This window comes from Diospyros lotus, chromosome 6, assembly GCF_014633365.1.
Source record: "Diospyros lotus cultivar Yz01 chromosome 6, ASM1463336v1, whole genome shotgun sequence".
In the NCBI taxonomy this organism is placed as follows: domain Eukaryota; kingdom Viridiplantae; phylum Streptophyta; class Magnoliopsida; order Ericales; family Ebenaceae; genus Diospyros; species Diospyros lotus.
Genome location: NC_068343.1, coordinates 38,784,100 through 38,928,278, shown reverse-complemented (window position 1 = coordinate 38,928,278; position 144,179 = coordinate 38,784,100). Strand labels below are relative to the sequence as shown.

The 144,179-nt window shown below is 40.5% G+C and overlaps 1 protein-coding gene and 1 pseudogene across 1 annotated transcript; both read left to right on the top strand.

Moving 5' to 3' along the window:
- The first annotated feature begins 36,361 nt into the window (after window positions 1–36,361).
- Window positions 36,362–90,143, top strand: LOC127804513 (uncharacterized; annotated as a pseudogene).
- A 4,685-nt stretch (window positions 90,144–94,828) lies between these two features.
- LOC127804512 (uncharacterized) lies at window positions 94,829–128,867 on the top strand. Its single transcript, XM_052341384.1, has 8 exons — window positions 94,829–95,105; window positions 95,223–96,001; window positions 96,032–96,188; window positions 99,351–99,494; window positions 100,086–100,226; window positions 126,023–126,370; window positions 128,354–128,636; window positions 128,810–128,867. Exons 1-8 carry the CDS (start codon window positions 94,829–94,831, stop codon window positions 128,865–128,867), a joined length of 2,187 nt encoding a protein of 728 aa, XP_052197344.1.
- The last annotated feature ends 15,312 nt before the right edge of the window (window positions 128,868–144,179 follow it).

The following is a 144,179-nucleotide window of genomic DNA, read 5'->3' as shown; positions in this document are numbered from 1 at the left end:
GATCTTCTCGTCAATGTATCTTATGTGATCTCAAGTATGGCGATGTGTTGCTTGATAACGATCACATGAGTTTTTTTGGGTCTTCCGGATATCTTCACTTAATTAGAAAGTAAATCAATAACTCCTTATTGATTTCTTTCACCATGGCCATGGATTTAAAGTGAATATCCACCGAAAGCGCCTTAGATACATCATCCTCTATCAAGGGATAGATGAGTCCCATCTCGGCTATGCACCCACCTCCATAAGCCTCACGATATACCCAACGATCACCCATATGCAGCATTTGTCTAAGCCCATCGAAACGATGACAAAGCATACTGGTCTTCTTATCAGATGACCGTGACAACCTCAGGTCCAAAGATTAGTTACACCCATCTCGTATAAGAATACCATCAACATATAACCAAAAGGATTCTCATGGCGAGTCATGTCCAGTGACACGTTCTATAACATTGGTCACCTATGTACTTGTCTAGACATCCCCATGCCTATGGGTGTGAGACCCCATTGCTATCATATAGCAAAAACATAGCACATACAAGTCTTACCACAATTGTCAATGTCCATTCTTGACATTACTACGACTTAGGACGTTTAATGATGTCTAGAAACTGTGATGCATCATCTCACATCTTTATAGATTAATCACAATATACATCATATGGACTTCTATCTAGTTTCATTCGGTTATTACAATAATAACAAGAAACTAATAGAATGACTTTTTGTGAAATGGAATAACTCCTTATTCAATAATAAATATGATTACAATTGTCAGTGTACAACATGCCCAATCTGATTGGGTCTAGAGCACCTACACTAACACTCACAACCCACCAAGGTTTGAGGCGTCAACCTATCAACCTCTCAACCTCCACAACACTAGTCCTCCATATAGCCATAGGTCCACTAGATGTCACATCACGCAAGATAACCACTACATGCAAATGCTTCATAAAAATATTATCAAACATATTTACGAACTTGCAATGCCACCTCCACATGGGGCCATCCCTTACCTGGCTCGAAGCCTCTTCTGCCTCGACACGAACTCCATCCTGAACCTCGAACTCTTCTAGGGTCACCGCCTTCCTAGTCAATCGTAGATACAAACACACACAAACCCAACTCCATTAACATCAGACATTAACCCAATGCCTTTAACTATGTCGTATACCGCAAAACCACCCAATAATAACTCAGCAAAAACAACCCCAACCATGGCATAAACCAACCAACTATTTACATTTCATTATCTCCCATAATGAAAATAACTAGAAAATAATTAAATTAATTTACCTCAACTAATCTGGGAAGAAAACCAATCAGATGCCCACACCGGTCTTGGTTTCTATTGAAAGTAAAGCATGATCGCTACGGGGCAAACAACGTAGTTCAAAATTTTTGAACTTACCCCGATCCTAGCGATTGGATCAACATCGAAATCAAATCATTCACATACAAATAAATAAATCTAACCTTTAAATTATCGAGTTGTTCGCGGATTCGAGCCGTCCAAGCGTCCGGCCTCTAACTCGTGATACGCGGCACACGTCCGTTGGCAAGGAGAGCGAAATAGGAGTGCTAGCTCCTTCTCCTTTGCGTGGCTTGTGTATGGACGGTAAAAGAACACTCACGTTTCAAATCAATGCAAAAAGAAACGGAGAAGAGTGAACGGCAATACATTTTTCAACTCTTGAAAAACGACACCAAAAATCTCTTCTATTTTGGACAACCCATAAAGGGATATTTATACTGAAATATCCAAGGGTTTCTAAAACCCTAATGGATTGGGCTAGCCCATTAATTCTAATTTAATTAGAATCTTAAGTGGGCTTATTCTAGTCCAACTAGAAATATAATTAAATGGCCCAATCCTTTATAAGTTAAATAAAATATTATGGCCCAAATCTAATTCAAGTCCAAATATATTTTATTTAATATTTGGCCCAAATCTAATTTGGTCCAAATATAATATTTAATATTTGGCCCAAATCTAATTTAGTCCAAATATAATATTTATTTTAATATTTAGCCCAAATCCAATTTAGTCCAAATATAATATTTAATTTAATATTTGGCCCAAATCTAATTTAGTCCAAATATTAACTTAAGCCCAAATATATTTTATTTCATATTTTCTACTCCAACAAATAGAAAATTATTAAATTAGAAACTCCTTCCTAATTTAATTAATTGCCATTTTTAGAAAACTCTTTCCATTATGACGACTCCTCGTCATATCGATGTCATTACGTCTATTTGTTCTTTTTCCATGAGAACCTACGACGGCAAAACTTCTTGCCGAAGTGTCCCACTTAACCATACGTCCACTCTCCTGGTTTAAGCCAGGGATCGTGCCTATTGCGTATGACTCATTAGGCTTCCGAATATGTTGGCAATGTGTCAGTACAAACACATAAGACAAGATTGGCCTCTAGTAAGGCATCATGGCTACCCAATTATTCAGAAGGATTCATAATCCGCAAATAACCTTTCACGAGCATGGTTACCGTGTAATTCGATCCTCTCGTCAATGTATCTTATGTGATCTCAAGTATGGCGATGTGTTGCTTGATAACAATCACATGAGTTTTCTTCAGTCTTCCGGATATCTTCACTTAATTAGAAAGTAAGTCAATAACTCCTTATTGATCTCTTTCACCATGGCCATGGATTTAAAGTGAATATCCACCGAAGGCGCCTTAGATACATCATCCTCTATCAAGGGATAGACGAGTCCCATCTTGGTTATGCACCCATCTCCATAAGCCTCACGATATGCCCAACGATCGCCCACGTGCAGCCTTTATCTAGGCCCATCAAAACGATGTCAAAGCATATCAGTCTTCTTATGAGATGACCGTGACAACCTCAGGTCCAAGGATTAGTTACACCCATCTCGTATGAGAATACCATCAACATATAACCAAAATGGATTCTCAATGCGAGTCATGTCTAGTGACACGTTCTCCAACATTGGTCACCTATGTACTTGTCTAGGCATCCCCATGCCTATGGGTGTGAGACCCCCATTGCTATCACATAGCAAAAACATAGCACATACAAGTCTTACTGCAATTGTCAATGTCTATTCTTGACATTGCTACGACTTGGGATGTTTAATGATGTCTAAAAACTGTGATGCATCATCTCACATCTTTATAGATTATTCACAGTATACATCGTATGGACTTCTATCTAGTTTCATTCAGTTAATAACAAGAAACTAATAGAATGACTTCTTGTGAATTTGAATAACTCCTTATTCAAATAATGACATGATTACAATTGTCAGTGTACAACATGCCCAATCTGATTGGGTCCAGAGCACCTACACTAACAATCTCCCACTTGCACTAGAGCCAATCATTCATGTATCTTATACTTGATGATCGAACATGACTTTCATGTTTCTCTTGGGACAGAGCTTTAGTCAAGGGATTTACGACGTTGTCATTCGTCGACACTTTCTCTATATATGTCACCTCGGCTGATAATCTCCATTATCATATGGTGATGCTGCAATACAAGTTTGGTCCATTGATGACACCGTGGTTCCTTCGCTTACGCAATGGCTCCATTGTTATCCCAATAACTGTTATTGGATCAACAATGCTGGACACCACTTTAAGTTCATTAATGAGCTTACGGGTCCATACAACCTCCTTAGCTGCTTCGAAGGTTGTTATGTATTCAACTTCAGTTGTTGAATCTGCCATTATCTCTTGTTGGAACTCTTTCAACTCATGGCCCAACCATATAGACAGAATATGAATTTCGACTGCACGTTATTTAAAATCATCATGGTCGAATTGGAAACTAGCATCCATGAACCCCTTCATGGTTAGCTCTCATTCTCCATATGACAAAAACATCTCTTTAGTGCTTCATAAGTACTTAAGAATGGTTTTCACAGCAATCCAGTGTTTCTAACTTGGATCAGCTTGATATCTACTATATATGCTCAAAGTATATGTGATATCAGGCCTCGTACATAACATGGCATACATGATCGAGCCAATAGACAAGGCATATTGTGCTCGACTCATCCTATCTCTCTCATCTTGTGTCTTCGAACACATAGCCTTGGAGAGATGTATTCCATGTGACATGAGAAGACTTCTCTTCCTAGAATCTTCCATGCTAAACCTCTTTAGCACCCTGTCAATGTATGCGCTATGGGAGAGTGCTAGCAACCTCCTGGATCTATCTCTATAGATCCTTATTCCTAGAATATAGGCGGCTTCTCCAAAATTCTTCATGGAGAAAATATTTTGAAAGCCATATTTTAACTAATTGCATCATGGGAACACCATTCCCTATGAGCAATATATTGTCCACATATAGGACTAAAAATGGTAACCGTGCTCCCACTAACCTTTTTGTAAACACAAGGATCAACTTCCCTTTTGTGTAAAATCAAACTTTTGATCTTTTCATCAAAACATTGATTCTAACTCTGGGATGCTTGCCTTAGTCCATAAATGGACCTTTGCAAGTTGCAAATCTTATTTGCATGTTTATGAGTAACAAAACCGTCAGGCTGTGTCATATACACATTCTCGACCAGGTTTCCTTTAAGGAAAGCTGTTTTGTCATCCATCTGTCATAACCCAGAGTCAATGTCAGATATTGCCTCATCATAGGTAGTAGGCTCATCGTTCACAACCAGAAGCACATCTCCATGTGCCGAGATGAGAAATCCATATCTCTCTTGCTCGCAACGAACCCTCGTCGACCTATGAGGTTCTTATGTAGAAGGTTGGGGAGTTGACACAACTTCTTGTGTGTGATCTTTCTCGGGTTCCTGGAGGGGAGTATTTATTTGTGGTTCGCCTCGAATCTTATTCGAGCTTAACATTCCTCCCACTAGCCACAGCATCTAAGAATTCCTTCTCAAGAAATACCACATGCTTGGCAACAAAACACCTTTTGTTCATATGGGTGGTAAAAGTAATATCCATTTGGATATCCCATAAACAAACATCTCATCGATTTGGGTTTTAGCTTATTATTGTCAACACGCTTAACATAAGCTTAACAACCCCAAATCTTAAGGAAAGACAGATTTTGCTTCTTTCCTTTCCATATCTTATATGGAGTCTGAGTAATTGACTTACTTGGAACCCTGTTCAAAACAAAGATCGCGGTGAGGAGTGCGTATTCCCAAAAATGAAATGGGGAGTTCAGCGCAACTCATCATGAACCAGACCATGTCTAACAAGGTCTTATCCTTCCTTTCAAACACACCATTCATTTCTGGTGTTCCAGGTGGAGTCCATTGTGAGAGAATCCCATTCTTCTTCAGATGATCTAGAAACTTTCAAGTATTCACCACTTCGATCCGATCGAAGTACTTTGATACTTTTCTCAGTTTGTTTCTCTACTTCAAATCTGAATTCTTTGAACTTTTCAAAAGCCTCAGATTTGTGTCTTATAAGATACACATAACCAAAACATGATCTATCATCAGTAAAGGTTATGAAGTAGACATATCCACCTCTAGCTTGGGTGGACATGGGTCCACACACATTAATGTGCACAAACCCTAGCACTTATGTAGCCTCCCTTTACTTTAAAAAGAGACCCCTTTACTTTAAAAAGAGACTTAGTCATTTTTCCAAGTAAACAAGATTCGCTAGCACCACATGATTCATAATCAAATGTGCTAAGATATCCAGCTCTATACGAGTTGGATGTACGAGTCTCATTTATATGGCCAAGGCGACAATGCCATAAATAAGTGCTATTTAAATCACCTGATTTAAGTCGCTTAATATTTATGTTATTAATAGGAGTATCAACATCAAGGACATACAAACTGTTACGTACTATTGCTTTACCATAAAACAACTCATTTTTATAAAACGAACAACTATTGTTCTTAAATAAAAATGAATATCCGTCCTTATCAAACAAGCATTAGAAATTATATTCCTAGTCAAACTAGGATTGTAGTAACAGTTATGTAACTTCAATACAAGCCCTATGGGCAATGTTAATAAATAGGTCCCTATAATTAATGAAACAACTTTTGATCCATTTATCACGTGTAGGTACACTTCTCCTATTATTAATTTGCTCGTACTCCTAAGCCCATACACAAAAATGAAAATATGAGCATTAGATCCAGTATCTAATACTCATGTGGACTGATCAGAAGTAGATAGATTAATTCCAATAACATAAATACCTGAAGTGTCCTGAGTAGAACTCTTCTTACTCTACACTTCCCGGTTTATCACAGTGGAGATAGATCGCATCCTCCTTGCCCTTTCGGGTTTTTGTCTTCTGGACTCTTCCAGATTGCTCTATGGAATAACTCTTCTTCCCTTTTGGCTTTCTTACTCTTGGGCTTACCCCTATGCGCCTTGGGCCCTTCAACTAAGAGAACACTTCCCTTGGCCTATAATCAATTTTAGGCTCGGTCTCCCTAAGTATGGACAACCACTCTCTAAGAATCTTTTCCATAGCCGTTAGGGAGGGATTGTAGCGCCAAATCTAGGGTAAGTTTCGACATCCATACCCAAGTTCAGCTCTAGCAACCTATTGATAAAATGTATCATCTCCATGACATGCTTCTAAACAAATGATCCTTGAGCCTAGCCATGATCTTAATGGCAGCCAAGACGATATACCAAGCGATGATCATATCACCCTTATGCATCGCCCAGGCCTTATGTGCTACTATTTCCTTAACTGGTGGCTTCACAAGAAGAGATCTCTCTATCACATAGAGAATCTTATCATGTGTGAGGACTATCCTCAAGATGATCTCCCAGTTATAGAAATTAGTCTCATTGAAGGTATTATTGCCCTCGAGTATCGATCTTATCGACATGTTTCCAGACATTCTAGATCAACAACTGAATAGAGATATTATTATAATCATATTGAATTACGAAATCATAAATTGCAAGAAGTAATATTTTATGATTGCTCCCACTATTTTCTACGAGTTTGCCACCCTCTAGACATAACTCGGGAAATCCCGTTGGAAGATTTCCTAGCGGGCTAGGATCCCATCTCTCCTCTCACAACCTTGAGTGACTCAACAAATTGTGCTAGAATTGATTAGGTAGGTACTTGCTACCAATTGCATCTCCATGCAACTCCTAGATTCATTGGGTTAACAACTCCTTGTCAAGCACATCATATGTGACTCCCAATCTTTGCCTCTATACTCAGTAAGGCCTTGAGTGACTCAACAAACCCCACATTTCTAGTTAAGTCGGACCCATCATTCAGGGACATCTCATGGCGCATGAAGCATAGGAATCATAGGTGACACATGACCTTGAGTGACTCAAAAAATCAAGTGTCAGCTAGAAACCAAATGCTTCATAATGATGGAAGGCAAGTTGGCTTAATATTAATGAGGGATTTATTATTTATTTATTTAGGTCTCATCACATGCAATTAATCAAATTAATAATGCATAATAAACGACTCAAACCGGTGTATGGTATGGATAACTACGGCTAGTCCCCTCGAGCTATAGAAAGGAAGCTAGTGGGTCAAACCTAGGTAAAGAATCACATCTTGCTTCATAAGCACATTCTTCAAGCCTTCGTTGGTCTTCGAATCTTGTCTTCAATTTGGCTCCATCTCTTGCTCTTCATACAAACTACAACTATAACCACTCTATTCTATTCTACATACATTACATAGAATCAAAAACCCCGAGTTACATTCGAGGGGAGTGTAATACCCGGTATTACATGTTATTAAAAATAAATAATGTTGATTATTTTGGATAGGACCTCGGGTGGTCCGGGAAGGCCAAAAGTCAAATTCGAGTAATTTATTAATGAAATTTGCCGAATTGGCGGCCGGGAGTGCCTCGGGACTTGGATGTCCAGAGAAAATGGCAAGGGATTGGTGAGCGTCTTGAGATGAGGATAGTGACGCTGGCAGCGATCCGACCGGGAATAATTTTCAGAATAAATTTTGTATAAGCCCGAGTGGGTGCCACTACTGAATAGTCGGAGGGGACCTCTTGGAAGCTGAGGGGACCCTAGGGGTAGTTCGATTTTCTGAGTAATACAACCCTTAAGTGTTTTGGGGTCAAATAAAGGTCCCGTGCAGGCGCAGGGACAAGGTCGGTATTCCCGAGTAGCGGTCGGTCATTAATTTCAATTAAACCGAGATTTTGAGTAGCTTAATTATAATTAATTTAAGCATTGGGAGGGCCCAAGTGCTATTATAAAATCTCCAAGGGTAATTATAAGTTCCTTAAGTGGAATATAGAGAAATGAGAGGCATTAATATACAAATTATATATGTATATATATATACAGACTTGGGCATGAGGGAAGCTTCCAGGAAGCTTCATATGTCTTTCAAATTGAAATGGCAAAGAGCATGAGCGGGAGAGAGAGCAAGAGAAAGAGATCGAGAGATCGTGAGAGGCCAAGAGAGACCTCTTGTCCGAGTGAAGCAAAGCGCGAGGGAAAGAGAGAGCCTGGAGTGGCCAAAGGCTGGTCGGAAGACCCAACCGAAGGCAGCAGCCATGGCTGCCATTTGATGGCCGTACCAGAGAAGGGAGAGGCAGAGCTGGGCCGAGGCATTGCGAGAGAGACGAAGAAAAATCATGAGCGAGAGATGGCTGGTTGAAGCGACCTGAAATGGTGGCGTTGCTTCCCAGTTACAGCGGCGTCGATGGAGGCAGCGAGCAGAGCCGAGCGGCCATGGCGGTAGCTGGACAGTGGCAGGGGGCACGGGGTGGAGGCCGGCAGCGGGCGCGATGGTGCGGGGAAGCGTTGGAGATGGCCGGAGGCGCGACCATGGGCCACGAAGCTGCTGTTGCAGCAACCAAGCACTGCCATGGCAGCGCGCAACAGCGAAGCGGGTGGCGCTGGCCGCGGGTTCACAGCAGGTGCTAGGCGACGCGGTGAGGTCGGTAATGGCCGTTGATGGCGGAGCCGGCAGCGGGAGAGGCCGGTAGCGGGCGCGATGGTGTGAGGAAGAAAGAAGAAGCAGCTGCAGGGAGGAGGAAGATGAACAGTGTGCGTGCAGGGGGAGGCGCGGGAAGAAGAGAAGAAAGGAGGAAAAAAGAAAAAAAAAAGAAAAGAAAAAGAAATATGGAAAATCTGAAAATTTGAGGAAAAATAGGAGAAAACCCCGAAAAAATCCAGAAAAAGTGGGAAAAGTTTTGGAAATTAAATTGAGGCTTGTGGAGAGTGTCGGAAGCTCGAAAATGAGATTTTGGGCGCAAATGGCAGCTCGGGAGGCAATGCTAACGTGGATGATTAATCGATTTTCTCTCCCAGATAAATCGAGGTAAATTAATATTTCTTCCCCAAATTATTTGCATTAAACGAGTTAATGTAAAATAATTATTTGTTGGATTAAACCCTATGTCGGGGTTGTTTGTTAAATTGTTGATGGATGGTTCTGGTAGTGTGTGTGGCGAAGTTGAGAGCATTGGTTTAATGCCGGATGTTAATAGAGTTGAGGTTTCATGTGTTTGCCTCTAGGTTCGATCGGGAAGGCCGTGATCTTAGAGGAACTTGAGATTCAGGCTGGAATTTCGTTCCGTGACAGAGATAAGGCTGCGAGCCAGGTAAGGGATGGCCCCATGTGGAGGTGGCCTTGCGAGTCAGTAAATGTGTTTGATAATGTTTTTATGTTGCATTGGCATGTAGTGGTTATATCTTGTGTGATGCAAGACCTAGTGGACCTATGGCCATATGGAGGACTAGTGTGGTAGGGGCTGATAAGTTGATGCCTCAAACCCTAGTGGGTTATGAGGATAAGTGGGCCTAGCCTCATTTGCATGCATTTGCCATACATAAACTTGATTATATTCATATTTACATGCATTGCACCCTTATTGAGTCTTTATGACTCATGAGGTTTTACCTCATGTGTAGATGATGCAAGTCCGGATGCAAGCAGGGATGGCGCCGGGAGGCCGTTGTGGCAACTAGTTGTGTTGCCCGAGTTATGTATTTTATTATTGCTTGTATGTAGCCAGGTGGGCGTTGTGTATGTATACCCTTATGAGTAAATGTCGGTGTAATTGAGCTTAAATGTATTTAATTGTGAAATCATCATAGTGTGATAGATGATTGTGAGATTTCTTGTTGAATGTGGCATAGTTGGTAAAGCCAAGTTTCGGACCGAGTCAAGATCAGCAAGGTATGTTCTCATAAATCTCCAATACTCAGCGAAGTGTTGTATGCTAGCTTTGTGCCTGGGTCACCTCTGGCTTGCTATGGGGTGAGCTGAAGAGAGGTGAAGCTCACTCAGGTTTCGGGTCTTGGTCCGCTGGATTTTTCTTATTTGAGTTGGGACCGATTCCTGAGTGGAGTGAAGGGAAGGACGAAGCCTAGTTCCCACCTAGGGCGTTTCTTGTTGAAACATAGTCCAACCCTTCAGTTGTGGTTTGATGGATGAGTAATCTGGTCGATTATTTACCAGTGGCGCTCGTAAGTGGGAGCGGGTCGTTACAGTTGGTATCAGAGCATGGATAGCTATATGAGTGGGGAAGGCTAGCGTGCTTAAGTGTTAAATATGGTCGGTTAAGTGGTTAATGTGAGAAATTGCCAGAGTTTTGGAATAGAGGATGTCTGGCATGATTTGAATGTAAGTCGAAATGTCGTAACTGCTGAGTTGGGGTCGAGAACAATTGATTTGAAATTTTGAGATTTCAATGTAAGGTGGTCCGATAACCTTGAAAGTTGGACATATGGACCGAGGACCCTAAGGGATTGGGTCAAGTCATTGAGGCCTGCAATGGCATGTTTGGATATTCCTGTACTTGGGATGAGAAAATACCTTAGATTGAGAAGCTATACCTGTGAGAGGTATACGGGTTAAGCAATGAGGAACCGAAAACCCGAGTGTGGGTGTTGGTGTCAAGAAAACTCGAATGTGGCATTTCGAGGATATGAAGTGTTGTAAGAATGGGAACTCCTTGAGATTGAAGTGTTGAGGCTCGTGTGGGAACATGAAGCCGAAGCATGACTAGTCCGGGAGGGGATTAGTGGAGCGTCCCTATATTAGGGATTTGCTGAGCGTGTTCGAGGGAATAGAGTTGTCCCTTGGAAGCGGTGCAGTAAGGTGTGTGCACTTGTAATAAAATGAGCTAAAGTGGGTGTTAGCTCGAGGCTCAAGGAAAAGATTCGACATCAGGCGATGTGACGAGCTACTAGGAATAAGGTTGCTTGCAGTAAAGCTCTGTGGGGAGTATGCATGTAATGCATTTGTATGTCATGGCCAGTGAAGGCATGGCATAAGTAGAATCGGGAAGGACCCCGAGGGGAGTCGGGTGTGAGTTATGCACAAGAGATGCATACAATGCCATGTGATTGTATCGCTATGGCGATCCCGGAGGGCATGTGCCTAGGGTATGAGTGGACCCTAGTTGGTTTCATGTTGAGACGAGGTCTATCCTTGAGAATGATAAGCGTGTGGCAAGTGGACCCTCGCGGGTGTTTGCATGAGATGGAAGTCCCAAGAGAGTCGAGCTGGAATCCCAGGGAATCCAAATTGGGATTATGGAGTTGGGCATGCGTTGATATGCGTGTGGGAGCCATTGGGTTAGAAGTCCTGGTTATGTAGGGCCAAGTGACCGTTCATGTGATTGATGGATGAGGGGCCAATCAAAACTCTCGTTAAGACGCTTGGGGTCTGGTGGGACACCTAAGGTCGGGAGACGAGAGGTGAATAGACCCTCATTATGAAGCTTGGGGTCGTGATGACGCCTAAGGTCTCGAGACCCTTGATGGGAGACGCGGAGGTCACCCAATGAAGGGTATGAGCGGTGTGTGGCCCGAGGGTGATGAGTTTGTGGTAACAGGACATCCATAGGCTATGCGCGCAATGGAAATGCCAACTTCGGATGCCAAGTGGGCAGGGGCATGGTGAGCAATGCAGAGGCCCCGAATTTTAAATTCCAAGTCATGGGAGCTCGAGCGAGGCGTGCGGGAAGGCCAGGCCGAGCATAGTAACTAAATGCACTGTGGGTGTGCAAGGAGAGATGAGAGGTCTCGATTTACCTGGAAGGTTATGGTAGGTGCTCGATGGTTATGGGTACCGGAACTTGAGATAGGCTCAGCATGTTGGTGGTTTGAGAGTCTCTTAAGCGATAAGAGATGTGGAGTCCTAAGGAGCGAGGCTCATGGTATGAGCTTGAGGTTATCAAGTCAAGGGTAACCAAGTAAGATGACTTTGGTAAGATGGTGGTGGAACCATCGTAGTTCGGGAAGGCTTTTAGTAGCTTTAATGTTATGGGTGCAGGGCTCAATGTGACGGATCTGATGTTATGGACCGTGTGGCAGAGGACTAATGAGTTGGCTCGCGTTGAGGGCAAGTGGCCCATGGGCCTGAGCAATTTAGTGAACTGCAAATGACGGTCAGATGCGGAAAATCTGGGGCAGCACCTTAGGAAATTTGGTCAAGTTGGACCGAGAATCTCCTATAAAGGATAGGACATCTAGAGTAGTCCTAAGAAAGAATCGCGGAACGTGGTAATGATCCGATAGATTTTTGCCGAGTAGGAAGCCTGGTAAGGATAGTGGCTACGAGCGTGGCGAGGTAGTCATGTCGGGTTTGATATCAGAGGTGTGACTGGAAGGCTAAAAGTCATATTTACGAGCTGCGAAACAGATCAGAGTGGGACCTGAGCCATGCTGTTGGAAACTGTTGTTGGGCCAGTGTAAGGGAGCAACACGGTAATAACGATTGGGTGTTGACTCTCTGAAGCATAGGGCAACACGATGGGGAACTAGTGTTGGGCCAGTGTATGGGAGTGACACGGTGATAGTGATCAGGTGTTGGCTCTCCTAAAGCACAGGGCAACACAGTGATTATGCAGATGGTCAGGGGCTAAAGATTTGTGAAAGGCGGTTGTGACACCCGTAACTTACTTACATGCTTAATGATAATAATATTCATATAAAAATGTCCGGAGCTTAAAACCAAAATCATACTTCCTTTAAATCAAATAAAATTCCAAGACATGCTTTATGGCATAGATATAGGAAAAGATCAGAGTTCAACCCTATAAAACATTGTTTCAAAAGGAAACTAAACTTAAATTCTTGAAAATCCTTTTTAAACAAGCCACCACGCTCCACGTCCATGTCCTGGTCTCCTCATTCATGCTCACCTGGGAGAGGGGAAAACATAAGGGGGGTGAGATTACGCAAATCTCAGTAAGTACAAGAGAACCATCATATGTATTTAAACAAGTCATGACATAACATAACATATCGTATGGAGACACGAGAGGTTCCACCAACTTGCAGGGGTAAGAACCCTCGTGCGTAGCGCTACCGAGCTCCGGTCCCGAAACTTGCGTGAACATAACATAACATGAGGGACCACATAACATAGTTCATAGTCATGCTTAAACATCATAAATAGTTCATAATGTACTTACCTTAACTTGGTTTGATGAGATTTGAATGCTGAAGGCTTCACCTTTACAAAAAGCTCGAAGCACTCCCGTCTAGCACGAATTTATCCCAACTTAGAATGAGGAAACTCTTGGCCATGAGCCCTATTTATAGGCTTGGAAACTTGGTCACCAAGTAAGTCACAATCATTTCAAATCTTTTCTAAATCTTTCAAGATATTCCAATCATTTCAAATCTTTTAAAATATTCTCTAATCATTCCATATCTTCTAAGATATTCTGCAATCATTCTTATCAAATCTTATCCAAATAAGATCTTATCAAATCTTATCCAAATCATATCAAATCTTATCCTTAAAGTCATCATGAGGCTTAATCTTTATCTCTAAAGTCATCATGAATACTTATCTTATCTCTAAAGTCATCATGAGCCTTCATCTTATCTCTAATATCATCATGAGGCTTCATCCTTATCTCTAATATCATCATGAGGCTTCATCCTTATCTCTAAAATCATTTATAAGGCTTTTCTTGAATCTCCCAAATGCCCTTAGGAAAAAGGTTTCAATAATTACACTTTGGCCCAAACTTTTCAAGTAATTGCACTTAGACCCTTTTCAACTTGGTCCATAGGCCAATTTTTAATTGCATTTTAGTCCCCGAAGAAAGGACTAATTACGCTAATACCCCTGATTTTTAGGTAAATTACACTTTTACCCGAACCTCAATATTTACGATTTTGCCACTGGCTCAAAAACTGAACTTTTGTCTCAAGGCTTCTATAATCCCTTGAAAGGACACATTTCCTCAAGTATTAGAAGCTAAAATAAAATCCCAAGTATTACATTATATTTTAGTTTAAAAATCTTGGGCGTTACAGCGGTAGGGTGACGAAAGTTGTGGCCAGTCCCACAACTCAGCTGCTAGTAATAAGAGCTATCAGGGTGTTGCACCCAAGTGGGGTTTAAGCCCTTTATCTGGTTAAAGTGATGTCAAAGCAATTTAGCGTATGTTCAAGTGTGGTAGTGTCTTGAGATGTTTGAGAAAAAAACTCAGGGAAAAGAAACGGGTCTAGCGTGGGAATAACGCTACAGTTGATGCCTATGGTTGACGGGTCTAATGCTAAGGACCACTGGATATAGACGGTTAGTTCACGGGAGGGACTACAGCCCTCTATGTGGAGTAACCTGTCTGAGGTGGAGACGATTAGACGTCGAAGACTTGGGGTATGCTGTAGGTTATGTCTGGGCCAGACCTAAATTTCCGTGAGGGTTGAAGTATCATGGTAGTACCTTTGTTGTTATTGTAACAGAAGGTTGTGAATAGATTGAGTGATATCTTGTGGTGTGAAAACAAGATGTGTGGTGATGCTCCTTGTTAAAGGATGCTAACGCAGTTGTGATTAATTTGATCGTAGTTGATCAGGCAAACTGGGAGGATGGACCTTGTGTGACCTTGCAGTGAGGCGAGGAGATGGTCGGTTGGTGGAGTCGGTAAATGACTCGAGAATGTTACGTAAGTGCCGTGGAAGGCGAGACTTACGAGTTGGAAACCAACCATGAGATGGGAATATTGAAGCTTGTGAAGTGACAAGTATGGGGATCTCTAATCCTGCGATGTGAGTTATGACAAGCTGAACGAGTGGATAAGGCACAGTTTGAAATCCATGAAGGCTCGGGATTGCACAGTCTAAAATTAGTCCTGATGTGTCGATGCGAAAATGAGGAAATTCCCTCATGTAGCACTAGATGGATTTCCGGTTGATGACACAGGATTAGTTGCCAGGTGGTCGCACCTGATGGCAATGATGAGAGCTTGAGGCTCGAGGACTGTGATGTAAAGACTTGTTGATTGACCGTGTAGATAAAAGTTCAGCGGGTCCTGGTGGTTAGGCCAAGCGAATTTTGAGAAAGAGATCCAAAGTGATAAAAGATGGTTGGTCAAGGAAAAGTTGAGCCGCTTGAAGGAGTGCTACTCCGTAACGAGAAGTTAAAGATGGTAGTGTTGAAATGTGGCCTCAGTAGAACTTGAGATGTTCTCCTAAGAAAAGTTGGGCACGGGGCCACAACACTAGATAGACCTTCAAAGGAACTAAAACTCTATCAGAATGGATCACCTGGAGAAAGCCATCGTGATGGCAAGTGCCTAAGTAGGAAGGCAAGTCCTACGGCATCGTGTGGAAGTGTGAGTTCCACAGGAGGGACAGGGGTGATTTCCAGTGGGTGGAGTTTAAATCGAAGTCATAGTTGATGATTGCAAGTGTAGTGTCTGGAGGAAGGTTGTGTTGGTTGAGCCGGGCGATCCGGCTAAAGCTAATCGAGTTGATTAGATGGAAGGTGAAGGCAAATTTAAGATGTCGCTAATGGGTAAAGAGAGCTTGAAGGAAGAGCTTATGGGACGAGATTGGTCCCTAGGAATGGTGTTTAGGTGATGAAATCACCTGATAGCTGTGAGTGTTATACAGCTAGAGGGATGCCTTGGAGTGTGGGCAATTGATAAGATTTAACCTCGAGGTTAGGGGTTAACGGTGTGAAAGGAAATCAACCAGTGGAGCTGATTGGTGACCGACTGAGGGTAGCCAAGGGCGACCGAAGGTGCCGACCGGTGATAGCGGCAGCAGCAAGCAGTGACTGGCCATGATCGTGCAGTGTCGCGAGAGTAGTCGGTCAATGGCGTTGGTGGCTCATGAGTCGTGGTTGCGATTGGATGTGGCGCTAAGCGATGGCAAGAGGTCGTCTTAGCTGACGATGATGGCATTAGAGCCAATGTAGTCGCTCACTGAGGTGTGAGCAGATTGAAGCAAAAGTTATAAGGAGTTCGGGAGAAGCTAGACTCTCTCAGGAAATTAGCTAGCTGCTATAAGTATAGCAAAGTGATTTGTGGAAAATGGCCTAAGGGTGGGGTCATGTTTGTTGCGATGACCAATGAGATTCAGGGAGCAGCGAGTCTTTTGAGATGACGTGGTGGTGTCATCGTCATTGTCAGAGAATTCATTGTTGTCATGGTGTTGTCCTTGCCGAGTAGGACAAAGGGAATCATTATGCATGGTTTAAATCAGGTGTATATCGCAAATTGAGAGAGAACTTGATTTTGGGATTGCCGAAAAGTTTTGTGCTTCAAGAGTAAGAGGCTTTGTTGAGAAATGTGAGATTTAAAAGGTCCCAACGAAATTGAAGCTAGGTGAGTAAATTCGGCTAGAAGACCGCTACAAGAGTGGGGGTGTTACCGTGTTAGCTTGTTGTGGTGCAGACCAAAGGGACGAGTCATCCTACCGGTGCGATGCAATAAGTGATTGTGCAGATGGTAATAAGCCAATCACTTGTGCCACGCACCGTGGGTGATGACGAGGGCCGATTAATGGTTCCGCGACCTTAAGCGCAATGGTAGGATCCTTGACTCGTAGTAGGGTTTAATAGCCAAGATAAGGCCTAGCATGGGACATGATTGTGAAAGCTGAATTAGGTGAGGTATTGAAGGGGTTGCTCAGTGAAGAGTTCCCTGTTATGGGTATGAGACCCCTACTAGCATGTGATATCGGCTAGTAAGTATCTTGGTGTGCTCATGCAAAGAGCTCCTGGTTGGGAGATGGTTGTGACCCGAGCATGATTAAGCTCGAGGTGAGATTGTAATAGTGCGTGCATCGCCAGGCTCGAGTTGGACTCGGGTAATGCACGTATGGTTGAAATGTGAAATTACCTGACATGGTGTTAGGTATATCGATTTTGCGTAATCGTATCGATAAATGAGAGTCGGCTGGTCAAGGTAGTAGACCATGTATGAAATGGTCGAAATTGGCAGGGTGGGCCAAATGGGTGCTTCCCATGTAGCGCTAGCATGGTTAGTTGATCGGTAATGAGAGGTTACCATGAGGATCAACTCAAACTCTGCATGCTTGAAATAAATGGCGGTGTGCCATGATAAATGGGTGTCTGAGTGTCTTGTGGGCACTAAAAGAAACATTGTGGCTGATGATCAGTGCTAAGACGTTGCTGGTTGGACCAGCGTAAAATGTGTGATTGGCAGTGGGAAACGTTGCCGTGTGTGATCGGCGTAAAATCGTGGTAGACTGATCAGTAATGCAATGTTAGTGAGAGTTGTTTCGGTTGATGTGAAAAAGGGGAAATGGGAAATAAACCTACAAAGCGATGCTTCGAGGCAGAGAAAGTTCATCTGGAGATGAATGTCGTTGCAGTAAACATGACCAGCGACCAGTGGTGCGGTTTGGCAAGAGGCCAAAGCGGTGTTTGGTTGATAAATGTCCTCGAGAAGTGGAGGACCAAATGCCTAAGTGAAACCTTGAGATGAGAATGACCCGAGATAAAAGCAGATAAATGATTCGACTACGAGATTCTCGTGCAGGAGATTCGAAGAGTAGCCTGAAAATGTGATCATCTTGGACAAAAGATTAAGCTAAAGTGAATTTCGAGGACGAAATTCTTTAAGGAGGGTGGAATGTAATACCCGGTATTACATGTTATTAAAAATAAATAATGTTGATTATTTTGGATAGGACCTCGGGTGGTCCGGGAAGGCCAAAAGTCAAATTCGAGTAATTTATTAATGAAATTTGCCGAATTGGCGGCCGGGAGTGCCTCGGGACTTGGATGTCCAGAGAAAATGGCAAGGGATTGGTGAGCGTCTTGAGATGAGGATAGTGACGCTGGCAGCGATCCGACCGGGAATAATTTTCAGAATAAATTTTGTATAAGCCCGAGTGGGTGCCACTACTGAATAGTCGGAGGGGACCTCCTGGAAGCTGAGGGGACCCTAGGGGTAGTTCGATTTTCTGAGTAATACAACCCTTAAGTGTTTTGGGGTCAAATAAAGGTCCCGTGCAGGCGCAGGGACAAGGTCGGTATTCCCGAGTAGCGGTCGGTCATTAATTTCAATTAAACCGAGATTTTGAGTAGCTTAATTATAATTAATTTAAGCATTGGGAGGGCCCAAGTGCTATTATAAAATCTCCAAGGGTAATTATAAGTTCCTTAAGTGGAATATAGAGAAATGAGAGGCATTAATATACAAATTATATATGTATATATATATATACAGACTTGGGCGTGAGGGAAGCTTCCAGGAAGCTTCATATGTCTTTCAAATTGAAATGGCAAAGAGCATGAGCGAGAGAGAGAGCAAGAGAAAGAGATCGAGAGATCGTGAGAGGCCAAGAGAGAGCTCTTGTCCGAGTGAAGCGAAGCGCGAGGGAAAGAGAGAGCCTGGAGTGGACAAAGGCTGGTCGGAAGACCCAACTGAAGGCAGCGGCCATGGCTGCCATTTGATGGCCGTACCAGAGAAGGGAGAGGAAGAGCTGGGCCGAGGCATTGCGTGAGAGACGAAGCAAAATCATGAGCGAGAGATGGCTGGTTGAAGCGACCTAAAATGGTGGCGTTGCTGCCCAGTTGCAGCGGCGTCGATGGAGGCAGCGAGCAGAGCCGAGCGGCCACGGCGGTAGCTGGACAGTGGCAGGGGGCGCTGAAGGATCATGAACGAGGAAACAAAGCATGCAACGGAAGCGTTTTAAAATCAAAAAACATTCCTCGTATTGATAAGAATCTAGGAGACTTACTTTTGCGGCGGATTACCGGACGGAATGGAGCGATGGGAGCTTCTTCGCGTTGTGGAGACGACGGCTGTCCTGCTAGCCTTCGGCTTCGTCGCATCAGAACTCAAACGCACCCTTTCGATCTTCCGGAGTATGACTCGAACTCGTGGCCTCTCTTTGGTGAAGAAGAATGAAAAACGACTTGGACGAAAAAACAACTAAAGAGAGATATATATAGGGAGAACCCTAGGATTAAAACCCTAGTGGGCCAAACCCTAATGGGCCAAGATCTTTTAATTAATTTTCTAATTGGGTTAGCCCAATTAATTAATTAAAACCCTAATGAACTATTATTTTATTCTAGTCCAATTAATTATGGACCATTCCGAATAAAATAATTCTCTCTCAATGTAATTCATCCAACAGGCCAAATGTATTAAATAATACATGAGTTACATCGAGCTACCCCGGGGAGCAAAAGACAAATTATTCACGGCTACTAAAATGACCAAAATATCCCTGCTACCTAGTAGCTATATTTTGTCATTCTAAGTGTTCCAACTATCACCATATGGTAACACTGACCCCACGAATAATTTTGCATATGCCATGTCTTTGACCTACTAGTGTAATGACGAAAATACCCCTCTGCGTAACACCCATCATTTAGAAAGGAATAATGTACTAACACCTTTCTAAATGACTTCTACCATCCTTAGATCACTAGTCCAATAATCCGTGACTACTCGAATGTACTTGCTTATCACTGGGAGCTACCCAGAAGCACACACTCTTAAGTCACGTTCCCAGGGCCCTGGATTATTCGATTATTCTTGGACAATCACAAGGGGGTGAATCACAGAAACTATCTTGTATTAGTCTGTCTTAGCTAATTAGAAACCATACTCCCAACTCAAAAGGATATTGATCTTTAACAGACCTCACCTACAATGAATCTAAGAATATAGCTCTAGGTTCACTAGACCACCAACTAATACTCAAGTATTATAGTACTCGTCCACGTAGTAGTAGTGATAGACTAGCTTCATGATAATTAGTACTTTGTCATTAGCTTCTATCACAGGTCCACTCTACGCATTCCAAATGCGCTTGTACAATTAGAGTAAACGGACTGTTTACTGGCTAAGGCAAGCCATCCTCCATTAGGATCTATTGCACAATGATCTTATCATGATAGAATGCCCAGTTCTATCAAAAGATCAAGAGTAATATTTTCTTGCTTATTAAGTACCCATGATTCATGCCTAACTGTGAAGAACGACCCATCACATGAATCACTTACTTAATAGCATGGACACCTTTCCAATAATTAAATGCAAATAATATATGTGCCATAAACTGAATAAAAGAAACATCATTACCATAAATTAAACAAAACGTGTCTTTAGGGCATACATTTCCAACAGGCGCGCGGTGGAGGCCGGCAGCGGGCGCAATGGTGCGGGGAAGCGTTGGAGATGGCCGGAGGCGCGACCATGGGCCACGAAGCTGCTGTTGCAGCAACCAAGCACTGCCATGGTAGCGCGCAACAGCGAAGCGGGTGGCGCTGGCCGCGGGTTCACAGCAGGTGCTAGGCGGCGCGGTGCGGTCGGTAGTGGCCGTTGATGGCGGAGCCGGCAGCGGGCGCGATGGTGTGAGGAAGAAAGAAGAAGCAGCCGCAGGGAGGAGGAAGATGAACAATGTGCGTGCAGGGGGAGGCGCGGGAAGAAGAGAAGAAAGGAGGAAAAAAGAAAAAAAAAGAAAAGAAAAAGAAATATGGAAAATCTGAAAATTTGAGGAAAAATAGGAGAAAACCCCGAAAAAATCCAGAAAAAGTGGGAAATGTTCTGGAAATTAAATTGGGGCTTGTGGAGGGTGTCGGAAGCTCGAAAATGAGATTTTGGGCGCAAATGGCAGCTCGGGAGGCAATGCCAACGTGGATGATTAATCGATTTTCTCTTCCAGATAAATCGAGGTAAATTAATATTTCTTCCCCAAATTATTTGCATTAAACGAGTTAATGTAAAATAATTATTTGTTGGATTAAACCCTATGTCGGGGTTGTTTGTTAAATTGTTGATGGATGGTTCTGGTAGTGTGTGTGGCGAAGTTGAGAGCATTGGTTTAATGCCGGATGTTAATAGAGTTGGGGTTTCGTGTGTTTGCCTCTAGGTTCGATCGGGAAGGCCGTGATCTTAGAGGAACTTGAGATTCAGGCTGGAATTTCGTTCCGAGGCAGAGATAAGGCTGCGAGCCAGGTAAGGGATGGCCCCATGTGGAGGTGGCCTTGCAAGTTAGTAAATGTGTTTGATAATGTTTTTATGTTGCATTGGCATGTAGTGGTTATATCTTGTGTGATGCAAGACCTAGTGGACCTATGGCCATATGGAGGACTAGTGTGGTAGGGGCTGATAGGTTGATGCCTCAAACCCTAGTGGGTTGTGAGGATAAGTGGGCCTAGCCTCATTTGCATGCATTTGCCATACATAAACTTGATTATATTCATATTTACATGCATTGCACCCTTACTGAGTCTTTATGACTCATGAGGTTTTACCTCATGTGTAGATGATGCAAGTCCGGATGCAAGCAGGGATGGCGCCGGGAGGCCGTTGTGGCAACTAGTTGTGTTGCCTGAGTTATGTATTTTATTATTGCTTGTATGTAGCCAGGTGGGCGTTGTGTATGTATACCCTTATGAGTAAATTTCGGTGTAATTGAGCTTAAATGTATTTAATTGTGAAATCATCATAGTGTGATAGATGATTGTGAGATTTCTTGTTGAATGTGGCATAGTTGGTAAAGCCAAGTTTCGAACCGAGTCAAGATCAGCAAGGTATGTTCTCATAAATCTCCAATACTCAGCGAAGTGTTGTATGCTAGCTTTGTGCCTGGGTCACCTCTGGCTTGCTATGGGGTGAGCTGAAGAGAGGTGAAGCTCACTCAGGTTTCGGGTCTTGGTCCGCTGGATTTTTCTTATTTGAGTTGGGACCGATTCCTGAGTGGAGTGAAGGGAAGGACGAAGCCTAGTTCCCACCTAGGGCGTTTCTTGTTGAAACATAGTCCAACCCTTCAGTTGTGGTTTGATGGATGAGTAATCTGGTCGATTATTTACCAGTGGCGCTCGTAAGTGAGAGCGGGTCGTTACAGGGAAAAACAAAATTATTTTAATTTTTGGAAAAACAAAATTATTTTAATTGTGTTGGGCTTGGGCTCCATCCATTAGTCTAACTAACAAGGCTCAACAGGCCTTGGATCAACCAATGTATGTCAAAGATACACTAGCAGCCCGATGATTAATAAATAATCCAATTAATGGCCCCGGCCCATTTTTAATCACAGCCCATAGGTGTCATACACTTATGGATTGGATAAAATAATAAAAATTGCCAAACAATTTGGCCGGGCCTCACCTGAGGGTACAGAACGCACCGGGACACCGAAGGGTCGACCTGGGTGCTTCACGTGGACCCTAGGAAGGATCAAACCAAAGCCCGAGTGAGTGGGAGGGGCCGGGAGGCAGCCGGGTAGGCCAAAAAAGGCTAAGAGGCGTGCTGGGTGCGGCTGGGCCGTGTCTGACGCGCGCTGGGCGCTGCTGGGGCACGCGGCCGCGGCCCGTGCGGGCGGCTGATTGGGGCTGTCGAACACCAATAGATTAGTTGAATAAGAATTTTGATTTGCAGCAAGGGTGCAACCCAAAGTCGTCTCCCAATGAACCTCAAGCGTATCTGTCAAAACAAGGCTAAACGGGGGGGGGGGGGAAGTTTTTGATAAAAAACAGAAAACTAAACAAGCAAGAACATGAGAAATCAAGATGCAATCAATTGCAAACCAACCTTCTATCCCAGTTTTCATCGCCTTCTCAATAAACAATTTGTTTAGTTTTAATCCTCAAATCAGAAATCACAAAAATCCTTTAACAACCGCCAAAGATTGGAAAGAAAACCGATAAAAAGATTTCAGAAACCTCTTAGTTCCATCTATCAGTTTTGATTCCCCTTATTGCACAGATTCGAGACTGATTGTTCTTGCTTCTAGTTAAAGCCTCAACCGAGCACAAAAACCTTGGATTCTCAAACAAAGACAATGCATGCATTCATCCAACCGGCATCAACACATACACAGATTTAAGAGAGAACAGAAACAAGAGAATAACAAAGTTAAAACTAAAAAATGATTTCCATTAAAACCAAAGACTCAAACCGGGAATAAGGGTGGTATTGCAACCGATTACAGAATCCTTAGCCTTCCATCTTGACAAGAACAATGGGGAGAAGGAAATCTGGCTGCTGTTCACGCCCTTCCCAAGAATTCTCTCAAAATCGGCCACTTAAGGTGCTTAAGTAGAGCTTAAGGATGAAACCCTAGGTTACTGCCACTTCACAGCCGATTTCGGATAGGTTAACGTGCGGAATGGGCTTCGGCCTCTTCATAATAATTGTATATCAGGAAGATTAGATGAATTTTGGCTTTTGAATCACTTGATTTGGATATCGGACGCCCAAGATATGGCCTTTTAAAGAATCAGCATCTGTGCAGCTTTCCTAATTTGACCCAACTTCCTAGCCCTGACTTTGAAGTGCTGTTTGAAGGCCCAAACTGACTCGGATTTGGACAAACCATACCATTACAGAAAGCCCTAGAAGTACTCTACAATATCTCTGAAGATATCATCTTCATTCTGGAACTTTATCTTGGCCAAAATACTGAAGGAAGTGCAGGAGGTTAAATCTGCTAAAATTGCCCTTACTTCTCTTTCTCCAATTTCCAAGATATCTCATTGCCATCAAGACGTTTCATGCCCCATATCATGCTCCCATAGCCCTAAACCTGGAAAAATAAAGTAAAATAGTGTGAAGCCCAATTCCTATAAAATAAAACCAAGATGAATAAAAAGGACACAACTAATGTGCAAAAAAGACTAAATTTGAGGGCTAAATAATATGAGAATATGTGTTCTATCAGCGGCAGGGGCCGCGCGGGTCGGCCATTAGTGCTAGGAACTGGGCAACCGTGAAGATATAATTCTGCCTTGATTGATCCGTAGAGCCGCAAACACGAACTCCTCTAAGTCGGTCCACACGATCGGCCGTTTCCACGAACGCCTTGAGTAATGCTAGTAACCCTAGGCGCCTCCAATGAGAGATCCGAATTTTTTCTTCTTTTTCCAGCTTCTTAAGTGGCCTATTTATAGAGTTAAAACCCTAATTATGCCTTTGGAAAAACCCTAAACGATTTAGGTCTGGCCCATAATCATATTGGGCCGTATCTCTCTTTTAATTTGTGGAACGGACTCGACCCAAGTGTGTGACCCCTTAGGTCCACCATTGGGCTAGATGTAGGGCCAATTCTATTGGGCTATATGAAGGCCCAACTCCTTAGAATAATTAAACTCTTTTAATTAAACTTATGGGCTTCATAATTAACTCATCTCATGGGCTTCTTAATTAAACTCTTTAATTAATAGTTTTAGAATTAATCATATTAATTCTAAAACCCTACATATCATGGTTAACGTCTAGCAACATGCCATGAACGCCTAGCCAACGATGAAAAAACACGGACCTTTTCGATTGCAATTACCGTACAGTAAAATCCTTTCATCAACTATGTCCCGATTGAATTTAGGGTATGGTTTTATGACGAAACCCTAGTCATTGAATAACTATGTATCCATTCCAGATTTATGACTTATTCGATGAAATCAAAACACCTTTTGATTTCCATCTCACCTTGGCCAAGGATTTCTTTAGTCATGAAATCATCGGAATACATAGGACATCTTCTCATCTTGTCGATAAGTGATGAATCCTATTTCGACATTCACAAGCCTTCATATGTGATAAGGTTACGCCCAGTGATAATTTGTTAATGACTCCATTGGAATCCAAAAAGAACCAAAGCGTAACCAGTCAAATATAAGACTACCATGATGTCTCAAGTCTAAGGACCAATCTGCACTACTGCAACACAGAAATTCCAATTCGACAATCAACAATTACCATTAGGAATTCTGTAGCGGGTCAGTTCAGTGTACTTATTCTTATAATAAGCACCCACATATATGCACTAGTGTCCACACACCAATGTCTATGAAACAAGACATTCTCCTAATTGAGCATGCATCATATATGCTAGTCTATTCGAGTTATTAGTGTCCAATCCTAATAACTCTATGACTAGGAACATTTAAGATCAAGGCTTATAAGGAATATGTTTCATGATCGTCATCTCTATGCACGACCATATTTCATGAGCCTATTTGATCTATGGACTTTGTCAAGAGTGGAAATAATAAAGTTAACCATCAATGACAAATAAAACATAATGCCTTACAATAATAATTGATTGAAGATAAAGAGTCACAATGGAAAAATATGATCAATTACATGTAAATATAATTGGCTTGTGGGGCATAACTCTAACAATTAGCGCGTGAGTCACACTCGTGGGCCGCGCGCGGGTCGCTGGTCACGCCTGCTCGCGGCCGCCCCATGCGCGCGCGGCCTGGCCCTGCGCGAGCCCAGGCAGCCCCAAGCCATGCCCAACGCACGCGGGCCCCGCTCGGCCACGTCTTTCGACGCCCCGGTGCATCCGTATGCACCCCGAACCCCGTTTCACCCTTTTTCGTGTCATACACGATCTTTTACCCTTCACCCAAAAACGTTTTGTAATCCAAAAAAATACAAATGCAACAATTATTTAATTATTTCACAAATAACAACATAATCGAATCCGCACGTAAGGAATTGAAATATTTCGAAGATGGCTCTGATACCACTGAAAGTAAAGCATGATCGCTACAGAGCAAACAGCGTAGTTCAAAATTTTTGAACTTACCCCGATCCTGGCGATTGGATCAACGTCGAAATCAAATAATTCACATACAAATAAATAAATCTAACCTGTAGATTATCAAGTCGTTCGCGGATTCGAGCCGTCCAAGCGTCCGGCCTCTAACTTGTGATGCGCGGCACGCGTCCGTTGGCAAGGAGAGCGGAATAGGAGTGCTAGCTCCTTCTCCTTTGCGCGGCTTGTGTATGGACGGTAAAAGAACACCCACGTTTCAAATCGATGCAAAAAGAAACAGAGAAGAGTGAACGGCAATACGTTTTTCAACTCTTGAAAAACGACACCAAAAATCTCTTCTATTTTGGGCAACCCATAAAGGATATTTATAGTGAAATATCCTAGGGTTTCTAAAACCCTAATGGATTGGGCTAGCCCATTAATTCTAATTTAATTAGAATCTTAAGTGGGCTTATTCTAGTCTAACTAGAAATATAATTAAATGGCCCAATCCTTTTAAAGGTTAAATAAAATATTATGGCCCAAATTTAATTCAAGCCCAAATATATTTTATTTAATATTTGGCCCAAATCTAATTTGGTCCAAATATAATATTTAATATTTGGCCCAAATCTAATTTAGCCAAATATAATATTTATTTTAATATTTAGCCCAAATCCAATTTAGTCCAAATATAATATTTAATTTAATATTTGGCCCAAATCTAATTTAGTCCAAATATTAACTTAAGCCCAAATATATTTTATTTCCTATTTTCCACTCCAACAAATAGAAAATTATTAAATTAGAAACTCCTTCCTAATTTAATTAATTGCCATTTTTAGGAAACTCTTTCCATTATGACGACTCCTCGTCATATCGACGTCATTACGTCTATTTGTTCTTTTTCCGTAAGAACCTACAACGGCAAAACTTCTTGCCGAAGTGTCCCACTTAACCATACGTCCACTCTCCTAGTTTAAGCCAGGGACCGTGCCTATTGCGTATGACTCATTAGGCTTCCGAATATGTTGGCAATGTGTCAGTACAAACAGATACGACAAGATTGGCCTCTAGCAAGGCATCATGCCTACCCAATTATTCAGAAGGATTCATAATCTGCAAATAACCTTTCACGAGCATGGTTACCGTGTAATTCGATCCTCTCGTCAATGTATCTTATGTGATCTCAAGTATGGTGATGTGTTGCTTGATAACGATCACATGAGTTTTCTTCGGTCTTCTGGATATCTTCACTTAATAGAAAGTAAATCAATAACTCCTTATTGATCTCTTTTACCATGGCCATGGATTTACAGTGAATATCTATCGAAGGCACCTTAGATACATCATCCTCTATCAATGGATAGACGAGTCCCATCTTGGTTATACACCCATCTCCATAAGCCTCATGATATACCCAACGATTGCCCACATGCAGCCTTTGTCTAGGCCCATCGAAACGATGTCAAAGCATACCGGTCTTCTTATGCGATGACCATGACAACCTCAGCTCCAAGGATTAGTTACACCCATTTCGTATGAGAATACCATCAACATATAACCAAAATGGATTCTCAAGTCGAGTCATGTCCAGTGACACGTTCTCCAACATTGGTAACCTATGTACTTGTCTAGGCATCCCCATGGCTATGGGTGTGAGACCCCCATTGCTATCACATAGCAAAAACATAGCACATACAAGTCTTACCACAATTGTCAATGTCCATTCTTGACATTGCTACGACTTGAGACGTTTAATGATGTCTAGAAACTGTGATGCATCATCTCACATCTTTATAGATTATTCACAGTATACATCGTATGGACTTCTATCTAGTTTCATTCGGTTATTACAATAATAACAAGAAACTAATAGAATGACTTCTTGTGAATTTGAATAACTCCTTATTCAAATAATAACATGATTACAATTGTCAGTGTACAACATGCCCAATCTAATTGGGTCTAGAGCACCTACACTAACATCTATACTGCCATCTTGCGCATAAAGTCCCATTTTCGAGCTTCCAGGACTATCCTCAAGCCCTAATTAATTTCCAGAACTTTTCCCAATTTTTCTAGAATTTTTTCGGATTTTCTCCTATTTTGTTTCTCATTTTTCCCATTTCTTTTTCAATTTAACTTTTTTCTTTTCTCTTTTCTCTAAATTTTTCTTTTTCCTCCCTATTTCTTCCTTCTCACGTGGGGCTCCTGTTCATTGTCTTCAACCTCCAGCGCTCCCACACAGCCGGCCACTTCCACTGCTCGCGCTGCCATCGCCTCCGGCCATTGGCCAGCCACCTCCAATTGCCGCACAGCCGCCACAGGAACCGGCCTCCCCCGTCTTGGCCGCTGCCATCACGAGCAGCCATGGAGGCCTCATTTGCGTAGCCTGCACACACCGTCGCTGCCATCGTCGTTAGCCACTCAGCCGGCCATCGAATCGCCTAGGCAGCCATCGCGAGCCAGCTCCACCTCCAGCCTCCACGAGCTCCATCGCGCTCGCCTCACTACTCCACCTGCTGCTTCCTTCTTCTTCCATCATCGGCCTAAACGCACAGAGTCGCCGCTGCGCGCAATCATTTCTGGTTGCGAGCTTCACCTTCGGGTCACCACAACCACTGCTTGGTTCACCAGCTCCAATGCTGGCCATGCCCTTGCTCGATTGACCTCCATTGCAGCGGCTATGGCCGTTGTTGCCTTCACTGCAAGAACCCGCCAGTAGCCACCCTCCGCCTCTCTCTCGATCTCGCACTTCTCTCTCTCTCTCTCTCTTACTCACGAGCTCTCTCCTTTCGGCCATAGCTCTCTCTTGATCTCATCTCTCTCTCGGCTCTCCTCCATTCAGCCATTTCAAATCTGAGAGACTAGGAAGCTTCCTCACCCACAGACGCGCCTATATCTATATATATATAATTTACATATAAAACCCCAATAATTTTCCATAATTTCACTTAAGGAAACATTGATTGCACCTGGGGATTCTAATAATTATACTTGGACCCTCTCAAGATTTTTAATTAATTTCCCACAAGCCACCAAAACCTCTCCAAAATTAATAATTTACTTTTACTTAAAAATGTCGATTTCGTCCATGTGTCTGCACGAGACTTTTATTCCATTCGAAAATGCCTAAGGGTTGTCTTATTCGCCAAACCGGACTACCCCTAGGGTCCCTTTGAAAGTAAAGCAAGATCGCTACGGGGCAAGCAGCGTGGTTCAAAAATTTTGAACCTTACCCCGATCCCGGCGATTGGATCAACGTCGAAATCAAATCATTCACAAACAAATAAATAAATCTAAGCTTTAGATTATCGAGTCGTTCGCGAATTCGAGCCGTCCAAGCGTCCGGCCTCTAACTCGTGATACGCGGCACGCGTCCGTTGGCAAGGAGAGCGGAATAGGAGTGCTAGCTCCTTCTCCTTTGCGTGGCTTGTGTATGGACGGTAAAAGAACACCCACGTTTCAAATCGATGCCAAAAGAAACGGGGAAGAGTGAACGGCAATGCGTTTTTCAACTCTTGAAAAACGACACCAAAAATCACCTCGATAATGGGCAACCTATAAAAAGATATTTATAATGAAATATCCTAGGGTTTCTAAAACCCTAATGGATTGGGCTAGCCCATTAATTCTAATTTAATTAGAATCATAAGTGGGCTTATTCTAGTCCAACTAGAAATATAATTAAATGGCACAATCATTTTATAGGTTAAATAAAATATTATGGCTCAAATCTAATTCAAGCCCAAATATATTTTATTTAATATTTGGCCCAAATCTAATTTGGTCCAAATATAATATTTAATATTTGGCCCAAATCTAATTTAGTCCAAATATAATATTTATTTTAATATTTGGCCCAAATCCAATTTAGTCCAAATATAATATTTAATTTAATATTTGGCCCAAATCTAATGTAGTCCAAATATTAACTTAAGCCCAAAAATATTTTATTTCCTATTTGCCACTCCAACAAATAGAAAATCATTAAATTAGAAACTCCTTCCTAATTTAATCAAATGACATTTTTAGGAAACTCTTTCCATTACGACGACTCCTCGTCATATCGACGTCATTACGTCTATCTGTTCTTTTTCCGTGAGAACCTACGACGGCACAACTTCTTGCCGAAGTGTCCCACTTAACCATACGTCCACTCTCCTGGTTTAAGCCAGGGACCGTGCCTATTGCGTATGACTCATTAGGCTTCCGAATATGTTGGCAATGTGTCGGTACGAACACATAAGACAAGATTGGCCTCTAGCAAGGCGTCATGCCTACCCAATTATTCAGAAGGATTCATAATCCGCAAATAACCTTTCACGAGCATGGTTACCGTGTAATACGATCCTCTCGTCAATGCATCTTATGTGATCTCAAGTATGGCGATGTGTTGCTTGATAATGATCACATGAGTTTTCTTCGGTCTTTCGGATATCTTCACTTAATAGAAAGTGAATCAATAACTCCTTATTGATCTCTTTCACCATGGCCATGGATTTAAAGTGAATATCCACCGAATGCGCCTTAGATACATCATCCTCTATCAAGGGATAGACGAGTCCCATCTTGGCTATGCACCCATCTCCATAAGCCTCATGATATACCCAACGATCGCCCACGTGCAGCCTTTGTCTAGGCCCATCGAAACGATGTCAAAGCATACCAGTCTTCTTATGAGATGACCGTGACAACCTCAGGTCCAAGGATTAGTTACACCCATCTCGTATGAGAATTTCATCAACATATAACCAAAATGGATTCTCATGGCGAGTCATGTCCAGTGACACGTTCTCCAACATTGGTCACCTATGTACTTGTCTAGGCATCCCCATGCCTGTGGGTGTGAGACCCCCATTGCTATCACATAGCAAAAACATAGCACATACAAGTCTTACCGCAATTGTCAATGTCCATTCTTGACATTGCTACGACTTGGGACGTTTAATGATGTCTATAAACTGTGATGCATCATCTCACATCTTTATAGATTATTCACAGTATACATCATATGGACTTCTATCTAGTTTCATTCAGTTATTACAATAATAACAAGAAACTAATAGAATGACTTCTTGAGAATTTGAATAACTCCTTATTCAAATAATAACATGATTACAATTGTCAGTGTACAACATGCCCAATCTGATTGGATCTAGAGCACCTACACTAACACCCTTCAGCTTCCAGAGGTTGGTCGGCTGTCGAACCACTCCAGAATTAGTATCTATATATCTCTTCTCTTCTCTTCTCTTCTCTAGTTTGCAGCAAAGTGCACCCTAGGTCGTCTCTCACAAGGAGCCTCACCTTCTTCTACCAACAAGGAGAACCAATATAAACAACAATTTGTTTAGGGGGGGGGGATTTTGACAGAAAACTAAGTAACAAAACAGAAACAAAATGAGAGATGAAAATCAATAAATGAAATGCAATTGGCTGTGTATTTGTCCCCTATGTGAAATCTTCCTTGTCCCACCTATAAATCTTGGTTTGTTAGATGTTTTAATCTTCTGACATCAAACTTAAAGCATCCCTAACAACCGTCCAAGGATTAGAATGATTGGAATAACAAAATGAAGACAGAAATCTCTTATAAACAAAATGCAACCATTCACTCTTTATTCAACCTATCCAGAGCTATGCAAGAACAACCATTCAAGCACATTATATTCACTTTCGAGATGTTATACCAACCGGCTACAACATGCTGTTCTCTTAAGCATTTAACAGAAAATGAATCCATGCAAATTCACACAAACCTGCCATGAACTCCATGCATTCACAAATCTGCTCAAACTAAACCAAATGGAAATGAATAAGAAACAAACAAAAAACCAAGTTTTTGCAGCTCATCCGGGACTCAGATTCCACATGGGTTCAAGATACACAACCAGTTACAATAGCTCTAGCCTTTCATTACAGCAAGGAAAACAAAATGGAGACAAAAAATGAAGAAAAACAGAAAATGCTAACAACAATAAAAACGGCCAGAATCTCTTCTCCTTCTCTCCTCCCTCTGGAAATAATTGTTAAGAGGCCTTAAATACATGGCTAAGCTAGGAAGGCTAGGGTTGGGCCTAGCCCAACAGAAAAGAAAAGAAACAACAAAATCGAGCCATGTATAGTTTGAGCCCAAATCTGCTCCTTTAAAGTGAGCCCAAGCTCCTTTAGATGAGCCACTTCTCTAGCCCATCCAATATTCCCTAAAGCTAAGCAAGCCTGGATCCATAGAAGTAAGATAGAAAATAGTGTAAGGATGGTTTGAAGTATAATAAAATAGAAACAATGAAAGATCAGCAAAAATTACTTCAAATGGCATAATAAGACTGAGGTGAAATGCCAATATATAGCATAAATATGCATGCTATCAGAGGTCCCCTACGACCATTCGGTATTGGCACCCACTCGGGCTTATACAGAATTTAATCCAAAAATTATTCCCATTCGGACCACTTCCGGCGTCTTAAACCTTGCCTCGAGACGCTCATCAATCTCTTGCCCTCTTCCCTAGACATCCAAGTCCTGGGGCACTCCCTGCCGTGATGAGGGGTTAATATTTCCTAAATCTTAATGAATTATATCCCCATTTTGACTTTATAATTATGCTTAAAATAAATAATTATTCGTATTACATATTATTACAGGATGAAGCAAGGAAGTTGACTTCTACAATTAATTAGGGGCATAAATCGAAGACGTTGGATTACCCATTAGTGTTGCTCAAAATCATGGGCCAACTATGGAGTCTAGAAGATGTTTCAAGTGCACTTGGTCCAACTATCAAGTAGAATCCAACATAAAAAAAAGGCCCAAGACCAAGTAAAGGCCCAAGACCAACTAAAGGCCCAAGACCAATCAAAAGCCCAACAAAGCCCAATTTGTAGAAGACTTTTCTTTATTTTGTATTTTTTTTTATAAATGTTTTACCACCTAAATTCTTTTGTATTCTTATGAGAAGTCCACCACCTAAAGTCTTTTGTATTTTTTATCTTTTACCTAATTTTCTTCCATTAGTTAGGTGAATGTTTTGTTGAATAATTGTATGGCTTGTAATGCATCTTGTGGGCTATAAATAGCTCACTTTGGTGCATTTGTGAGGAGGTGGTTATTAGTTGAATCAAAGTTTAGTTTTGTTCTTAGAGTTTCCCTTAGAGAATTGCTCTTATTCTCTCTCTTGTTTTCTCTTGTAATCTTACTTCCTTCCTTTCTTCTTTTAAATTCTTATGTCATTTATTGTTACTTTATTATCCACCACCTAAATGGTCGGTTAATTTCTGCCTTTAAATTTCTACAATTTTAATTCTTGTCTTTCAATTATCCACCGCCTAAATGGCCGATTAGTTTTTGCTATTTCAATTCTTGTCATTTAAATTATGTTATTTAAATTACGCCATTTAAATTCTTGTTAATTAACTTTTAAATGGAAATGAGTAGCTAAACCTAATCTTGAGTTAAGGCAAGGACAGTGTCCAACGCCAATGATTCCCAAAGAAAGTTGCGCTTAAAATGAGTATCATTAATTTAAATTTCAATATGAGTGAGTTTTAATTATTGGGAAATCACTAGGTTTGGATTGGAGCGTAAGCCTAACTTAGAGCTTTTATGTCACGCATGAGAGTTACTAGAACTGGAAACGTTATCATACCCAAATCCGGATGATTAATTTAGTTGTTTTGTATATTAATTGTAATTAGATTTATGGTAGTTGCTTAAATTAGAATCCCGCATATCATGTATGGGGATTGCTTAAACTAGAACTATCATCATCTCTAATTGCATTTAGTAACAAACCCTCATATCTGAAATTAAATTAATGTTACTAACCTTGTTTGTACAAATTTGGGAAATTAAATTAATGTTACTAACTCAAGTGCTATCCAATTTAATATCCTCACATTAAGCATTTATTTTAACTTCTACCTTGCTTTATTTTCTAATATTTGTTATAAAAAAAAAATTCATAAAACAAAATCTTGTTACCAATTCATCTAAATGCGTGTGCGTGTGTGTGACATTCTTTTGCTTTTGCCATAAATAAATTTCTCAGTGGACGACCTGGACTCATCCAGAAAATATAAATTTAAATTTGGACTATAACTGCACTCGTACACTGACGAGTATAAACCTTTCACCTAAATAAAAATATATATATATATATATATAAGAATTTTATTGTGTTTTGTTTTGTGTTTTAATTGCAGGGTGAGAGTGCAGCCAAATTTTGGCGCCATTGCCAGGGAGATTGAGGCAAAAACAAAAAGAAAAAAAATAAGAATAAGCATCTCCTGATAAATTCGGTAACTCTGTTTCTTCTTTTTTATCTTTTTATTTTATTTTTGTTTGTATATGGTGTATGATACTTAGGTCAGGTAGAACTATAGAATATCAATCACTCATGTCTCAACACAACGAGAACATGCCACTTGCACACAACATGTCTGCACGTGGTAGTGACCACGGTGACCCTGATCCCATTGATCAGGAGATGATTAGATCCCTTAGGGAGTATCTTCATCCTCCTAGGTAGACAACCCCTTCATGCATTATTCTTCCCATCAACCATCATAGGTTTAACTTCAAACCTGGCACAATCCAATTGTTACCAACTTTTCATGGCATGGATTCTGAAAATCCATATACTCATATGAAAGAATTTGAGGAAGTATGTAGCACTTGCATGGACCGTACAACAAATGAGGATGTCATAAGATTAAAACTCTTTCCATTCTCACTGAAAGATAAGGCAAAAATTTGGTTAGGCACTCTCCCACCTGGATCTATAGGAATTTGGAGAGAAATGTAAGCAACTTTCTTAAAAAAATACTTCCCTGCCAACAGGACTGCTACTCTTCAAAGACAAATCATGAACTTTGCCTGTAAACCAAATGAAAATTTTGCTCAAGCGTGGGAAAGGTTTAAAGACCTTCTTCACACTTGTCCTCACCATGCTTTTGAGCAATGGAGAGTGGTCAGTTTCTTTTATGATTCACTCACTCCCCAATTGAAAATGCTAGTCTCTACAATGTGCAATGGAGAATTCTATGAGAAGACTCTAGAAGAAGCTTTTCACTTCTTTGACACAGTAGCAGAGAATACAAGAAACTAGGAAGTTGGTCCAACATCTGTTCTTGATTCAAGAGAAAATCCACAACCTATAGGGAGATACCAATTGAGTGAGAGTGACGATTTAAATGCAAGACTAACTGCTTTAACAAAGAAAGTTGAAAACATGGAATCCAAAAAGGTGCAATCCGTTAATCAAGTGGAAGTAAAGTGTGTTGTGTGTGATGCAACAGACCATTCAACTGAAGAATGTCCTACCCTACCTGCTTTCAATGAGGTATTGTATGGGCAGACTAATAACAATCATTCACACAACTTTGAGGGGAGACAAAATCAAAATCAGAGTGGAGCCTATTATGGGAATAATCAGAACTACAATTCATACCATCCCAAAAATAGAAATCACCCCAATTTTTCTTGGAGAAATGATTCTGGAAATCATTCTCAATCTCCCTTCCCTCCACAACAACACTCCTTCCAACAAAATCAAGGTTCGACATCCAATACTTACCAACCTCCTCATAGGAGATCTTTGGAAGATACCTTGCACCAGTTCTTCCAAAGTCAAACAGTCATCAACAATCAGGTTGCTCAGCTTGTCAAAAATCAAGACCAAACAAATAGAGCTATAGAAGACATTAGGAGCCAGTTGACCAAATTAACACAAATATTGAGTGTGAGAGAACCCGGAAGGTTTCCATACCAAACCAATCCTAACCCAATTAGACAAACCAACCAGGTAGAAACCTCAAATAGTGAAACCAACACTCATGAACAAGTGCAAGCAGTGACTACCCTAAGAAGTGGAAGAGTAATTGAAAAACCAACTGACCCTAGGATAAACCAACCTGTCGCTGAAGAAGAAGAACCAAAAGATCATGAATCCACCATGGAGAAAAATGAAAAAAATGAAAAAAAATGAGAAAAATGAAAAACAAAAAGAAAATGGGAAAGAAATTCAATACAGGCCCAAACCACCTTTTCCACAAAGGTTGAATCATCTGAAAAAAGAGCAACAAAATGCAGATATATATGAAGTGTTTAAGCAAGTGAGAATCAACATCCCGCTGTTGGATGCAATCAAACAAACACCTTTATATGCAAAATTCTTGAAAGATTTGTGTACTGTCAAAAGAAGAACAAATTTGCATGAAAAATCTTTCCTAACTGAACAAGTCAGTGCCATTCTCCAATTCAAAACTCCTCCCAAATACAAAGACCCAGGCTGTCCAACCATTTCATGCATCATAGGAAGTCAAAAGGTTGATCAGGCACTCTTGGATTTAGGAGCTAGTGTCAATTTGTTACCATACAATGTGTATCAACAATTGGGATTAGGTGAGCTCAAACCCACTAGAGTGACCCTTCAGCTGGCTGATCGATCAGTCAAAGTTCCACGAGGAATTATAGAGGATGTTCTAGTACAAATTGATAAGTTCTACTTTCCAGTGGACTTCATCGTTTTGGACACACATCCACATCAGGGGCCTCAACCTCCTGTGCCAGTCATCTTAGGCTGACCATTCCTTGCCACGTCAAATGCCATCATCAACTGTAGGAATGGAATTCTAAAATTGTCATTTGGAAATATGACTTTGGAAACAAACATTTTTAGGGTTTCCAAACAACCTGGTGTGGAAAATGAAACTGAAGAAGCTGATCTGATACAGACATTGAGTGAGGAGTACATTAACTGCGAGTATGTTCAGGAAAATTTTGAGTTGGAGGAAGTTTTGGAGCAGCAAGATTGCTCTCGAGAGAAAACTGAATCTGTCTTAAGCTGCTCACCCACACCTGAAAGGAAACCATTGCCAAACAACCTGAAGTATGCATTCCTAGGAGAAGGAGAATCTTTGCCGGTGGTAATCTCATCAAGTCTGAATCCTCAACAGGAGGAAAAATTACTGAATCTGTTAAAGGTACACAAAGAAGTTCTAGGATGGACAATAGAAGACCTGCATGGCATTAGTCCCTTAATTTGTACCCACAAAATTTTCTTGGAAGAAGATGCAAAGCCGGTTAGACAAATGCAGAAAAGGTTAAACCCAAACATGAAGGAAGTGGTTAGGGGGGAGGTGTCGAACCTCTTAGATGCAGACATCATCTATCCTATATCTGATTCCAAATGGGTTAGTCCAACTCAAGTTGTACCTAAGAAGTCAGGAGTCACTATGATAGCAAATGAGAACAATTAACTCATTCCTACACGCTGTAACACCCGGTGTAACCGGTGTTAAGAGAATAAGAAAAGAAGTAAGTAAACTTTTAAAAATACCCTTGAGAAGGTGATGGATCCTTGAGATTGAGAATGCCCATGAGAAGGGTATTTTGGTAATTTGGATAGAGAAATCCAATAAAGGGTATTTTGATAAATTAAAAATAATTCCTATGAAGAATTAGGTGTGTAAGTGAATAAAAATCCCAATTTGATATTTATGTGGAGATATATGGGATTAATAAATTCACAAAGAGTAATTGCGAATTTTGGAATTTAATTCCATAAAGGAAATTTAATTTTGAAATAGGGAAAATGGTGGATATTAAATTATTTGAGGAGAATAATTATATTTTCCCTAAGTTGTGAATTAATGTGGTAATGCCACTTGGAGAGATGAGATTAAACTTGGAAGCCAAGGTTAGTGTCTTGTTGTGACACTTGGCATTTTGTGGTTCAAGTATAATTGGAGAAGGAATTAATTAAATGCAAAAGAAATGTTAAATGGTCTTTCATGCATTTAATAAGAGGCATGATTATATGGATTAAAGAAAATCCAAAAGAAAATGGTAAATGGTCACCATTAATGCCTTGGAAAATATGAGAGTTATTTAAATAGAAAAGAAATTATTTATGTCTCTCAAATGTGATGTTGGAAATTAGTTCCATTAATTTAAATGGGAAAGAAATTATTTATGTCCCTCAAGTGTGATGGATGTGAAATTAGTCCCATTAATTTAAATGGGAAAGAAATGGAAATTAGTCACTCATTTATGAGTGAAAATGGGGAGATTTATTTAAATGGGAAATAAATATAAATTCAATGGATGAGATGTATTCTTGAATTAGAGAATAAATCCTATGGTGGGGATTTAAAGAGAAGAAATGGCATGGATTGCCATCCTAGTGAAAGTGTGCTTTCTTTCAATGGTGGAGATGAAATCTTGTAAAGGCAAAGGTAATCCAATGGATGAGATTAACCAAGAAAAGAGCACATGGATTGTGCTTCTTGTGTTTTCTTCAAGAGAGAAGCCTTATTTGTTAAAATGGATGGTTGAGATCAAGTCTCCCATAAGCACATGGATTGTGCTTTAAATGGATGGTGAAGATCCATTCTTGAAATTTGATAAATGGTAGTATAAAAAGGCAAGTGTGGGAGACTTGTCTCTCTTTTGGCCATTTGTAGAAATGAAGAAGGAAGGAAAGAAAGAAAGAGAAAGAAGTCTTCCATGGAGGGAAGAGTGAAGAAAGAGAGAAGATAATGAAGAAATCAAGTAAGTATACTTTCTTCTCTTCATTTTTGGTATGCTTGTATGCAAAAATTTAGTGGCTTGTTGAAATGCCATTTTAGATGGGAGCAAATGAAGAAGGAAGCTCTCTTGAGACGAAGAATTAAAGCTTCAAAGAGAAGATTGTTAAGGTAAGGGATGGCCCCAAGTGGTGGAGGCCTTGCATTGCATTGTAAGTAGGTTGCATAAATCTTTATGTATCTTTTTGCATGCTTTACTTGTTCATGAGACCTATGGCCATGGGGGTGGGAAAGAAGTGGTAGGTTGATGCCTCAAACCATGTTGGGTTGTGAGGATGGAATGACCTAACCATACTTGCATGCATTTGTTATTACATAGACTTGTTATGCTTTTATTAACCTTGCATATGCACCCTTACTGAGCTTTTGAGCTCATGAGGTTTTATCCTCCCCTTGTAGGTTGTTCTTATGTCAAAAGAGAGAAGAAAAAGTGGCAAGCTTGTGGGTGGAAGCTCATGGTGTTTACTTATTTTTGTTGTAAATGTATGGCTTATGGAAGCCCATGTTATTGTGTTTGATTCATGAGATGTAAATATTATTGGGTTGGTAATGGCTTGTTTAAGCCTAAGACTATGAGTGTATACTCCTTTGAAGTGTTGATTTTTTTTTAGTGAATGAGATTGAGGCTTATGGCATGTTGAAGCCTAGGTAAAAACCTCACTTTGGTTGATGTATGTTATGGAAACATCAAGAGCATCACTTTAAGCCTTAATTTTGGAGAAAAAGAGGCAAAAATTAAGGGAAAATGAAGTTTATTTGTTCATTTTAAATTCTGGAAAATTTGGGGTTAGGAGGCCCCAAGAAGAAAAAAAAAAAAAAGAGAAGAAGAGAAATGAAAAAAAAAGGCGGGGGGGGGCAGCAGTGGGCTGCCAGCAGGCAGCTGGCCGCGGGGCGGCCGCGCGCGCGCGGGTGGGCGCGCTTGCGGGGGCAGGCAGCCACTCCTGCAGGAGCGCGGGTGCGCGGGCACGCGGCCCCGCGCGGGCCCCGGGCGCGCCAGTGGGCCCCGCCGACTAAATTTTTTTAAAAATTGGAATTTTGGGGAGTAATTGGGGCATTTCTTAATTGAATCTGGGCCCCGGAGGAATTTTTCAAAATAAAAGGATTTTTCGGGCATTTTTGGAGAAAACGCCGAAATTTTGAAAAATTGAAAATGATGAGTTATTCCTCCAAAAATTTGGTGATCCATCAATGGATCGGATTAAATGGTGATTTTGGAGCCCGGTTAAATTCTCCGAAGGGAAGGAATTAAAAAAAAAAAAAATGGCGATTGGGCGCCTGAAGGAGATTTTCTTTATAGCCAATGCGGTGTGGCTAAAGCCCAATTTTGCTGGCGAATCCTAGGATTCAGCGAAGGGAAGGACGAGCCTAGTTCCCACCTAGGGCGTTTCGCCTTGAAACATGGTCCACCCTTCGACAAAGGCCGGGCAGGTGGACAATTCGAGTGGTTGTTCACGAGTAACACCCGTAAGTGGGAGCGGGGCGTTACAAATTGGTATCAGAGCACGGTTGGAGCATCAAGTGGAGGATGCTTGGAGAATGTGGTCGAAGGTTAATATGAAGGCCTTGGAAGTAGGACCACAAGTGACCGAGGACCCTAGGGGTTGGGTCGAGACATGGAGGACTGTAGTGATGCGAATGGAATGCTCGGATATTCCTGCTATGGGAATAGGGAAAATATCATGTTTGAGATGATATGCCGTAAAAGATATACGGGTCGAGCAATGAAGAGTCAAATGCCCAAGTGTGGGTATTGGTATCAAGAACCAGAATGTGGAAATTTGAAGGTTCATGAGGCATTCTAAGGATAAGAGTTCCTTGCAATTGAAGTGTTGAGGCTTGTGTGGGGACACAAAGCCGAGTCATGATAAGAATCATGATGGGACAAGGAGAGTCCGAAGTATATCTAATCCGTAAATGGGTTAGCGGAGTATCCCTATGTTGGGAATATGGTCAGGCATGTGTAAGGGAATAGAGTTGTTCCCGTATGGGTGGTGAGCTAAGGGTTGTGTGCTTGAATTAGGGTGAGCTAAGGCTGAGATTAGCTCGAAGCCCAAACAAAGAAGTCATCAACAGGTTGTGTGACGAGCTCCGGGAAGGGAGTAAGCTAAGGTTGCTTGTAAAGAGGCTCTAGGCGGAGCGAGCATGTGAGGTATATGCCAGTCATGGTCAGAGTAGGCGTGACGTTGATGGCTTGCAAAAAGACTCCGTGGGGAGTCGGGAGTGTGTTATGCATAAGGGATGCATATGGTCTGAGGTGATCGTATGGTTATGGAGATCCTGGATGGGACGTGCCTAGGGTGTGAGTGGACCCTAGTGGGTTTCATGAAGAAACAATATTTATCCTAAGAAAGGATAGATATGTGGCAAATGGACCCTAGCGGGTGCTTGTGCGAACTGGAAATCCCAAGCGAGTCAAGTTGGAATCCACGGGAATCCAGAATTGGGATAAAGGAGTTGGGCATGTGTAGATATGCGCGTGGGAGCCATGGGATTAGGAGTCCTAATTATGAAAGGCCAAGTAACCATTCATGTGAATGATGGATGAGGGGCCAATTAAAACTCTCATTGACGCTTGGGGTCAGGCGAGATGCCTAAGGTCGAGAGATGAGAGGTGAATAGACCCTTATTATGATGCCTGGGGTCGAGATGACGCCTAAGGTTATGAGACCCTTGATGGGAGACGCGGAGGTCACCCAATGAAGGGTATGAACGATGTGTGGCCGAGGGTAGTAAATAGTGGCAGCAGGACATCCGTGGGCTATATGCGCACAAGAAATGCCAACTTTGGATGCCCAGTGGGCAGGGGCATGATGAGCAATGTGAAAGCCCAGGAATTTTAATTCCAAGTCAAGGAAGCCCGAGCGAGGCGTGTGGAAGGCCAGGCCGGGCGTAGTGACTGAATGTGTGCGTGAGTGTGTAAGGAGAGACGAGAGGTCTCAATTTACCTAGAGGGAAATGCAAGGTGCTCCATGGTTATGGGTGTAGGAGCTTGAGGTAGGCTCAGCGTGTCGGTTGTGGACTGAGAGATCATTGATAAACAAGCTTTGGGATGAGCTAGGTGATGAAATAAATTATGATGGTTTGAGTTCATTGTCATGGAAAATTGGACCTTCCAAATGTTGAATGAGAGCCGTGAGATATGATCTTGTGGGGTAAGATCATGAGGCCTCAAAATACGAAGTGGTCTGAGAGTCTCTTAGGTGATAAGAGATGTAAAGTCCTGAGGAGCGGGGCTTATGGTACGAGCTTGAGGTTATCAAGGCGAGGATAACCAAGTGGGATGGCTCGGGTAAGATGGTAGTGGAACCATCGTAGCTCGGGAGGCTTTAAATAGTTTTGATGCTATGGGTGCAAAACTCGGTGTGACGGATCTGATACTATGGACCGTGTGGCAGAGGACTAATGAGTTGGCTCGTGTTGAGGGCAAGTGGCCTGTGGGCCTGAGCGATTTAGTGAACTGCTGGTGACGGTCGGATGTCGAAGATCTGGAGCAGCACCTTAGGAAGTTTGGTCAGGTGAGACCGAGAATCTCCCGTAAGGGGTAGGACATCTAGAGTAATCCTAAGGAGGAATCGCGGAACATGGAAATGATCCGATAGATTTTTTTCTACCGAGTAGGAAGCCTGGTAAGGATAGTGGCTACGAGCGTGGCGGAGTTGTCATGCCTGGTCCGATATCAGAAGTGTGACTGGAAGGCTGAAAGTCACACTACGGGATGCGAAACAGATCAGAGTGAGACTTGAGCCATGCTGTAGGAAACTGTTGTTGGGCCAGTGTAAGGGACAACACGGTAATAATGATTAGGTGTTGACTCTCCGAAGCACAGGGCAATACGATGGGGAACCAGTGTTGGGCCAGTGTATGGGAGTGACACGACGATGGTGACCAGGTGTTGACGCGCCTGAAGCACAGGGCAACACAGTGACTATGCAGATGGCCAAGGACTGAAGATCTACGAGATGTTTGAGAAAGAAACCCGAGGAAAAGAAACGGGTCTAGCGTGGGAATAATGTTATGGTTGACACCTATCAGTGACGGCTCTAATGCTAGGGACCACTAGATGTAGACGTTTAGTCCACAGGAGGGACTGCAGCCCTCTACGTGGAGTAACACGTCTGTAGTGGAGACGATTAGACGCCGAAGACCTGGGGTATGCTGTAGGTTATGCCTAGGCCAGACCTAAAATCCCGTAAGGGTTGAAGTATGGTGGTAGTGCTTTGGTGTCAAAGCAATAAGAAGGTTTGTGAATTGAGGGGGGGTGATATCTTGTGGTGTGATAACAAGATGTGTGGTGGTGCTCCTTATTAAAGAATGCTAATGTAGTGGTGGTTAATTTGATCGAAGTTGATCGGGTAAATCGAGATGATGAACCCTGTGAGACCTTACGGTGATGCAAGAAGAAGGATCGATTGGTGGAGTCGGTAAATGGCTCGAGGATATTACATAAGTGCCGTGGAGGAAAGACTTACGAGTTGGAAGCTAACCATAAGATGGGAATATTGAAGCGCGTGAAGGCTTCGAATAAAGGGATCTCTAACCCAGTGAAGTGAGTTGTGGTAAGCTGAACATATAGCTAAGGCACGGTTTGAAATCTGTGAAGGTGCGCAATCGCACAGACTGGTGTCAGTCCGAGTCGTGTCGATGTGAAATGAGAAAGTGTTCTCATGTGACACTGGAAGGTTTCCAGTTGATGACACATGATCAGTTGCCAGGTGACAGCACTTGATGGCAATGATTGGGAGCGTAAGGCTCAAGGACTATGAGGTAAAGTCTTGATGGTTGCCGTGTATGCAATATAAAGGTTCAGCGGGCCCTGGTGGTTAGACCAGGCGAGAAAGAGATTCGAGGTGACAAAAGATGGTTGGTCAGGGCAGAATTGTGCTGCTTAAAGGAATGTTGCTCTGTAATGAGGACTATAGGAGGTAGTGTTAAAATGTGACTTGGGTAGAACTTGAGATGTTCTCCCAAGAAAAGTTGCACATGAGGCAGTAGTGTGGGAGGAACTTCTTAAGGCGCTGCAACTTCATCAGGAAAGATCACCCGGGGAAAAGCCAGCGTAATGGCAAGTGCCTGAGTAGGAAGGTGAGTCCTACGGCATTGAGTAGAAGTGTGAATTCCACAAGAATGGCAAGGGTGATTTCCAATGGGTGGAGCTTAAATCGAAGCGAGTGTCGATGTTTGCAGGAGTAGTGCCCGGAGTCGGGTTGTGTTGGTTATGATCCGGGCGATCCAGCTAGAGCTAAGCGAGTTGGTTAAATGGAAGACGATGGCAAATTTAAAATATTGCCAATGGGTAAAGAGATCTCGAAGGAAGAGCTTATGGGACGAGATTGATTTCCAGGAATGGTATTAAGGTGATGAAATCACCTAATGGCTGTGAGTGATACAGCTAGAGGGATGCCTTAGTGTGCGGGCAATTGATGAGAGTTAACCTCGTGTCTAAGGTTAACGGTTGTGAAAGGAAATCGACTAGTGAAGCTATGGTGGCGTTAGAGCCAATGAGGTTGGCCACCAAGTGGTGTGAGCTAGTTATAGTAAAGTGTATAAAGAAATCCAAGAGAAGCCAGAGTCTCTCAGGGAACTAGCTAGCTGTTATAACTATAGATAGTGATATCAGGAAGGCGGCCTAAAAGTGGGGTCGTGCTGGTTGCGATGACCAGTGAGATTCGAAGAGCAGCAAGTCTTTGAGATGACATGGTGGCGTCATCGACGTGATTAGGGAAAAGATGTTGTCAGGAAGGTCAAAGGTAGCCATTGTGCATGGTAGGACCTCAAGACCGAGTGTGAATTGCTATGAAGGCTGGTGCCTGTGAAGTTTGAGATGCAACGACCATGGGGGGAGAATTCGTTGCTGTCATGGTGTTGTCCTTACTGAGGAGGACAAAAAGGGAACCATTATGCATGGTTTAAATCAGGTGTCTATTACGGGTTGAGAATGAACCTGATGTATGATGGCTGAAAGTTCGTGCCTCAAGAGTAAGAGGCTTTGTTAAGAAATGGGGAGATTTGAAAAGTCCTAATGAAATTGAAGTTGGGCGAGAAAAATTTGGCTAGAAGACCACTACAAGAATGGGGGTGTAACCATGATAGCTTGTTGTGGTGTGGACCAAAGGCACGAGTCATCCTACAGGTGCGATGCATAAGTGATTGTGCAGATGGTAACAAGCCATTCACTTGTGCCATGCACCGTGGGTGATGACGAGGGCCGATTAATGGTCCTGCGACCTAAAAGCGCAATGGTAGGATCCTAGACTCATGGTAGGGTAAATAGCCAAGGTATGGCCTAGCATGAGGACATAATTGTAAAAGCTGAAATGGGGTGAAGAATTGAAGAGGGGTTGCTCAGTGAAGAATTCCCTTGTATGGGTAAGAGACCCCTACTAGCGTGTGATATCGGCTAGTAAGTACCTTGTGTGCTCAAATGCAAAGAACTCCTGGTTGGGAGAAGGTTGTGGCCCGAGCATGGTTAAGCTCGAGGTGAGATTGTAATGGTGCGTGCATCGCCAGGCTCGAGTTGGACTCAGGTAATGTACGTACGGTTGAACGGTGTAATTACCTGGCATGGTGTTAGGTATGTGGATTTTGCGTAATCATATCGAAAATGAGGGTCGGCTGGTCAAGGTAGAAGACCATGTATGAAATGATTGAAGTTGGCAAGGTGGGCCAAATGGGTGCTTCCAGTGTAGTACTAGCACGATAAGTTGATCGGTAATAAGAGGTTGCCATGAGGATCAACTTAGGCTATGCGTGCGTGTGATAATGGCGGTATGCCATGATGAATGGGTGTCAAAGTGTCTTGTGGGCACTAAAAGAGACATTGCGGTGGATGATCAGTGCTAAAACGTTGCTGGTTGGACCAGCGTAAAATCGTGGCCATGTGATTTGGCAGTGTGAAACGTTGTCGTGTGTGATTGGCGTAAAATCGTGGTAGACTGATCAGTGAAGCAATGTTAGTGAAAGTTGTTTGATTGATGGAAAATGGGAAGTGGTCAGCAAAGTGATGCTTCGCGGCAGAGAAAAATCCATCTGTAGATGGACAGCGTTGCAATAAGCGAGACCAACGACCAAAGGTGCGGTTTGGCGGGAGGCCAAAGCGGTATTCGACCGGTGAAGGTCCTCGAGAATAGGAGGATCGAAGGCCTAAAGCAAAGCCTTGAGGTAGGTGTAACCCAAGGTAAATGTGAGAAATGATTAGGCTATGAGGTTCTCGAGCACAAAAATTTGCCATATAACCTGAGAATGTGATTATCTTGGGCAGGAGATTATGGCAAGGTGAATTTCGAGGACGAAATTCTTTTAAGGAGGGTGGAATGTAACACCCGGTGTAACCGGTGTTAAGAGAATAAGAGAGGAAGTAAGTAAACTTCCAAAAATACCCTTGAGAAGGTGATGGATCCTTGAGATTGAGAATGCCCATGAGAAGGGTATTTTGGTAATTTGGATAGAGAAATCCAATAAAGGGTATTTTGATAAATTAAAAATAATTCCTATGAAGAATTAGGTGTGTAAGTGAATAAAAATCCCAATTTGATATTTATGTGGAGATATATGGGATTAATAAATTCACAAAGAGTAATTGCGAATTTTGGAATTTAATTCCATAAAGGAAATTTAATTTTGAAATAGGGAAAATGGTGGATATTAAATTATTTGAGGAGAATAATTATATTTTCCCTAAGTTGTGAATTAATGTGGTAATGCCACTTGGAGAGATGAGATTAACTTGGAAGCCAAGGTTAGTGTCTTGTTGTGACACTTGGCATTTTGTGGTTCAAGTATAATTGGAGAAGGAATTAATTAAATGCAAAAGAAATGTTAAATGGTCTTTCATGCATTTAATAAGAGGCATGATTATATGGATTAAAGAAAATCCAAAAGAAAATGGTAAATGGTCACCATTAATGCCTTGGAAAATATGAGAGTTATTTAAATAGAAAAGAAATTATTTATGTCTCTCAAATGTGATGTTGGAAATTAGTCCCATTAATTTAAATGGGAAAGAAATTATTTATGTCCCTCAAGTGCGATGGATGTGAAATTAGTCCCATTAATTTAAATGGGAAAGAAATGGAAATTAGTCACTCATTTATGAGTGAAAATGGGGAGATTTATTTAAATGGGAAATAAATATAAATTCAATGGATGAGATGTATTCTTGAATTAGAGAATAAATCCTATGGCGGGGATTTAAAAAGAAGAAATGGCATGGATTGCCATCCTAATGAAAGTGTGCTTTCTTTCAATGGTGGAGATGAAATCTTGTAAAGGCAAAGGTAATTCAATGGATGAGATTAACCAAGAAAAGAGCACATGGATTGTGCTTCTTGTGTTTTCTTCAAGAGAGAAGCCTTATTTGTTAAAATGGATGGTTGAGATCAAGTCTCCCATAAGCACATGGATTGTGCTTTAAATGGATGGTGAAGATCCATTCTTGAAATTTGATAAATGGTAGTATAAAAAGGCAAGTGTGGGAGACTTGTCTCTCTTTTGGCCATTTGTAGAAATGAAGAAGGAAGGAAAGAAAGAAAGAGAAAGAAGTCTTCCATGGAGGGAAGAGTGAAGAAAGAGAGAAGATAATGAAGAAATCAAGTAAGTATACTTTCTTCTCTTCATTTTTGGTATGCTTGTATGCAAAAATTTAGTGGCTTGTTGAAATGCCATTTTAGATGGGAGCAAATGAAGAAGGAAGCTCTCTTGAGACGAAGAATTAAAGCTTCAAAGAGAAGATTGTTAAGGTAAGGGATGGCCCCAAGTGGTGGAGGCCTTGCATTGCATTGTAAGTAGGTTGCATAAATCTTTATGTATCTTTTTGCATGCTTTACTTGTTCATGAGACCTATGGCCATGGGGGTGGGAAAGAAGTGGTAGGTTGATGCCTCAAACCATGTTGGGTTGTGAGGATGGAATGACCTAACCATACTTGCATGCATTTGTTATTACATAGACTTGTTATGCTTTTATTAACCTTGCATATGCACCCTTACTGAGCTTTTGAGCTCATGAGGTTTTATCCTCCCCTTGTAGGTTGTTCTTATGTCAAAAGAGAGAAGAAAAAGTGGCAAGCTTGTGGGTGGAAGCTCATGGTGTTTACTTATTTTTGTTGTAAATGTATGGCTTATGGAAGCCCATGTTATTGTGTTTGATTCATGAGATGTAAATATTATTGGGTTGGTAATGGCTTGTTTAAGCCTAAGACTATGAGTGTATACTCCTTTGAAGTGTTGATTTTTTTTTAGTGAATGAGATTGAGGCTTATGGCATGTTGAAGCCTAGGTAAAAACCTCACTTTGGTTGATGTATGTTATGGAAACATCAAGAGCATCACTTTAAGCCTTAATTTTGGAGAAAAAGAGGCAAAAATTAAGGGAAAATGAAGTTTATTTGTTCATTTTAAATTCTGGAAAATTTGGGGTTAGGAGGCCCCAAGAAGGAAAAAAAAAAAAAGAGAAGAAGAGAAATGAAAAAAAAAAGGCGGGGGGGGGGGCAGCAGTGGGCTGCCAGCAGGCAGCTGGCCGCGAGGCGGCCGCGCGCGCGCGGGGGCAGGCAGCCGCCCCCGCAGGCGCGCCGGAGCGGGAGGCCGCGGGCGCGGCCAGGCGCGCGGGCGCGCGGCCCAGCGCGGGCGCACCGCAGGGCCCCGGGCGCGCCAGTGGGCCCCGTCGGCTAAATTTTTTTAAAAATTGGAATTTTTGGGAGTAATTGGGGCATTTCTTGATTGAATCTGGGCCCCGGAGGAATTTTTCAAAATAAAAGGATTTTTTGGGCATTTTTGGAGAAAACGCCGAAATTTTGAAAAATTGAAAATGATGAGTTATTCCTCCAAAAATTTGGTGATCCATCAATGGATCGGATTAAATGGTGATTTTGGAGCCCGGTTAAATTCTCCGATGGGAAAGAATTAAAAAAAAAAATGGCGATTGGGCGCCTGAAGGAGATTTTCTTTATAGCCAATGCGGTGTGGCTAAAGCCCAATTTTGCTGGTGAATCCTAGGATTCAGCGAAGGGAAGGACGAGCCTAGTTCCCACCTAAGGCGTTTCGCCTTGAAACATGGTCCACCCTTCGACAAAGGCCGGGCAGGTGGACAATTCGAGTGGTTGTTCACGAGTAACACCCGTAAGTGGGAGCGAGGCGTTACACACACATCCAGACTGGATGGCGGATGTGCATAGATTACAGGAAGCTCAACTCTGTGACTAGGAAGGATCATTTTCCGCTACCATTTTTGGATCAGGTGTTAGAGAGAATAGCGCGACATGCCTTCTACTATTTCTTAGATGGGTATTCTGGGTACAATCAGATTGAAATTGCCTTAGAAGATCAAGAGAAAACCACGTTCACATGTCCATTCGAGACATTTACTTACAGACGAATGCCATTTGGTCTGTGAAATGCACCTGTGACTGCTACGCTACCCTGTACATTTATTTATCAAAACAACAACCAAATTTATCAAACATTAATCCTCTTGTTAAAGCAGGTATAGGGCGATTATACTCGCCAGTGTGCGAGTATGCGTGTAGTACAATTTTAAATTTACAATTCGGTGAGTCCGAGTCGGTTCACAGGGAGATTATTTCGGATGAAAACAGAAATCACTGAATATTTGATTTTAAGAGGTGATTAAGATAATCTAAAGGAAAGGATTAAAACTAAATTAACAATGAATTTAAGTAGCTTGGGTCAAGACAATTTCAGTGTCAAAACCAATTAATTCCCAACTTAATAGAAAAGATCAATAATATTCATCTGAATTAAGTTTTTCAGATCTGTCAGTAATTTTAGTTCAAGATAATGATAATTCTTGTTTAAGCAATCTCCATACATGGCATGGAAATTCTAAGTTAAGCAATTATCATAAATTGAATTATATCCCACAGACAGAATTTATAGGTACAGATTAATCATTTAGGCATGGGTATGAAAACATTTCCAGGTCTAGCAATCTCCATACGTGGCATGGAAACTCTAAGTTAGGCTTATGCTCCAATCCAAACTCAAAGATACACTATACGCACACTGCTCAAATTAAATCAGATTAATATTACACAATTGAAGCGCAGCTTTCTTTGGGAATCATTGGCGTTGGACGCTATCATTGCCTTAACCCAAGATTGGATTTAGCTACTCATCTTCATTTGAAAATAAATTGGCAAGAATTTAAATGATGGGAATTAAAAGACAGTATTTAAAAGACTATTTTTTAACCGACCATATAGGCGGTGTATAATGAAAAGACAGTAATTGAAAGACTATTTTTTAACCGACCATATAGGCGGTTTATAATGAAAAGACAATATTTAAAGACAATATTCAACCGACCATATAGGGGGTATATAATAAAAAGACAATATGAATAACATAATACAACTATATGGAAACAAAGGTTGAAGATTTAAGAGAGAAATTCTAAGAACGAAACTATATTGAAATTAAAGTGAAAAATTTGAGAGAGAAATCTCAAGAACACAACTATACTTTCATTATAAGAAAATTGAATGGTTACAAATGCATCCCAAGTGCTCTATTTATAGGGTAAAAGATGCAATAGAGACCACTCAATTATATAATTTAATAATACAAAATATCTAAAGAAAAACAAAATAACTAATTTAAAAATACAAAGATAAGTAAAATATCTAATACATGATGTAAGCAATGATGTCATCAATTTGTGGGACTTGGACTTTTCATATTTTTGGGCTTGGACCTTCCATATTTTTATATTATTATATTATTATATATTTTTTATTTATTTATTTTTATTTTATATATATTTTTATATTAATATTTTTAAACATGCACAAAATCACAAAATGCATGATAATATTCAATTTAAACCATTTTAAGATCAAAATAAGGGTGAAATTATAACAAAATTTTTACAAAATTGATCACTAATCACACCCTCCAACTTAAACATTGCTAGTCTCATAGCAATTAGACTTTACACTAGCCAGTATTTATTCACAATAATCGCATGAATATAAAATTTTCAAATTCGAAACCGAAATACATAGAACAGAAAAAGCTATCTGTCATACAGTCGAATATTCTAAATCAGATTTTGGTCAAAGGTCATACAATCTTAGGAACGACAATTAGGATGACCATCATTCTACCTTACTCCCTCGAAGTTTTGACTTCAAACCTTACTATGGATTTTCCCTCCAATAAAAAAAATGATTCCTCTGGAGTACACACAAAGGGGTGCACCGTTTTAAGAGTAAATGCAAAACAAGTTCAAACTCAGTGTCATCCCAAATACAAAGAACGTATTTTCATGAAAGAATAGGGAATTTGATATAGCTTCATGACTGGAATAATGCCATAGATAACTAACTTCTGAATTTAAACAGAATTCCCTACTCCGAACTCGAATCCTGAGATCACATGATTTATAGCATCAAGAGGGACCAGACCGGGTTGTAATGGGGTTATGAGGTTAATACGGGTTGTCAAAGAAAAGGGTAAAGTGTGCAAAGGGTGTGTTGGGTTTTTTTTTTTTTCTCTTTTTTTTTTACACTAATATCAAATTAGACATTTTTTTCTTCAGCATTTATTTTGAAACACTCATGCTGAAAAGCTAAGAGAACTTCCCTTTTTTTCCTTTTTTTTTTTGTTTCTTTTTAATATGAAAGTACCGAGATATACTGATTCCTAAAAACACACTAGGTTGGACAAACTTCATATGGTTCTAGGTTAGACGAGGGTAATGAAAGGAATTATGCTAAGAACAGCTCAAATGGGCTAGCAAGGGGGTTAATGTAAAGAAAGAAAAAGGTTAATAGGCCCAAATTGAAAGAAATTGATCCCCTATCATGCTTCTACAAAACGATGTTACTCAGTCAACTAATTCAGAGTTTGAAACTAGCCAAATTCATCAGCTATCGTACTAGACATTCAAAGCAAATTGATGTTTTGAAGCTATTGAAAATATGAGATCAACAATAAAGCGCATTTTGAATAAGTGTTATTTCACTCAAAATTAATGATTATTAGGCTCAAACACTCACTCGGGTAATAGTCTCCACTTATGTTGAGGGATCATGCAGTGTGCTAATTAACTAATTACCATTGCCTTTGACTTTATGACCGACAAACCGATTTCTAATTATTGAACATCCAATGCATGCAAATCACTTATTCTAATCCCATACATCTACGGTTTCAAATAAGAAATTAATGCATTCATGATTCATACTGCAAATTCAACTGGCTATCAGATTATAACTCCAAAGCTTTAGGGATAGCATTATTTAAAGCACACACAATTTTTTTAATTTTTAATAGGAGTAGATAAAAGTAAATAATTCACATAAAACTACAAGCATGCAGTTACAAATTCACAGTTAAACATGGACTAGATAGTTCATAAATATACCTTAATCCCCCCAACTTGAATTGCAATAATAAAATAGGGTTGTTAGGAATACCTGTAACTCCACGAGTCTGTAAGTTTACTGTGAACTGCTAAATCTTCAACAAACAAGTGAGAATACCCTACATATATATATTTTTATTTTTTTCTTTTTCACATCGAAATAAGAAAAATTCATGCAAGTCATATAATAAAGAGATGCATCTCAAGAGTACAAAAAGTACTCCTTACTCAGCCATCTTATCATAGACTCGTTTAATAACATTCCACAATTTTTTTAAACAAAACATAAGAAAAATTCATGTAAGTCAAAATAAAAAGATATGTCTCAAGAGTACAGAAAAGCACTCCTTACTCAGCCATCTTATCATAGACTTGCCCTCCTTAGAGGGATAAATCTAAATTAATTAGACCCCTTTGACTCTTGCTTCCAATTTCCTTAGACCAGTCTATCCGAGGCTCGTAAGGATCGTGCTGTGGAACATAAGTGTGTAATTTCTCTAGCAGTTCCTCAATGGTGGATGCGGAAATGAGAATATTTCTTGCAGAAAGAGAAATGAACTTTTGTTCCACAGCCTGATCAAGAAAAGAGAGCAACCCATCAAAAAAATGGTTAATATTTAAAAGTCCAATGAGTTTGGTATGGAGATTGCTCTTAGCTCAGGAGATTATACAAAAGATTTCTTCAAGTGTACCAAAAGCTCCTGACAAAGCAATGAAGGCGTCTGACTGATAAATCTTACAATCCATGCACTCAGACATAGAAGTCGTTCTTATAAGTTGACCTCGTGTATACCCGAAAATCTGTGGATCAGCTAAAGGGATTGGCATAACACCTACCACATATGATTGCCCAAGATGTGTAGCCTGTGAAACACATCCATTCAATCCACGACTTCCCCCTCCATAGACCAAATTAATTTTTCTCTCTCCCAATTTGATGCCAAGTTCGCTTGCTGCAAATGTGTAACAAATATCGCTCCCAAGTTGAGAGCCACATAGTACACATATGGTATTGATTCGACGAACTGGCTGGCCTTCCATTTATGTTAGTTCTTTATGTACGCCCTGAAAGTAAAACTGGTTAAAGAGGTTTGGCAATCAAAAGTAACTACATAGAAATTCAACAATAAATAAACATAAACAAAAATCATGCATATATACAAGTAGTTGTGATTGTGGCTCACATCTTCCTCTGATTTTACGTCCAGAAACGGCTTAAACACCTTCTATGAAGCGGGGATAGGCTTCCCATCCAATTTTCTTATAGATTGGCAAACAGGGTCAATTATAGTCAGATTCCCACGACTATAGCGTTGGTGGTCACTTCTAAATTGGGTCCATAAAGCAAGAATTTCTCGCTTACTCAGCCCATCCTTTATGAAACAAATTTTATCATCTCGATTTATGGAAGTAAACCCCACAGATTTGCATCGTGTGTTACAAGTCCATCGAGCACATTTGTGACAACCATTTAATCTTTTCGCTCTTCTTTTTTTCGAAAAACTACTCTTTTCCAATCTTGGAAAATGCTTAAAACTAGGTGAGGTTTCGCCAAGAAATCGAACTTTTGCTTTAATTAACCAGCGAATATCCTCAGGGATATTTTTATACATCAACATCCGAAGTCTTTCACACCTAGTGGCATAAATCTTTTTTAAATCATTTTATGGGAGAGATGGATAGTACTTGCGAATTTTCAAGAGCTGAAGATCCATTTTTTTAAAACAGAACTATAGTAAAAGAAAAGTAAAACAAAATAATGAACCTTACAATAGGAACGAGAGTACCTGATCGGAGAGGAACACAAAGGAGAGAAGACTGAGCTCAAAGAAGTGTGGCTTGCCTCATGCAGATACGGGGTCTCTTATAGGGCTGTGGAAGTCACCATTCTAACAACCACACTTGGCTCGAGGCGTGCCATAAGTGTAACAACCCATTAGAGGGCCCAGTATTTATTCAGGAATTATTTACTTAATTATTGAAGCATTGATTAAGAGATTTTGTCAATTAATATTTAATGTGGCAATTTAGAGATTTTAAAGGAAAAGAATAGCATTTATTTCTTTTTAATGTTGGAGTTAAAGGAATTTGCCAAGGTGGCAATTTAGATTCTTAATTGAGAGAATAGTATTTAAATAGCATTTAAATGACATTTATTTTGTAGAAATTAAATGCAAGGACATGAAGGTAATTTTGGAGTTTTATTATTATTTGAGAGTTTTAATAATAATTTTTGTATTATTATTAATTAAGTGGGACTATGTATTTAAAGAAGAATGAGAATCCATGTATGAGATGGAATTGGATTAAGAGTCTCCTAGTCCCAATAGGAGAAGGTTTTGAGAGTCTCAAAGTTCAATTGGGAGAGGGATTCCAAGTTATAAAAGGAAAGGGATCTAGGACTTTATGTCTATATATAGAGCCCATAGCTTAGCTTTTCTTCACATTATGTGAAGAACAGAAAGGCCAAGAGATAGCAGAGGCTTGCTAGAGTCTTCAGGATCGCTCTAGGGTTCGATCAGAGAGTTCTATCAGGCAAGTATTCTTCCTGTAATCCCTTCCATTACAGGTTTATATCAGTTTTTCAGATTATTCCAGTTCTTCATTGAGTTCTTAGATTTTATATCAGTAAGCAGAGATGTATATATATATATATGCGTATAATAGTGAAGTTATGAGCAAGTTTCATTAATCCTTATCCATTTTGGATTGCAAGTTCCATTAATCCTTATCCATTTTGGATTGCAAGTTCCAGTAATCCTAATCCATTTTAGATTGCAAGTTCTATTAATCCTCATCCATTTTGGATTGCTAGTTCCAGTAATCCTTATCCATTTTGGATTGCAAGTTCCAATAATCCTTATCCATTTTGGATTGCAAGTTCTATAAATCCTTATCCTTTTTGGATTGCAAGTTCTATTAATCCTCATCCATTTTGGATTGCAAGTTCCAGTAATCCTTATCCATTTTGGATTGTAAGTTCTATTAATCCTCATCCATTTTGGATTGCAAGTTCCAGTAATCCTTATCCACCTTGTACTCTTCACCCCTCCAGGTTCTAGCAGGGGAGTATCAGATGTGGGGCCTAGCAGCAGTGTTCAGTAGTGTGTGTACGTGGAGCCGCTCAAGATAAAAGATATCTGGGAGTCTGTTGAGTTCTATAGAGTTTTCTTAGATTAGATCTTATTTTATATTTCAGTTGAGGGATTGTCCCTCAGTAAGAGTTTACGCATTTCAGTTTGTATTGACTAAGAGTTTTTATTCCAATTGATTGAGATGTTCAGTCATGGTATCAGATTTCAGATTATCAGTTAGTTTATTTTATTTTCCCCGTAGCATCTCTTCTCGGGCAGTTCTAGGAGAGGGGGTGTTACAGTATTGGTATCAGAGCGGTGTTTTGAGGAGTCTCCTGTACACACATAGGATGTTGGGTAGAGTTAGGACTTGTGTCCTTCAGTTTGATAAGTTGGCCCAATTAACAGTATTCTAACCCTAAGTGATGATGCAGAAAGATGAGTAATAGAGGTGGATGACCCCATACTCGCAGTCAGGCTGCTTTTATGCAAGTCGAGGTTCTAGTGTCCACACTAGGTTTACTAGTAGAGTCTAGTCGTGATCTACGACAGGGAATGGCCGAGATGTGAAGTATGTTAGCAGGATTGATGAGGGTAATAAATACCCTAGTTACTAATCAGTTAAGGGAATCACAAGTTCCCCAAGAAATATGAGGTAGTAGAGGTGATAAGCCAGCCTCTTTAACAGCTCCAGTTGTGGAGACAGATATAGGGAGTCAGTTATTAAAGGATTTCATGGCTTTCCGACCATTAGCATTCCATGGAGGCAAAGATGCAACAACGGTTGAGAATTGGATGCTATCGATTGTACAGACGATTGTCGAGTGCGACTTAGCACATTCTTGTTTAGAGGCGATGCCGAGAGATGGTGGAAGACCTCCCGCCAGAGGTTGGTAATCAAGAACCCACATGGGTCGAATTTTAGCAAGTGTTCAATGACGCTTATTATTCAGCATGGGTCAAGGACCAAAAAGTTTTTGAGTTTGATGAGTTGGTGTAAGGTATCAAGATAGTGGCCCAATGTGAGGTAGAGTTTTACAGCCTTAACTAGATAGGCCTCAGAGTTAGTGTCCACTGAAGCAAAGAAGGCTACTAAATTTCAGAGAGAATTGCGTGTTGATATTTGCCACGCTTTTGGAGGAGCTTAGAGTATGGATTATACCACGGTAGTTTAGCAAGCATATGCTATCAAGAGAAATGTTTGAGAATTGTGAGATCGAGGTACATGATAAGAAGTTATTTGGAGACTTAAAAATTCTTGATGTTAGGAATTTTGATTTGATCCTTGGCATGGATTGGTTGTCACGGCATTATACAAGAGTTGATCGTCGATGGAAGATTATAGACTTTGATCTAGCTCGACAGCCAGTCTAGATATATAGAGGAGTTAAGCCTATGGCTATGATTCCTATAAATGAAAGTAGAGAAGCTGATGTGTAATGGATGTGAAACTTACCTAGTTTTTGTTACCTCAGATGAGGGAAGCAAGAGGAAGTTGTTTAAGGTGCCAGTAGTACAAGATTTCTCAGATGTTTCCTTAATGAATTATCAGGATTACCTCCTCGGAGAGGAGCAGAGTTTCCTATTGAGTTATTGCTTGGTATACAGCCTATTTCTAAGGCTCCATATCAAATGGCACCTGATAAGCTAAAGGAGTTAAGGACCTAGTTAGAAGAATTAATAGAAAAGGGTTTTATCTGACTCAGTTCATCCCTATGAGGCTCACCAGAATGGTTCGTGAGGAAGAAAGATGGATCTTTAAGGTTATGCATAGATTATTGCCAGTTGAATCAGGTGACAGTGAAAAACAAGTATCCTTTACCTTGAGTGGATGATTTATTAGACCAGTTGTGAGGAGCTAAGTTATTCTCGAAGAAAGATTTGAGATCGGGATATCACCAGGTGCGAGTCAGAGATGATGATATTCAAAAGACTGCTTTTAGGACTCGCTATGGACACTATGAGTTTGTGGTGATGCTATTTGGGTTAATGAATGCTCTAGTTGTTTTCATGGATTTGATGAATCGAGTTCTACGTGAGTACTTAGATTGTTTCATTACTGTCTTCATAGATGATATTCTAGTTACTCACCCAGTGTAGAGGAGAATACTAAGCATCTTATTATAGTATTGCAGAGGCTTAGAGAGAAGCAATTATATGTCAAGTTTAGTAAGTGTGAGTTTTGGCTCATTCAGATTGGATTTTTAGGCCATGTGGTGTTTGGAGATGGCATTTCAGTAGATCCAAACAAGACTAAAGCAGTTATGAATTGGCCGAGGCCGATGATAGTGATAGAGATACGTAGTTTTCTAGGTCTTGCAGGCTATTATAAGCGATTCATTGAGGAATTTGTTCGTTTATCTTCCCCTATGACTAAGCTAACAAGAAAATGAGAGAAGTTGGAATGAATTGACGCGTGTGAACGTGCTTTCCAAGAATTAAAGTGAAAGTTAACCATCGCACCAGTCTTAGCTATACCAAGAAGTGGAGAGAAATATTCCATCTATAGTAATGCTTCTCATTCAGGTTTGGGTTACATATTGATGAAATGAGGTTGAGTTAATGCTTATGCATCTAGACAGTTGAAGAAACACGAGGTGAATTACCCTACTCATGATTTGGTGTTGGCAGCGGTAGTATTTGCATTGAAGACATGGCAACACTATTTATATGGTGAGAAGGTTGAGATTTATAAAAATCATAAAAGCCTACATTATCTTTTATCCTAGAAAGAATTAGATATGAGGAAAAGACATTGTGTTGAGTTATTTAATGACTTCGACTGTTAGATTCTATATCATCCAGGAAAGGCCAATGTGGTAGCCGATGCTTTGAGTCGGCAAGGAGTTTTTGTGGTTATGATGATAGTTCAAGAATAGAAGTTATTTGAGCAATTAGGTGTTTTATCTATTTCAGCTCTAGAGGATAGTACAGTGATGAGTTGTGCTTACATGAGAATACAACCCGAGTTATTTGTTTTACCCAAGAACCAACAATCAAAAGATGAGAAGTTGGCGTAGATTTTAGCAGATATTGAGAAATTTTCTCCTTTGGGATATACTCTATGGAGTGATGGTATACTCCTATTTCAAGGACGTATTTGTATACTCGATGATGGGAATCTTAAGAAAGAGATTTGAATAAAGCACATAAAAGTCATTACATTATTCATCCAGGTGTTGCGAAGATGTACCACGACCTAAAGCAGGAGTATTGATGGAGTGGTATGAAGAAAGATGCAGCTAAATATGTTTGGTAGTGTTCAGTATGCCAACAAATTAAAGTGGAACATCAGAAACCCTCAGGTTTATTAGGTCCATTACCTATTCCGGAGTGGAAATGGGATAATGATTATTATGGATTTTTGTGATGGGTTTACCCAGAATAACTAGGGGCTATGATGCTATATGGGTGATTGTTGATCGTTTGACTAAATCAGCCCATTTTATGCCTATTAAGAAGACTTATTCATTGAATAGATTTGCAAGAATTTATATTGAGGAGATCGTGAAGTGACACGGTGCTCCATCCAGCATTGTATCAGATCGAGATCCTCGTTTTACTTCTCATTTTTTGGGAGCTTTGTATGATGCATTAGGATCTCAGCTAAAGTTTAGTACATAATTTCATCCGCAGACAAATAGCCAGTCAGAGAGGACTATTAGGACTCTTGAAGACATGTTGAAAACTTATGTTCTAGACTTTCAAGGTAGTTGGGATGAGTATCTACCTTTGGTAAAATTTGCCTATAATAATAGTTTCTATTCAAGTATTGGAATGTCTGTAAGAGGCTTTGTATGGGTGACCATGTCGATCGCCAATATGTTGGGAAGAGATTGGTGATAGGGCTTTATTATGTCCTGAAATTATTGAGCAGGCATCAGAAAAGATTCGAGTTATCAAAGCTATAATGAAAATAGCCCAAGACAGACAGAAGAGCTATGCAGATAAGTGACATCAAGACCTCAAGTTTAAGGTAGGTGACCATGCTTGGTTAAGGGTCATGCCTATTAAAGGAGTTTGCAGATTTGGCGTAACAAGGAAGCTTAGTCCTCGTTACATTGGTCCGTTTGAGATTTTGAGACTGATAGGGACTTTGGCATATGAGTTACCTTTGCCACCTCAGTTGTCCCATGTTCATAACATGTTTCATGTTTCGATGTTGAGGAAGTATGTGCCAGATCCTCAGCTTGTAATTGATTTTCAGACTCTTGAAGTTAGAGAAGATGTGTCTTATGAAGAGATGCCTATCAGTATTCTAGAGTGAAGAGAAAGGATTTTGAGGGATTGATCAATTCCTCTTGTAAAAGTGCAATGGCAACGTCACTTGTCAGAAGAGGTAACGTGAGAATTAGAAGAAGAGATAAGGAGCTTTACCCCTCATTGTTTGAGTAACCAGGTACGAATTTGGAGGACCAAATTCTTTTAAGGAGGGGAGAAATTGTAACGACCCATTAGAGGGCCCAGTATTTATTCAGGAATTATTTACTTAATTATTGAAGCATTGATTAAGAGATTTTGCCAATTAATTATTTAATGTGGCAATTTAGAGATTTTAAAGGAAAAGAATAGCATTTATTTTTTTTTAATGTTGGAGTTAAAGGAATTTGCCAAGGTGGCAATTTAGATTCTTAATTGAGAGAATAGTATTTAAATAGCATTTAAATGACATTTATTTTGTAGAAATTAAATGCAAGGACATGAAGGTAATTTTGGAGTTTTATTATTATTTGAGAGTTTTAATAATAATTTTTGTATTATTATTAATTAAGTGGGACTACGTATTTAAAGAAGAATGAGAATCCATGTATGAGATGGAATTGGATTAAGAGTCTCCTAGTCCCAATAGGAGAAGGTTTTGAGAGTCTCAAAGTTCAATTGGGAGAGGGATTCCAAGTTATAAAAGGAAAGGGATCTAGGACTTTATGTCTATATATAGAGCCCATAGCTTAGCTTTTCTTCACATTATGTGAAGAACAGAAAGGCCAAGAGATAGTAGAGGCTTGCTAGAGTCTTCAGGATCGCTCCAGTGTTCGATCAGAGAGTTCTATCAGGCAAGTATTCTTCCTGTAATCCCTTCCATTACAGGTTTATATCAGTTTTTCAGATTATTCCAGTTCTTCATTGAGTTCTTAGATTTTATATCAGTAAGCAGAGACGTATATATATATATATGCGTATAACAATGAAGTTATGAGCAAGTTTCATTAATCCTTATCCATTTTGGATTGCAAGTTCCATTAATCCTTATCCATTTTGGATTGCAAGTTCCAGTAATCCTAATCCATTTTGGATTGCAAGTTCTATTAATCCTCATCCATTTTTGATTGCAAGTTCCAGTAATCCTTATCCATTTTGGATTGCAAGTTCCAATAATCCTTATCCATTTTGGATTGCAAGTTCTATAAATCCTTATCCTTTTTGGATTGCAAGTTCTATTAATCCTCATCCATTTTGGATTGCAAGTTCCAGTAATCCTCATCCATTTTGGATTGCAAGTTCTATTAATCCTCATCCATTTTGGATTGCAAGTTCCAGTAATCCTTATCCATTTTGGATTGCAAGTTCTATTAATCCTTATCCATTTTGGATTGTAAGTTCTATTACTCTAAGTTCTAATATCCGGATACCTTGTATCGTATCCGGATGTATCTAAAGTTCTTCAATTATGATATCCGAATGGTTTGTTTATACATCTGAAATGGTCAAGATAATATCCAGATGCCTCCCTCAAAAGTTGAATTTTTCATTCGAATAGTCCCTAGTTATATCTGAATGCATCAGTGAGATATCCAGAGGACCAAAATCATATCCGGATGTCCTAGTTCATATCCGAATACTTCCCAGCATATCCGAATAGCTTCTTCTTTGAATGTCAGTGTATCCGGATGAGCCTTCTTCATAACTGGATGTCTTTCTTCTTATCCTGATATCCTTTCTGATATCCGGATGACTTTTCCAGAAATCTAATTTAGCTTCCAGTGAGTCCTAATTCAAGTTTAATTCAATTAATGTATTCAATACCTTCCAACATTGAATTCATAAGCCAGAACATGACAAGTTAATCATACCCATACCATAAATCATAATTCATAGAATCTTTGTATTCCAATATATAGATGAAGATCATATCATGTTCAATATTATTTTATTTTGACATGATTAGCATTATTTTGTGAGATTATGTGCATACATTTTGGTATGAGCATTGATGTAACACCCGGTGTTAAAGGAATGAGAAAGAAAGTGAGAAAATTCCAAAATTGCCCTTGAGAAGGTGTTGGATCCCTGAGATTGAGGGTGCCCTATGAGAGGGGTATTTTGGTAAATTGGATAGTGAAACCCAATATAAAGGGTATTTTGGTAAATTGGAAATAATTCCTATGTGGAATTAGGTATGTAAGTGAATAAAATCCCAATTTGGTGTTTATGTGGAGATATATGGGATTAATAAATTCACAAGGGGTATTTGGGAATTTAGAATTTAATTCCATAAAGGAAATTTAATTTTGAAAATAGGGAAAATGGTGGATGTTAAATTATTTGAGGAGAATAATTATATTTTCCCTAAGTTATGAATTAATGTGGTAATGCCACTTGGAGAGATGAGATTAAACTTGGAAGCCAATGTTAGTGTCTTGTTGTGACACTTGGCATTTTGTGGTTCAAGTATAAATGGGAGATTTAATTAAATGCAAAAAGAAAGGATAATTGGTCTTTCAAGCATTTAATAAGAGACATTATGGAGTTGGATTAAAGAAAATCCAAATGAAATGGGAAAATAGTCACCATTAATGTTTGAAATTATGGTAAATTAAATAAATGGAATGGAAAATGGGAAAATGGTCACCCATTAATGCTTGAAAAATATGGTGATTTATATAAATAAAAAATGAGGGAATTATGTCTCTCAAGTATGATGGATGTGAAATTAGTCCCATTAATTTAAATGGGAAAGAAATGGAAATTAGTCACTCATTTATGAGTGAAAATGGGAGAATTTATTTAAATGAGAAATAAATAGAAATCTCCAAGTGATCCAAGGGTTAAGATCAAGTCTTGAAAATGGTGAAATATATCCAATGGCTTGGATTAAGTCTTGAAAATGGCATGTAATAGTCTCATTTAAGTAAATGAGAAATAAATGAAAAATGCAAGTGATCTAAGGGCTTAGATGCATTCTTGAGAGATAGAATGAATCCAAAGGTGGGGATTCAAAGAGAAGAAATGGCATGGATTGCCAAATATTAAGAGATGAGTGGTTGAGATTAAATCTTTCAAATGCACTTGGATTGTGCTTTTAATTGAAGGTTGAGATCTCCTCTTGAAAGGTGAATAAAATCCAATGGATGAGAGTAATCAAGACCAAAGCACATGGATTGTGCTTTCTTGTGTGGTTGGGATTTTCTTCAAAAAGCAAATGGAAATCAAGGGCTAAGATCAAGTCTTGAAATTGAGATTTCAAGACAAGAGTAGTATTTAAAGGGAAAGTAAGCCCTTGTCTCAAGTTTTGCCATTTCAAAGAGAGAAAGAAAATGAGAGGAAGAAGAGTTGTCTTCCAAGAAGAAGAAAGGGAGAGAATGAAAGAAGAGAAAGAAGAAAGAAAGCAGTGAAGAAGTCTTCCATTGAGAAGAAAGAATGAAGAAGAAAGAAAGGTAAGAAAGTATGTGTCTTGGCCATTTTAAGGCTAGATTTCCTTTCTTGAAATTTCATTAATACTTGTGATCCATTATATGGCTAGATTCTTTCAATGGGAAGAGTTAGAAGAGAAGCTAGGAAACTCTTAAAGCTTCAAAAGAAATGGAAAAGGTAAGGGATAGCCCCATGAGATGGTGGCTTGCAAGTTGTAAGTATGATGCATGAATTCTATGTGTGCATTGGCATGTTGTTGTGCTAGGTCCTATGGCCATAAGGTTGAGTGGGGTAGGGTAGATTAAAGCCTCAAACCAAGGTGGTTGTGAGGATGTGGAAGCCCTAACCATGTTGCATACATGCATTGGCATCACATTTATTTTCATGTTCATACTATTGTCATTGCACCCTTATTGAGCTTAATAGCTCATGAGGTTTTTATCCTCACCATGTAGGTATCTCATGTGCAAGAAGGAAGGGATCTTGGAAGGTTAAGCATGCTTGATGAAATGAAGACCCTAAGGAATTCATGTAATTTAGCTTCAGTTTTGGAAGCCTAAGCATGTTGTAAATTATCTTTTTATTTGATGTTTGATGTAGCAAACATATTGTAAAACTATATTTTTGTAAAAGGGAATTTAAGCATCAAGAGGGTTGTGTAAGCTTTGGTTACAAATAAATGGATGGTTGATGTATGTTATGGAAACATCAAGAGCATCACTTTAAGCCTTAATTTTGGAGAAAAGAGGCAAAAATTAAGGGAAAATGAAGTTTATTTATTCATTTTAAATTCTGGAAAATTTGGGGTTAGGAGGCCCCAAGAAAGAAAAAAAAAATAGGGGAGAAGAAGAGAAGTGAAAAAAAAAAAGGGGGGGCAGCAGAGGGCTGCCAGCAAGCAGCTGGCCGCGGGGCAGCCGCGCGCGCAGGGGCAGGCAGCCGCACGGGCGTGCGGCCCCGAGCGGGCACGATGCCCCGTGCGGGCGCGCGGCCCGCGCTGCGGGCGCACCGCGAGGCTCCGCGCGGGCCCCGGGCACGCCAGTGGGCCCCGCCGGCCAAAATTTTTTAAAAAATTGGAATTTTGGAAGAAATTGGGGCATTTCTTAATTGAATTTGGGCCCCGGAGGAATTTTCAAAATAAAGGGATTTTTCGGGCATTTTGGAGATTAATACCGAAATTTTAAAAATTTGAAATGATGAGTTTTCCTCCAAAAATTTGGTGATCCATGAATGGATTGGTTTAAATGGTGATTTTGGAGCCCGGTAAAATTCTTAGTCGGAAAGAATGAAATTCAAATGAGAAAATAATGATTGGGCGTTTTCGCGAGGTTTCTTTTAACCAAACGCGGTGTGGTTTAAAGCCCAATTCTGCTAGTAAATCCTGGGGTTAAGGGAAGGGAAGGACGAGCCTAGTTCCCACCTAGGGCGTTTCTTCTTGAAACATGGTCCGCCCTTCATCAAAGGCCGGGCAGGGTGGACAATTCGGGTAATTGTTCACGAGTAGCACCCGTAAGTGGGAGCGGGGCATTACACTTGAGCATGACTTTATATGGAGCACTACATATCGTGTGCCAGCATTTATGTGAGCATTGCATTGCATTATGCGCGCTAGGTGGCTTGTCCGCGGGGATCCCATCAGTTTCAATTTCAGCTCAGTTTATGAGTTGCTCGCCTGGTGGCAACCAGGGGGCTAGGGGCTTTGCCCACAGTATGTGCTTACAGTTTTTATGTATGTAGGTTTCAGATCAGACAGGTATGTATTATCAGATTATGTGGGCCTATGAGCCAAAGTTGCATACCTGCATTTAGTTTACAGTTTATGTGCATTACATTTTTATGAATGCAATCAGACAGTGATTATACAGTACAAGTTTAGTCAGTTACTTATCAGTATCGATATTCTTCGATTCAGCTTCAGTATTTTTTCCAGCTTATTACTTGCTGAGCTTTTGTAGCTCACCTTGTACTCTTCACCCCTCCAGGTTCTAGCAGGGGAGTATCAGATGTGGGGCCTAGCAGTAGTGTTCAGTAGTGTGTGTACGTGGAGCCGCTCAAGATAAAAGATGTCTGGGAGTCTGTTGAGTTCTATAGAGTTTTCTTAGATTAGATCTTATTTTATATTTCAGTTGAGGGATTGTCCCTCAGTAAGAGTTTACGCATTTCAGTTTGTATTGACTAAGAGTTTTTATTCCAATTGATTGAGATGTTCAGTCATGGTATCAGATTTCAGATTATCAGTTAGTTTATTTTATTTTCCCCGTAGCACCTCTTCTCGGGCAGTTATAGGAGAGGGGGTGTTACAATAAGTGTAGGGTCATGTCTGGAGTCTTCTTTTTCAACGTTCGACGTTTCTTTTCAACGTTCGGTGTCTCCTTTTTCTTTATAGGGCAGTGTGTCATTTCTTTTATAGGGCAGTGTGATTGCTCTGCCCAAAATAAATAAATAAATAGTTGTCATTGGCATTGAGTTTGTCTCCCTCTTATATCATTATATATATATTTTTTAAAAAAAGTAAAGTTTTTATTTTATTATATATTTTTTAATAATTTGTTTAATTTGTTTGGTTTTTTTTTTTTTTAAGGGGCCCAATAAAATCAAAATCACATATACCACACAAAACAATTCTTTAAGTACACCTTACCCCCCAACTTGAATTGCGCATTGTCCTCAATCGACAATAATAGAAAAGATAGAGGATAGGCATACCTGGCGGTCATCGATGCATGAATATGTGATGTTTTCTTCACCCTGAATAGCTACAGGGGTTGTTGTTAATGTCCTAGACCTAAAGACATCCATTTAACCTAAATGGAAAGGTGGTCTTTTAACGTCAGATTCCCAGACGATACGAAACCTCTTTTACTCATTTGATGGTGGATCCCCTAAATCCACACTTCCTTCGTTTTTCTCATAACTATACTGATAAGGTTTCAACCTATGACCATTAACCTTAAGGCATTGCCCTGACTCCGGATTTTCAATTTCGAAAGCCCCATATTCCGAGATGGACTTGATTATGAAGGGGCCAACCCATCTTGACTTTAATTTTCCCGGGAATAAATGCAATCGAGAATCATACAAAAGTACCTATTACCCCGCATGAATGCTTTTCCTAATGATGCGTTGGTCATGCAAATCTTTCATGCGAAGCTTGGCTAGTCGTGCATTTTCAAATGCATCATTTCTTATTTCATCAAGCTCATTTAATTGGATCTTCTTAGAGAAGCCTGCTTCGGTCAAACTCTTGTTGATTCTTTGAATTGCCCAATATGCTCTATGTTCAATTTCCACGGATAGATGACAAGGTTTACCATACACTAATCTATATGGAGACATTCCCAAGATCGTTTTATATGCAGTCCTATATGCCCAAAGAGCATCCACTAATCTCAAAGACCAATCTTTGCGATTGGTGGCAACAGTCTTTTCTAGGATATGTTTAATCTCACTATTAGCTAGCTCAGCCTGACCACTGGTTTGGGGATGGTACGGCGTGGAAATCTTGTGCAACATACCATATTTTTTCATGAGACCTGCCACGACCTTGTTACAAAAATGGGAACCCCCATCACTAATGATTGCTTGTGGCATCTCAAACAGACTAAAAATATTCTCCCTTAAAAATTTCACCACAATCCTATGGTCATTACTCCTTGTCGGGATTGCCTCGACCCATTTGGACACATAGTCAACAGCAAGTAAGATATACTCATGCCCAAACGAACTAACAAATGGACCCATAAAGTCTATACCCCAGTAGTCAAAGACTTCTAACACCTGGATTTGTTGTAATGGCATCATGTTTCTCTTGGATAGACTGCCTAGTTTTTGACATCGATCACAACTTGAACAAAATCTGTACACATCCTTAAATAATGTTGGCCAATAAAATCCACTTTGTAGAATTTTTGCAACTGTTTTCTTGATGGAAAAATGGCTTCCACAAGCAAGAGTGTGACAAAAATTTATGACACTTTATTGTTCATGATTAGGGATGCATTTACAAATGATTTGGTCAGGACAATATTTGAACAGATACGGGTCATCCCAGAAAAATGTCACCACTTTCCTGAAAATTTTTTGTTTATCTAGTTTGGACCAATAATCTGGGATCTGTCTAGTGACTAGATAATTTGCTATATCAGCGTACCATGGAAAGGTGAGTGGTTCAGTTTGAGTGTTTGTTTGAAACAATTGTTCGTCAGGAAACGAATCTTGGATTGGGTTTTCAAATTGAGTAAGATTTTGGCATGGTAGACGAGATAAGTGATCGGTTACCACATTTTCTACCCCTTTTTTGTCTCTGATCTCGGTATGGAATTCTTGTAACAATAAGATCCATCTAAGGAGATGGGGTTTTGCATCCTGCTTTGTTAATAAATATTTAAGAGCAGCATGGTCAGTAAAAACAATCACTAGTGACCCCACGAGGTAAGACCGGAATTTGTCTAGGGCGTAGACAACTGCTAGCAACTCTTTCTCTGTCGTGGTGTAGTTCTTTTCGGCCTCATTAAGAGTTTTGCTAGCATAATATATCACATAAGGTTTCTTGTCTTTCCTTTGCCCTAACACGGCTCCTATCGCGTAATCACTGGCGTCACACATCAACTCAAATGGTAGGGACCAATCAGGGGACTGAATGATGGGTGCGGAAACAAGTGAGTTTTTTAATTTCTCAAAAGTAGTTTGACACTTACATGGTTTGACACTCAAAGGGCATGTCTAGGACTAAAAGATGACATAAAGGTCTGGCTATGGCACTGAATGAAGCAATAAAGTGCTTATAAAAACCAGCATGGCCAAGAAAAGAGCTAACATCCCTCACATTCTTTGGGGCGGGTTATTTTTGAATTAATTCAACCTTAAACTGATCGACCTCAATACCCTTAGAAGAAACAATGTGTCCCAAGACACTTCCTTGAGTGACCATGAAGTGGCACTTCTCCCAATTTAGCACTAAATGCGTTTCCTTGCACCTTTCCAAGACTCTCTCTAAATTTTTCAAACAACTGTTAAAGCTGTCTCCATACACTGAGAAGTTATCCATGAAGACTTCCACCACATTCTCTACCAATTCACTGAAGATGCTCATCACGCATCTTTGAAATGTTGCAGGGGCATTGCACAGACCGAATGGCATTCGTCTGTAAGCAAATGTCCCGAATGGACAAGTGAATGTGGTCTTCTCCTGATCCTCTAACGCAATTTCAATTTGATTATACCCAGAGTACCCATCCAAGAAGCAGTAGAAGGCATGTCCCGCTATTCTCTCTAAGACCTTATCCAGAAATTGAAGCAGAAAATGATCCTTCCTTGTCACGGAGTTGAGCTTCCTATAATCAATGCACATACGCCATCCAGTATGGATGCGCGTAGGGATGAGCTCATTGTTCTCATTTGCTATCACAGTGACTCCTGACTTCTTAGGTACAACTTGAGTCGGACTAACCCATTTGGAATCTGAGATGGGGTAAATGATACCTGCATCTAACTGAAGGATCATGAACGAGGATACAAAAGCATGCAACGGAAGCGTTTTAATCAAAAACGTTCCTCGTATTGATTAGAATCTAGGAGACTTACTTTTTTGGCGGATTACCGGACGGAATGGAGCGATGGGAGTAGGATGCGCGGGAGCTTCTTCGCGTGGTGGAGATGACGGCTGTCCTGCTATCCTTCGGCTCCTTCGCATTAGAACTCAAAGCACTCTTTCGATCTTCCGGAGTATGACTTGAACTCGTGGCCTCTCTTTCGGTGAAGAAGAGCAAAAACGACCTTGGATGAAAAACAACCAAAGAGAGGTATATATAGGGAGAACCCTAGGGTTAAAACCCTAGTGGGCCAAACCCTAATGGGCCAAGTCCATTTAATTAATTTTCTAATTGGGTTAGCCCAATTAATTAATTAAACTAATGAACTATTATTTTATTCTAGCCCGATTAATTATGGACCATCCTGAATAAAATAATTCACTCTCAATGTAATTCACCCAACAAGCCAAATGTATTAAAAAATACATGAGTTACATCGAGCTACCCCGGGGACCAAAAGACAAAATATTCACGGTTACTAAAATGACCAAAATATCCCTGCTACCTAGTAGCTATATTTTGTCATTCTAAGTGTTCCAACTATCACCATATGGTAACACTGACCCCACGAATAATTTTGCATATGCCATGTCTTTGACCTACTAGTGTAATGACGAAAATACCCCTCTGCGTAACACCCATCATTTAGAAAGGAATAATGTACTAACACCTCTCTAAATGATTTCTACCATCCTTAGATCACTAGTCCAATAATCCGTGACTACTCGAATGTACTTGCTTATCACTAGGAGCTACCCAGAAGCACACACTCTTAAGTCATGTTCCCAGGGCCCTGGATTATTTGATTATTCTTGGACAATCACAAGGGGGTGAATCACAGAAACTATCTTGTATTAGTCTGTCTTAGCTAATTAGAAACCATACTCCCAACTCAAAAGGATATTGATCTTTGATAGACCTCACCTACAATGAATCTAAGAATATAGCTCTAGGTTCACTAGACCACCAACTAATACTCAAGTATTAGAGTATTCGTCCACGTAGTAGCAGTGATAGACTAGCTCCATGATAATTAGTACTTTTTCATTAGCTTCTATCACAGGTCCACTCTACGCATTCCAAATGCGCTTGTACAATTAGAGTAAATGGACTGTTTACTGGCTAAGGCAAGCCATCCTCCATTAGGATCTATTGCACAATGATCTTATCATGATAGAATGCCCAGTTCTATCAAAAGATCAAGAGTAATATTTTTCTTGCTTATTAAGTACCCATGATTCATGCCTAACTATGAAGAACGACCCATCACATGAATCACTTACTTAATAGCATGGACACTTTTCCAACAATTAAATGCAAATAATATATGTGCCATGAACTGAATAAAAGAAACACCATTACCATAAATTAAACAAAACATGTCTTTAGGGCATACATTTCCAACACTAACAGTTTAAGAACCTCTCCCCGGATAACTTCTTTCATGTTCGGGTTCAAACGCCTTTGCATTTGCCTTACAGGTTTCGCATTTTCCTCTAAGAAGATCCTATGGGTGCAGGTGAGGGGGTTAATGCCATGTAGGTCAGAGATGGACCATCCTATAGGTTTTTTGTGCATTCTAAGGAGATCTGGTAATGCTTCCTCTTGATGCAATTCTAGGCTTGATGAAATCACTACTGGAAAAGACTCCCTTTCACCTAAGAATGCATACTTAAGGTGATTCGGCAATGGTTTTCTCTCAAGTTGGGGTGGGCGGACCAAAGATGGTGGGGTTTCATTCCCAGGTAATTTCAATGGCTCTGGGCCAGGCATCAGTTGTGTGATCACCCTGGCTGACTCAACATCAGGCTCTATCCCTTCCGAAGTTTGCTTCTCTAATTTATAAGTAACCTGCTCATAAAGAGCCTTCTCAAAGTATTCTTCACTTAAGGTCTGGATTAAATCAACTTCCTCCAATTCCATTTTGTCATTTGGTTGCTTAGCTACCTTGAAAACATTCATCTCCACCGTCATATTCCCAAATGATAGTTTCATGATCCCATTCCTACAATTGATGATTGCATTCGAAGTAGCAAGGAATGGTCTCCCTAGGATAACGGGAATAGGTGATTGAGGACCCTGGTGGAGCTGGGTATCTAAGACAATAAAGTCCACTAGGAAATAGAATTTGTCCACTTGGATTAGGACATCCTCCACAATCCCGCGAGGAACTTTTACTGATCGGTCAGCCAATTGAAGAGTGACCCTAGTGGGCTTGAGTTCTCCCAACCCTAACTGCTGATAGACACTGAAAGGCAACAGATTGACACTAGCCCCTAGGTCAAGAAGTGCTTGGTCGACTTTTTGGCTTCCAATTATGCAAGTAATGGTAGGACATCCTGGGTCCTTATACTTTGGAGGGGTCTTGAATTGAAGGATAGCACTTACTTGTTCCGTCAAGAATGCTTTTTCCCGCACATTGATTTTTCTTTTAACTGTACAGAGATCCCTCAAAAACTTAGCATACGAAGGTATTTGCTTAATTGCATCCAATAAAGGAATGTTTATCCTTACCTGTTTGAATACTGCGTATATGTCTGCATTTATTTTATCTCTTTTTGATTGGGCTAATTTTTTAGGAAAGGGTGGTCGAGGTTCAAATTTGGTTCTCTCTTCAATACTCTTCCCTTTTTCCTTTTTCTTTCTCTCTTGCTCTCTTTCTTCGTTCTTGACTTTCTTCTTACCCTCTTTACTTCCTTCATTCACTTCCTCATCATTCATTTCATCATGCCCTTGGTCTTTTTTATAAGTGGAAGGCCACACTGTCCTAGGGTCCTCAGGTTTCTCAATTACTTTCCCACTCCTAAGGACAGTGACAGACTGGACTTGTTCATGATTCTCACTAGATGACCCTTCGGCCCTATGGGCTTGACCTACAGGGTTCGGACTTGGTTGTGAGGGAAACTTCCCTGGTTCTCTAACACTCAAGGTCTGAGTCAACTTAGTTAGCTGACTTCTCATGTCTTCTATAGCCCTATTTGTTTGTTCTTGAAACTTGGCTACTTGGGTATTAGTTCCTATTTGACCTTGCATGAATTGTTGTAGGGTGTCCTCTAGAGATCTCCTATGAGGAGGTTGATATGCACCAGATGATCCTTGGTTTGGTTGGTAAGACTATGGCTGTGAGGGGAATGGTGCATGGGGTTGGGCGGCAGAATCATTTCTCCATGAAAAATTAGGGTGATTACGGGAGTTAGGGTGGTATGTATTGGAATTAGGATTGTACCCTTAGTAGTTCCCACTTTGATTCTGATAAGGCCTACCCTCTGTGTGATGTGGTTGTGCTCCAGACGCTTGGCCATATAGGACCTCTTTAAAAGTAGGAATGGTAGGACAATCTTCTGTCATATGGCCATTCGTCTCACAGACCACGCAAAGGACTTCCACTTCATGGACGGCCTTGGTTTTTTTTAACTCTAATTCTTCCATCTTCTTTGTTAATGCTGTTAACCGGGCATTGATGTTATCACTTTCACTTATTTGAAATTTTCCTCGAGGCTGTGGACTGACATGCTCTCTTGAGTCTTCCAAAGACAATGGACTTACCTCCCAATTCCTAGTATTCTCAGCTAAAGTGTCAAAAAAAATGAAAAGCTTCTTCGGGTGTCTTCTCGTAAAATTCACCATTGCACATGGTCGACACTAACATCTTAAGGTTGGGGGTCAAGGCATCATGAAAAAAACTAACCACCCGCCACTACTCAAAAGCATGATGTGGGTAAGTAAGAAGTAGATCTTTGAAAAGATCCCAGGCTTGAGCAAATGACTCGGTGGGTTTACAAGCAAAGTTCATCATTTGTCTTTGAAGGGATGCAGTCCTATTGGCCGGGAAGTATTTCTTTAAAAATTTAGTTTGCATTTCTCTCCATGTTCCTATTGATCTCGACTCTAATGTGTTCAACCACATTTTAGCTTTGTCCTTTAATGAAAATGGGAACAATTTTAGCCTCATAGTATCCTCATTGACATTCTGATCGACACAAGTGTAACGACCCGCTCCCACTTACGGGCGCCACCGATAATTAATCGACCGAATTACTCACTCGACAAACCACAACTGAAGGGTTGGACTATGTTTCAACAGGAAACGCTCTAGGTGGGAACTAGGCTTCATCCTTCCCTTCGCTTCACTCGGGAATCGGTCCCAACTCAAACAAGAAAAGCTCAGCGGACCAAGACTCGAAACCCGAGTGAGCTTCACCTCTCTTCAACTCGCCCTATAGCAAGCCAGAGGTGACCCAGGCACAAAGCTAGCATCACAAACATTTCACCGAGTATTGGGGATTTATGAGAACATACCTTGCAAATCTTGACTCGATCCGAAACTTGGCTTCTCCAACTAAGCCATATGCCACGAACAATCTCACAATCATTTATCACACTACGATGATTTCAACCATTAAATACATCTAGTGCTCAATATCATTTACATTCAATTACATGAATACAAATAAAAGATTAAAGGAGATTCCATATCTACTCGTCACAGGCAACAAGCTATTTGCCACAACAGCCTCTCGGTACCATCCCTGCTTGCATCTGGACTTGTATCATCTACACATGAGGTAAAACCTCATGAGTCATAAGACTCAGTAAGGGTGCAATGCATGTAAATATGAATATAATCATGTTTATGTATGCCAATGCATGCAAATGAGGCTAGGCCTACTTATCCTCACAACCCTCCAAGGTTTGAGGCATTAACCTATCAGCCCTCACAACACTAGTCCTCCGTATGGCCATAGGTCCACTAGGTCTTGCATCACACAAGATATAACCACTACATGCCAATGCAACATAAAAACATTATCAAACACATTTACCAACTTGCAAGGCCACCTCCACATGGGGCTATCCCTTACCTGGCTCGAAGCTTCATTTCTGCCTCGGCACGAATTCCAGCCTGAATTTTAAGTTCTTCTAGGTTCACCGCCTCCCCGATCAAACCTAGATGCAAAACACACAAAACCCCAACTCCATTAGCATCCGGCATTTAACTAATGCCCTCAACTTCGCCACACACACACACCAACAACAACTTCCAATCAACCCCACTGAGGGTTCAATCCAACCAATACGACACAATTCATTATCTCTCATAATCAAATTATTTTGAGAAGAAATAAATTAATTACCTCGATTAGTCTGAAGAGAAAAATAACTAAACGCCCAAATCGGCCTTACCTCTCAAGAAGCCACTTGTGCTCAAAAATCCAATTTTCGAGCTTCCGGCAAGCTCATCAAGCCCCAAAATAATTTCCAAGATTTTTCCCATATTTTTCTGGATTTTTCGACTATTTTTCCTTATTTTCTAGAAATTATATTTTTTTTTCTTCTTTCTTTTTTTTTTCCCTCCTTATTTTCTTTCTTCCCCGCGCGCGCTACAGTCCTTCTTCTTCCTCACTGTGCGCGCGCAGGGCTGCCGCGCATGGCCGCTGCCCACCGCCGCCTGGTCCGCCGGCCGTCGCCGCCGATCGTGCTGCTGCTGCCGGCTCCACATCCGCCGCCGTCGGCCGCCATCACCGCGACCAGCTTCATCGCGCGCCACCACCTGCACGCGGCCAGCCTCCACTGCAACCAGCGGCCATTGTTGGCCGCTGAAGCTTCATTCGGCCATCCTCGACGCCTCCGTACGCCACGCACGACCTCGACAGCTTCCACCCGCGAGTCACCACCCAGTCGCGGCCCTTCTCGGCCGCCATTGAAGCTGCTGCAGGTCGCGGCTGCTTCAGCCGCGTCGGCCATGGTTGCCGCCCTCAAGCTCTCTCTCTCTCTTTCTAGGCAATGCTCTCTCTCGATCTCACTCTCACGATCTCTCTCTCAATCGCTCGGTCTCTCTCTCGGCCGATCTCGCGATGCCTCCCTCGCTTCAATCCTCGGCCATCACTCTCCTTTATCTTCTCTGCTTTCTCGGCCATTTTAAACTTACAGAGATGCACGAAGCTTCCTGGAAGCTTCTCACACACACACACACTTACGTACACACACACACATATATATATATATATACTTATCACATTAACCCTCTAATTCTCCTAAATTACACTTGAGGGATTTATTAATTGCAATTAAAAATATAGGTTATTGCACTTGACCCTCCATGCCTTACTTAATATATATAAAGCCCCATTAAATCGTGATTTCTCTCCAATTAATTATCGACGCTTACTTGATAATACCAATTTCGTCCCGGGGCCCACACGGAACCTTTATTCGACTCGAAAATACTTAAGGGTTGCCTTACTCAGAAAACCGAACCACCCCTAGGGTTTCCTCAGCTTCCAGGAGGTCCCCTCCGAATATTCGGTATCGGCACCCACTCGAGCTTATACAAAATTTATTCTGAAAATTATTCCAGATCGGACCGCTTCCAGTGTCATTAATCTCATCTCGAGACGCTCATCAATCTCTTGCCCTTTTCCCTGGACATCCAAGTCCCAAGGCACTTCCAGCCGTCAGTTCGGCAATTTTATTAATTAATTACTCGTAATTGACCTTTGGCCTTCCCGAACCACCCGAGGTCCTGCCAAATTAATAAAAATCTATTTATTTTCAATACCATGTAATACCAGGTATTACATTCCACCCTCCTTTAAGAATTTCGTCCTCGAAATTTACTTTACCTTAATCTCTTTCTCAAGATGATCACGTTCTCAGGCTACTCTCCGAATCTCCTACGCGAGAATCTCGTAGCCGCACCATTTTTTTTCAGTTTTTACCTTAGGTTATTCCCACCTCAAGGTTTCACTTAGGCGTTCGGTCCTCCGTATCTCGAGCACATTCACCAACTAGGTACCGCTTTGGCTTCTCGCCAAATCGTATCACTGGTCGTTGGTCATGCTTACTGCAACGATATCCATCTCCTGATGGGTTTTCTCCGCCTCGAAGCATCGCTCTGCATTTTACTTCCCATTTTCCCTTTTTCGCATCAACTGAAACAACTCTCACTAACATTGCATTACTGATCAGTCTACCACGATTTTACGCCGATCACACACGGCAACGTTTCCCACTGCCAATCACACATGGCCACGATTTTATGCTGGTCCAACCAGCAACGTTTTAGCACTGATCATCACCGCAATGTCTCTTTTAGTGCCCGCAAGACACTCTGACACCCATTCATCATGGTATATTGCCATTATCACACGCACGCATAACCTAAGTTGATCCTCATGGCAACCTCTCATTACCGATCAACTTATCGTGCTAGCACTACACAGGAAGCACCTATTTGGCCCGCCTTGCCAACTTCGACCATTTCATACATGGCCTTCTACCTTGACCAGCCGACCCTCAATTTCGATATGCAAAATCGATACACCTAACACCATGTCAGGTAATTACACATTTCAACCATACGTGCATTACCCGAGTCCAACTCGAGCTTGGCGATGCACGCACCATTACAATCTCACCTCGAGCTTAACCATGCTCGGGCCCCAACCTTCTCCCAACTAGGAGCTCTCCGCATAAGCACACAAAGGTACTTCGGCCTTCTTACTAGCCGATATCACACGCTAGTAGGGGTTTCATACCCCAACAAGGAACTCTTCACTGAGCAACCCCCTCTTCAATTCCTCATCCCATTTCAACTTTTACGATCAAGTCCCATGCTAAGCCTTACCTTGGCTGTTAAACCCTACCGCGAGTCAAGGATCCTACCATTGTTCTTAAGGTCGCAGGACTATTAATCAGCCCTCGTCATCACCTACGGTGCGTGGCACAAGTGTTTGGCTTATTACTATCTGCACATTCCCTTATTGCATCGCACCTGTAGGATGACTAGTGCCTTTGGTCCGCACCACAACAACTAACATGGTAACACCCCCACTCTTGTAGCGGTCTTCTAGCCAAATTTACTCGCCCAGCTTCAATCTCATTGGGACTTTTTAAATCTCACATTTCTCAACAAAGCCTCTTACTCTTGAGACGCGAAAGTTTTAGTCATCCTACTCAGGTTCATTCCCAACTCGTAATAGACACCTGATTTAAACCATGCATAATGGTTCTCTTTGTTCCTTCTCGGCAAGGACAATCACCATAACAGCAACAAATTTCACTCCATGGTCATTTCTTCTCAATTTTCACAAGCACCAGCCTTCATGGCCATTCACACTTGGCTTCGAGGCCTTACCATGCAAAATGGTTATCTTTGACCTTCCTAACATCTTTTCCTTGGCAGCGACGATGACACTACTATGCCATCTCAAAAGACTCACTGCTCCATGAATCTTCACTGCTCAATGCAACTGGCACGACCCCACTCTTAGGCCGCCTTCCTCATCACTTTGCTATGCTTATAGCAGCTAGCTAATTCCCTGAGAGACTCTAGCTTCTCCCAGACCTCTTATAACTTTTGCTTCAATCAGCTCACATCATTCAGTGAGCGACCGCTTTAGCCTTAACGCCATCATCATTAGCTAAGACGATCTCTTGCCATCGCTTAGCACCACATCCAGCCACAACCACGATTCAGGAGCGCCACCTATGCCGCTAACCGACTATTCTCTCAATGCCCCACGACCCTGGCCAAACGCTGCACTACTGCTGTCGCTACCACTGGTCAGCGCCTTCAGTCGCCATTGGCTACCCTCGGCCGATCATCAATTGATTCCACTAGATGTTTTCCTTTACACCCATTAACCTCTAACCACGAGGCTAAATCTCATCAATTGCTCCCACTCCAAGGCGTCCATCTAGCTGTACCACTCGCAACTATTAGGTGGTCCCATCACCTAAACACCATATCTAGGAACCAATCTCGTCCCACAAGCTCTTCTTTCGGGTCCTCGCCACCCACTGGCGACATCTTACTTTCGCTCTCATCTTCCATCTAACCAACTCGATTAGCTTTAGCCGGATCGCCCAGCTCATAACCAACACAATTTTCCTCCAGGCATTGCACTTACAATCATCGACTACGACGTCGATTTAAACTTCACCCACTGGAAATCACCCATGTCCCTCCTGCGGAACTCACACTTCCACACGATGCCGTAGGAATCGCCTTCCTACTCAGGCACTTGCCATCACGATGGCTTTCTCCAGGTGATCCATTCTGATAGAGTTATAGCACCTTATGAAGTTTATCCCGTGTTGTTACCCTATGTTTAGCCTCTCTTGGGAGAACATCTCAAGTTCTACCTTGACTACATTTCAGCACTATCCTCTATAACTCCAGCTACAGAGTAGCACTCCTTCAAACGGCATAATTTTGCCTTAACCAACCATCTTTTATCACGTTGGATCTCTTTCTCAAAATTCGCCTAGTCTAACCACTAGGACCTGCTGAATCTTTTTGTACACGGTTAATCAATAGGCGGTATATAATGAAAAGACAATATTCAACCGACCATATAGGCGGTATATAATAAAAAGACAATATGAATAACATAATACAACTATATGGAAACAAAGGTTGAAGATTTAAGAGAGAAATTCTAAGAACGAAACTATATTGAAACTAAAGTGAAAAATTTGAGAGAGAAATCTCAAGAACACAACTATACTTTCATTATAGGAAAATTGAATGGTTACAAATGCATCTCAAGTGCTCTATTTATAGGGTAAAAGATGCAATAGAGACCACTCAATTATATAATTTAATAATACAAAATATCTAAAGAAAAACAAAATAAGTAATTTAAAAATACAAAGATAAGTAAAATATCTAATACATGATGTAAGCGATGATGTCATCAATTTGTGGGACTTGGGCTTTTCATATTTTTGGGCTTGGGCCTTCCATATTTTTATATTATTATATTATTATATATTTTATATTTATTTTTTTTATATTTTTTATATTTTATATTAATATTTTTAAACATGCACAAAATCACAAAATGCATGATAATATTCAATTTAAACCATTTTAAGATCAAAATAAGGGTGAAATTATAACAAAATTTTTACAAAATTGATCACTAATCAACCTGCAACCTTTCAAAGATGCATGATGAGTATTTTTAGTGAATTGGTTGAGAATGTGGTAGAAGTCTTCATGGATGACTTCTCAGTGTACGGAGACAGTTTTGAGAGTTGTTTGGAAAATTTAGAGAAAATTCTGGTCCGGTGCAAAGAAATGAATTTAGTGCTCAATTGGGAGAAGTGTCATTTCATGGTTACTCAAGGAAGTGTTTTGGGACATATTGTTTCTTCCAGGGGTATTGAGGTTGATTAGTCCAAGGTTGAGTCAATTCAAAAATTACCCGCCCCAAGCAACGTGAGAGAGGTTAGGTCTTTTCTTGGCCATGCTGGTTTTTATAGGCGATTTATCGCTTCATTCAGTGCCATAGCTAGACCTTTATGCCGCCTCCTGGCCATTGACATACCTTTTGAGTGGAACAGTGAATGTCAAGTTGCTTTTGAGAAGTTGAAGAAATCACTCATTTCTGCCCCTATCATTCAGTCCCTTGATTGGTCCCTCCCATTTGAACTTATGTGCGATGCTAGTGATTACGCGGTAGGAGCTGTGTTAGGGCAGAGGAAGGATAAGAAACCTCATGTGATATACTATGCTAGCAAAACTTTGAATGAGGCACAAAATAATTACACCACTACAGAGAAAGAGTTACTAGTAGTTGTCTTTGCCCTGGACAAGTTCCGATCTTACCTCGTAGGGTCACTAGTGATCATCTTTACTGATCACGCTGCTTTGAAGTATCTGTTCACAAATCAAGATGCAAAACCCCATCTCCTCCGATGGATCTTACTCCTCCAAGAGTTCAATATTGAAATCAGAGACAAGAAGGGAGTTGAGAATGTGGTGGCTGACCATTTGTCAAGAATTTCGAGTCAAAATCTCACACAATTTGATGAACCAATCCATGACAATTTTCCTGATGAGCAATTATTTGAAGTGAATGTTATTCATTCATCATCTGTTGTCCCTTGGTATGCTGACATTGCAAACTACCTGGCAACTGGTCTGATCCCAGACCATTGGAGTAAGCTAGATAGGCATAAATTCTTCAGAAAAGTCAGAACTTTCTTTTGGGATGAGCCCTACCTCTTCAAGTATTGTCCTGACCAAATCGTCCGTAGATGCATACCCGATCATGAGCAACAAAGTGTCATGAATTTCTGTCATACTCTTGCATGTGGAGGCTATTTTTCTATCAAGAAAATAGTTGCAAAAATTTTTCAAAGTGGATTTTATTGGCTAACACTGTTCAAGGATGCGTACAAGTTCTGTTCAAGTTGCGATCGATGTCAAAGGTTAGGAAGTCTGTCGAGGAGAAACATGATGCCATTACATCCGATCCAAGTGTTAGAAGTTTTTGACTGTTGGGGTATGGATTTTATGGGCCCATTTGTCAATTCATTTGGTCATGAATACAACTTACTTGCTGTCGACTATGTGTCCAAATGGGTCGAAGCAATCCCTGCTAGAACAAATGACCATAAGACTGTGGTGAAATTTTTGAAAGAAAACATATTCAGTCAATTTGGGATGCCACAAGCAATCATCAGTGATGGGGGTTCCCATTTTTGTAATAAAGTTGTGGTAGGATTAATGAAGAAATATGGTGTACTGCATAAGGTTGCAACACCATACCATCCCCAAACTAATGGTCAAGCCGAGTTAGCCAATAAGGAGATTAAGCGCATATTGGAAGAGACTGTTACTGCTAATCGTAAGGATTGGTCCTTATGACTAGTAGACACTCTTTGGGCGTACAAGATAGCTTACAAAACAATTTTAGGAATGTCTCCCTATAGGCTAGTATACAGTAAATCTTGTCATCTGCTAGTAGAAATTGAGCATAAAGCATATTGGGCAATTCAAAAGATCAACAAGAGTCTAATTGAAGCAGGCCTCTCTAGGAAGCTCCAATTGAATGAACTTGAGCAAATTCGAAATGAGGCATTTGAGAATGCACGATTGGCCAAGGTTCGCATGAAAGAGTTACATGATCGACACATCATTCGAAAAAGCTTCAGGTAGGGCAACAGGTACTCTTGTATGATTCTCTATTACATCTATTCCCAGGAAAATTGAAGTCTCGATGGGTTGGCCCCTTTGTAATCAAGTCCATCTCAGGATATGGGGCATTTGAGATAGAAAATCCGGAGTCAGGACAATTTCTTACAGTCAATGGTCATAGGTTGAAACCATACCAGGGTAGTATTGAGAAGAATGAAGGAGTTGTGGATTTGGATGACGCACCATCATCTGATGAGTAATGGCAGTTTCATGTCGTCTGGGAATCTGACGTTAAAAGACCACATTTCCATTTAGGTTAAATGGATGTTTCTAGATTTAAAAAAAAAAAAAACACACACACACACAAAAAAAAAAAAGTATATAAAAAATTTGTTTCTTTTCTGCATTACTTAAATAGTGTTCCTCTGTGTGTAGTCTAAATAAAAATTTTGCATACGAGTTCATGTATTGAAGACCGCCAAGTATGCCTATCTTCTATCCTTTTATTGCCGATTGAGGACAATGCGCAATTTAAGTTGGGGGATAAGGTGTACTTAAGAATTAATTTATTGGTATTTGAAATTGATCCATTATGCAAATAATTTTGGTTGACTTGATAATATTGTCTTGTGTGGTATATATGATTTTATCGGGCCCCTAAATTTTTTTTTTTTAAAAAATTAAAAAATAAATAAAAATAATAATAAAAATAAAAATATAAGCAAAAAAAACAATAAAAATATATATAAAAAAATTAATTGAGAGAGACAGAATTGACGCTGGTGGTAGCCATTCTTCTTGGGCAGTGCAATCACACTGCCCTATAAAGAAAGAGGCACACTGCCAAATGTTGAAAAATGAGAAGCTAAACGACACCAAGCCTGACGGTGCAATTATGGCATGCGTCGAGTCGAGTGTCGAATAGTGATGCCCATTGCTCTATAAGAGACTCCAAATCTGTATGAGGTAAGCCACCCTTCTTGAGCTCAATCTTCTCTCCTTTGTGTTATTCTCCAATCAGGTACTCTCATCCCTTTTGTAAAGTTTCTAGTTCTTTACTTTCTTCTTATTAGAGTTTTCTTTAAAAAAAAAAAAATGGATCTTCAGCTTTCAAAAATTTGCAAATATTATCCATCTCTCCCGCAGAATGATTTAAAAAAAATTTATGCTGCTAGGTGTGAAAGACTTAGGCTTTTAATGCGTAATAACATCCCTAAAGATATTCGTTGGCTGATCGAAGCAAAAGTTCGATTAGCTGGCGAAACTTCACCTAGTTTTAAGAACTTCTCGGGCTTAGGGAAGAGTAGTTTTGCGAAGAGACGAAGAGCTAAAAGAGTGAATGGTTGTCACAAGTGTGCTCGTTGGACCTGTAACACTCGATGCAAATCTGTGGGGTTTACGTCCGTAAATCGAGAAGATAAAATTAGTTTCATAAAGGATGGACTGAGTAAGGAGTCATTGGATGATATCCGATTGACTCTTGAGACGCATCCATGTGGAATAGTGCAAAGAGAACTTCTTGCTTTATGGACCAAGTTCATAAGTGACAGCCAACCCTATAGTCTTGGGAATCTGACTAAAAACGACCCTGTTTGCCAATCTATAAGAAAATTGGATGGGAAGCTTATCCTCGCTTCATAGAAAGTGTTTAAGCCATTTCTGGACGTAAAACCAGAGGAAGATGTGAGCCATAATCACAACTACTTGTACATAGGCATGGTTTTTGTTTGTATTTATTTCTTGTTGAATTGTTGGATAGCCACTTTTGATCGCCAAACCTTTTTCCAGGGCATACAAAGAAACAAACATAGAAGGCAAGTTAGTTCGTCGAATCAAAACCATATGTGTACTTTGTGGCTCTCAACTTGGGAGTGATATTTGTTACTCACTTGCAGCAAGTGAACTAGGCCAAAAATTAGGAGAGAAAAAAATTAATTTGGTATATGGAGGGGGAAGTCGTGGACTGAATGGTTATGTTTCACAAGCTGCATATCTTAGAATATCATATATGGTAGGTGTAATGCCAATCCCTTTGGCTGAACCACATATTTCTGGGATTACACGCGGTGAACTTATAGAAACGACTTCTATGTCTGAGCGCATGGCTTGTAAGATTTATTAGTCAGACGCTTTCATTTCTTTACCAGGAGGTTTTGGAACACTTGAAGAAATATTTTGTATAATCTCCTAGGCCAAGAGTAATCTCCATACCAAACCCATTGGACTTTTAAACGTTAATCATTTCTTCGATGGGTTGCTCTCTTTTCTTGATCAGGCTATGGATCAAAAGTTCATTTCTCTTTCAGCAAGAAAGATTCTCATTTCCGCATCCACCAATGATGAGCTGCTAGAGAAACTACATGCTTATGTTCCACAGCACGATCCTTATGAGTCTCGGATAGATTGGTCTAAGGTAAGCAGAAACAAGCGCCAAAGGAGTCCGATTAATTTAGATTTATCCTTGTAAGACAAGTCTTTGATGAGATGGATGAGTAAGGAGTACTTTTTGTACTCTTAAGACGCATCTCCTATGACTTGTATGAAATCTTTTTCTATCTTGTGTTCTTAAAAAAAAAACTGTGGAATGTTGTTAAGCGAGTTTATGATAAGATGGCTGAGTAAGGGGTACTTTGTACTCTTGAGACGCATTTTGTTTATCTTATGACTTGCATGAAGTTTTTATTTTGGTGTGAAAATATAAATATATATATATATGATATGCTCATTTGTTTGTTTGAGTTTTAGCAGTTCATAGTAAATCTATGGACTTATGGAGTTACAGGTATTCCTAACAACCCTATTTTATTACTGCAATTCAAGTTGGGGGGAGTAAGGTATATTTATGAATTATCTGGTCTATATTTAACTATGAATTTGCAATTGCATGCTTGTAGTTTTATGTGGGAAAAAAAAATGTGTGTGCTTTAAATAATGTTATCCCTAAAGCTTTGGAATTATACACTGATAACCAGTTGAATTTGCAATATGAATCATGAATGCATTAATTTCTTATTTGAAAACGTATATGTATGGAATCAGAATAAATGATTTGCATGCATCGGGTGTTCAATAATTAGAAATTGGTTTATCGGTAATAAAGTCAAAGGCAATGGTAATTAACTGATTAGCACACTGCATGATCCCTCAACAGAAGTAGAGACTATTACCTGAGTGAGTGTTTGAGCCTAATAATCGTTACTTCTGAGTGAAATAACACTTACTCTAAATATGCTTTATTCTTTATCTCATCTTTTCAATAGCTTCAAAACATCAATTTTCTTTGAATGTCTAGTATGATAGCGGATGAATTTGGCTGGTTTCAAAACTCTGAATTAGTTGACTGAGTAACATTGTTTTGCAGAAGTATGATAGGGGGATCAATTTCTTTCAATTTGGGCCTATTAACCTTTTTCTTTCTTTATATTAACCTCCCTTGCTAGCCCATTTGAGCTGTTCTTAGCACACTTTCTTTCCTTACCTTCGTCTAAACCTGTAACCATATGAAGTTTGTCCAGCCTGGTGTGTTTCTAGGAATCAGTCTATATCGATATTTTCATATAAAAAAAAAGAAAAAAAAGGGAAGTTCTCTTAGTTATTCAGCATAAGTGTTTCAAAACAAATGCTGAAGAAAACATTATATCCAGTTTGAGATTAGTGTAAAAAAAAAAAAAAAAAATCCTAACACACCATTTGCACACTTTACCATTTTCTTTGACAACCCGTATTAACCTCATAGCCCTATTACAACCCAGTTTGGTCCCTCTTGATGCAATAAATCATGTGATCTCAGGATTCGAGTTCAGAGCAAGGAATTCTGTTTACATTCAAAAGTTATTTATCTATGGCATTATTTGAAGGATCATGAACGAGGATACAAAAGCATGCAACGGAAGCGTTTTAAAATCAAAACCGTTCTTCGTATTGATTAGAATCTAGGAGACTTACTTTTTCGGCGGATTACCGAACGGAATGGAGCGATGGGAGCAGGATGCGCGGGAGCTTCTTCGCGTGGTGGAGACGACGGCTGTCCTGCTATCCTTCGGCTCCTTCGCATTAGAACTCAAAAGCACTCTTTCGATCTTCCGGAGTATGACTCGAACTCGTGGCCTCTCTTTCGGTGAAGAAGAGAAAAAACGACCTTGGATGAAAAACAACCAAAGAGAGGTATATATATAGGGAGAACCCTAGGGTTAAAACCCTAGTGGGCCAAACCCTAATGGGCCAAGTCCATTTAATTAATTTTCTAATTGGGTTAGCCCAATTAATTAATTAAACTAATGAACTATTATTTTATTCTAGCCCAATTAATTATGGACCATCCTGAATAAAATAATTCTCTCTCAATGTAATTCACCCAACAAGCCAAATGTATTAAAAAATACATGAGTTACATCGAGCTACCCTAGGGACCAAAAGACAAATTATTCACGGCTACTAAAATGACCAAAATATCCCTGCTACCGAGTAGCTATATTTTGTCATTCTAAGTGTTCCAACTATCACCATATGGTAACACTGACCCCACGAATAATTTTGCATATGCCATGTCTTTGACCTACTAGTGTAATGACGAAAATACCCCTCTGCGTAACACCATCATTTAGAAAGGAATAATGTACTAACACCTCTCTAAATGATTTCTACCATCCTTAGATCACTAGTCCAATAATCCGTGACTACTCGAATTTACTTGCTTATCACTGGGAGCTACCCAGAAGCACACACTCTAAAGTCACGTTCCTAGGGCCCTGGATTATTTGATTATTCTTGGACAATCACAAGGGGGTGAATCACAGAAACTATCTTGTATTAGTCTGTCTTAGCTAATTAGAAACCATACTCCCAACTCAAAAGGATATTGATCTTTGATAGACCTCACCTACAATGAATCTAAGAATATAGCTCTAGGTTCACTAGACCACCAACTAATACTCAAGTATTAGCGTACTCGTCCACGTAGTATGTAACACCCGGTGTAACCGGTGTTAAGAGAATAAGAAAGGAAGTAAGTAAACTTCCAAAAATACCCTTGAGAAGGTGATGGATCCTTGCGATTGAGAATGCCCATGAGAAGGGTATTTTGGTAATTTGGATAGAGAAATCCAATAAAGGGTATTTTGATAAATTAAAAATAATTCCTATGAAGAATTAGGTGTGTAAGTGAATAAAAATCCCAATTTGATATTTATGTGGAGATATATGGCATTAATAAATTCACAAAGAGTAATTGGGAATTTTGGAATTTAATTCCATAAAAGAAATTTAATTTTGAAATAGGGAAAATGGTGGATATTAAATTATTTGAGGAGAATAATTATATTTTCCCTAAGTTGTGAATTAATGTGGTAATGCCACTTGGAGAGATGAGATTAAACTTGGAAGCCAAGGTTAGTGTCTTGTTGTGACACTTGGCATTTTGTGGTTCAAGTATAATTGGGTGAATTAAATAAATGCAAAAGTTATGATAATTGGTCTTGTAAGCATTTAATGAGAGGCATAATTATATGGATTAAAGTAAATCCAAAAGAAAATGGTAAATGGTCACCATTAATGCCTTGGAAAATATGAGATTTAAATAAATCTAATGAAAAATGGGAAAATGGTCACCCATTAATGCTTGGAAAATTGTGGGATTTATTTAAATGAGAAAGAAAGTATTATGTCTTTCAAGTGGTCTCTCATGTGATGGTTATGAAAATAGTCTCATTTAAGTAAATGAGAAATAAATGAAAAATGCAAGTGATCTAAGGGCTTAGATGCATTCTTGAGAAGTAGAATGAATCCAAAGGTGAGGATTCAAAGAGAAGAAATGGCATGGATTGCCAAATATTAAGAGATGAGTGGTTGAGATTAAATCTTTCAAAAGCACTTGGATTGTGCTTTAATTTGAAGGTTGAGATCTTCTCTTATAAAGTGAATAAAATCCAATGGATGAGAGTAATCAAGACCAAAGCACATGGATTGTGCTTTCTTGTGTGGTTGGGATTTTCTTTCAAAAAGCAAATGGAAATCAAGGGCTAAGATCAAGTCTTGAAATTGAGATTTCAAGACAAGAGTAGTATTTAAAGGGAAAGTAAGCCCTTGTCTCAAGTTTTGCCATTTCAAAGAGAGAAAGAAAATGAGAGGAAGGAAGAGTTGTCTTCCAAGAAGAAGAAAAGGAGAAAATGAAAGAATGGAGAAGAAAGGAAGATCAAATCAAGGTAAGTTCCATTCTTCTCTTCTCTACTTAGTGATCTTATATGCAAGGAAAGTGAGTTTTTGTTTTAATGCCATCCTAGATGGGAGCAAATGAAGAGGGAAGCTCTCTTGAGAAGAAGAATTAAAGCTTCAAAGAGAAGATTGTTAAGGTAAGGGATGGCCCCAAGTGGTGGAGGCCTTGCATTGCATTGTAAGTAGGTTGCATAAATCTTTATATATCTTTTTGCATGCTTTACTTGTTCATGAGACCTATGGCCATGGGGGTGGGAAAGAAGTGGTAGGTTGATGCCTCAAACCATGTTGGGTTGTGAGGATGGAATGACTTAACCATACTTGCATGCATTTGCTATTACATAGACTTGTTATGCTTTTATTTACCTTGCATATGCACCCTTACTGAGCTTTTGAGCTCATGAGGTTTTATCCTCCCCTTGTAGGTTGTTCTTATGCCAAAAGAAGAAAAGGGAAGGTGTTGGAAGCTTGTGGTTGAAGCTCATGGTGTATCATTTATTTTTGTTGTAAAGTTAAGGTTTAAAGAAGCCTAGGCATGTGATTATTTTAATTGTGACCTTATGGCTTAGGGAAGCCTATTTGTTGTATTTAATCATGTGTGGTGTTTATTTATGGATGTTGTTATGTGAACAACAATAGGTTGTGTAAGGCTTATGTGTGAAATGGAAGGAGATTTTGATATATGTTGTGTATTCATCAAGAGGTGGATTAAGCCTTAATTATGGAGAATTAGAGGCAAACCAAGATGAATGTGAAGTTTATTTATTTAATTTAAATTCTGGAAGGTTTGGGTTTAAATGCCCAAGAAAAAAAAAAAAAAAAAGGGTGGGATGAGCAGCAAAGGGGGCAGCCGGCCGCGCCCGCGCGTGCGGGGGCTGCCGCGTGCGGGAGGCCGTGCGCGCGCGCGGGCGAGCGCCGGCGACCGCGCCCGCATGCGAGTGCACGCGGGCGGCTGAGCGGCTGCCCGCGGCATGCGCAGCCAGCCCGCGCGGCCAGCGCTCAACGGGGCCCCGCGCGGGCCCCGGGCGTGCCAGCGGGCCCCGCCGGCCAAATTTTTTTAAAAATTTGGAATTTTGGGACATTAAGGGGCATTTCTAAATTGATTTTGGGCCCCAGAGGAATTTTCAAAATAAAAGGAATTTTCGGGCATTTTTGGAGAAAAGGCCGAAAACTTAAAAATTTGAAAATGATGAGTTTTTCCTCCAAAATTGGTGATCCATCAATGGAGTGGTTTAAATGGTGATTTTGGAGCCCGGTAAAATTCTCCGATGGAAAAGAATTAAAAAAAAAAATATGGCGATTGGGCGTCTGAAGGAGATTTTCTTTATAGCCAATGCGGTGTGGCTAAAGCCCAATTCTGCTAGCGAATCCTGGGATTCCGCGAAGGGAAGGTCGAGCCTAGTTCCCACCTAGGGCGTTTCGTCTTGAAACATGGCCCACCCTTCGCCAAAGGCCGGGCAGGTGGACAATTCGGGTGATTGTTCACGAGTAACACCCGTAAGTGGGAGCGGGACGTTACATAGTAGCAGTGATAGACTAGCTCCATGATAATTAGTACTTTGTCATTAGCTTCTATCACAGGTCCACTCTACGCATTCCAAATGTGCTTGTACAATTAGAGTAAACGGACTGTTTACTGGCTAAGGTAAGCCATCCTCCATTAGGATCTATTACACAATGATCTTATCATGATAAAATGCCCAGTTCTATCAAAAGATCAAGAGTAATATTTTTCTTGCTTATTAAGTACCCATGATTCATGCCTAACTGTGAAGAACGACCCATCACATGAATCACTTACTTAATAGCATGGACACTTTTCCAACAATTAAATGCAAATAATATATGTGCCATGAACTGAATAAAAGAAACATCATTACCATAAATTAAACAAAACATGTCTTTAGGGCATACATTTCCAACATTATTCCAGTCATGAAGCTATGTTAATTTCCCTGTTCTTTCATGAAAATACGTTCTTTATATTTGGGATGACACCGAGTTTGAACTTGTTTTACATTTACTCTTATAACAGTGCACCCCCCTTGTGTGTACACCTAAGGAATCATTTTTATTGGAGGGAAAATCTACAGTAAGGTTTTAAGTCAAAACTTCGAGGGAGTAAATCTGTGTATTGATCATCCTGATTGTCATTCCTAAGATTGTATGACCTTTAACCATAAATCTAATTTTGAATGTTTGACTTATTTTGAATGTTCTACTCTACGCATTTTGGTTTCGAATTTGAAATTTTTATATTCATGCAAGTATTGCGATTAGACCATGGCTAGTGTATAATCCGATTGCTAAGGGACTAGCAATATTCAAGTTGGGGGGTGTGATGAGGGGTTAATATTTCCTAAATCTTAATGAATTATATCCCCATTTTGACTTTATAATTATGCTTAAAATAAATAATTATTCGTATTACATATTATTACAGGATGAAGCAAGGAAGTTGACTTCTACAATTAATTAGGGGCATAAATCGAAGACGTTGGATTACCCATTAGTGTTGCTCAAAATCATGGGCCAACTATGGAGTCTAGAGGATGTTTCAAGTGCACTTGGTCCAACTATCAAGTAGAATCCAACATAAAAAAAAGGCCCAAGACCAAGCAAAGTCCCAAGACCAACTAAAGGCCCAAGACCAATCAAAGGCCCAACAAAGCCCAATTTGTAGAAGACTTTTCTTTATTTTGTATTTTTTTTTTATAAATGTTTTACCACCTAAAGTCTTTTGTATTCTTATGAGAAGTCCACCACCTAAAGTCTTTTGTATTTTTTGTCTTTTACCTAATTTTCTTCCATTAGTTAGGTGAATGTTTTGTTGAATAATTGTGTGGCTTGTAATGTATCTTGTGGGCTATAAATAGCTCACTTTGGTGCATTTGTGAGGAGGTGATTATTACTTGAATCAAAGTTTAGTTTTGTTCTTAGAGTTTCCCTTAGAGAATTGCTCTTATTCTCTCTCTTTTTTTCTCTTGTAATCTTACTTCCTTTCTTTCTTCTTTTAAATTCTTATGTCATTTATTGTTACTTTATTATCCACCGCCTAAATGGCCAGTTAATTTATGCCTTTAAATTTCTGTAATTTTAATTCTTGTCTTTCAATTATCCACCGCCTAAATGGCCGGTTAGTTTCTGCTATTTCAATTCTTGTCATTTAAATTTTGTTATTTAAATTACGCCATTTAAATTCTTGTTAATTAACTTTTAAATGGAAATGAGTTGTTAAACCTAATCTTGGGTTAAGGCAAGGACAGTGTCCAACGCCAATGATTCCCAAAGAAAGCTGCGCTTAAAATGAGTATCATTAATTTAAATTTCAGTATGAGTGAGTTTTAATTATTGGGAAATCACTAGGTTTGGATTGGAGCGTAAGCCTAACTTAAAGCTTTCATGTCACGCATGAGAGTTACTAGAACTGGAAATGCTATCATACCCAAACCCAGATGATTAATTTAGTTATTTTGTATATTAATTGTAATTAGATTTATGGTAGTTGCTTAAATTAGAATCTCGCATATCATGTATGGCGATTGCTTAAACTAGAACTATCATCATCTGTAATTGCATTTAGTAACAAACCCTCATATCTAAAATTAAATTAATGTTACTAACCTTGTTTGCTAAAATTTGAGAATCAATTGGTTGGTGCTAAAATTGTCTTAACTCAAGTGCTATCCAATTTAATATCCTCACATCAAGCATTTATTTTAACTTCTACCTTGCTTTATTTTCTAATATTTGTTATAAAAAAAATCATAAAACAAAATCTTGTTATCAATTCATCTAAATGCGTGTGCGTGTGTGTGACATTCTTTTGCTTTTGCCATAAATAAATTTCTCAGTGGACGACCTGGACTCATCCAGAAAATATAAATTTAAATTTGGACTACAACTGCACTCGTACACTGACGAGTATAAACCTCTCACCTAAATAAAAAAATATATATATAAAATTTTTATTGTGTTTTGTTTTGTATTTTAATTGCAGGGTGAGAGTGCAGCCATGCCGCCAATTCGATAATTGTTATTAATCAATTTCTCGAAACCGACTCTTGGGCTTCCTGGACCACCCGAGATCCTTTCAAAATAATAAAAAATTATTTATTTTCAATACCATGTAATATCGGGTATTACATTCCACCTCCCTTAAAGAATTTCATCCTCGAAATTCAGTATAGCTTATTTTCCTGCCCAAGACAATCACATTCTCAAGCTACCCTCCGAATCCCCTGCTCGAGAATCTCGTAGCCAAACCATTTCTTAGCCTTTACCACAGGTTATTCCCACATCAAGGCTTCACTTAGGCATTTGGTCCTCCACCTTTCGAGGACATTCACCAACCGATTACCGCCTTGGCCTCCAGCCAAATCGCACCACTGGTAGTGACCAGTGGTCATGCTTATTGCAACCATATCCATCTCCTGATGGATTTTCTCTACCTCGAACATCGCTTTGCAGTTTACCTCCCATTTTCCCATCAATCGAAACGAACTCTCACTAACGTTGCATCATTGATTAGTTTACCACGATTTTACGCCAATCACACACGACAACGTTTCCCACTGCTAATCACACATGGCCACGATTTTACGCTGGTCCAACCAGCAACGTCTTAACACTGATCATCCGTCGCAATGTCACTTCTAGTGCCAACAAAACACTCTGACACCTATGCCACCATGGCATACCGCCATTAATCACATGCATGCATAGCTTGAGTCGATCCTCATGGCAACCTCTCATTACCGATCAACTAACCATGATCACACTACATGGGAAGCAACTATTTGGCCCACCCAGCCAACTTCGACCATTTCATACATGGTCTACTACCTTGACTAGCCGACCCTCATTTATCGATATAATTATGCATAATCAACATACCTAACACCATGCCAAGTTATTTCTCATTTCACCATACATGGTCTACCCGAGATCACCTCGAGCTTGGCAATGCACGCACCATTACATTCTCACCTCGAGCTTAACCATGCTCGGACCATAACCTTCTCCCAACTAGGAGTTTTTCGCATAAGCACACAAACTACTCTGGCCTTCCTTTCTTATTGATATTACATGCTAGTAAAGGTCTCATATCCATACCAGGGACTCTTCATTGAGCAACCCCTCTTCAATTCTTCACCCCATTTCAGCTTTTACAATCACATTCCATGCTAGGCCTTACCTTGGCTGTTAACCATAACACGAGTTAGGGATCCTACCATTGCGCTTAAAGGTTTGGAACCATTAATCGGCCCTCGTCATCACCCACGATGCGTGGCACAAGTGATCGGCTCTTGATTAGTGATCAATTTTGTAAAAATTTTGTTATAATTTCACCTTTATTTTGATCTTAAAATGGTTTAAATTGAATATTATCATGCATTTTGTGATTTTGTGCACGTTTAAAAATATTAATATAAAAATATATATAAAATATATAAAATATAAAAAAATAATAAAAATACTATATATAATAATATAATAATATAAAAATATGGACGGCCCAAGCCCAAGCCCAAGACTAACACAAGGAAGGCCCAAGCCCAAGCCCAACACAAGGAAGGTCCAAGCCCAAGCCCAAAACAAGGAAAGCCCAGCCCAAAACAAGGAAGGCCCAAGCCCAACACAAGGAAGGCCCAAGCCCAAAAATATGAAAAACCCAAGTCCCACAAATTGATGACATCATCGCTTACATCATGGGTTGGAATGACATCATCGCTTACATCATGTATTAGATATTTTACTTATCTTTGTATTTTTAAATTAGTTATTTTGTTTTTCTTTAGATATTTTGTATTATTAAATTATATAATTGAGTGGTCTCTATTGCATCTTTTACCCTATAAATAGAGCACTTGGGATGCATTTATAACCATTCAATTTTCCTATAATGAAAGTATAGTTGTGTTCTTGAGATTTCTCTCTCAAATTTTTCACTTTAGTTTCAATATAGTTTCGTTCTTAGAATTTCTCTCTTAAATCTTCAACCTTTGTTTCCATATAGTTGTATTATGTTATTCATATTGTCTTTTCATTATATACCGCCTATATGGTCGGTTAAAAAATAGTCTTTCAATTACTGTCTTTCCATTATATACCGCCTATATGGTTGGTTAAAAAATAGTCTTTCATATTCTCTTTTCATTATATACCGCCTATATGGTCGGTTAAAAAATAGTCTTTCAATTACTGTCTTTCCATTATATACCGCCTATATGGTCGGTTAAAAAATAGTCTTTCATATTGTCTTTTCATTATATACCGCCTATATGGTTGGTTAAAAAATAGTCTTTCAATTACTGTCTTTCCATTATATACCGCTTATATGGTCGGTTAAAAAATAGTCTTTCAATTACTGTCTTTCCATTATATACCGCCTATATGGTCGGTTAAAATCTTTTAAATACTGTCTTTTAATTCCCGTCATTTAAATTCTTGCCAATTTATTTTCAAATGAAGATGAGTAGCTAAATCCAATCTTGGGTTAAGGCAAGGATAGCGTCCAACGCCAATGATTCCCAAAGAAAGCTGCGCTTCAATTGTGTAATATTAATCTGATTTAATTTGAGCAGTGTGCGTATAGTGTATCTTTGAGTTTGGATTGGAGCATAAGCCTAACTTAGAGTTTCCATGCCATGTATGGAGATTGCTAGACTTGGAAATGTTTTCATACCCATGCCCAAATGATTAATCTGTACCTATAAATTCTGTCTGTGGGATATAATTCAATTTATGATAATTGCTTAACTTAGAATTTCCATACCATGTATAGAGATTGCTTAAACAAGAATTATCATTATCTTGAACTAAAATTACTGACAGATTTGAAAAGCTTAATTCAGATGAATATTATTGATCTTTTCTATTAAATTGGGAATTAATTGGTTTTTACACTGAAATTGTCTTGACCCAAGCTACTTAAATTCATTATTAATTTAGTTTTAATCCTTTCCTTTAGATTATCTTAATCACCTCTTAAAATCAAATATTCAGTGATTTCTGTTTTCATCCAAAATAATCTCCCTGTGAACCGACTCGGACTCACCGAATTATAAATTTAAAATTATACTACACGCACACTCGCACACTGGCGAGTATAATCGCCCTATACCTGCTTTAACAAGAGGATTAATGTTTGATAAATTTGGTTGTTGTTTTGATAAATAAATGTGTAGGGTAGCGTAGTAGTCAGTTTTTGGCGCCGTTGCCGGGGAGATTAATTGGTAACTTAGTGTGTTATTTTTGTTGTTTTACTACTTAAAAAAAAAACAAAAAAAAAATAAAATCAAAAGTAAATATTTTAAAGATAAGAAAAAAATCTGTATACTTAAAAAAAATTGTTAGGTAACTTTTAGTTACTAAACAGTGTATGAGACTTAATCAGGTAGAGTGCTAGAACAAGAAGTCCATTCACAATCTCTAATGTCTCAACAAAATGATAACATGTCTGCTCAAGGGGGTGATCATGCTGATTAAGATCCCTTGGGAGCTGAAATGCTTCGACCTCTCAGGGACTATTTGCACCCTCTAAGGCAAACTACTCCCTCTTGCATTGTACTTCCAGTTAACCATCATAGATTCAACTTTAAACCGGGTACCATTTAGATGTTACCTACTTTTCACGGTATGGATTCGAAAAATCCGTACACTCACATGAGAGAATTTGAAGAGGTCTGCGGCACTTGTGTCGATCAGAATGTCAATGAGGATACTGTGAGGCTAAAATTGTTCCCATTTTCATTAAAGGACAAAGCTAAAATGTGGTTGAACACATTAGAGTCGAGATCAATAGGAACATGGAGAGAAATGCAAACTAAATTTTTAAAGAAATACTTCCCAGCCAATAGGACAGCATCCCTTAAAAGACAAATGATGAACTTTGCTTGTAAACCCACCGAGTCATTTGCTCAAGCCTGGGATCATTTCAAAGATCTACTTCTTACTTGCCCACATCATGCTTTTGAGCAGTGGCGGGTGGTTAGTTTTTTTCATGATGCCTTGACCCCCAACCTTAAGATGTTAGTGTCGACCATGTGCAATGGTGAATTTTACGAGAAGACACCTGAAGAAGCTTTTCATTTTTTCGACACTTTAGCTGAGAATACTAGGAATTGGGAGGTAAGTCCATTGTCTTTGGAAGACTCAAGAGAGCATGTCAGTCCACAGCCTCGAGGAAAATTTCAAATAAGTGAAAGTGATAACATCAATGCCCGGTTAACAGCATTAACAAAGAAGATGGAAGAATTAGAGTTAAAAAAAACCAAGGCCGTCCATGAAGTGGAAGTCCTTTACGTGGTCTGTGAGACGAATGGCCATATGACAGAAGATTGTCCTACCATTCCTGCTTTTAAAGAGGTCCTATATGGCCAAGCGTCTGGAGCATAACCACGTCACACAGAGGGTAGGCCTTATCAGAATCAGAGTGGGAACTACTCAGGGTACAATCCTAATTCCAATACATACCACCCCAACTCCCGTAATCACCTTAATTTTTCATGGAGAAATGATTCTGCCGCCTAACCCCATGCACCATTCCCCTCACAGCCACAGTCTTACCAACCAAACCAAGGATCATTTGGTGCATATCAACCTCCTCATAGGAGATCTCTAGAGGACACCCTACAACAATTCATGCAAGGTCAAATAGGAACTAATACCCAAGTAGCCAAGTTTCAAGAACAAACAAATAGGGCTCTAGAAGACATGAGAAGTCAGCTAACTAAGTTGACTCAGACCTTGAGTGTTAGAGAACCAGGGAAGTTTCCCTCACAACCAAGTCAGAACCCTGTAGGTCAAGCCCATAGGGCCGAAGGGTCATCTAGTGAGAATCATGAACAAGTCCAGTCTGTCACTGTCCTTGGGAGTGGGAAAGTAATTGAGAAACCTGAGGACCCTAGGACAGTGTGGCCTACCACTAGTAAAAAAGACCAAGGGCATGATGAAATGAATGATGAGGAAGTGAATGAAGGAAGTAAAGAGGGTAAGAAGAAAGTCGAGAAGGAAGAAAGAGAGCAAGAGAGAAAGCAAAAGGAAAAAGGGAAGAGTATTGAAGAGAGAACCAAATTTGAACCTCGACCACCCTTTCCTCAAAAATTAGCCCAATCAAAAAGAGATAAAACAAATGCAGACATGTACGAAGTATTCAAACAGGTAAGGATAAACATTCCTTTATTGGATGCAATTAAGCAAACACCTTCGTATGCTAAGTTTTTGAAGGATCTCTGTACAGTCAAAAGAAAAATCAATGTGCGGGAAAAAGCATTCTTGACAGAACAAGTAAGTGCTATCCTTCAATTCAAGACCCCTCCAAAGTACAAGGACCCAGGATGTCCTACCATTACTTGCATAATTGGAAGCCAACAAGTCAACCAAGCACTTCTTGACCTAGGGGCTAGTGTCAATCTGTTGCCTTTTAGTGTCTATCAGCAGTTAGGGTTGGGAGAACTCAAGCCCACTAGGGTCACTCTTCAATTGGCTGACCGATCAATAAAAGTTCCTCGTGGGATTGTGGAGGATGTCCTAATCCAAGTGGACAAATTCTATTTCCCAGTGGACTTTATTGTCTTAGATACCCAGCCCCACCAGGGTCCTCAGTCACCTATTCCTGTTATCCTAGGGAGACCATTCCTTGCTACTTCGAATGCAATCATCAATTGTAGGAATAGGATCATGAAACTATCATTTGGGAATATGACGGTGGAGATGAATGTTTTCAAGGTAGCTAAGCAACCAAATGACGAAATGGAATTGGAGGAAGTTGATTTAATCCAGACCTTAAGTGAAGAATACTTTGAGAAGGCTCTTTATGAGCAGGTTATTTATAAATTAGAGAAGCAAACTTCGGAAGGGATAGAGCCTGACGTTGAGTCAGCCAGGGTGATCACACAACTGATGCCTAGCCCAGAGCCATTGAAATTACCTGGAAATGAAACCCCACCATCTTTGGTCCACCCACCCCAACTTGAGAGAAAACCATTGCCGAATCACCTTAAGTATGCATTTTTAGGTGAAAGGGAGTCTTTGCCAGTAGTGATTTCATCAAGCCTAGAATTGCATCAAGAGGAAGCATTACTAGATCTCCTCAGAATGCACAAAAAAGCTATAGGATGGTCCATCTCTGACCCACATGGCATTAGCCCCCTCACCTGCACCCATAGGATCTTCTTAGAGGAAAATACGAAACCTGTAAGGCAAATGCAAAGGCGTTTGAACCCGAACATGAAAGAAGTTATTCGGGGAGAGGTTCTTAAACTGTTAGATGCAGGTATCATTTACCCCATCTCATATTCCAAATGGGTCAGTCCGACTCAAGTTGTACCTAAGAAGTCAGGAGTCACTGTGATAGAAAATGAGAACAATGAGCTCATCCCTACGTGCATCCAGACTGGATGGCGTATGTGCATTGATTATAGGAAGCTCAACTCTGTGACAAGTGACTGCTACACTACCCTGCACATTTATTTATCAAAACTACAACCAAATTCATCCGACGTCAATCCTCTTATTAAAGCAGGTGTAGGGCGATTATACTCGCCAGTGTGCGAGTGTGCGTGTAGTACAATTTTAAATTTATATTTCGGTGAGTCCGAGTCGATTCACAGGGAGATTATTTATTGATGAAAATGAAGATCACAAAATATTTGATTTTAAGAGGTAATTAAGATGATCTAAAGACAATAATTAAAGCTAAACTAATACTGAATTTAAGTAGCTTGGGTCAAGGCAATTTCAGTGTCAAAACCAATTAATTCCCAATTTGATAGAAAAGATCAGCAATATTCATCTGAATTAAGTTTTACAGCTCTGTTAGTAAATTTAGTTCAAGATAATGGTAATTCTTGTTTAAGCAATATCCATACATGGCATGGAAATTCTAAGTTAAGCAATTACCATAAATTGAACTATATTCCATAGACAGAATTTATAGATATAGATTAATCATTTAGGCTTGGGTATGAAAACGTTTCCAGATCTAGCAATCTCCATACGTGGCATGAAAATTCTAAGTTAGGCTTATGCTTCAATCCAAACTTAAAGATACATTATACGCACACTGCTCAAATTGAATTAGATTAATATTACATATTTTAAGCGCAGCTTTCTTTGGGAATCATTGGCGTTGGACACTGTCCTTGCCTTAACCCAAGAATGGATTTAGCTACTCATCTTCATTTTAAAATAAATTGGCAGGAATTTAAATAACGGGAATTAAAAGACAGTATTTAAAAGACTATTTTTTAACCGACCATATAGGCGGTATATAATGAAAAGACAATAATTGAAAGACTATTTTTTAACCGACCATATAGGCGGTATGTAATTGAAAGACAATAATTGAAAGACTATTTTGAACCGACCATATAGGCAGTATATAATAAAAAGACAATATGAATAACATAATACAACTATATGGAAACAAAGGTTAAAGATTTAAGAGAAAAATTCTAAGAACAAAACTATATAGAAACTAAAGTTGAAAATTTAAGAGAGAAATCTAAAGATCACAATTATACTTTCATTATAAGAAAATCCAATCCTTACAAATGCACCCTAAGTGCTCTATTTATAGGCTAGAAAATGTAATGGAAACTATTCAATTATATAATTTAATAATACAAAATATCTAATTAATGATGTAAGCGATGATGTCACTCCAACCCATGATGTAAGCGATGATGTCACTCCAACCCATGATGTAAGCGATGATGTCATCAATTTGTGAGACTTGGGCTTTTCATATTTTTGGGCTTGGGCCTTGCTTGTGTTGGGCTTGGGCTTGAACCTTCCTTGTGTTGGGCTTGGGCTTGGGCCTTCCTTGTGTTGGGCTTGGGCCTGGGCTTTCCATATTTTTATATTATTATATTATTATATATATTATATTTATTTTTTATATATTTTATATATATTTTTATATTAATATTTTAAACATGCACAAAATCACAAAATGCATAATAATATTCAATTTAAACTATTTTAAGATCAAAATAAGGGTGAAATTATAATAAAATTTTTACAAAATTGATCACTAATCAACAAGGAAGGATCATTTTTCGCTTCCATTTCTGGATCAGGTCTTAGAGAGAATAGCGGGACATGCCTTCTACTGCTTCTTGGATGGGTACTCTGGGTATAATCAAATTGAAATTGCGTTAGAGGATCAGGAGAAGACCACATTCACTTGTCCATTAGGGACTTTTGCTTACAGACGAATGCCATTCGGTCTGTGCAATGCCCCTACAACATTTCAAAGATGCGTGATGAGCATCTTCAATGAATTGGTAGAGAATGTGGTGGAAGTCTTCATGGATGACTTCTCAGTCTATGGAGACAGCTTTAACAGTTGTTTGAAAAATTTAGAGAAAGTCTTGGAAAGGTGCAAGAAAATGCATTTAGTGCTAAATTGGGAGAAGTGCCACTTCATGGTCACTCAAGGAAGTGTCTTGGGACACATTGTTTCTTCTAAGGGTATTGAGGTCGATCAGTTTAAGGTTGAATTAATTCAAAATTACCCCCCCAAAGAATGTGAGGGATGTTAGGTCTTTTCTTGGCCATGCTGGTTTTTATAGGTGCTTTATTGCTTCATTCAGTGCCATAGCCAGACCTTTATGTCGTCTTTTAGTCCTAGACATGCCCTTTGAGTGGACCAGTAAGTGTCAAACTGCTTTTGAGAAATTAAAAAACTCACTTGTTTCCGCACCCATCATTCAGTCCCCTGATTGGTCCCTACCAGTTGAGTTGATGTGTGACGCCAGTGATTACGCGATAGGAGCCGTGTTAGGGCAAAGGAAAGACAAGAAACCTTATGTGATATATTACGCTAGCAAAACTCTTAATGAGGCCCAAAAGAACTACACCACGATAGAGAAAGAGTTGCTAGCAGTTGTCTACGCCCTAGACAAATTTCGGTCTTCCCTTGTGGGGTCACTAGTGATTGTTTTTACTGACCATGCTGCTCTTAAATATTTATTAACAAAGCAGGATGCAAAACCCCATCTCCTTAGATGGATCTTATTGTTACAAGAATTCCATATTGAGATCAGAGACAAAAAAGGGGTAGAAAATGTGGTAGCCGATCACTTATCTCGTCTACCATGCCAAAATCTTACTCAATTTGAAAACCCAATCCAAGATTCCTTTCCTGACGAATAATTGTTTCAAACAAACACTCAAACTGAACCACCCACCTTTCCATGGTACGCTGATATAGCAAATTATCTAGTCACTAGACAGATCCCAGATTATTGGTCCAAACTAGATAAACAAAAATTTTTCAAGAAAGTGGTGACATTTTTCTGGGATGACCCGTATCTATTCAAATATTGTCCTGAACAAATCATTCGCAGATGCATCCCTAATCATGAACAACAAAGTGTCATAAATTTTTGTCACACTCTTGCTTGTGGAGGCCATTTTTCCATCAAGAAAACAGTTGCAAAAATTCTACAAAGTGGATTTTATTGGCCAACATTATTTAAGGATGTGTACAGATTTTGTTCAAGTTGTGATCGATGTCAAAAACTAGGCAGTCTATCCAAGAGAAACATGATGCCATTACAACCAATCCAGGTGTTAGAAGTCTTTGATTGCTGGGGTATAGACTTTATGGGTCCATTTGTTAGTTCGTTTGGGCATGAGTATATCTTACTTGCTGTTGACTATGTGTCCAAATGGGTCAAGGCAATCCCAACAAGGAGTAATGACCATAGGATTGTGGTGAAATTTTTAAGGGAGAACATTTTCAGTCGGTTTGGGATGCCACGAGCAATCATTAGTGATGGGGGTTCCCATTTTTGTAACAAGGTCGTGGCAGGTCTCATGAAAAAATATGGTGTGTTGCACAAGATTTTCACGACGTACCATCCCCAAACCAGTGGTCAGGCTGAGCTAGCTAATAGGGAGATTAAACATATCCTAGAAAAGACTGTTGCCACCAATCGCAAAGATTGGTCTTTGAGATTAGTGGATGCTCTTTGGGCATATAGGACTGCATATAAAACGATCTTGGGAATGTCTCCATATAGATTAGTGTATGGTAAACATTGTCATCTACCCGTGGAAATTGAACATAGAGCATATTGGGCAATTCAAAGAATCAACAAGAGTTTGACCGAAGCAAGCTTCTCTAGGAAGCTCCAATTAAATGAGCTTGATGAAATAAGAAACAATGCATTTGAAAATGCACGACTGGCCAAGCTTCGCATGAAAGATTTGCATGACCGACGCATCATTAGGAAAAGCTTTCATGTCGGGTAACAGGTACTTTTGTATGATTCTCGATTGCATTTATTCCTGGGAAAATTAAAGTCAAGATGGGTTGGCCCCTTCATAATCAAGTCCATCTCGGAATATGGGGCTTTCGAAATTGAAAATCCGGAGTCAGGGCAATGCCTTAAGGTCAATGGTCATAGGTTGAAACCTTATCAGTATAGTTATGAGGAAAACGAAGGAAGTGTGGATTTAAGGGATCCACCATCAAATGAGTAAAAGAGGTTTCGTATTGTCTGGGAATCTGACGTTAAAAGACCACCTTTCCATTTAGGTTAAATGGATGTCTTTAGGTCCAGGACATTAACAACAACCCCTGTAGCTATTCAGGGTGAAGAAAACATCACATATTCATGCATCAATGACCGCCAGGTATGCCTATCCTTTATCTTTTCTATTGTTATCGATTGAGGACAATGCGCAATTCAAGTTGGGGGGTAAGGTGTACTTAAAGAATTGTTTTGTGTGGTATATGTGATTTTGATTTTATTGGGCCCCTTAAAAAAATTTAAACAAATTATTAAAAAAATATTATAATAAAATAAAAACTTTACTTTTTTTTAAAAAATATATATATATATAACGATATAAGAGGGAGACAAACTCAACGTCGATGACAACTATTTATTTATTTATTTATTTATTTATTTTGGGCAGAGTAATCACACTGCCTTATAAAGGAAACGACACACTGCCCTATAAAGAAAAAGGAGACGCCGAACGTTGAAAAAGAAGACGCCAGACGTGACCTTGCACTTGTGGCATGCCTCGAGCCAAGTGTGGTTGTTGGAATGGTGACTTCCACAGCCCTATAAGAGACCCCGTATCTGCATGAGGCAAGCCACACTTCTTTGAGCTCAGTCTTCTCTCCTTTGTGTTGTTCTCCGATCAGGTACTCTCGTTCCTTTTGTAAGGTTCATTATTTTGTTTTACTTTTCTTTTACTATAGTTCTGTTCTACAAAAATGGATCTTCAGCTCTTGAAAATTCGCAAGTACTATCCATCTCTCCCACAAAATGATTTAAAAAAGATTTATGCCACTAGGTGTGAAAGACTTTGGATGTTGATGTATAAAAATATCCCTGAGGATATTCGCTGGTTAATTGAAGAAAAAGTTTGATTTCTTGGCGAAACCTCACCTAGTTTTAAGCATTTTTCAGGATTAGGAAAGAGTAGTTTTTCGAAAAAAAGAAGAGCAAAAAGATTAAATGGTTGTCACAAATGTGCTCGATGGACTTGTAACACACGATGCAAATCTGTGGGGTTTACTTCCATAAATCGAGATGATAAAATTTGTTTCATAAAGGATGGGCTGAGTAAGGAGTCTTTGGATGATATCCGATTGACTCTTGAGACACATCCGTGTGGAATAGTGCAGCGAGAAATTCTTGCTTTATGGACTCAATTTAGAAGTGACCACCAACGCTATAGTCTTGGGAATCTGACTATAATTGACCCTGTTTGCCAATCTATAAGAAAATTGGATGGGAAGCCTATCCCCGCTTCATAGAAGGTGTTTAAGCCATTTCTGGACGTAAAACCAGAGGAAGATGTGAGCCACAATCACAACTACTTGTATATACGCATGATTTTTGTTTATGTTTATTTATTATTGAATTTCTATGTAGTTACTTTTGATTGCCAAACCTTTTTAACCAGTTCTACTTTCAGGGTGTACATAAAGAACTAACATAAATGGAAGGCCAGCCAGTTCGTCGAATCAATACCATATGTGTACTATGTGGCTCTCAACCTAGGAGCGAGATTTGTTACACACTTGCAGCAAGCGAACTTGGCATAAAATTGGGAGAGAGAAAAATTAATTTGGTCTATGGAGGGGGAAGTCATGGATTGAATGGATGTGTTTCACAGGCTACACATCTTGGGCAATCATATGTGGTAGGTATTATGCCAATCCCTTTGGCTGATCCACAGATTTCCGGGTACACACGAGGTTAACTTATAAGAACGACTTCTATGTCTGAGCGCATGGCTTGTAAGATTTATCAGTCAGACACCTTCATTGCTTTGCCAGGAGGTTTTGGTACACTTGAAGAAATCTTTTGTATAATCTCATGGGCCAAGAGCAATCTCCATACCAAACCCATTGGACTTTTAAATATTAACCATTTTTTTGATGGGTTGCTCTCTTTTCTTGATCAGGCTGTGGAACAAAAGTTCATTTCTCTTTCTGCAAGAAATATTCTCATTTCCGCATCCACCATTGAGGAGCTACTAGAGAAATTACACACTTATGTTCCACAGCACGATCCTTACGAGCCTCGGATAGATTGGTCTAAGGCAATTGGAAGCAAGCGTCAAAGGGGTCCGATTAATTTAGATTTATCCCTCTAAGGAGGGCAAGTCTATGATAAGATGGCTGAGTAAGGAGCGCTTTTCTGTACTCTTGAGACACATCTTTTTATTTTGACTTGCATGAATTTTTCTTATGTTTTGTTTAAAAAAAAAATTGTGGAATGTTATTAAACGAGTCTATGATAAGATGGCTAAGTAAGGAGTACTTTTTGTACTCTTGAGACGCATCTCTTTATTATATGACTTGCATGAATTTTTCTTATTTCGATGTGAAAAAGAAAAAAATAAAAAAATATATATATATGTAGGGTATTCTCACTTGTTTGTTGAAGATTTAGCAGTTCACAGTAAACTTACAGACTCGTGGAGTTACAGGTATTCCTAACAACCCTATTTTATTATTGCAATTCAAGTTGGGGGGGATTAAGGTATATTTATGAACTATCTAGTCCATGTTTAACTGTGAATTTGTAACTGCATGCTTGTAGTTTTATGTGAATTATTTACTTTTATCTACTCCTATTAAAAATTAAAAACAAAATTGTGTGTGCTTTAAATAATGCTATCCCTCAAGCTTTGGAGTTATAATCTGATAGCCAGTTGAATTTGCAGTATGAATCATGAATGCATTAATTTCTTATTTGAAACCGTAGATGTATGGGATTAGAATAAGTGATTTGCATGCATCGGATGTTCAATAATTAGAAATTGGTTTGTCGGTCATAAAGTTAAAGGCAATGATAATTAGTTAATTAGCACACTGCACGATCCCTCAACAGAAGTGGAGACTATTACCCGAGTGAGTGTTTGAGCCTAATAATCATTAATTCTGAGTGAAATAACACTTATTCTAAATGCGCTTTATTGTTGATCTCATATTTTCAATAGCTTCAAAACATCAATTTGCTTTGAATGTCTAGTATGATAGCTGATGAATTTGGCTAGTTTCAAACTCTGAATTAGTTGATTGAGTAACATCGTTTTGTAGAAGCATGATAGGGGATCAATTTCTTTCAATTTGGGCCTATTAACCTTTTTTTTTTTTTTTTTTTCATTAACTCCCTTGCTAGCCCATTTGAGCTATTCTTAGCATAATTCCTTTCATTACCCTCATTTAACCAAGAACCATATGAAATTTGTCCAACTTGGTATGTTTTTAGGAATCAGTCTATCTCAGTACTTTCATATTAAAAGGAAAGAAAAAAAAAAAAAAAAAAGAAGGAAGTTCTCTTAGCTTTTCAGCATGAGTGTTTCAAAATAAATGCTGAAGAAAAAAATATGTCTAATTTGATATTAGTGTCAAAAAAAAAAAAAAAAGAGAAAAAAGATCCCAACACACCCTTTGCACACTTTACCCTTTTCTTTGACAACTCGTATTAACCTCATAGCCCCATTACAGCCTGGTCTGGTCCCTCTTGATGCTATAAATCATGTGATCTCAAGATTCGAGATCGGAGTAGGGAATTCTGTTTAAATTCAGAAGTTAGTTATCTATGGCATTATTCTAGTCATGAGGCTATGTCAAATTCCCTATTCTTTCATGAAAATACGTTCTTTGTATTTGAGATGACACTGATTTGAACTTGTTTTGCATTTACTCTTAAAATGGTGCACCCCTTTATGTGTACACCAGAGGAATCATTTTTTTTTTAGGGAAAATCCATAGTAAGGTTTGAAGTCAAAACTTCGAGGGAGTAAGGTAGAATGCTGGTCATCCTAATTGCCGTTCCTAAAATTGTATGACCTTTGACCAAAATCCGATTTAGAATATTCGACTGTATGACAGATAGCTTGTTCTGTTCTATGTATTTCGGTTTCGAATTTGAAAATTTTATATTCATGCGATTATTGTGAATAAATACTAGCTAGTGTAAAGTCTAATTGCTATGGGACTAGCAATGTTTAAGTTGGGGGGTGTGATTAGTGATCAATTTTGTAAAAATTTTATTATAATTTCACCCTTATTTTGATCTTAAAATGGTTTAAATTGAATATTATCATGCATTTTGTGATTTTGTGCATGTTTAAAAATATTAATATAAAAATATAAATAAATAATAAATATAATATATATAATAATATAATAATATAAAAATATGGACGGCCCAAGCCCAAGCCCAAGCCCAACACAAGGAAGGCCCAAGCCCAAGCCCAACACAAGGAAGGCCCAAGCTCAAGCCCAACACAAGGAAGGTCCAAGCCCAAGCCCAAAACAAGGAAGGCCCAGCCCAAAACAAGGAAGGCCCAAGCCCAACACAAGGAAGGCCCAAGCCCAAAAATATGAAAAGCCCAAGTCCCACAAATTGATGACATCATCGCTTACATCATGGGTTGGAATGACATCATCGCTTACATCATGTATTAGATATTTTACTTATCTTTGTAATTTTAAATTAGTTATTTTGTTTTTCTTTAGATATTTTGTATTATTAAATTATATAATTGAGTGGTCTCTATTGCATCTTTTACCCTATAAATAGAGCACTTGGGATGCATTTGTAACCATTCAATTTTCCTATAATGAAAGTATAGTTGTGTTCTTGAGATTTCTCTCTCAAATTTTTCACTTTAGTTTCAATATAGTTTCGTTCTTAGAATTTCTCTCTTAAATCTTCAGCCTTTGTTTCCATATAGTTGTATTATGTTATTCATATTGTCTTTTCATTATATACCGCCTATATGGCCGGTTAAAAAATAGTCTTTCAATTACTGTCTTTCCATTATATACTGCCTATATGGTCGGTTAAAAAATAGTCTTTCATATTGTCTTTTCATTATATACCACCTATATGGTCGGTTAAAAAATAGTCTTTCAATTACTGTCTTTCCATTATATACCGCCTATATGGTCGGTTAAAAAATAGTCTTTCATATTGTCTTTTCATTATATACCGCCTATATGGTCGGTTAAAAAATAGTCTTTCAATTACTGTCTTTCCATTATATACTACCTATATGGTCGGTTAAAAAATAGTCTTTCATATTGTCTTTTCATTATATACCACCTATATGGTCGGTTAAAAAATAGTCTTTCAATTACTGTCTTTCCATTATATACCGCCTATATGGTCGGTTAAAAAATTGTCTTTCATATTGTCTTTTCATTATATACCTCCTATATGGTCGGTTAAAAAATAGTCTTTCAATTACTGTCTTTCCATTATATACCGCCTATATGGTCAGTTAAAAAATAGTCTTTCAATTACTATCTTTCCATTATATACCGCCTATATGGTCGGTTAAAAAATAGTCTTTTAAATACTATCTTTTAATTCCCGTCATTTAAATTCTTGCCAATTTATTTTCAAATGAAGATGAGTAGCTAAATCCAATCTTGGGTTAAGGCAAGGATAGCGTCCAACGCCAATGATTACCAAAGAAAGCTACGCTTCAATTGTGTAATATTAATCTGATTTAATTTGAGCAGTGTGCGTATAGTGTATCTTTTAGTTTGGATTGGAGCATAAGCCTAACTTAGAGTTTCCATGCCACGTATGGAGATTGCTAGACCTGGAAATGTTTTCATACCCATGCCCAAATGATTAATCTGTACCTATAAATTCTGTCTGTGGGATATAATTCAATTTATGATAATTGCTTAACTTAGAATTTCCATGCCATGTATGGAGATTGCTTAAACAAGAATTATCATAATCTTGAACTAAAATTACTGACAGATCTGAAAAACTTAATTCAGATGAATATTATTGATCTTTTCTATTAAGTTGGGAATTAATTGGTTTTTACACTGAAATTGTCTTGACCCAAGCTACTTAAATTCATTGTTAATTTAGTTTTAATCCTTTCCTTTAGATTATCTTAATCACCTCTTAAAATCAAATATTCAGTGATTTCTGTTTTCATCCAAAATAATCTCCCTGTGAACTGACTCGGACTCACCGAATTATAAATTTAAAATTGTACTACACGCACACTCGCACACTGGCGAGTATAATTGCCCTATACCTGCTTTAACAAGAGGATTAATGTTTGATAAATTTGGTTGTTGTTTTGATAAATAAATGTGCAGGGTAGCGTAGCAGTTAGCTCTTTACCATCTACACAATCACTTATTGCATCGCACCTGTAGAATGACTCGTGCCTTTGGTCCCTTACCATAACAAGCTAACATGGTTACCCCTTACCCTTCTAGCGGTCTTCTAGCCAAATTCACTCGCCCTGCTTCAATTTCATTAGGACCCTTCAAATCCCGTGATTTCTCAATACGACCTCTTACTCTGGAGGTACGAAACTTTTAGCCATCCTAAATCAGGTTCATTATCAATCCACAATAGACACCTAACTCAAACCATGCATAATGGTTCCCCTTGTCCTCCTCAGCAAGGATAACACCATGACAGCAACGAATTTCCCTCCACGGTCGTTGCATCTCAAATTTCACAGGCACCCGCCTTTATGGCCATTCATACTCGGCTTCGAGGTCCTACCATGCACAATGGTTACCTTTGACTTTCCTGACAACATCTTTTCCCTGACAGCGACGATGACACCACCATGTCACCTCAAAAGACTTGTTACTCCATGAATCTCATTGGTCAATGCAACCAGCACGACCCCACTCTTAGGCCGCCTTCCTCATATCACTTTGTTATACTTATAGCAGCTAGCTAATTCCTTGAGAGACTTTGGCTTCTCTCGGACTTCTTATAGCTTTTGCTTCAATCAGCTCACACCACTCAGTGAGCAACCACATTGGCGCTAATGCCACCATCATCGGCTAGGACAACCTCCTGCCATCCCTTGGCGCCACATCCAATCGCAACCGCGACTCTAGAGCCACCCACGCCACCGGCTGACTACTCTCACGACACCGCACGACCATGGCTAGTCATTGCTAGTCGTTGCTGCTATCACCAGATGGCACCTTCGGTCACCACTGGCTACCCCAGTCGGTCACCAATTAGCTCCACTAGTTGCTTTCTTTCACACCATTAACCTTTAGCCACAGGGTTAATTTTTCCATCAATTTCCCACACTCCAAGGCATCCCTCTAGCTGTATCACTCACAGCTATCAGGTGATCTTATCACCTAATCACCATTCCTAGGAACCAATCTCGGCTGATTAGCTTTTCCTTCAAGCTCCCGACACCTGACGGTGGCATCTCAATTCGCTCTCAACTTCCGACTAACCAACCCGATTAGCTTTAGCCAGATCGCCTGGCTCACAACCATCACAACCTTTCCCCAAGCACTACACTTGCAATCATCTACTATGACTTTGATTTAAACTCCACCCACTAGAAATCACCCCAACCACTCCTATGGAACACACACTTCCACTCGATGGTGTAGGACTCACATTCCTACTCAGGCACTTGTCATCAGGCTGGCTTTCCCCGGGTGATCCATCATATTAGAGTTGTAGCGCCTTAGGAGGTTCATCTAGTGTTGTTTCCCCATGCTAAACTTTTCTTGGGAGAACATCTCAAGTTCTACCTAAGCCACATTTTAACACTACCATCTATAACCCTCGCTACGGAGTAACACTCCTTCAAGCGGCACAATTCTGCCCTGACTAACCATCTTTTATCACCTTAGATATCTTTCTCAAAATTTGCCTGGTCTAGCCACCAGGACCCGCTGAACCTTTATGTACACGGTTAATCAACAAGACTTTACATCATAGTCCTCAAGCCTCATGCTCCCATAATTGCCATCAGGTGCTACGACCTGGCAACTGATCCTGTGTCATCGACTGGAAATCCATCCAGTGCTACATGAGGATACTTCCTCATTTTCGCATCAACACATCAGGACTAACACTAGACTGTGTAATTACGAGCCTTTATGGATTTCAAACCATGCCTTTGCCACATGTTCCGCCTGCCTAAACTCACCTCACAGGATTAGAGATCCCTTTACTTGAAACTTTTGCACGCTTGATAGAGCACATATTCTCATATTATTTAGCCCTCAAATTTAGTCTTTTTTTGCACATTAGTTGTGTCCTTTTTATTCATCTTGGTTTTATTTTATAGAAATTGGGCTTCACACTATTTTACTTTATTTTTACAGGTTTAGGGCTATGGGAGCATGATATGGGGCATGAAACGTCTTGATGGCAATGAGATATCTTGGAAATTGGAGATAGAGAAGTGAGGGCCATTTTTAGCAGATTTAACCTCCTGCACTTCCTTTAGTATTTTGGCCTAGATAAAGTTCCAGAATGAAGATGATGTCTTCAGAGATATTGTAGAGGACTTCTAGGGCTTTCTGTAAAGGTATGGTTTGTCCAAATCCGAGTTCGTTTGGGCCTTCAAACATCACTCCAAAGTCGGGACTAGGAAGTTGGGTCAAATTAGGAAAGCTGCACAGATGCTGATTCCTTAAAAGGGCCATATCTTGGGCGTCCGATATCCAAATCAAGTGATTCAAAAGCCCAAATTAATATAATCTTCCTGATCTACAATTCTTATGAAGAGGCCGAAGCCCATAACGCGCTCTAACTTATCCGAAATCGGCTGTGAAGTGGCAGTAACCTAGGGTTTCCTCCTTAAGCCCTATTTAAGCACCTTAAGTGGCCGATTTTGAGAGGATTCTTTCGGAGGGCGTGAACAGTAGCGAGCTTTCCTTATCCCCATTGTTCTTGTCAAGATGGAAGGCTAAGGTTCTGTAATCAGTTGCAATACCATCCTTGTTCCCGGTTTGAGTCTTTGGTTTTAATGGAAATCATTTTTTAGTTTTAACTTTGTTGTTCTCTTGTTTCTGTTCTCTCTTAAATCTGTGTATGTGTTGATGCCGGTTGGATGAATGCATGCATTGTCTTTGTTTGAGAATCCAAGGTTTTTGTGCTCGGTTGAGGCTTTAACTAGAAACAAGAACAACCTGTTTGAATGGTATTTCAATCAATCTCAAATCTGTACAATAAGGGGAATCAAAATTGATAAATCGAACTAAGAGGTTTCTGAAATCTGTTTATTGGTTTTCTTTCCAATCTTTGGCGGTTGTTAAAGGATTATTCTGGTTTTTGGTTTGAGAATTGAAACTAAACAAATGGTTTATTGAGAAGGCGATGAAAACCAGGGATAGAAGGTTGGTTTGCAATTGATTGCATCTTGATTTCTTGTGTTCTTGCTTGTTTAGTTTTCTGTTTTCCATCAAAACTTTCCCCCCCCCCCCCCCGTTTAACCTTGTTTTGACAGATTCGTTGAAGGTTCGTTGGGAGACGACTTAGGGTTGCACTCTTGCTGCAAATCCAAATCATCATTTATCTAATCTATCGGTGTTCGACAGCCCCGATCAACGCTTCAATAATCCCTTCTCATGGTTGGCTTCCAACTCGTAAGTCTCGCCCTCCACAGCACTTACGTAACATTCCAGAGCCATTTACGGACTCCACTAATCAACCCATCTTCATGCATTACAGCAAGATCACATTGGGTCCATCATCCCAATTTGCCTGATCAACTACGATCAATTTAACCACAACTGCGTTAGCATCCTTTAGCAAGGAGCATCGTCGCACATCTTGTTTTCACACCACAAGATATTACCCAATCGATTCACAAACCTTCTATGTAACACCCCAAATTTTCCGGGCATGTTATAACTTAGGATTTCGGGAACATAAAAATTTTTCATACCACAATCGCTGCCATACATCACACAATTCCCCAAAACCCTAATTTTCACCTTCTCAGCGTAACAAACCCAATATTAAATAGCTAAGACAGGTGTTAAAATTTTAAATGCGAAAGCTAGATCGAACCTGATATGGTTCACAATCCTAACGCTTTATTTATCATACATAAAATCGTTCAAGACGTCTACAAAATATATTACATGGATATCATCTCTAGCAAGTGATAACTGACCATCTTAAACATATCCAAAATTACATAGGTTTGCACAAAAATATGCTAATCATGCTACATGCAGTAATTTAAGCTAATTCTTCAGCTACCTCCTTTCCCTTAAAGCCGCTCGTCAAACTTGGAACGTTTGAATATTCCAGGGACATAGTCCAATTAGAAGATGAATCTTCTAGTGAGAAACTCCAAAAACAGTTTATATCGATGCATGATCAGGTATAAAATGTATGAGAAGACAAGGAGAACTACTCTGAAGTGCCTCGTGAACACGTCAGCCTCCTCTAACGAGAGCTTTCTCAATGGCACACGCATAGCGCCTTTCTGGAGGTCCCTAACCATGTCACTTTGGGCCGACTTCATAGCACTCATGCAAGAACCACATCCGTTGTTCCTTAGGCTCACGGTCTTCCCCACGAGAGCTTTCTCGATGGCGCATGCATAGGTACAACAGTATGGCCACATGAATTTTATAAGTGCAACAGTTAAAAAGACAACAACATATATTTTTAGAAAAAAAATACATTTCATATATGCAACATGATTTCACGTAAGAAAATAACAAGAGTTTACGTATAAGAACTTCACGAAACACGTCTCATGCAATAGAAGTCTCTCATAAGAGAATAAAAATAGGATTTGAAGTATAGGAGTCTCACCTTGTTGGTTTATTGGCCAGCGATTGTCGAACCGCTCCAGAATTAGAGATCTATGAATCTCTTCTCTAGTTTGCAGCAAAGTGCACCCTAGGTCATCTCTCACAAGGAGCCTCACCTTCTTCTACCAACAAAGGAGAACCAATACAAATAACAGTTTGTTTAGGGGGGGGGTTGTTTTGACAGAAAATTAATTGGCAAAACAGAAAGATAAAGATGGATGAAAAAAATCAGTAAAAGATATGCAACCGGCTGTGTATTTGTCTCCTATGTGAAATCTTCCTCGTCCAACCTATATACCTTGGCTTGCTAGATGTTTTGATGTCCGGATAACAAACTCAAAGCATCCCCAACAACCGTCCAAGGATTAAACTGATTGGAACAACAAAATGAATACAGAAATCTCTTGTAAACAAAATGCAGCCATTCACTCTCTATTCAACCTATCCGAACCTATGCAAGAACAACCGTTCAAGCACATAATATTCACTTCCTAGATGTTATACCAACCGGCTATAACATTCTGCTCTCTTAAGCATTTAACAGAAAATGAAACCATGCAAATTCACACAAACCTGCCATGAACTCCATGCATTCATAAATCTGCCCAAACTAAACCAAATAGAAATGAATAAGAAACAAACAACAAACCAGATTCTTGTAGCTCATCCGGGACTCAAATTCCACATGGATTCAAGACACACAACCGGTTACAAATGCTCTAGCCTATCATTATAGCAAGGAAAACAAAATGGAACAAAAGATGTAGAAAACAGAAAAATGCTACAACAACAAAAACGGGCAGAATCCTCTCTATTTTCTCCTCTCTTTCTATCTCATGATCTTCTGAAAATTAATGCTAAGAGGCCTTAAATACATGGCTAAGAAAGGAAAGCTAGGAAGGCTAGGGTTGGTCCTGGCCCAACAGAAAACAAGTAAGCCCAAAAACAGCATAATTTGAGTAGCCCAAGTTTGCTCCTTGAAAGTAGGCCCAAGCTCCTAGAAAGTAGGCCCAAGCTCATCCAATATTCCCTAAAGCCTGGATCCATAGAGTAGAGGTAAGATAGAAAATAGTGTAAGGACAATTTGAAGCATAATAAAATAGAAACAATGAAATATCAGCAAAAATTACTTCAAATGGCCTAATAAGAATGAAGTGAAATGCCAAAATATGGTATAAATATGCATGCTATCATTTATCTCTTGGACAGTACGATTTCACTGCAACCGGCCTAGGTTTCTGTAGAAAACATGTGTTTCGGTAAACCTAACCTCAAATATTTTTACATAGGGTTTTGGGGCATTAAATTAGGGGTATAACTGGAAAATTTTATGGAAAAATGAGGTCTCATGCGCCCTGGGAAGGTGGCTCACGTGCCTTCACGCGCAGCCACTTCCGGCACGTGTATCTCACGCGCTGCCTACCAGATTCGGACAACATTGCATCGTTTTCGTATTTCGGCCATATCTCCCTCATTTTAACTCCTATTCGACCCCCGTTTGAACCTATGCGACCCTCTCTTCCCCCTCTACGAGATTATAAAAAAAGGACTTACCTCGCTTTTTTCTAACTGATTTTGGCAAACTCCGGCGAAGTCTCGTAACTCCGACGAGCCTTGTTCTCCCTGGCTTCTCCTTCGATTTCTTCCCACCTTTTTGTCGAACTTCCTCCTCTCTCTCTAGAGAAAGCTCGTCCTCTTAGAATGCCTCAACTCTCAAACTTGCTTGGAATGATTTAAGTGTAGGATCATAACGAGGATACATTGCATGCAACGAAAGCGTTTTTTAAATAAAATCTTTCCTCGTATTGATTAGAATCTAGGAAACTTACTTTTCCTACGGATTACCGGACGGAATGAAGCGACAGGCGGAGGATGGGCGGGAGCTTCTTCTCGTTGTGGAGACGACGGCTGTCCTGCAATCCTTCGGCTCCTTCACATCAGAACTTGAAGGCTCTCTTTCGATCTTCCAAGGTATGACTCAAAACTCGTGGCCTCTCTTTCGGTGAAGAAGAGTAAAAATCGACTTAGATGAAAAACAACCAAGGAGAGAATGTATAGGGAGAACCCTAGGGTTAAAACCCTAGTGGGCCCAACCCTAGTGGGCCAAGTCCATTTAATTAATTTTCTAATTGGGTTAGCCCAATTAATTAATTAAAAACTAATGAACTATTATTTTATTCTAGCCCAATTAATTATGGACCATTCTGAATAAAATAATTCTCTCTCAATGTAATTCACCCAACAAGCCAAATGTATTAAATAATACATGAGTTATATCGAGCTACCCCGGGGACCAAAAGACAAATTATTCACGGCTACTAAAATGACCAAAATATCCTTGCTACCTAGTAGCTATATTTTTATCATTCTAAGTGTTCCAACTATCACCATATGGTAACACTGACCCCACGAATAATTTTGCATATGCCATGTCTTTGACCTACTAGTGTAATGATGAAAATACCCCTCTGCGTAGCACCCATCATTTAGAAAGGAATAATGTACTAACACCTCTCTAAATGATTTCTACCATCCTTAGATCACTAGTCCAATAATCCGTGACTACTCGAATGTACTTGCTTATCACTGGGAGCTACCCAGAAGCACACACTCTTAAGTCACGTTCCCAGGGCCCTGGATTATTTGATTATTCTTGGACAATCACAAGCGGGTGAATCACAGAAACTATCTTGTATTAGTCTGTCTTAGCTAATTAGAAACCATACTCCCAACTCAAAAGGTTATTGATCTTTGATAGACCTCACCTACAGTGAATCTAAGAATATAGCTCTAGGTTCACTACACCACCAACTAATACTCAAGTATTAGAGTACTCGTCCACGTAGTAGCAGTGATAGACTAGCTCCATGATAATTAGTACTTTGTCATTAGCTTCTATCACAGGTCCACTCTACGCATTCCAAATGCGCTTGTACAATTAGAGTAAACGGACTATTTACTGGCTAAGGCAAGCCATCCTCCATTAGGATCTATTGCACAATGATCTTATCATGATAGAATGCCCAGTTCTATCAAAAGATCAAGAGTAATATTTTCTTGCTTTTTAAGTACCCATGATTCATGCCTAACTGTGAAGAACGACCCATCACATGAATCACTTACTTAATAGCATGGACACTTTTCCAACAATTAAATGCAAACAATATATGTGCCATAAACTGACTAAAAGAGACATCATTACCATAAATTAAACAAAACGTGTCTTTAGGGCATACAGTTCCAACATTAAGAACAATCCATGGTGCCTTTTTATAGATTTCTTCAACCAATCACATTATGCCACTTGTCACAATCTAAGCCATGGACTCCAAAGACTCAAAGATATATTTGAATGGCTTTTGAAATCCAAAACTAGAATGGATTTAACTTTTGAAATCCAAGCTAATTCCCTAACTTCTTCCAAATGACATTTTGACCCTTATTTCAAGTCCTCAACTTTAATATTTTACCACATAAGCTCTTAATTTTATCCTTATTTCGTTTGGATAATTCTCTAATTACAATTACACCCTCAAACATCAAATTTATCGAGATACTTAAAATCTCAAAATTAATAACTCAAAATTACTCGATATGTATGATTTCTGGGAAGCCCTTACCATCATTCGGTCTTTTTAGGCTACAACTTAACTTAACCAAAAATCATCTCTTATTTAATTTCTTTCAGCACCATAAGTCTCGCCTCGAGATGCTCGCCAAAAATATACCTTTGTCCTTAGGTATCTAAGCTCCAAGGCACTCCCTACAGTCGATTCGGTGACTTACTGCCCTCTCAAACCCATTTTTTTGGTATTTTAAACTCACTTAAAATACATGGCAACCTTACGAAAATATGGGGTATTACAATCTACCCCCCTTAAAAGAATTTCTTCCTCGAAATTGGCTCATACATGCAATCTCCAAAGATCAAAATAAGCCATTTCACAGCCCGAACATATCTCATAGTCCACAAAATTCCAAATTTTCATTCTAACTTTTTTGGTGGTGAGCAAACAAGAAAGGACAACAACCATACCTCAACAATCGAGAGCTAGCACCCATACATCTAGCATTCCCTCCGTCGGCCCGACGTGGGATCGCTCCTCCCCAAAGGAATCTAGCGCCCCTGCTGGAAGAGGCTTCCTCACCTCCAGCTATCCCGACATTCCTAGCCTGGGTATGGACTGCCATAAACCACATAAGAAGCAACAACAGTGTTATTCCACCATAAACCACATAAGAAGCAATCCCGATGTTGCTGTGGTAACATGAACTCAACCAACGGCAAGTGCTCCTCCCAAAATTTAGGCACGCACATCCTACCCCGAAACTTGAGAATGCTATCTCGCATCTCAAAAATCATAACCCTTAGGCTGGCCACACTCATATATCCATAGATGTATCTATCGGTCACCCCTACTAGTCTCTAGTATCTCGATCTCCAGATCCAGCCAAACTGTCAGGCTAGCTATCAAGACGGATGAACCCTTCGGCACTACACTCACCGACATCAGGCTAAAAGCCTCAATCAGCAGCCACCCTTGGGCCATCAACCCGGCCACCACATTGGCACGCCTCTGTGATACAAAAGGTGTAGTCGAAGTCGTCAGGAACTCCATCCACAGTAGCTGCCTCGTGTTCAGCTCTCTCTGCGAGAATACATACCTCAGACTTTTGTGGTCCATGAGTGTAACACCCGGTGTAACCGGTGTTAAGAGAATAGGAAAGGAAGTGAGTAAACTTTCAAAAATGCCCTTGAGAAGGAGATGGATCCTTGAGATTGAGAATGCCCGTGAGAAGGGTATTTTGGTAATTTGGATAGCAAAGTCCAATAAAGGGTATTTTGATAAATTAAAAAAAAATAATTCCTATGTGGGATTAGGTGTGTAAGTGAATAAAAATCCCAATTTGGTATTTATGTGGAGATATATGGAGATATATGGGATTAATAAATTCACCAAGAATATTTGGGAATTTTAGAATTTAATTCCATAAAGGAATTTAATTATGGAATATAGGGAAATGGTGGATATTAAATTATTTGAAGAGAATAATTATATTTTTCCCTAAATTGGTGAATTAATGTTGTAATGCCACATGGAGAGATGAGATTAAACTTGGAAGCCAAGATTAGTGTCTTGTTGTGACACTTGGCAAAATCTTATGGAATGAGATTTAATTAAATTTGGAGAACAAGGATTTATTTAATTAAGAGAATTTGGTGACACATGGCATGATCTTATGAATCAAGAGTGATATTTAAATAAATGCAAAAAAGAAAAAGAAATTAGTCTCTCAAGCATTAATGAGAGCCATGATGGAGGGAATTAAAAGAAAATCCATATTAAAAAGAAAATAGTCAAGCATTTATGTGGGAAAATGGTGGATTTAATTAAATGTTAAAGTAAATGGATTATGTCTTTCAAGAGCCTTTAAATTTAAATCAAAAAGAAATTATTTTAGTCACCATTAATTGCTTGAAAAGTTATGGATTTAAATTAAATGGAAAATTGGGAAATTAGTCAATCTTGAAAATAGTCATTATTTAATTATTTAGAAAATGGGAGAATTATGGAAATTAGGGATTGATCCAAGGGAAGAGATTTAGTCTCCAAAGAAAAGATCAATGGATGAGATTTAAGAAGACAAAGTCTCTTGGATTTGTGTTTTCTTTGAGTCTAGACAAGTGTTCTCCTAAAATCAATGGCTGGGATTTAAATTGGGAGAAGCACAAGGATTGTGCTAGTGTTTAAAGGTGGAGATTAAGTCTCTTGAATTAAGAAGAAATCTATGGCTAGGATGAAATCTTGAGATTTGGCATGGATTGAGAAGAAAGTTCTATAAATAGGGAATGGGGAAATTGATTCAAGGTTTTCCCCACATATGAAGTGAAAGAAGCAAGAAGGCAAGCAAGACTAAGAGAAGGAAGAGAAAGGCTAGCAAGGTAAACCTAGTTCCCTCTCTTGAAACAGTTTGAATGCATATGTATAAGGGCTAAAAATTCCTTTATTATTTTTCTTTAAGGGTGATTAAAGTCTAAGAGAGATTCTTAGCTTGTGGAAGTGTTGAAGCTTCAAAGTCTAAGAGAGATTCTTGGCTTGTGGAAGTATTAAAGCTCCAAAGAAAACACGGTAAGGGATAGCCCCAAGTGGTGGGGTTTGCTTGGATTTGTACATGGTTTGTATGAGTTGCATGTGATGGTTCTTTGCATGTTTTGTGCCCTAGTGGACCTATGGCCATAAGGAGGACTTGTGATGGGAGTGAGGGGTTGGTTGGTGCCTTAACCTAAGTGGTTATGAGGGCATGGAGAACTACCCTTAATGTGCATTGCATTTGCATTACATGTTATGTTTCTCATACTTCATTTACATTTGCATAGCACCCTTACTGAGCATTGGCTCATAAGGTCCTTTGACCTCTATGTAGGTGGAGAATCATCAAAGGGAAAGGGAGTTTTGCAAGGTTAAGTGTTGGAAGCAAGGAAGAAAGCAAGAGTAGTAGTGTTTATGTATTTTGTGCTTAAATGTTGTATTTATTTTGTTAATGTGTAATGAAGGCTAAATGTGGGTGAAAGGGGGCAAACTTGAATGTTTTGGAAGCCCCTTGGTATGACAAGTATTCTGGAAATGTGGGATTTAAATTAAAAAAAATATATATTTTTTTAAAAAAGAAGTTGTGGTAGTGTGCTGGCCAGGGGGGCGCACCTGGGTGCGCCTGGGCGCGGCCGGGTGCGAGCGCGGCCCGCGCTGGGGGGGGCGCAGCTGGCTGCCGCACAGCCCCCCCTTGCTGTTGTGGGTTTTTTTTTTCCTTTATTTTTTTATTTTAATTTAATTTCTGTTTATTTAAATATATGATATTATTTTGGAAATTATGAAATAATTTATATTTAAATAAATAAATAAATGAGTATTTACCCTCTAAATTAATTATTAAATTAATATAAATTTGAGGCAATTGTGGGAAAATTTTCTATATTTTGGAAAATTAAATAATGGAGTATTTTCCTTAAATTTTGAAATTGGATGAGGATGCCATGAGGTTTGTATTTCAAAAATTAATTTCCTAATGGTTGGAAAATTATGGAATTTTTGAAATAATTAAAGGGGAAAATCAATGGAGATTTATGAGGAAAATTTATTTAAATTTTTCCAAAGAAATATTAATCCAAATATTTTCCAAAGGAATTGGAAGTGAGATAAAGGGGTTAATGGTTGGGGCAAAGAAAAGAAAAATTATTTTTTTATAATTAAGGCGTTATGCCATAATTTATTTGAAACTAAAGAGTTATAGCTTATTTTCTTTCGATCCTGGGAGGTCACCCTTAGCCCTTCATTAAAGAGCTTGAGAAGGGGTGACGATTGCGAGGTTTCGGGTTTTAATAGGTCGTTTTGATAATTCCCAGACCCTCGAGCGGAACGAAGAGAGGGTAAAGCCTAGTTCCCACCTAGGTCGTTTCCCGTTGAAACGTAGCCGTCTCTTTATCTTTGCCCTAGCGTGTGAATGATAAGTTGGCTATTCGTGAGTAACACCCGTAGGTGGGAGCGGGGCGTTACAGTTTGGTATCAGAGCGATGGTTAGCGAATCAAGTGGAGGATGCTTGGAGAAATGTGTAACGACCCGTTAGAGGGCCTAGTATTATTTAGAATTAGTTAATTAATTATTGAAGTAATTAATTAAGAGGATTTGCCATTTAATTATTTAATATGGCAGTTTAGAGATTTAATTGAGAAAATAGCATTTAATTATATTTAATTATTGTGAAAATTAAATGCAAGGACGTGTTGGTCATATTACGGATTGGATGTTAATATTCAATTAGTAAATAGAATTATTTTGATTAAGGGATTAATTAATCCCAGCCGTGAGGAGGATTCAGATTGAAAGACTCCTAGTTATATTAGGAGAGAGAGATGGCATTAGGGTTTCTCTTAAGCATATGTATATATATAATAGTCATTAGCCATGTTGTCTTCGCCGTGTGAAGAACAACAGAGGGAAGAAGAAGCTTCAACAGCGAATTAAAGGCTTTGCGTTGGAGGCTTCTGTTAGATCATTGGATCGATCAGAGAGTTTGAAAGGCAAGTTCTTCTCCGTGTAAACCTTTCTTACAGGATCGTATTTAGCATTCGATCATCAGTTTCAGCAACTCTTTGTTTAAGTTTCAGATTTATGTTACAGTCAGTGTATATATATATATATATATAGGCACGAGCAGTGAGTTCAAGTCTTGCATAGGAGGCTCTCGTGAGATCATTAAGTCGATCAAGAAGATCATAAGGCAAGTATCCTTCCCCTGTAATCCTTTCTTACAGGTCTTGATTGAGTTGATATCATATTTCAGAATTTATATCAGTTCCAGTGCATGTATATATTCAAATATGTGCGTTACAGTGAGTTATATCAGATCAGTGCATGTTTATATATGTATTTACATGCTTACAGTGAGTATCAATCAGTTCAGGCATGTTTCTTGCAACGTTTTTCATTAGCTATGATCAGTAAATCATCCCTCAAGTTGTTTATATATCAATTGGGATTGTTCTCCCAAGATTTCTTTTGGAATGGTGTAGTGAAGATAAGTTTTGAATGAAAGATTTGCTCTCTGTTATCGTAAGCTGTATACCTGATAAGAATCCAGTCATTCGAATAAGCCTTGAGTCATTCGAATGAGTTTCAAAGCATCCGAATAAGTTTCAGTGTTATCGTAGGCTTTTCCCCTATAATATTCCAGTCATTCGAATGAGTTTTTGGGTCATTCGAATGAGTCATGTGATTATCATGTCATTCGTATGTATTTTTGAGGTTTTTGACTGTCATTCGAATGAGCCTTGTTGTCATTCGAATGAGCCCTTGAAGATGTGAGTAAGTTGTTGCTTTGTATAGCTTAGCATTCGAATGAGCCTTCTTGTCATTCGAATGACTTTCAAATTGATTCGAATAAGGTTACTGTTGCATTCGAATGAGTCAAGTTTTTCCAGTTCAAAAGTTGAAAATTTTCAAAATTCATTCGAATGAATTTGAGAGTCATTCGAATGAGTCCCAGATCAGATCCGAATAGCCTTGAAATATCATCAGTCATTCGAATGAGCCTTCTGTCATTCGAATGAGTCTCTGTCATTCGAATGAGTTTTTCTGCCATTCGAATGAGCTTGCTGAAATCCATTTTTTTCATTCGAATGAGCTGTTTTTCATTCAAATTTCCTCCTTAGACTTTCTCAATCATCCAAATAGTATCAAATGGCATCCAAATAGCTTCCAATAAATTCTTGATTCAAGTATTAAATTTAATATAAATATTCAATTATTCAAATATTGAATTTTTATGCCAAGATAAGACTAAATCCAATATGCCATGCCTATACTTAGAAATTTCAGAATATTTGAATCTCAACATTTCTAGTAAAAATCATATACCATGTTTAGCAGTTCATTATGACATGGTCAACATTATTTTGTGAGATTATGTGCATACACATTGTATGAGCATTGAGCATGACTTATGTGGAGCACTACATATCGTGTGCTAGCATTTATATGAGCATTGCATTATGCGCGCCAGGCGGCTTGTCCGCGGGGATCCCACTAGTATCAGTACAATTATATCTCAGTTATGAGTTGCTCGCCTGATGTCGACCAGGGAGCTAGGGGCATATTGCCCAAAGTATGTGCTTACAGTTTTTATGTTTGCAGGACTCAGATCAGTCAGGTATGTGTTACAGTTATGTGGGCCTATGGGCCAAAGTTGCATACCTGCATTTAGTTTACAGCTTATGTGCATTACATCTTATAAATGCCATCCAGTGATTATTATATCTCTCAGTACAAGTTCAGTAAGTATTTTTATCAGTATCGATATTCTTCGATTCAGTTTCAGTTATTCTTTCTAGTTTATTACTTGCTGAGCTTTGTAGCTCACCTTGTACTCTTCACCATTCCAGGTCCTAGTGGGGGAGTACCAGACGTGGGGCCTAGCAGCAGTGTCCAGTAGTGTGTGTACGTGGAGCCGCTCAAGACCAAAGATGTCTGGGAGTTATTAGTTATTAGTTATTAGTTATTAGTTATTAGTTATTAGTTGTTAGTTAGTGTTTGATCAGTTTAGATTCATTTTAATTTCGAGTTTAGGGAATTTCCCTTAGATGCAATTATGATTTCAGTTTTTGTTGACTCAGAGTCTTATTACAGTTAATCGATATATATACAGTATTGGTATCAGAATTCAGTTATCAGTTAGTTTATTTTATTTTCCCCGTAGCACCTCTTCTCGGGCAGTTCTAGGAGAGAGGGTGTTACAAAATGTGGTTGAAAGTCGATCAGAGGGCCTTGGAAGTGGAACCACGGGTGACCCGAGGACCCTAGGAGTTGGGTCGGGGCATTGAAGCTGGTGGCTATGCGAATGGAGTGCTCGGATATTCCTATCGTAGGGATAGAAAATTATCGTGGGGCGAGATGATATCCCGTAAGAGATATACGGATCGAGCAAAGAAGAGTCAAATGCCCAAGTGTGGGTATTGGAATCGAGAACCCGAATGTGAAAAATTTGGGAGTAAGTGAAGCATTTTAAGGATGAGATTTCCTTGAGATTGAGGTGCTGAGGCTCGTGTGGGGACACGAAGCCGAAGCATGACTAGTCCGGGAGGGGATTAGTGAAGCGTCCCTATGTCAAGGATTTGCCGAGCATGTTCCAGGGAATAGAGTTGTCCTTTGGAAGTAGTGCAGCAAAATGTGTGCGCTTGAGATAAAATGAGCTAAAGTGGGTGTTAGTTGGAGGCTCAAAGAAATGATTCGACATCAGGCGATGGGATCGTGTTGTTAAAATAATCTCGGAGGGGATGTGTCTAGGGTAGGAGTGGACCCTAGTTGGCTTCTTGATGAGACGAGGTCTATCATTGGTGATATGCCCGGGAGGGCGAAATGGATCTGTGATCGAATGCGGGCCCCAATAGAAGACAAATCCAAGTCAAAGGCCAAGGAAGACCCGCTCGGCCGTGCCGGGTGGGAGCCCACTCGGCACAACCGAGTGGATGAAACCACTCGGCACAACCGAGTGGCTGAGACCACTCGATTGCCGAGTGGTTTTCCCAACCACTCGGCCCAACCGAGTGGAGAGGGTCACTTGGTCGTACCGAGTGATCCCTCCCCAAACTCGGCTTCACCGAGTTGTGGTCACTCGGCATGACCGAGTGACCCTTTAAGATAGCCGATCCAGCCGAATTCCCTCTCTTCGCGCCAGACGATGAGCATTGCGATATTCCGGTATGGGCCGCGAGATTTCTGCCCAGAAAACCGCGACGCCTCTCTCTCTCCTTCATTATAAATATGAAACCCACCTTCATCACAAGGTACGCAATTTGGAGTTATTGAAGCACACTTTTCTCATTTTCTCTCGAGATCTGACTCAAGCATCGGAGGGTTTGCGCGGGGACCCCCACCCGCGTCCTAACGGTGCTCTCGTTTTGTAGGCCACTCGTCACTAAGGTCACTCGTCACCCTCAGGTCACTCGGTCGCCAAGGCCACTCGTCACCCTCAGATCACTCGGTCGCCAAGGCCACTCGTCATCCTCAGGTCACTCGGTCGCCAAGGCCACTCGTCACCCTCAGATCACTCGGTCGCCAAGGCCACTCGTCATCCTCAGGTCACTCGGTCGCCAAGGCCACTCGTCATCCCCAGGTCATTCGATCACCAAGGCCACTCGTCACCCTCAGGTCACTTGGTCACCAAGGCCACTCGGTCATAGGTCAACTGATCATTTTGGGTCACCTGATCATTTTAGGTCACCTGATCATTTTTGGCCACCAGATCATCAGTCCTATCAGACTATCAGATCTGGATCTTTATCAGATCCAATTGCTTGTCCAGATTTTCATCAGCAAAGATACGACTCCCAAGACTCTTGCGTCTCTCCTCAATTAAAAATAGATTGTTGTATTTTGGCAACAACAATTAGCGCCGTCTGTGGGAAATGCAAGACAAAAAAGTTCACTTAAGAATTGTAATGCCCCGCTCCCACTTACGGGTGTTACTCGTGAACAATTACCTGAACTGTTCATCTGCCCGGTGTGAGATGAAGGGCGGACTATGTTTCAAAAAGAAACGCCCTAGTTGGGAACTAGGCTTCGTCTGGCCCTTCGCTTACCCAGGATCCATAAACACCCTAGGACCTCGTGAGTTTCTTATGAATAAAGAAATAACCCGCTACACCGCTCAAGGGCTTCAAGATGCTTCTTAACACCGGGCTAGACTAAGGGAAAACTCGTACTCAGAAAAATCCTCCAAATTTTCCGCTATTTCATCGCTCGGGGACTCCTTCGGGGATTTTATAATTTTTCTATAGCCCAAAATCTCCCAAAATTGGGCCCTATTATTTCCCCTTTTGTTCCCCTAATTTTTTGAATTTTTCCCTTTTTTTTTTCTTTTTTTTTTCCGCGCGCGGGCCCCACGGCCGGCTGGGCCCCCCCTGGGCCCGACCGCGCGCTGCCTAGGGCGGCCGCGCGCCTGCGCGACCGTGCGCGCGCGCCTGCGCGGCCGCGCGCCCACCCGCGTGCGCCTGTGCCGCCGCACGCCCGCCCCCAGCTGCTGCCCGACCTGCTGCTCCCAAAAAAATTTCCAGCACCCATTTTTTTGAAAATTCCACTTTCCAACACCCCAAAAATACCCAAATTCTCCAGAAATTAAAATAAAAAAAATACCTTACTTTTCTTCAAATTTACCTTTATTTCTCCATAAATAAGGCTTAACAATATTTTTGATGCTTCCACAACATACAACAACCATTCACTAAATTGCAACAAGCTTACACAACCCCTTGATGCTTAAATCCCCCTTTATTAAGAATATAGCTTACACTATATTTGCTACATCATACATCCAAAAATAAAGGTAATTTACAACATGCTTAGGCTTCCAAAACCCAAGCTAAATTACATGAGTTCCTTAGGGTCTTCATTTCATCAAGCATGCTTACCCTTCCAAGATTCCTTCCTTCTTGCACGTGAGATACCTACATGGTGAGGATAAAACCTCATGAGCTATTAAGCTCAATAAGGGTGCAATAACAATAGTATGAACATGAAAATAAATGTGATGCCAATGCATGTATGCAACATGGTTAGGGCTTCCACATCCTCACAACCACCTTGGTTTGAGGCTTTAATCTACCCTACCCCACTCAACCTCATGGCCATAGGTCCTAGCTCAAACAACATGCCAATGCACACATAAAAATCATGCATCATACTTACAACTTGCAAGCCACCATCCCATGGGGCTATCCCTTACCTTTTTCCATTCTTTGAAGTTTCCACATGCTTTAACTTCAAGGCCTTCATTGCTTTCAACCTTTGCTCTTTCTCAAGAAACCCCTTAAAAAAAAAAAAACATAAGGTAGCTAAGCCACCATACAAGAAAGATAAATGATTTCTCTTTATTACTATAAGGTAGAGACCTTACCTTTGCATTCTTCATTTCCTTCTTCCTTTCTTCTCCATTCTTTCCTTTCTTCCTCTAAGCATTTGGCCAAAAAGCTTAGCCTTCTTCTTTACCTCCCTTTATATAGCCAAAATTCCCCTTTAATTCACTTATTTTATATCCATGGCAAGAATAAATCATAGCCCTAGGATTTCACTTAAGTTGGAAGAATACATCCTAGCCTTCCATAACAAGCACAATCCATGTGCTCTTGTCTTCTTTAATCTCCACCATTAGATTTCTTTTACTTTTGAAGACTAGATCTCAACCATTAAAATCCCTTTACATGTGGCAATCCATGCCACTTCTCTTGAATCATCTCAACCATTAGATTTTTAAGACTAAATCTCCACCCTTGGATCAAGTCTTCCTTTCCATAAATAGATTTTCTTTTCTATTTATTTAATTTGAGAAATTTTCATGCCATCAACCTTGAAAGACATAATTCAAGGCTTTTCCCATTTATTAAATCCCCATATTTCAAGGCTTGATCCCAACCATTGGATCATGTCTCCAAATCCCATAAAATATCCCATTTCTCATTTATTTAATTGGGACTAATTTCACCACATTAAATATGAAAGACAATTTAGAGAGACATAATGCTTTTCTTTCCCATTTATTTTAGTCTCCCATTTTCCCCCATTAATGCTTGACTATTTTCTTTTTCTTTTGCATTTTCCTTTTTATGCAACATAATTATGTCTCCCATTAATTGCAAGAATGACCATATTCCAATTTCTTTTGCAATTAATTTGATCTTCATTTATCTTGGACACCACTTTGCCAAGTGTCACTCTATGCCACCAACCTTGGCTTCCAAGACTAAATCTAAGCCATCCATGTGGCACCCCCATATAAATATACCAATTAATTATTTCCACTCCCATAATTAATTTCCTCCTTTTCTCATAATTAATTCCTTTATGGAATTTCTCTCCAAAATTACCAAAACACCCTTTGTGAATTTTCAATCCCATTTATTTCCACATAATGTAAAATGGGAACTAATTCACTTCCATATTCAATTCCACCTTGGAATTATCTCCAATGTACCAAATTACCCTTTATTGGACTTCGCTATCCAAATTACCAAAATGTCCCTCTCATAGGGCACCCTCAATCTCAAGGATTCAACACCTTCTCAAGGGCATTTTTGGAATTTTTCTCACTTTCTTTCCTATTCTTTTAACACCTGTAACACTGGGTGTTACAAGAATGGCAAACACTCGGGGGCACCGACGAACTCTCTCTCAAGGCGCAGAGACACGCCTGCCACCACGAAACTCTCAACAACAAGGAGCGCCTCCCACCATTCACAATTCTTAGCAACATCCTCCCACTCATAACGCTCAAACACAAGGAGGTGATCGCTCCCTTTCTCCAAACCGACAGACGGGAAGTCAACCAATCCCACCTCCACCTAACATCGGCTCAGGATCACTCCCTGCTGATCAAGCTGGAACCTCACGACAGCCACCACGTACGGTCCCATGGGAAGAGTATGAAGCATTGAGACAACAACATGTTGAAGGCATGCAAGCACTACGAGACTTGGCTGGGATACTCCGAAGTATGATGCCTGGAGGGACATTGCCGGATACTCTAAAAAAGTTTATGCTACCTCTTGAACCTCAGCCCGAGGCGGGAGCTGATTCCTATCAAGAGGCTACTCCTGATTCACAATCTCGATCTACGCCTCCACGGGAGGGTAAGCCCAGATCACCACCATCAAGAAAGATCCCTCATTCCGTGCCTCGAAAAAATGAAAACCCAAGAATGGAAAACAGGACCAGAAGCCCTCAACGGCGGAGGTATCATGAAACAGTGGCCAGTACACCAACAAGACATGACAACCAGACAACAGCAAGTATGCGTGATGACATGAAAAGAGTAGTAGAAGAGGTGCTTGAGAAGAAAAAATTAATCCCCGCAACAGAAGAACACCAGTGTAGAAAATGTCCTTTTACTGCAAATATATTGGAAAGACCTCTGCCCCGAAAATTCAAGATGCCTCAAATCACACTCTATTCAGGAAAAGACGACCCATACGATCATGTTTAGAATTACTAGTCACTAATGATATTGCACGGATGGACGACGACGTAATGTGTCGAGCATTTTCCTTAACACTATCAGGACATTCTCGAACATGGTTTAACAGCCTTCCAGAAGCCTCTATTTCATCATTTGGGCAGCTTAGAATAGAATTTACCAAGGCTTTCGTGATTAATAGTAGAAGAAAAAAGGATGCCACATATTTGCTCAGCATATGACAAGGGAATAAGGAATCCTTACGTCAATTTGTGGACAGATTTCGTAATGCTACTCTTGAAGTTCCAGACTTGCCGGCTCAAGTGGCGGTATCCGCTATGCTTCAAGGGACATGCCTCGCCTCTCTTCAAGAATCACTTTCTTTAGACCCTCCAATATCCCTGGCCAATTTATTTGTCAGAGCAAACCGATATATCCTTCACATTGAGATTATGAGGAACGTGGCGGGGAAAGAAGACAAAGAAAGGAAGAGAAAGGAACGTGAAGGGGAAGAAGAGCTTATTCGACGATAGGAAAGGAATAGAAGACCAGATGTACCAAAACCTCATTTTAATCATTATACTCGACTCTTACAACCCCGATCAACTATATTAGCTGCAATAGAGGGAGAATGACTTCTTAAACTACCCCACAGAGTTGACCGCCCCATGGGAAAAAATTAAGGAGAGTATTGCAGATACCATCGAACCAGAGGGCACTCCACTGACCAGTGTAGAGAATTGAAGAATCAGATTGAGATGCTCATTCGTGAGGGACATTTGCAAAGATATATTGAGACGCGAAGAAGAAGAAAACAGGGGACCCCAGCAAATGGGAGATAGGCGTGAAGGGCATGAAAGGCCAAATTCGAGACAACAAGAGAGAAGAGGAGATCATCGACAAGATACTCACGTAGACAATGAGCCGACTCAATAGGCCATTCACGTCATCTCAGGAGGGGAAACCCTAGGCGAGGACACATCAGCCTCCCGAAAAGCATACGCCCGTCAAACCTACCAAGTTAACTCAGTAATGGAGATAAGAGATGATGAAGAACCAATCACCTTCGCCCCAACCGATCGGGGTGATATAATACTCCCACATGATGATCCCATGGTTATTTCAGCAGTCGTAGCCAAGCACCCCATTAGTAGAATTCTGGTAGATAATGGAAGTTCTGTCAACTTGATCTATTGGAACTGTTTTGAACAAATGCATTTATCTCACGACCGGCTGAAGAAAGTATCCTCACCTCTATATAGCTTCACTGGAGAAGCAATTCCAGTTGCAGGATCAATTCAGCTGTCTATCACGTTAGGTGTGGACCCCCAGCTCGTAACTCAACAAGCGAATTTCATGGTGGTTAAAACCTCATCGGCAGCATATAATATGATCTTGGGACGCCCGTTACTCAATGATCTAAGGGCCGTGGTATCCTCGTGCTATTTATTGATGAAATTCCCCACATCCGCCAGAGTAGGACAAGTTCGAGGAGATCAAAAGAAAGCCCGAACTTGCTATGTGTCATCCACAAAAGGGAAAAGAACTGAAGAAACCTTATCCATAGCCGAGAAAGCCATACATAAGTCCTTGGAGGAAGGAGCCGCACGTAAACCTCAACCTGTTGAAGAATTGGAAATAGTATATCTCAGTGAATCAGATTCAGAGAAAGTAGCGTATGTGGGATCCCAGCTTCCAGAGCATACGAAAGAGGAAATTGCAAGATGCTTGAGAGAAAATTCAGACGTATTTGCTTGGAAACCAAAAGACATGCCAGGAATCAGTCCAGAAGTAATATGTCACCACCTGAATGTGGACCCCCAATTCAAGCCGGTCCGACAAAAGAAGCGAAACATTGCCCCTGATAGATTACACGCATTAGAAGAAGAAGTTGACAAATTGCTAAAAGCAGGTTTCATCCGAGAGGTATTATGCCCAGACTGGTTGGCCAATGTCGTTATGGTCCCAAAACCTAATGGAAAATGGCGTGTCTGTGTGGATTTCACCAATCTCAATAAGGCATGCCCCAAAGACTCATACCCACTACCACGGATCGACCGTCTTGTGGACGAAACGTCTGGATACCAGTTCCTGAGCTTTCTGGATGCTTTCTCAGGGTACCACCAAATAATGATGTACCCCCCGGACCAGGAGAAGATGTCATTCATCACTGAAAAGGGGACATATTGCAACCAAGTCATGCCTTTTGGACTCAAGAACGCCGGAGCCACTTATCAACGCATGGTGAACAAAGTCTTTAAAAAACTGCTGGGCGACACAATGGAAGCATATGTTGACGACATGATTGTGAAAATTCGAAAGGACGAATCCCATGTAGAAAAACTAGCGCAAGTGTTGGGAGTCTTTAGACAATACAAGATGCGGTTGAATCCAACAAAGTGTGCCTTTGGCGTACAGTCTGGAAAATTCTTGGGATACATGATCACGCAAAGAGGAATCGAAGCAAACCCTAAGAAAATATAGGCAATATTGGACATGGAACCACCAGCATCAACTAAGGAAGTCCAGCGATTGACGGGGCAAATGGCAGCTCTTGGACGTTTTCTCTCCAAGTCAGCCGAAAGAGAGTTACCCTTCTTACGAACATTAAGAGCGGGAAAAAAGTTTGAATGGACAGAACAATGCCAAAAGTCATTTGAAGCGTTAAAGGAGTATTTGAAAGAAGTTCCCCTATTAACACGACCAGAAACTGGAGAGACATTGTACTTATACTTGGGGATAAGTGATGAAGCCATAAGTGCAGTATTAATCAGGAAAGAAGGACAGGTGGATCGACCAATATATTATGTCAATGAGGTATTGCAGGGCCCCGAGACACGTTATCCAGTGGTAGAAAAATGGCATTCGCACTGGTAAATGCATCCAGAAAGTTGAGGCCATACTTCCAAGCTCATTCGATCATCATACTTACAGATCAGCCCTTGCGAAGTATTTTACAAAAGCCCGAATGTTTCGGTCGCCTTACCAAATAGTCCATCGAGTTAAGTGAATATGATATCCAGTATCAACCTCGACAAGCTATAAAAGGACAAGCGCTGGCTGACTTTATTGTGGAATGCACACATTCCGGTAAGGCAACAGAAAATAGGCAGAAAGAATGGTTGTTGTTTGTTGATGGGGCATCTGGTTCACAAGGGAGTGGCGCTGGGATAGTACTCGTATCCCCCGAGGGAGAAACGTTTGAGTATTCCCTACGGTTTGCTTTTCCGAGTACCAACAACGTAGCTGAATATGAAGCATTAATCGCTAGAATGAGGATAGCAAGAAAATTGGAAGTAGCATGATTGGTTGCTCATAGTGATTCTCAGTTGATTGTGCAGCAGTTTCAGGGACAATATGAGACCAGAGAGCAGATAATGGCCCGATACTTGTGTAAAGTGAAAGACCTAGCATAGACATTTCAGAGTTTTCAGTTAACACAAATAAACAGATCACTCAATGGACATGCTGATGCTTTATCTAAACTCGCGTCCACTAAAGAAACAACCGGAAGAGCAGTATTTGTTGAAATGCTTCATCAGCCAAGCATTGAAGAAAAAGAGACATCGTGTGTGAAGACAGGAGTGGATTGGAGATCGTCCTTTTATCATTATCTCACTAATAATGAATTACCAGATGATCCACAAGAAGCAAGAAGACTTAAGATGCGGGCTTCAAGGTTTACCATCATAGACAGGATATTATATAAGCGAGCTTACACTACACCTCTTCTCAAATGTTTAGGCCCTCAAGAGGCCGAATATGTCTTGGCAAAAGCTCATAGTGGAATATGTGGAGAGCACTTGGGAGCAAGAGCCCGAGCAACCAAAATCTTGAGAGCCGGTTTCTTTTGGCCCACATTAAGGTCCGACGCGTTAAAGAAAGTCAAATCATGTGACAAATGTCAACGACACGCTCTAGTCCAATCTGCCCCAATATCTCAGTTGCAACTTGCGTTCCAGCCTATACCATTCACTCAGTGGGGTTTGGATATTCTGGGACCTTTTCCTCAAGCGCCCGGGCTAAGAAAATTTTTAATAGTGGCCACTGACTATTTCACCAAATGGATTGAAGCTGAGGCATTGGCTACTATTACGGCATGAAAAGTGGAGGCAATGGTATGGAAAGACATTGTGTGCCGGTTTGGGATACCAAGAATTATCGTCACGGATCACGGAAAGCAATTTGACTATGACTCCTTTAGAAAATTCTGTAATGACCTAGGAATTCAACTAAGATTCGCTTCAGTAGCGTATCCCCAAGCTAATGGGCAAGCTGAGGTCAGTAACCGAACCATATTACATGGCCTAAAAACCCGACTTGAAGGAGCCAGAGGCACATGGGCCGACGAGCTGCCCACCATTTTATGGGCTTATCGAACAACTAGTCGGGTAGCTACGGGAGAAACTCCATTCAATCTGGTATATGGAACAGAGGCTTTAATTCCCATTGAAATTTCAGCTAAGTCCCCAAGACTGATGGCATATGAGGAAGAGGATGGCGCAAGGAATTCTGAAGCGTTGCGAGAAAATTTGGATATGATTGAAGAGCAGAGGGATAACACTGCCATGAAGATAGCTGCATATCAAAGAAGAGTAGCCAGTTATTTCAATTCTCGGGTAAAGAACAGACCCATGAAAGAAGGAGATTTAGTACTTCGAAGATCTGTTGTAACCAACACGCTAAGGGATGATGGAAAGTTACGAGCAAATTGGGAAGGGCTGTACCGCATTCTAAAACTGCTTGGCCCCAACACTTGCATTTTACCGACTCTTTCAGGAAACACTATGGGCAAAACATGGAATTTGAACTATCTGAAGTTGTATATGAACAATGTATCTGAGAAAATATCTGCAATAACATAAGTCCTAAATGGGACCGTGGACGTAGGCGCATTTGGCTGAACCACGTAAAAATGCTTGTGTGCGCATGGTTTGTCATTTTATTTTCGAAAAAGAAAAGATCGAGCCCGTTGTCCTGCCTATGGCCCGGCAACGAGGTAAAACTACGATCGAGCCCGTTATCCCGCCTATGGCCCGGCAACGAGGTAAAACTACGATCGAGCCCGTTGTCCCTCCTATGGCCCGGCAACGAGGTAAAATTACGATCGAGCCCGTTGTCCCGCCTATGGCCCGGCAACGAGGGAAAACTACGATCAAGCCCGTTGTCCCGCCTATGGCCCGACAACGAGGCAAAACTATGTTCGAGCCCGTTGTCTCGCCTATGGCCCGACAACGAGGCAAAACTACGATCGAGCCCGTTGTCCCGCCTATGGCCCCGGCAACGAGGTAAAACTACGATCGAGCCCGTTGTCCCGCCTATGGCCCGGCAACGAGGTAAAACTACGATCGAGCCCGTTGTCCCTTCTATGGCCCCACAACGAGGTAAAACTACGATCGAGCCCGTTGTCCCACCTATGGCCCGGCAACGAGGTAAAACTACGATCGAGCCCGTTGTCCCGCCTATGGCCCGGCAACGAGGTAAAACTAAGATCGAGCCCGTTGTCCCGCCTATGGCCCGACAACGAGGTAAAACTGCGATCGAGCCCGTTACCCCGGTAACAAGGAAAATACGCTCAAGCTCGCCACATCGTGCATGATCCGGTAGCGAAAGAAAAGTGTTGGCCTTGCATCACTAAAGACAACAATAAAAGGATGAATCAAGCAGTAAATAGCGAAACACATTGGGCAGGACAAAAAAAAAAACATTCATTGATAAAACCAACAAACAAACTACAACGAGAAGAGCACATTCGCCCGACAACAGCTGAAATCAAACCACAGTGAAGGTCTACTCGCGGGAGCGAGACTTGCGAGAGGAACGCTTAGAAGATCCCAACGATGCAACAGGAATCCCAGGAGGATCCGCGGGGAATTCCCCTTCTTCAACCTCAACCGCTTGAGGGATATCTTCAACGGCCGCACTAGGATCTTCTCCAATGGCTCCGAGGTAGACCACCATGCCTTCTTTGAAAAGAAATGGGTTCCAAGGGCCCGCCAAATTCTCCAAATCATCCACCAAGTAAGAATCCAAATAAGAAGAAGGACTCATGGGCTCATTCGGTTCATACTGGCGCCAATCTACTTGATGAGACTCCTCAACCTCTGGAGTAAGGAAAAGTTCAGGAAAAGTCTCTCCCAGACGTTGAGATTCCAAATGGGCGCGTGCCAGATAAAACCCATATTTCAAAAAACCTGAAGCATATTTTCCTTTCCTATCTTGACAGTCGATTGAGAGACGATATTCTTTCACTGCTTCAGCCCGAATATCCCGAGCATCCTTCCGACTTATCTTCAACTCTGACAAGCGTAGAGAATGTTCCTGCAAAAGTGCCTCATGTTGCGCCATCAAACCAACACTCTTGCGCTCTTCAGCTTCTAGCTGAGAGCGTAAGTCTGAAATTTCCCCATGAAGACCCGAGGTACCAACAGAAGCCTCGGACAGTCGATCCTCCATGCGCCCAATCTCTGCCTCTGCATTCTTCTTCCCGAGCTCTGCCCGACGAGCACGACCCTTTAACTCTTGACGCTCCTCATTCCAAGAAAATTGGCGCTTCCTCCAGTCTGACATTTGGGCCTCTACTTGTTCACGATAGGCCCTGTCCCTAGCATTAGAGGCAACTATCCCTTGAACCCCTTGCACCAGAAGTTGCTCCACTTCATCCCTAGTCTGGGCATAATTGCCACCGATAAGTCGTCGTTCATCTCGAGGGAGAATGGTGGAGTAAATGAGGTGAGCGCCAATCCTTGGTTCAGTGACAGAGTCTGTTTCCAATACCCTGGGGGAAACTTCATAGTCTCGACCAGTAAGCTTTGTACCATCCCCGAGAATCACAGTGTGCTTCACCTCGCCCGGAAGAGGAAGTACAGGAGGTGGTCTCAATGCTTTCTCCCCCCCAAGACGGTGACGATCTTTCCTGTTAGGAACTACAGGGTGGCGACATTCTTCTTCCACCCGAGCCATATCGCCAGCAAACCGAGAGGAGGAGGTTTGCCCCCCTTGCGAATTGGGAGTAGGAGATGGAGGGTTGACGGCCTCTTCATGAGGAAGAGGAAGAGATGGACTTTCTGTGTGAGAAGGAGCTTCGACACTCGATTGGTCACTTCTGGGACGACATCGCCTTTCTACTCCAATGGGAGAAACACCGGCAGGCCTACGTGACCGAGGAGGGCGAGAGCTTGTAGATCCCTCGGCACCATGTGTAGAAGTCCCAGCTGTTGTTACAACACGTGCCTCCTCCTCACGCTGGCGTCTACGTAACTCCATCAGCCTATTCAACCCAGCCATTTCTGCGAAAATCAATACAAAGTAGTTAATACGGAAAAAAGTAATAATGGGAAAAGAAAAAAGGAAGGCAATGTCAAAAGATATTCTACCCCCAGGAGTGTTTTCCTCCTGAGGATCAAAAGGAGGATGCGAAGACGATTCAGGCATTTCCATCTCCTCCTCCTCGACTCCTTCCATTTCCTGGTTAGATAGTGTAGAAGACTGAGGAGGAGCAGTTGGCGTCACGACCCCCCAGCCCACGATTCTAAAATTCTCCACCGTCAAGAGGCTCATCAAGTTAACGGGGCCTTGTGCCGTTAACATTTCTACTAGGTGACGATACACGCCCCGAACTTCTTTGCAGGGAGGGAACCCTTGGCTGGCGTCTTGATGATTCCAAAATAAAGGAGCATCCCAATTAGGTGGAGGTTCTATCACTAACCACCGTTCTTCAAATCGATTAATCTTGTTTGGAAGAGCAACGAACAGCTCTAAGCCCGACACCTTCTGGAACGTGTAAAGAGCACGATCCTTGCTGGCTTTTCGCAGTCGATAGAAACAACTGAAAAGTCTCAAGGAGGGGACGACGTCCCTCAGTCGACAAAGTATAGAAAAGCAGACCATCTGAGCCCAACCATTAGGATGAAGTTGAGCGGGAACAATCTTGTAGTGACGCAACCACGCCCTTGAAAAGGGCGGAAGAGGAAAATGGAGTCCCACCTCAAATGAAGCAAAGTGAAGACCAAGGGAGCCCTCGTCTACCCAAGAGGGGTCCGCCTCATCAAGACGGGGGTACCTCACCATAAATCCAGAAGGCGTGGCGTCATAAACTTGCTCGTAGGCCCCGTATCGAAGCCTGGAACTCGAAGTTGTAGGAATGCGCGCGGGGCCGGGGGGTGATGCCGGTCTTCTCCTCGACATGTTAAAGAAATACGAGACCGTTACCTTGTTACAACAGGAAAGATGGAAGGTCACATGGAGCAAAACACCTGCACAAAAGACAAAGAACATCAGTACAAGGAAAAAGAAAGAAACAATTGAAGGAAATCAAGTGACTAAAGGCATAAAAGGTCGAGGGAAGGCCGGAGCCACTCGACCACAACCCAGTGAGGGGCCACTCGGTCATGACCGAATGGCCTCCGTCGAGAACAAGGCCACTCGGTCATGACCGAGTGGCCACTCGTCACTCGCCATAGCCACTCGGTCATGACCGAGTGGCCTCCAGTCGCACGCACGGCCACTCGGTCATGACCGAGTGGCCTCCCAATCGCACCCTTCGAATGATGAAAATGAGATGTGGCCCAGAAACGCGCTGAGACCTGAGAGAATTTTAGTTTTGAAGCACCTCAGCTGATCCTTGTGAAAATTAAATGAAGACTTGAAGCCCTATTTATAGAGGTTTGAAAGGCAAAAAGTCGAAAGCTGTGGAGCAAATACAGAAAATGAAGAGCAAATGCGCAAAAATGATCTCCCGAGAGATACACAAAATGCGGTAAAAGCAACGCCCATTTTTCCAGGATCATATGCTCTTTTACCCGACTCCTCAACTAAAAAAGCAGGGAGCAATTGATATGCCCGGGAGGGCGAAATGGATCTGTGATCGAATACGGGCCCCAATACAAGACAAATCCAAGTCAAAGGCCAAGGAAGACCCGCTCGGCCGTGCCGGGTGGGAGCCCACTCGGCACAACCGAGTGGATGAAACCACTCGACTGAGCCGAGTGGCTAAAGCCACTCGGCACAACCGAGTGGCTGAGACCACTCGGCTAGGCCGAGTGGCCGTGACCACTCGATTGCCGAGTGGTTTTCCCAACCACTCGGCCCAACCGAGTGGAGAGGGTCACTCGGTCGTACCGAGTGATCCCTCCCTGAACTCGGCTTCACCGAGTTGTGGTCACTCGGCATGACCGAGTGACCCTTCAAGATAGCCGATCCAGCCGAATTCCCTCTCTTCGTGCCAGAAGATGAGCATTGCGATATTTCCGTAATGGGCCGCGAGATTTATGCCGAGAAAATCGCCACTCCTCTCTCTCTCCTTCACTATAAATACAAAACCCACCTTCATCAGGAGGTACGCAATTTGGAGTTATTGAAGCACACTTTTCTCATTTTCTCTCGAGATCTGACTCAAGCATCGGAGGGTTTGCGCGGGGACCCCCACTCGCGTCCTAACGGTGCTCTCGTTTTGTAGGCCACTCATCACCAAGGTCACTCGTCACCCTCAGGTCACTCGGTCGCCAAGGCCACTCGTCACCCTCAGATCACTCGATCGCCAAGGCCACTCGTCATCCTCAGGTCACTCGGTCGCCAAGGCCACTCGTCACCCTCAGATCACTCGGTCGCCAAGGCCACTCGTCACCCTCAGGTCACTCGGTTGCCAAGGCCACTCGTCATCCCTAGGTCATTCGGTCACCAAGGCCACTCGTCACCCTCAGGTCACTCGGTCACCAAGGCCACTCGTCACCCTCAAGTCACTCGGTCACCAAGGCCAGTCGTCACCCTCAGGTCACTCGATCACCAAGGCCACTCGGTCATAGGTCACCTGATCATTTTGGGTCACCTGATCATTTTAGGTCACCAGATCATTTTGGGCCACCAGATCATCAGCCCTATCAGACTATCAGATCTGGATCTTTATCAGATCCAATTGCTTGTCCAGATTTTCATCAGCAAAGATACGACTCCCAAGACTCTTGCGTCTCTCCTCAATTAAAAATAGATTGTTGTATTTTGGCAACAACAATTGGAAATGATAGGCGTGTGGCAAGTGGACCCAACGAGTGTTTGCATGAGATGGGAAATCCCAAGTGAGTTGAGCTGGAATCCAGATTTGGGATTAAGGAGTTGGGCGTGCATTGAAAGGCGTGTAAAAGCCATGGGGTTAGAAGTCCTAGTTGTAAAAGGGGCCAAAGGACCGTTCATGTGATTGATGGATGAGGGGCCAATCAAAACACTCATTATGACGCTTGGGGTCAGGTGGGACGCCTAAGGTTGGGAGATGAGAGGTGAATAGACCCTCATTGTGATGCCTGGGGTTGAGATGACGCCTAAGATCACGAGACCCTTGATGGGAGATGCGGAGGTCACCCAATGAAGGGTATGAACGGTGTGTGATCCGAGGGCGATGAGTTTGTGGCAATCGGACATCCGTGGGCTATGCGCGCGCAAGAAATGCCAACTTGGATGCCAAGTGGGCAGGGGCATGGTAAGCGATGTGGAAGCCCAGGAATTTTAGTTCCAAGTCAAGGAAGCCCGATCGAGGTGTGCAGGAAGGCCAGGCTGGGCGCAGTGACTGAATGCATACGTGAGTGTGCAAGGAGAGATGAGAGGTCTCAATTTACTTGAGGGTAATGGAAGGCACTCCATGGATATGGACGATAGAGCTTGAGGTAGGCTCAACGTGTCGGTTGTGGATTGAGATAGTTGATAACCAAGATTTTGGGATGAGCTAGGTGGTGAAATGAATCATGATGGGTTTGGATCCATTGTCATGGAAAGTTGGAGCTTCCAAATGTGAATGAGAGCCGTGAGATATGATCTTATGGGGTAAGATCATGAGGCCTCAAGATGCGAAGTGGTATGAGAGTCTCTTAAGCGATAAGAGATGTAGAGTCCTGAGGAGTGGGGCTCATGGTACGAGCTTGAGGTTATCAAGGCAAGGATAACCAAGTGAGATGGCTCGGGTAAGGTGGTGGCGGAACCATCGTAGCTCGGGAGGCTTTAAATAGCTTTGATGCTATGGGTGCAAGGCTCGGTGTGACGGATCTGATACTATGGACCGTGTGGCAGAGGACTAATGAGTTGGCTCGCGTTGAGGGCAAGTGGCCCATAAGCCTAAGCAATTTAGTGAACTGCAAGTGACGGTCAAATGTCGAAGATCTAGAGCAGCGCCCTAAGAAATTTGGTCAGGTGAGACCGAAATCTCCTATAAAGGATACGACATTTAGAGTAGTCCTAAGGAGGAATCGCGGAGCACGTTAGGGAATCCGATAGATTGCTGTCGAGTAGGACGCCTAGTTAGGAAAATGGCTGCGAGCGTGGTGTAGTAGTCATGCCGTGTTCGATATTAGAGGTGTGACTGGAAAGCTAAAAGTCACACTACGGGGTGCGAATAGATCAGAGTGGGACCTGAGTCATGCTGTTGGAAGCTGTTGTTGGGCCAGTGTAAGGGAGCAACACAGTGATAATGGTTAGGTGTTGACTCTCTGAAGCACAGGGCAACACGATGGGGAACCAGTGTTGGGCCAGTGTATGGGAGTGACACGATGATGGTGACAAGGTGTTGGCTCGCCTAAAGCACAGGGCAACATAGTGACTATACAGATGGTCAGGGACTAAAGATCTATGAGGTGTTTGAGAAATAAACCTGGGGAAAAAAAACGGGTCTAACGTGGGAATAACGCTACGGTTGATGCCTATTGTTGACGGGTCTAATTCTAAGGACCACTGGATATAGACGGTTAGTTCACGGAAGGGACTACAACCCTCTATGTAGAGTAACCTGTCTACGGTGGAGATGATTAGACGTCGAAGACTTGAGGTATGCCATAGGTTATACCTGGGCCAGACCTAAAATTCCGTAAGGGTTGAAGTATGGTGGTAGTGCTTTTGGTGTCAAAGCAGCAAGAAGGTTTGTGAATTGAGGGGGGGTGATATCTTGTGGTGTGATAACAAGATGTGTGGTGATGCTCCTTGTTAAAGGATGCTAACGCGGTGGTGGTTAATTTGATCGAAGTTGATCAGGTAAATCGAGATGATGAACCCTGTGAGACCTTGTGGTGATGCAAGAAGAAGGATCGATTGGTGGAGTCGGTAAATGGCTCGAGAATGATACGTAAGTGCCGTGGAGGGCGAGACTTACGAAATGGAAGCCAACCATCAGATGGGGAAATTGAAGCGTGTGAAGGCTTCGAATAAAGGGATCTTTAATCCAGTGAAGTGAGTTGTGGCAGGCCGAACGCGTGGCTAAGGCACGGTTCGAAATTCGCGAAGGCTCGCGAATGCACAGTCTGGTGTTAGTCCTGGGTGTGTCGATGCGAAATGAGGAAGTATCCTCATGTAGCACTGGATGGGTTTCCAGTAGGGGACACAGGATAAGTTGCCAGGTGGTAGCACCTGATGGCAATGATGGAGCGTGAGGCTCGAGGACTGTGAAGTAAAGCCTTGTTGGTGAAAGTAAAGCAAGATCGCTACGGGGTAAACAGCGTAGTTCAAAATTTTGAACTTACCCCGATCTCGACGATTGGATCAACGTCGAAATTAAATCATTCACAAACAAATAAATAAATCTAACCTTTAGATTATCAAGTCGTTCGTGGATTCGAGCCGTCCAAGCGTCCGACCTCTAACTCGTGATACGCGGCACGCGTCCGTTGGCAAGGAGAGCGGAATAGGAGTGCTAGCTCCTTCTCCTTTGCGCGGCTTGTGTATGGACGGTAAAAGAACACCCACGTTTCAAATCGATGCCAAAAGAAACGGGAAGAGTGAACGGCAACACGTTTTTCAACTCTTGAAAAACGACACCAAAAATCACTATAATAATGGGCAACCTATAAAAGGATATTTATAGTGAAATATCCTAGGGTTTCCAAAACCCTAATGGATTGGGCTAGTCCATTAATTCTAATTTAATTAGAATCTTAAGTGGGCTTATTCTAGTCCAACTAGAAATATAATTAAATGGCCCAATCCTTTTATAGGTTAAATAAAATATTATGACCCAAATCTAATTCAAGCCCAAATATATTTTATTTAATATTTAGCCCAAATCTAATTTGGTCCAAATATAATATTTAATATTTGGCCCAAATCTAATTTAGTCCAAATATAATATTTATTTTAATATTTGGCCCAAATCCAATTTAGTCCAAATATAATATTTAATTTAATATTTGGCCCAAATCTAATTTAGTCCAAATATTAACTTAAGCCCAAAAATATTTTATTTCCTATTTGCCACTCCAACAAATAGAAAATCATTAAATTAGAAACTCCTTCCTAATTTAATCAATTGCCATTTTAGGAAACTCTTTCTATTATAACGACTCCTCGTCATATCGACGTCATTTACGTCTATTTGTTCTTTTTCCGTGAGAACCTACGACGGCACAACTTCTTGCCGAAGTGTCCCACTTAACCATACGTCCACTCTCCTGGTTTAAGCCAGGGACCGTGCCTATTGCGTATGACTCATTAGGCTTCCGAATATGTTGGCAATGTGTCAGTACGAACACATAAGACAAGATTGGCCTCTAGCAAGGCATCATGCCTACCCAATTATTCAGAAGGATTCATAATCCGCAAATAACCTTTCACGAGCATGGTTACCGTGTAATTCGATCCTCTCGTCAATGTATCCTATGTGATCTCAAGTTGGCAATGTGTTGCTTGATTATGATCACATAAATCTTTCTTCGGTTATCCGGATATCTTCACTTAATAGAAAGTGAATCAATAACTCCTTATTGATCTCTTTCACCATGGCCATGGATTTAAAGTGAATATCCACCGAAGGCGCCTTAGATACATCATCCTCTATCAAGGGATAGACGAGTCCCATCTTGGTTATGCACCCATCTCCATAAGCCTCACAATATGCCCAACGATCGCCCACGTGCAGCCTTTATTTAGGCTCATCGAAACGATGTCAAAGCATATCGGTCTTCTTATGAGATGACAGTGACAACCTCAGGTCCAAGGATTAATTACACCCATCTCGTATGAGAATTCCATCAACATATAACCAAAATGGATTCTCATGGAGAGTCATGTCCAGTGATACGTTCTCCAACATTGGTCACCTATGTACTTGTCTAGGCATCCTCATGCCTATGCGTGTGAGACCCCCATTGCTATCACATAGCAAAAACATAGCACATACAAGTCTTACCGCAATTGTCAATGTCCATTCTTGACATTGCTACGACTTGGGACGTTTAATGATGTCTAGAAACTGTGATGCATCATCTCACATCTTTATAGATTATTCACAGTATACATCATATGGACTTCTATCTAGTTTCATTCGGTTATTACAATAATAACAAGAAACTAATAGAATGACTTCTTGTGAATTTGAATAACTCCTTATTCAAATAATAACATGATTACAATTGTCAGTGTACAACATGCCCAATCTGATTGGGTCTAGAGCACCTACACTAACAACCTACACTAACAGTTGGGTGTCGTGTATGCCTTTAATATAAAGGTTCGGCGAGTCCTGGTGGTTAGACCAGGTGAATTTTGAGAAAGAGACCCAAGGTGGTAAAAGATGGTTGGTCAGGGCAGAATTGTGCCGCTTAAGGGAATGTGGCTTCGGAGTGAGAGCTATCAATGGTAGTCGAAATTTGATCAGGGTAGAACTTGAGAGCTTCTCCCAAGAGAAGTTGAGCATGAGGCAACAGTGTGGGATGAACTCCCTAAGGCACTACAATTTTATCGGGAGAGATCACCCAGGAAAAAGCCAACGAAATGGTGAGTGCCTGAGTAGGAAGGTGAGTCCTACAGTATCAAGTGGAAGCGTGAATTCCACAGGAGTAGCAGGGGTGATTTCCAATGGGTGTAGTTTATATTGAAGTGGTAGTCGATAATTGCAAGTGTAGTGCCTGGAAGAAGGTTGTGTTGGTTGCAAGCTGGCGATCCGGCAAATGCTAATCTAGTTGGTTAGTCGAAAGTTGAGGGTGAAGTTAAGATGTCGCCAAAGAGTGGCGAGAGCTCGAAGGAAGAGCTTATGGGACGAGATTGATTTATAGGAATGGTGTTAGGGTGATGAAATCACCTAATGGCTGTGAGTGAAACAGCCAGAGGGATGCCTTGGAGTGTGGGCAAATGAGGAGGAATTAACCTCGTGTCTAAGGTTAATGATTGTGAAAGGAAATTGGCTAGTGAAGCTATGGTGGCGTTTAAGCCAAGGTGGTCGCTCACCGAGTGGTGTGAGCTGGTTGTAGCAAAAGCTATATGAAATTCGGGAAAAGCCAGGGTCTCTCAGGGATTTAGCTAGCGGCTATAAGTATAAAAAGTGATATGAGGAAGGCGACCTAAGAGTGGGGTCGTGCTGGTTGTGGTGACCAATGAGATTCAAAGAACAACAAGTCTTTTGAGATGGCATGGTGGTGTCATCGTCGCGGTTAGGGAAAAGAAGTTATCAGGAAGGTCAAAGGTAACCATTGTGTATGGTAAGACCTTGAAGCCGAGTGTGAATGGCCATGAAGGCTGGTATCGGTGAATTTTGAGATGCAACGATCGTGGGGGAGAAATTCGTTGCTATGATGGTGTTGTCCTTGCCAAGGAGGACAAGAGGAACCATTATGCATGGTTTAAATCAGGTGTCTATTGCGGGTTGAGAATGAACCTGATGTAGGATGGCTGAAAGTTCGTGCCTCAAGATTAAGAGGCTTTGTTGAGAAATGGTGAGATTTAAAAGGTCCCAATGAAAGTGAAGCTGGGCGAGAAAATTTGGCCAGAAGACCGCTACAAGAGTGGGGGTGTAACCATGATGGCTTGTTGTGGTATGAACCAAAGGCACGAGTCATCCTACAAGTGCGATGCATAAGTGATTGTGCAGATGGTAATAAGCCAATCACTTGTGCCACGCACCATGGGTGATGACGAGGGCTGATTAAAGGTTCCACGACCTTAAGCGCAATGGTAGGATCCTGGACTCGTGGTAGGGTAAATAGCCAAGGTAAGGCCTAGCATGGGAACATGATTGTAAAAGTTGAAATGGGGTGAAGAATTGAAGAGGGGTTGCTCAGTGAAGAGTTCCCTGGTATGGGTATGAGACCCTACTAGCATGTGATATCGGCTAGTAAGTATAGTTGTGTGCTTAATGCGAAGAACTCCTGGTTGAGGAGAAGGATGTGGCCCGAGCATGGTTAAGCTCGAGGTGAGATTGTAATGGTGCGTGCATCGTCAAGCTCGAGTTGGACTCGGGTAATACACGTATGGTTGAAATGTGTAATTACCTTGCATGGTGTTAGGTATATCGATTTTGCGTAATCGTCTAGATGAATGAGGGTCAGCTGGTCAAGGTAAAAGACCAGGTATTAAATGGTCGAAGTTGGCTAGGTAAGCCAAATGGGTGCTTTCCATGTAGTGCTAGCACGATAAGTTAATCGGTAATGAGAGGCTGCCATGAGGATCAACTTAAGCTATGCATGCGTGTGATCAATGGTGGTATGTCATGGTGAATAGGTGTCAGAGTGTCTTGTGGGCACTAAAAGAGACATTGCGGTCGATGATCAATGCTAAAACGTTGCTGGTTGACCAGCGTAAAATCGTGGCCATGTGTGATTGGCAGTGCAAAACATTGCCGTGTGTGATCGGCGTAAAACCATGGTAGACTAATCAGTTAAGCAATGTTAGTGAGAGTTGTTTAATTGATGGAAAATGGGAAGTGGACAGCAAAGTGATGCTACGTGGCAGAGAAAAATCCATTTGTGGATGGACAGCATTGCAATAAGCGAGACCAGCGACCAAAGGTGCGGTTTGGCGGGAGGCCAAAGCGGTATTCAATTGGTGAATGTCCTCGAGAGTAGGAGGATCAAAAGCCTAAAGCGAAGCCTTGAGGTAGGTGTAACCCAAGGTAAATGTGAGAAATGAATAGGCTATGAGGTTCTCGAGCACGAGAATTTGCCATGTAGCCTGAGAATGCGATTATCTTGGGCAGGAGATTATGGTAAGGTGAATTTCGAGGACGAAATTCTTTTAAGGAGGGTGGAATGTAACACCCGGTGTAACCGGTGTTAAGAGAATAGGAAAGGAAGTGAGTAAACTTCCAAAAATGCCCTTGAGAAGGAGATGGATCCTTGAGATTGAGAATGCCCATGAGAAGGGTATTTTGATAATTTGGATAGCAAAGTCCAATAAAGGGTATTTTGATAAATTAAAAAAAATAATAATTCCTATGTGGGATTAGGTGTGTAAGTGAATAAAAATCCCAATTTGGTATTTATGTGGAGATATATGGGATTAATAAATTCACCAAGAATATTTGGGAATTTTAGAATTTAATTCCATAAAGGAATTTAATTATGGAATATAGGGAAATAGTGGATATTAAATTATTTGAGGAGAATAATTATATTTTTCCCTAAGTTGGTGAATTAATGTGGTAATGCCACATGGAGAGATGAGATTAAACTTGGAAGCCAAGGTTAGTGTCTTGTTGTGACACTTGGCAAAATCTTATGGAATGAGATTTAATTAAATTTGGAGAA

What these genes read in the sequence shown, in the direction of transcription:
- LOC127804512 (XM_052341384.1), top strand. Translation starts at nt 94,829, where the DNA reads ATGAGAAGTCAGCTAACTAAGTTGACTCAGACCTTGAGTGTTAGAGAA. An exon ending in GAATGAAGGAAGTAAAGAGG is followed by an intron (nt 95,106 to 95,222) that starts GTAAGAAGAAAG and finishes CTCAAAAATTAG; the next exon opens with CCCAATCAAAAAGAGATAAA. An exon ending in ATCTACGCCTCCACGGGAGG is followed by an intron (nt 126,371 to 128,353) that starts GTAAGCCCAGAT and finishes TCAGTGAATCAG; the next exon opens with ATTCAGAGAAAGTAGCGTAT.